This window comes from Prunus avium, chromosome 1 (genome assembly GCF_965620075.1).
Source record: "Prunus avium chromosome 1, drPruAviu1.hap1.1, whole genome shotgun sequence".
In the NCBI taxonomy this organism is placed as follows: Eukaryota; Viridiplantae; Streptophyta; class Magnoliopsida; order Rosales; family Rosaceae; genus Prunus; species Prunus avium.
The window spans coordinates 986,075-1,092,199 of NC_142284.1; the positions used below are offsets into that span (position 1 = coordinate 986,075).

Below are 106,125 nucleotides of genomic sequence, written 5' to 3' on the forward strand. Positions count from 1 at the left end.
CCCGCCCAGTAGCCATGTCAGCAGTCATGTCAGCCTCGTCCGACAAACCTATGTCTCATTTTGTGTTGTTTTTTTGGTTACATTGGAGGAAAGAAACCCCACTGGGGTTCGATCCTGGGTGCCATAGGGGGAAGGGGGAATCCACCACCACTGTGGTGGGAACCCATTGGCTCATTTTGTGTTGTTAATGCATAATATTAAGCTTAATTGCCATTAGATATTTTACGATAATAAATAATAAAATTGCCTCGTCAACAAGGAAAATGGCCACATTTAATGTAACGCCGCCCCACCATGCACTTGTGGCCCCACTGGCACTGCCACCCGGTTCTTTCTTTCTGTTTACGGGGTTTACGGTGACAGCGACGTCGTTTCAGCATTCAGTCACTAACCCAAGTCGTAGGGCATGTGAGTGAGAGAGTACTCTATGGTAGTAGTAGTAGTTTGGTTGATGTGTGATGTGACCCTTGGTCGGCCAGGTCACTTTATTTTTATTTTTATTTTTTTCCTGGAAAATATTGCTAATTTCGCCAAGGGTATTTCCGTAACGTCATGGTGGAAATTTTTATTAGAAAGTTTTTGGCGCTCCTTTTTATTGTTAGTACTTTGATTTCATACTTGTTGTCAATTCACAGCCACATAGTCAAATTCTTAAACTTAACTTTTGTATGAAATTAATTAAACCTTCATTCACCTTTGATAGATATAGTGGGTCTAAAGAAACTCATACGTCTTTAAAGTCTCAACTATCACAAATGTTAACTACTCGAATTCTATTTTTTTGTTATAAAAATTTTGGGTTTGGATTCATAATTCAATCAAAAAAATCACTAATCACAAAGGACCATTACAATAACGGAACGGTCTAACATCAAAATTAAGATAATCTAGTGCTCATTCACTAACGATCATGCAGAATCGAAGAAATTTTGGCATAGACATTCCAACTAAGATTGCAAACTCAGAATAATTAAAGAAAGATAAAGCTTGAAAAAATCAAATTCGGTCTAACTACTCAAATTATAATTCATTAGAAACGCTTAATTTACAGATAATTAATCATGTCCAAAGTTCACTTTGAAATATTATACGCACTTGATAGGAAGGTGAAATGTGAAGTTTGAAAAATCAAATTCGGTCTAACTACTCAAATTATAAATAAATAAAAATTATTTAAGTGAACTTATTTACAAGCTGTTCTTGCTTCATCTTATGTAGAGTCGCATAAACAATAAAAAAAAATGAAGTTATATAATACTTTATCCATTCAGTCGAGAATTGAGAAATGAATAAGAAATGAACGAATGCATGAAAATGGTAGATGACTAGTTGAGTTTGAATCTTTGTATTATTCAAACAAAGATACAATTATAATATTTTAAAAAATCTTGAATGCTTTCGATATATTCGCATTGTTTGTTCAACTTTGGGAACCTTAAACAAATAATAAATAAACCAATAATAGTTGTATATATGCATTGTCAATAGGCCTTGATAAAAAATTTATGGAAATCTAATAAATTACTCCTCTCTCTTCAATCAACCCCCAAAATCTGGTCAAATCCATGTTCTTAAGATTTCATTCATTCATTTGCCCCCACTTCACCCAAAAAAAAAAAAAAAGAATCATTTTAGGCACCAATTACCCATTTCTTTGACATGCCTAATTACAAATAATTAAAAAAAGAAAGAAAAAAAAGAAAAAAGAAGAAATTATGCATATTAAGAATAAGAAATTATTTTCTACACATGGATGGACTTGGTTATGCTGTCCAGGAGAATAATACATTGGATCTCCCACAGCCTACAGGTTTAATATTTAGTGCTTCCTCTGACAAAATTATCACCAAACCCTCTCTCTTGATTCTATCACTTTTAGGCACAACCCAAAACACCTATTCATCTGTACTAGATCCCTCAAATTTCCCAGAGAACATACTTTTATATTAAAACCATCCTCTCTCTCTCTCTCTCTCTCTCTCTCTCTCTCTCTCTCTCCAAAGAACATTATGATTATTTAAATAACCCAATTTAATATTCATGGCCAAGTGCAATAGATTATATGATATGCTGTGGGTTGTATTTTAATCTACTTGTTGGCTAAAGAATCGAGTAGAAGGGCTAAAGATGAGAATCAAACCATGATCTTGGCAACGTGAACACAAACTTCAATACCAATGCTGACGGGACTGCTTCTCATAATTTACTACTTGGAAATTTTATTTTATTTTATATAGGCTTTGTTCATTAATATTATAGTTCAAGCAATTATATCTTGAACTTAAAATGTGATGCTTTCATATATGGAAGTGTAACTAATCCAAATTTATATGATCTAGCTGATGTGGTGCCATTTTGAGTTTTTACTTTGTTTTTTGTAGTGGATTCAACAGGGATTATTGTGGAAGAAATGGGGTGAAGTGAGTTATTTTTATATTTAAAGAATATGAAAGACTGAAATGTATAGAATCTCCAAGATGTAACCTTGTCTTGCATTGCAAAGAATAGTAAGATTTCCAATTTCTAAATTTCAACATTAGTTGACAATGGGGTGAAAAACGCACCCTAAATAAAGCCTCCCCCAAAAATTACAGATAATAAACCTGCAACTTCTACAGTGCTCCATTAGATTCATGATCCTATACAAGCTTCTTCTAACAAGGACATGCACAGAGCATTTTGGGGAGAGACCAATGATGACTTCCAAAACAGCTGTGTCTAGGAATTTCTATTGCTTCTACTTCTGAAAAACGGAGTAGGAGAAAATAACTATAAAAAAAAAAAAAGGAAAAAGAAAGAAGAGCAGTACCCCCGTTTTAAGGACATGGCGGAACATCATGCGTTGTTTTGTTCTAAAAGGAAAAGGAAAGAAGAGCAGTACCGCCATTTTAAGGGACATGGCGAAACATCATGCGGCTGTGTGATGCTTTACGACTTCTTTGTCAACAAAGCAAGCTCCTTTTCCTGCTGTTTCTTCAGATACCTCTGAGCAGTTGCATTCACAATCTTGACAAAGAAGTTGAATAGCATAAGCCAGACCAGAGTGTTCCAAATTGATGCAAAAGAGAAATCCCACGTTTTCACCTGGCAAGGATTTTAAATTAGACAAATTGAAATAAATCCAGCACCTGATATCAATCAACACCATAAGAAGTTAAAAGTCCATTTACAACAAGGATGCCTTATCAACAGTTGAGTTACCTTGATATTTGAGGATACAGAAGAAGCTGTGAGATATTTTTCTTTTGCCGCATCAATTTTGGCAATGAGGTTAGGCAGGACAGCAGCAAAACCAGGAATGAGACTGAAAACCCAAATCAATTCATTCTCTATCCAATTAAGAAGTTGATTGTTGCAAACTGAGATGATGAAGACCGTCTGCATAAAAAGAAAATAAACAAACAAAAACCACAAATCAGAAGCAAATAGGGAACATTTGGACAAGCCAAAAAAATATATATAATCAAAATATCTTATTCGAAGTAAGAGGTCTAAGAACAGCTTCACATAAATGGAACCAAAACATGGTCAAAACTGTGTAAGAAAAGGAACTTAACAAACCTGTAGATGAGTTTTAATAATTGCCTTTCCAATCACTGTTGCAAGGAAAAATTTCCAGAATGGAATACCAAATTGTCCACACATAATGCCAGCCAGGTCAAAAAGAGGATTTGGCACCTGAAAACTATCCCAGTTAACTGGCAGGTTACAATGAAAATAGTACTGCACGCAATTTTGAGATAAGCATAACAGTTGTTGCATTCTAAGATCAAACTAGAATTTCAACAGTACAAATATACTTGAGCACCAACTTTAATTAAAAGTTAGATTTAGAAGTTAGTTTAGAAGAGATACGATGATTCATGCAACTACTGGATGGTAATAGAAGTCCAAATCTCATTAATCTGTTAGCATACAACATGACACACACACACATGAATATTTGTGTAATATTAAAGAAGAAACACCAATTATCTGTAATGAAGAGGAAACTATAGAAATCATATGGCAAAGCATAAAAGGTCACTCTGATGAAACAAAAAGATATATTTTATGAAAGCCACTCTAGTAATGAAGAAGAAAGATGTTCAAACTAACCGAAGCAAGCACTAAGATTGTAAAGAAGTTCAACTGTTGTGAGTGTGATAGAAGCCAGCGTTTGACTCGGTTTAGATGAGTAGCTATGAATCCTGTTCCCTCATCTGAGGGGGCATCCAATTCTTCCATGCCATCCACTTTGTCACCAGATAAGCTTGCTACATGAAGCAGTAAACCAAAAGCAGACCAGAATTAGATACATAAATCACATAGATCATTGGATGAATAGTGTCCTCCATCCCTTCAGTCCATTTTGCCTGTATGACATCCTCGTACAAGCTAAATGGATCTTCATACAGTTTTCTTTAAAAAAAACCTTAGCACAAAAATCTTGGGTGTAGGACAGTTTATCAACCTACAACTTGTTCTGCTTACCTGCTCTTGAGATAAAATATGGAGGAAGCTCTCCAATTGCAGTCCCAACACCCCATAAAACAGCCTCTAGCTGGACCTGAGGTAATATGCTGCTAAGTGGAACCCGCAAACCATGTAATGATGGAAACAATGGGGGCCCAAATTCAGTGCAGTTTTTCCCAAGCCACGAAGGACCTCTTTTTAGCTGTATTGTATCGTAGGGAGCACTTTTTAAATCAACTCGACCACACTGCATCGCCTTTAAAGTAAAGAATGCAATATGAGGACCCAGATATAGGACAAACGTGTGCAAACCAGATCCTGAAGGAAAAATAAGCAAAAGAAGAAAATATTATGCTTCCATTCTATATCAGGGAGGTTATATCAATGCATACAACGAAAGATGTTGCTAAGTATTTAAAAACAGATATCCGAAGAGATGCTCATTCTTGTTCCATACTTTTTCCGTGTTTTAATAACTTGCACCATCAGAAAGCCTGATACAAAAACAACGATTCATATTTTTCATATTGCTTACCAAGACCAATTGATGATGCAACTCCAAGTGCCACCCACCATAGCCCGAACTGGAAATATTTGAGAAGTTCCTCAACATGCTGCAGAATCATTCCATCAACTTTTAGCATTTAAACAAAACGAATAAGATTAAATGCCAATACCAGTAAGAAATATCACGGTTAACCATCAGAAGGCTATGAATAAAATGTGCCTGGGCATTAACATCCTCACCACACAAAGTAATGAGCTTTAAGATTTTTCACAGCCTTTAAATATTTTAAAAATATTTGAATACTTTAAAAAAATAAATTAAGCATCAGTTTTGTGAAGTGACGCTACGAATAAAAAATTAAAAATCATTTAGTTAACAAAAATGGAGGTAGAGATTTGATGTTGGTTCATAAAAATAAGTATCCTTCAAGTAAGAAAGGGTTTAGTTAACGGTTAACCCTAGATTCACATCCAATTAGGAAGCAATATAATTACCATTACATAAGCAACCCTAAAAGAAATGAACATAATTTCAGCCAGAAAGATCTTTGGGGTCCATCTTAAGAACATAGCATCTTACCAAATATGATATCACTAATATAATCTACACATAAAAATACCTTCTCATGAGGGCCATCAATGGTCACTAGAAGAATTCCAAGTGACACTACGACAGTACTCAAAAGCACAAGCCAACCACCTTTTGCCAACAGATATGATATTGTACGCTTCACATATTGAACTACAGCCAAAATGAAAAACTTCAATGTTCTGAAGGGTTGTGTTGTTAGTGTCAAGTTTTCTAGTTCCTCTTGATGCTTCTCGCTGGGCCCTGAAACAATATGCAATTTTATCAGCGAAAAGTATTTAAGATGGAAAGGACCTTTCAGCTTCCTTTAGAGAGTGACGATGGAGAGTTGATTTCTTTTTCTTTCTAATCTTATTTACTACTAATCTCAGATAATATTGAAGCCTTGTTTACAAAGCGTGCACACAGAAAAAAGGGAGGGGGCGCGGGCGAAATAGTATTTTTCAGAATGAAGTTCTACATTCTCTACAAAATGAAAGTTTCAAAATTTATGAGAAAGAGAGATAGCAACTGTAACATTAACAAGTGGTGTAAGTATACAAGTTGAATGACCATGTCTATATCTCCAAGTTGGAAGCTTTTTAACTGAAAGATCACAGAAAAACATGTACCAAACAATTTCGCTTATCTAAACTAAAACGAACATTTATATCTTATGTTTTCATCGTCCTACTAAACTAAACACACTCTCAAAATCCGTTAAGACCAGAACCAACAGAATTGCAGTCTGTCAAGCATGACTGCACAAGAAAAGAGAAATACCCAACCCAATTCGTGATAAGCATCAAAAGCATTAACATTGTTTTGAATCCAGTACCTGCATAGCTTAGGAAATTAATCTACATAGTTCAGATCCTATTTCGCCTAATAGAAGTGTTTGCTTGAGGCCCTTTTGGCCTATAATGTTCTACTTCATTTTTCTATATGGAAACCACTAAATGAATTCTTCTATCACCTAACCCCCACCTCCATTAATAAACCAAAAATTCTGCTTTTCTCCAGTATATCGAAAACTTTGAGACCTAAGTTCAATTCATTTAAGTTTTGAATGAATGAAAACTCAAAAAATCAATAAACATGAACTTCAGACTTAAAACGAATTCTGGGTTCTCCAATTACAGATTCAGAAATTCCAGAATAGAACAAAAAAGCATAATGAATGAGAAAATTAGAGAAATTGAATAACTTGCCTGAGATCGAAAGTTCCATGCGCTGAGAGGACGAAGATGATGACGAAGAAGAAGAATTTGCTCGCTTACGGGACCCCATTAGAGGAGGCTCACATGCCAAAATCAAAAGCTCCCTCTTTTATTCATGAATAATATGAAATTTTCATATATGTTAATCTTCCTTCTTTTATTTTACAAAAAATAAAAAAGGGTTGTAAGAGAATAAGAGATTGGAGTGAACCCAGTGCTTGAAAGTTTGAAACTGGATCAAACAGTTGAATCAAAATTTCAGATCTAAAGGGCTCAAAAATAGAGAGAGATGGAGAAACCAAACATCCCCAGAAGTTTGCGTGAAGTGGAGCTTTTATACCTTATTTCATATATGAGTCCCCTACTCCACCATTAAAGACCAAAATGTGCGCGTGTTATTTGGTTTGTGAATATAATACAACTTTTTTTATATTTATTTTTCATAAACGACACGAATATATACAACTTATTACACTTCTTATTACCATCCTTTTTGTAATCTTCATTAGCAAAACAGTTTCTTTTTCTTCTTAAGTTTGCTAATTAATAAGGATGTATCCTTCAAATTGGTGAAGAAAAGTTTATTTCTTTTGCCTTTTTTTGTTAACTAATTTAGGGAATGCACCCGAATCATGAAAAGATTGGCCGTAAAATACTTAATACTCTTAGTTCATATTCAAATTAGTTTTTTTAGTATTTCAATCCAACTAAAATAAGTGTGTAGAATTTAACTTGACTCTTAGTTAGTAATGATATCCCTACATTACAATGATCTTTCAATAACATCAACAAAAAGCTTCTTTTATGATGTGATCTCTCAATGTCACTAAAATGATTTTGGATCCTTTATTAGCAACATCGACTTTGAAAATTAATAATATATATATATATATATATATATATTTTAACTTAGATATATGCTAGTTTATTTCACAATAGTTACCCTTAAAACTTTTTTTTGTTCTTTTAAACTTCTAGTTCACTATTCATTTTTTAATTTGTACTCTCAAATCTCAATTGGACTAAGCACGTAGTGCTTACTATTTGTAATTTTTTTTCTCTAATTTTCTCTATATCTTAAACTAAAGATTAATACATGATGTATCATTTCTCTCTTAATCTTTGTTTTATTTTGTAATATTCCACTATAAAATTATTTCCAGCAGTCAAAGACTGTCAAAGTACAACTTCTGTACCAAGATCGGAGTGACATAAATAAATGGCTCAATAATAACATTCCATAATTAAAAGATGGTTGGCTGTTTCCATTCTAGGATAATATGACTCAATAAAAACATTCCATAATTATGTTGCAATTGCCTATTTTGTTTATTTATTTATAGCTATAACCTTATTTGCCGTGCCTTTCAGTGAAGTTGAGAACCAGCTTACTGAAAGGTCATTTCACCCATTTTTAGAGCCACACCATCTACCATGTGTTTTTTTGGCTATTTTTTTATATAAAGGAAATAAATTTATACTCTCCTTTTTTTCTTTGCTAAAAAAGAATTGTACCATGATTTAGAAGTCATTGCATTTGTTATTTCTGACTTGAAAGTTAAAACAACTGAATGGGCAATTGTTTCTTATTATAAAAAAAACTACAAAGGTCCACGATTCGAGCTTAAGCATTTGTGTAGTGTGTGTGAATTCAATATATTATCGTCATTCTTAATACGAAAAGTCAGAAAGAAAAAAAAACAGAAAAGAAGTGGTCATTTTTGGTGATCGATATGGATTTAGTTTTGTGAATTGAGTGGTATCATATCGCATATGGACTTGTATAAAGGACAAGCATTGCTTGCACGCTTAGGCACTTTGTAGCTTTAGAAACAAGGGATAAAGATGCTTGTCTATGGGAATATCCCATTTTGTTATATGCTACATACATATAGCTACTTTATGTTGTTCTTTCTTCTAACATGCTAATCGTCTCATGCTAGTCGTGCACGCATAAGCATGCATATGCTAATTATTTTTTTATGCTATTAATTAGCATATATCGTATTCCAATATCATACAATAAATTTTCATATAAACTTCTTTTCTATTTGGGTTGTAACGCAATATCCAATATAGTTTTAAAAAATTATAATTTTTTAAGTTCAAACCAGTGAATAAATCAGGCTTCGGTATTCTTTTATTGATCACCACATGCCTTTCCCTCTTGGTCATTCTGTAGGTAAAGCTTAAAGAAAGGTCAAAGAAATGGCGTTATAGAAAGAGAGAGGTCAGAGAGAGAGAGATTTAGGGTAAAAACAAAATTGCAGTCCCTATATTATTATGCTACATAATTTATAATCTTCATGTATCTTTGACTTAAAATAATCCAGTTGTTAGGTGTTGATGTGATGACATAAATTATGGGTAAACTCAAATCAAAAACTAAGGTCAGCTTACAAGTCAAGTTCCACATTTCCACCATAATTGGTTCTTTTGGTCAACAAATCAAAAGGAGATGAGCAATTTTATTATGAATATTTGGATCCACGTGATAAGTGTTTCTTCTTTTCTTTTTCGGTTTTGTTTTATAGCGATTATTTTAAGATTAACAAAGGTGTCAAATCGAGTTGTTGTTTTTTCTGAATGGGTCAAGGAAATATGATGTCCAGGCCTAATCTTTGGCAAGCCTACTTCTTTGCAGGCCTCAACTCAGTGTGTGCTTTGTAGAACAAAGGCCTAGCTCAGCCCATTTAACTTTTGGATTGTTCATCAGAGTGTGAATTTTATTAGTTGGGGAATTAATGTTTTTGCCTAATTGTTGAAATATTATTGAGAGCATCTCTACCTATTTCCCAATTTGTTTTGTGTTAGATGCTCATAGAGACATATCATTAGAATTCTCCTTTATAAAAATTTGTGCGCGTTGTTGAATCCTACATACTTTCATCTCTTTTTTAATGTTATGTTTGGCCTACATGAATGTAAGGACGATACATATTTATGATTAGTTCGATACTTTAATCTCATTATGGTGGTGGTAGGGTGACTTTCTTCGATGTCACATCCTGTCAGCTCTTCAAACATAAGTAAAAAGATGTCATCGACCTAAAAATGTTTATTCATAAGAGTGATAATTGATAACAATACCAAGTTTTTGTTTGAGACAAAAGCGATGAAAGGATAACCACAAAGTGGGGACAACAATGATCAAGAGAATTAGGCAAGCATATTATTAATGTTAATGGCGCAAGATTAAATAAATACTCATGTAATGTTGGTTTATGATGTTTAATATGAGCTCGGTAATCATAGCATTCTAGGGAATATGTTAAATTCCAATGAGAAAATTTTCTCTCTCTTTTCTTTTTCTTCTTTTTTTTTTCCCTTCCTTTGAGGGGCATGTGGTGAGGTGAGGGTGAGGCCGGTGCTTTCTCTTTCGGTCGGAGGAGATGAGGGGCAAAATTTGATTGGTTTTCAGGTTTCTTCATTTTTCTTACTTTGCATTTGATTCCTTCCTTCCATGGCCAACAAGAAAAAGAGGGAACAAAACAACTCCACGGAGGCAAGTTATTGTTGTTGACAATTATCGCTTTTGCTAACTTCATAATCACATTTGGTATATACGTTACATTTTGACTGTGTAACTTTATTTTAAATATTTGGTCAATTACATTGACAAGGTGAAAATTGGTTAATAAAGTTCATAATATAATTATATATATTATTGCTTACATTATCGGCAAGACAAATGGTAGGTAGAAGGATAAACAGTTCATTCAAAATTATATAAAAAGTTATCAAAATCTTGAAAATGAAAAAGCTCCCTAAACTTCAGTTAAAAACTATTGAATTGTATTCATGCATCCGTCTTTATAAAAGGTGCATGAAGTCGTATGAACACATGTACAAGATGTATCATGTAGTTATAATACCGTATATTTTTTAATTTTTAAAATGAAAAAAGATGATTTGTGAAATTATAAACACATAAGTCAAAGACTGATAATTGATATGTCTACACTTGGTTTAAGAAGAATAATCAGTCAACAAATTATGCTTGATTGTCAAGAAAATAATCTTTTTGATTTTCAAAGATTAAATTTTTTTTTTTGATCGAATAAAAAAAAGGGATGCAATACGAGAACTTTTCAAAGACAGAAATTAAGCCGCTTGATTATGAAAATATGAAAATCTTTGCTCCGTTCCACGATTGAGTGTTACAGTAAAATGTAAGTGGACTAGGCACGACAAGAAGTGGCCATTGCCCTTTTGTGGGGTCGCACCTAATTAACATATCATGGGACCAGACATGACGAATTTCAAGCATAACATAACCTTTTGGTAAGTTTTGTATCTGAGTTGATAGATGATTATTACTTTTACTGCTCAACCAAAAGACAGGCATGCTTTTAACTCCACGTGATCTAATTGGTATAATTGATCCTCACTTGTCACTTGTTTCTAAATTCAATATATATATGTGTGTAAAAGCTACAACATTTTTTTTATAAAAAAGACACAACAATCTCTATATATGTGTCTTTGCAATTTCAGAATACCTAAACTGACCACGTAGTTGATTACATCTTGATTACAGCATCGCTCATATGAGCCAGAGAAATTGTAATGAGGAGACTGTAATGAGGAATTATAACTAAAGAATTATAACTAAAGAGTTATTATTAAAATGCCAAATTAAATGAGAAGACTGTAACGAGGAATTACAATAAGGGAGTTATTATTGAACGGCTAGATTAAACCCCTCAACCCGCCCCTTCATATCAAATATCAATGCATAAACATTTGACGACAGCCCACATCCCATATAATATTATTAAATCAAAAAATCAACAACCTTTTTAAAGAAAAATAAATTTAATTAGTATATAATATAGACCGTAGTACAAGACCCCTAGGAAGCATCCATCGATCAACAGGGCATCATCAAACAAAGAAAGAAAAAAATAATTATAGTTTTTGCAAGTCCAACGGAGCATGTCAGACCTAAATCAACGATTAGTGTGAATGTTAATGTGAACTAAAATAATTCACACGAGGAACAAAGTTCATTAAATGTATTCTGACCAAAAAGAAAATACATTAAATATACCAACATGCATATATATTGTATTACCGAAGAAACAAAAATCAAATACGTTTTACAATTATATTTACTTATTAAAAAGAAATTATAGTGAATTAGGTTTGCCGAGAGCGAATCTTGTTCTTTGATTATCTATTAATAAAGAGATAAAGTTTGTAAATTCCATCAGGACCCCACTATTAGTTGTCACTTCCAAGTCAACATTGCAGAGAATTATTAACAACCATAATAAACACAATGAAAGCAGAGAGCACCAATACAAAAATTTGCTCACATTCTCATCATCTTCCTCAAATTTGGCTTTATATATAGCATTAATATTCATGTTGAGCATTGGGTATCTCAATTTGTAGTTGCAGATCTTCTTCAACTGCTGAGAGCTCTCTCATGGGGAAAGTGATGGAAGCATTTTGTCTGAAGAACAAAGAGAAGTCAATTAATAACAATATGGCGGTGAGTGGAGGGAGCAGTAAAATCAGAGGAGAAGTGGTGTTGATGAAGAAGAATGTAATGGACTTCACTGATATCAGAGCCTCTTTCACTGATAGAATCTTTGAGCTCTTGGGCAAAGGTGTTTCCATGCAACTCATCAGTAAAAACCAGCCTGAACCTGCAGGTCAGCTTCTCTAACATTTGCTAAACTTCTTTTGTTCAAGTTTTTTCAACAACCCATGACTTCAATTTTGACAAAGGTCAAAAAATGTTTAATCATTTGCAGAAAATGGGTTGATAAAAAGAGGGAGGCTTGGAAAGGTAGCATACCTGGAGAAATGGGTTTCAACCATTACATCAACGACGGCGGGAGAAACTACTTTCACCATTTCCATGGACTGGGAAAACTCCATGGGAGTTCCTGAAGCTTTGCTGGTTAAAAACCATCACCACAGCCAATTCTACCTCAAGACAATCACATTAGAAAACATTCCGGAGCACGGTCGACTCCATTTCGTCTGCAATTCCTGGGTATACCCGGCACGGTATTACAAGTATAATCGAATATTTTTCCCCAACAAGGTAAGTTCAGTTTGATTTACATAAATTCCATAAGTAACATGTATCTGGGAGAGATTGTTCATTTATGTTTTTTTTTGTTGTAATTTTTAAAAAATTTAATTTTTTTATAAAATGTTGAAGCTCATGCAGCATGCTTTGTCAGTCTTTGATTAAAAAAAACAAGGCTTTGATCTCTTTCATAACTTGGTGAATTGGTTTTAGCATCATATCTTATCCGACCCATGTGGTTAGATGTGCTATGATTGTTTCTTTCGAGCGTACTTATTGGAAGCTAAAACTTACTTTATCTGGAAAAATCGAAACATCAATATATGATTAACTTTTTAATGTGGAAAAGTCATTCTCTAATTCACTTTTCCAGCTAGATTTGCACTTGCGTAGAAAGTCTTTTCATTATTGGATTGGCTTCATATTTCTTTAATTGTAGAGTTTTCTTCTGTGTATATAAAAACATTATAACTTATGATGTGCGTGTGGTTAATTATATTCAATGGCTTTTTCTATGGGGCCATAATTCCACAATTTCAAAAAGTTAAAGAAAATTGGTCTCTCTCTTCTTCATTGAAATGCAGAAATGAGACTTACACCAACGTTTTGCTATAATTGGGTTAAGGAACTTATGTGAACGCACTAACAGAAAACTTCATTTTTCTGTGTTAGGCCTACCTGCCATCTCAAACACCTGAGCTATTACTCCCTTACAGGGAAGAAGAACTCAAGAATCTCCGGGGGAGTGGATCACGCAAGCTGAAGGAGTGGGACAGAGTGTATGACTATGCTACCTACAATGATCTGGGCAGTCCAGACGACGGTCCAGAAAATGCACGCCCTGTACTTGGTGGATCGCAGTATCCATATCCAAGAAGAGGAAAAACCGGGCGAAAACCAACTAAGACTGGTTAGGAACCTAAATAGAATATGAACAGGGACTGTTTATGATTGGATGGTTCTCATATATCTTAAAACACTCATACTCAATGACCAATTTTTCTTTATGCTTGTAACAGACCCCGATTCTGAGAGCAGACTGGCACTACTAAATCTAAACATCTATGTTCCAAGAGATGAGCGGTTTAGCCATGTTAAGTTTTCAGATTTTATTGCCTATTTCCTGAAATCCCTGGCTCAGGTGTTGCTTCCAGAGCTCAGATCTTTGTGTGATAAAACTATCAATGAGTTTGACACCTTTGAGGATGTATTTAATCTCTACGATGGATGTATCGAGCTACCAAATGGGCCAACACTGAAGAAAATACGAGACTGCATCCCTTGGGAGCTGTTTAAGGAACTAGTTCGCTCAGATGGCGAGCGATTTCTCAAGTTCCCATTGCCTGATGTGATTAATAGTATGTAAAAGTCTTTACCCCTATATATGACTTGGTTTCAGATAAGCTAAATTCTTAGATTTTTAAACATGTTTATACACTAAACTACGAAGGTTTCATGATATAATTGCAGAGGATAGATCTGCATGGAGGACAGATGAAGAGTTTGCAAGAGAAATGCTGGCAGGGGTGAGCCCGGTTAACATTGCCCGCCTCCAAGTAAGATACAAGTTTCACTAATTCATTTGACTATCATAATCATACAGCTATGTTAAGTTGTTCGATAAATCATTGAAATTCTATCGGCAGGAATTTCCCCCGACCAGCAAGCTAGACCCTGATGTATATGGGAATCAGAACAGTTCAATAAGAGAAGAGCACATAGAAAAGAACATGGATGACCTCACTGTTGAACAAGTACTAATCATGCTCAATTTTCATGCAATCTACCATTGCGGTTTAAACCATCATAATCCAATATTTATTAAATTCATGTAACATAAGTAATCATTTCTGCCCATTTTTGTACAGGCGATGCAATGGAACAGGCTATTCATATTAGATCATCACGATGCATTAATGCCATACCTGAGGCGAATAAACTCAACCAACACAAAGACCTATGCCACCAGAACTCTCCTCTTCCTGAAAGAAGACGGGACATTGAAGCCTCTGGCAATTGAGTTAAGCTTACCACATCCACAAGGCGACCATCACGGTGCTGATGGCAAAGTTTTCACTCCAGCACCGAAGGGCAGTAAACGCATTGAGGATTCGGTGTGGCAGCTTGCCAAAGCTTACGTTGCTGTAAATGATTCTGGCTATCATCAGCTTATCAGCCACTGGTATGAAGCCTAACAAAGAAAGTGCTGTATTGTAGCATCAGCTAGCAGCTTGGTTCTAGTTTACAAGCTTCTAATTTTATTTGCAGGTTAAACACCCATGCTGTAATAGAGCCATTTGTGATTGCAACAAATAGACAGTTGAGTGTGCTTCACCCAATACATAAGCTCTTGCAACCCCACTTCCGGGACACGATGAACATAAATGCCCTAGCAAGGCACATCCTCATCAATGCTGGTGGGGTGCTTGAGAGAACAGTCTTCCCAGCTAAATTCTCCATGGAAATGTCATCCGCCATTTACAAAAACTGGGTATTCACTGAGCAGGCATTACCTGCTGACTTGCTCAAGAGGTGAGCCAGAAAGCCTGAATTCAAATTAATAGATTTCAACTTCTATCAAACTGAATTTCTTTCCACTTCTGTTTGATTTCAGAGGAATGGCAGTTCCAGACCCAAATGGCCTTCAGGGCTTAAGACTTGTGATTGAAGATTACCCGTTTGCTGTTGATGGGCTAGAAATATGGTCGGCTATTGAAACTTGGGTTACTGAATATTGCTCTTGCTACTACAAAACAGACGATAAGGTCCACAGTGATACTGAACTCCAGTCATGGTGGACAGAGCTCCGCAATGAAGGCCATGGCGACAAGAAGGAAGAGCCATGGTGGCCTGAGATGCAAACAAGAGACGAACTTATCCAATCATGTACCATAATCATATGGGTGGCTTCTGCCCTCCATGCAGCTGTTAATTTTGGGCAATATCCTTATGCTGGCTTCCTCCCTAACCGCCCAACTGTAAGCCGCCGTTTCATGCCCGAGGCAGGCACTGATGAATACGCTGAGCTTGAGTCAAACCCTGACTTAGCCTTCCTCAAAACAATTACATCCCAATTCAACACTCTCCTTGGTATATCTCTGATAGAGATTCTATCCCGACACTCAACTGATGAGGTTTATCTTGGGCAAACAGATAATCCTGAGTGGATTTCGGATGATAAGCCCCGAGCAGCATTTAAGAAATTCGGAGAGACACTGATGGAAATTGAAAAGAGAATTGACAAAAGGAACAAGGATGAGAAATACAAGAACAGAGTTGGGCCTGTCAAGGTGCCTTATACATTGCTGTATCCTAGCACCTCGGACACAAAGAGAGAGGGTGGACTCACTGGGAGAGGAATTCCCAACAGTGTCTCTATATGAACTTTTTGATCTGCATACTACTAGATGGATGGATATTTTTGAAGCAGTTATAATTATTCTAGTGTGAAATGGTCTTGCAACTATAGTGAAAGATTACCAGATAGGATTTTTGTACTTTGTCATATTCTTTCTTTATCATAATCTTCTACCAAAGTGGTTGTGCAGATTGTATATACTATCTTAGTGGTATGAATGAATTGGTGTTGTGCATGTGTGAATTATATGTCATTCTCAGAACACAAAAGAACACAAAAATGAGAACACTAAAAACTGTTATTAATTTGCATACAGAAGAGAAGACGAATCGTTCGAATCAAAAACCTGAAAAGATGCTTGTCTGCTACACTGTCTGTCAGTCAGGAGCTATATCTGCACCATTTTCTTTTGCCAAAACAGTATCTGCATATTTGCATAGAACGAGCTTACATTCAGTGTAACAACAAGCAAGCAATTATGAGAGATAAAATGAAAGAGAGAACTTACTCAATCTGCAAAGTAAATTGCACAACATTGAAGAAGATTTTGCAGTCTCGACTCTTTAGCCTCTCCTGTGACTCACTGATTGGTTGCATGTACCACGTGTAACCTTCTTGACTTGCCATATGGCTTACCATTTTTCTTGTACCAACAAGGATGATGATGTTGCTGAAGAAGACAATTATGCGCGAGTGCCATAGCTTTTTCTCTGGGGCAGATGCAATTGCTATATCTATAGAGAGAATAGTAGCCTTGGGGGGAATTGTGAATTTGTGATGGCTTCTTGTGACCTAGTGGGTATGAGTTGGCCCAGTTAGAGGTGGTCAAAATCCGAAGCCCATTTTTTATTTAAATTTGTGACGGATCTTATGATCAAAATCTAAATAAGTTTTTTTTTTTTTTAAAGTTTATTAAATTGAATATGAAATCCGAATAAAAAAATAAACTTAACCCTTCGTTTGGATGAGGGAAAATAACTCAAAATTTAGCTAAAAGTCAGGAATATAAGAGGAGAAATTAACAATTCCCATGTTAGTCAACTTAAGCGTGAAATTTATTAAATGATGCGTGGAAAAAATCGTGGAAATTGGGCATCAAATTCCCGAGTTTAATTTCCACCAAAATAGGCGTCATTTCACAATTTCCATGGTGCCATTTATAAAATTTGGTTATTTACAAAATTCGACATACATAAATCCAAACACTAAAATCTTCAATTGCCATAAATTGAAATGATGAAATTTTGACATTTTAGAATTCTATGTAATTTTCAATTACTTCATCTTTCAAAATATGAAAGATCACAATAGTGCATTAGTCTACTTTATTAAAAAAAAGTCTTGAGTTCAAATCTTATAAAGTTATTAATATAATAAAACAAGAGCAAATAATTGATCAAAATCGAACTAATATGTAATTATTATTTTTTAAAATATAAACAATAGTCTAAATTACTTTCTCACACATACTACTAAGGTATTATGGGAGTTCGAACTTGAGACCACCGATATACAAATAAATGTCATTTTTCACTGGACTAGACAGTATAGCGTGTGTAAATTTATCAAAACTATATGTGCACCAACTAACACACAACGCTCATTACCGTAGGTCGTGTCACATATGTAACAACACATCCAAATAAACTCATTTAAAACAAAATATGAATATGGGGGATCATTTTAAGACCAAAAAAAATATTGAAAAGTCATAGGACAAAATAGAAATCCCAATTTAGCTTCTCCCAAAGGATTTTACAAGATGACCAGAAATAAGATATGCAAAGAAGCAAAGAAGAAACAAAAGAGATGAAAATGAGGCACAGGTAGGTCAGCCAACGTATCAGAATCACAGATCCTAATTGGTCCAACCCATATCACCTTATCCAAACCCAAATCCTCACCACCCACATCAAATCCTTCAAACTCTCCCCCAACCAAAATCCTCCATAACCCCATAAACCAAAACAAAAATTATACCACCACAACTCTCTCTCTCTCTCTCTCTCTCTCTCATGGCCATGGCAACACAAGCCACCCTCTTCACCCCAACCCCCTCAGCCCCAAAGACCAGCGTTGAGCGCTCCACTGTCCCATGGAAGCAATCAGTGTCCTCCTCCTTCATGGCCCCAAAGCCACTCAAGCTCTCCTCCACCACAAGAACCATGAGGATCAATGCAGCAGCAGAAGAGAAAACTGTGGCCCCACCAAAGGAGGCTCCAGTGGGCTTCACCCCACCAGAACTCGACCCAACAACCCCATCACCAATCTTTGGTGGCAGCACAGGAGGGCTGTTGAGGAAAGCCCAGGAAGAAGAGTTCTATGTGATCACATGGGAGTCTCCAAAGGAGCAGATTTTTGAGATGCCAACTGGAGGAGCAGCCATTATGAGGGAGGGCCCTAATTTGCTGAAGCTGGCCAGGAAAGAGCAGTGCTTGGCTCTTGGGACAAGGCTGAGGTCAAAGTACAAGATCAAGTACCAGTTTTACAGGGTGTTCCCTAATGGGGAGGTTCAATATTTGCACCCAAAGGATGGAGTTTACCCTGAGAAGGTGAACCCAGGGCGCCAAGGGGTTGGCGTGAACTTCAGGTCTATTGGGAAGAATGTTAACCCAATTGAGGTCAAGTTCACTGGCAAGCAAGTTTATGACATATAATATGTGATTTGTGTGTATTTTGAATTGTATTTACGATCATGATGACTATGTGAGTATAATTTGTGTTTCTTGTAATTTGATTTCATTAAAATGCAATTTCAGAAACATGATTTGGGTTAATGTTTTTTTGTTTTGTTTTGTGTAAGTCATATATATATATATTAATTGCCATAACAAACCCGTCAGCCGCCAATTTAAAAGTTTGACTCAATATTTCTGAATCTCCTTATATTTACACCTTTTAAAATTGTAATCTAACTATATCCAATGAAGACTAGAGACATTTCAACTTGCAAGACTAGAGACATTTCTATAGGAAAAGAGCCAGCTAAAATTGCATTTTCGGAATGGTTTCTCATTAAGAAACATGTAACAGCAGCCTCACCATCAATAATATTATTAATACATTCATCAAAATTAAAACTAGCCGATGGTTCCCTCCATATTAAATATAATTCTTGTATTTCCATTGTTTCAATTAGCTTCATATATAAAAGTAACTTAAAAATGGCATCTTTATGCCAATGTGGTATAGGCCAGTTGGTTAGGGTAGTGAGCCAACCCCCCAAGTTCATTTTGTATTTATAGTGATGAAGAGCAGGAAGAGGATGAAGATCATTGCTTATGTTTTCCCATAAGCAATGTTTTTATAACTAGTTTTTAATGAAATTTCATTTTGTATTTTTAGAATTTATCCATAGCTTTCAAGATGTAAAGTAAGGTAACTTCATTGTAGCCTAGTAGGAACTAACCATTAAAAAAAAGTGACAAGTATTTTTAATGAGAAATATGGGTAGCTATCTCGAAGTCGATGATGATGAAATGTTTGTTTATATAAAGTTATGCCAAGAATTATTACTTATTTTTGTTGTTCTAGCAACCAACAATATATGATGTGATAGACCCAAATAATATAATGTGATAGCAACATTCCCAAATCCGTGATTTATATAATATGAAGTTGTCCAAGGATCACTATCCAAATAATAATACACCTTTCATCAAACAATAACAATAATAATATAATGTCTCTATAACATAATTTAAATCAAGATGACAAGTTTGATGCTGCGAGTCTATCAGCTAGATACCCTCCTTTTGAGGAAGCACAAAAGTTAAATGAAAGCTTACATATAACCATATGAACGGAATCAAAAAAATACTTATATAAGTAACGATCGAATCACCAACGTTCTTATTTTAAAGTTGAAAGATTTCAATAACAAAAGCAAGGAAGCATCACTTTCTTTGCTTAAAATAACACTATTATTTATTGGTACATTGCATAGATACACTTTTTGGATTATATGCACAACCCATACCCATACATATTAACATATTATGCACTCCCTATTATGCAATATTGACATAATTAAGAAAAATATGTACATATACAGTGGGTCCAACCCAAACCCCAAGCCCAAACCTAACCCAAAGCCAACACGAGCCAGCCAGCGAGCAAAAACATCTGGAAGGTGGAAAGGTGAGTCAACTCGGTCAAGCTCCAACAGCTGTGGTTGTGAGATCGACCTCAATGTCGCTTCTGGTGCGGCTGATCCTTTTGTTACTACCACCATCTTTTCCGCCTACCCATACTTCTGAAACTGCTTGTGCCAGGTTGTTCACGTTCTCTAACACGTAATCTGCTTCTTTGCTTTTCACAGTTTTTCCAACCTTCATTCCAAAAGATGATGTGAATTAGTACCAAATTGACCATTTTAACACAACCTTGCATTGCAAGTTAATTAGGTGGAGTATTTTTAGTAACGACAGCGTCTCATGATAAGGACGATGACTGATTGATTCTTATCAAAGTTTATTCTCGGTAGAACCATCTGTTATATCATGTGTCACAACTCAAACATATTCTTTTAAGTAATATTCGAGTTAAAACTATCTAAAATCATTTTTACTTTTCCCACCCCACTTTAGCTCTTTATTCCGGACACGAAACCACTTCAATGGTGGCTGGCGCAATTACAGGGAGACTATTATGCGCTGGTATGATACACTCTTTCAAAATAATGTACAAATATTTACAAGAGTAACAAAATTTAAAAATCAGTTAATTACCAAAACGGTGCGTAGACCCACGGCTTTCCCGGCAGCGACGTTACGGACATTGTCATCGAGAAACAGCTGCAACACGAAAAAAGACAAAAACGCGTCGTCAAATCAAAATCAAATCTTTCAACTTCTCAGTTCATACCCCCCCAACCGCCTAAAAAATCAATTAAACTAATCACAACTAACTCCAAATTGACAACCGAATAAGAAATTATAGCGTGCTTCGTGGCCTTACCGTACGACGAGGATCCACCTCGGAGACCCGGAGCGCGATCTCCATGGCCTCCATGGACGGCTTCAGAACCACCGGAAACTCGTCAGGCCGAGTCGAACTCGGCAGGTTCGGGTTCATCGTCTCGAAGCATATGATCTGCTCGAAGCAGTCTCTCACTCCCAGACGATCCAACGCCTTCACCGCGTGCTTCCGATCCGAATTCGTAAATATCTGCAACAAATTCAAATTAATCAATTAGTTTCTTTTTCTTTAATTAAAATTTTGTTTTTTGTGATTTTAGCGCTTACGATTTTTCTCTGTGCGATGCTACGGAGGAGGTTTCCGAGTTGAGGATCGGGCTTGATCCGATCGTACGGCAACCTTCCGTGCACGACACTGTGGTAATCGTCCGCGTTGATGTCGTAGCCTAACGCCTACAGCACAAAAGCAAGCAACAAAAAATTAATTTTTGAAAAATGAAAGAGGGAAATAAATTATTTTGCGGTAAAAAAAAAACACATTTTAAAAGAAAATAATGATGATGAATTATTACACGTAAGCCGGCGAGGGTGCTGCCGTAGCTTTTGAAAAGCTCAACTCGAAGACTGGAGGCTTTGCTCTCCAGGAACCCGCATTTCTCAACTAAAAAATCTGCATTTCAAAATACAAATTAATTTAATCTTGGATAAAAAAATTATTCATTGTTAAGTTTTGTGTTTTGAAGAAAGTGAAGGTTTGATTTCTCGCACCATCGATGTTCGTCTTGCAAGCTTCACCTAATCCAGTGTTGGAAGGGTACAGAGTGTCGTCCAAATCTGTACAAAATTAAGCAAATTAAGCTACAATTAATCGATCATATCATCCAAGATTTAATTAAGAGCTTGATAATGAGTTAAGGATTCTGGAATTGTGCGAGAAAGCTGCGCGTACCGAAGATGAGGCAATCAAAAGGAGAAGAAGAATCGCGAACAGAGGAACTGCAGGAATCCATGGCAGGCTCAGAGAGAGAAAGAGAGAGACGGAAAGAAGAGCTGAGAGCTGTAACCGAATTTCGAAGGCAAAGAGAGCGAAGAAGAAGAAGATTGGGGGGTTTTGTGAAAAACGTGAAATGCAATGTGACAAAGGGGAGGGCGTGGAAAATGAGGACCGGTGAGGCATTTATATACGCATATAGGGAGGGAAATGGGGCAAGGACACGTGGAGAGTAGTGATAGGATAAGTTTATTTATATATTTACCCGATGAAATACAATAATAATATGGACGTGGATTAGAAAGATGAGATAGGCGAAAGACTGTGATGACTCAGACCGAGAGAGAGAGAGAGAGAAACTCAGTTATTATTATGCATTACCGCGGTACGTCTGTGGGCCTACACGTCGATCACAAATTATGCTCCTCCCAACACTAGCAGGTAGCAATTTTTGTGGACGAAACTACACTCACTCGTTTTCTGAGACAAATGTTTTTCACGTTTTGATAATCTGATTAAAATTATTTTTATCATAATTTAATTCAAAGATTTTTATTTTATATAAGGAGAACTCGAACTTGAGCGTAAAGAGGTTGAACTTACTACATTAAACTAATTGACCTAACACACGTATGCAATGCAATTCAGAGAGTTCTAGTATGCTGAAGTGGAACTTTAATTAAAGTAAGTAGAAGGGCATTTTAGTAACTTCGGAAGAACACCGCATACGAGTCCATCTCGCTCAGAAACTTCATCCAATTGCATGTGGAAAAGGTGGCAGATTTTTTTATACCAGAAGGTACCCCGGTGATGGTGGAAGTGGATCTTTATCTAAAGCTACTGTCAAATTCCGTGTGAAGTGTGAACCGTCCATATAAACATATGTATTGTTGTTGGTGTTTGGTTTTCATTTACACTGGGTCAAATTCTTCCTGTCTTTTCCATTTTAATATCTCACACCCTAAGCATAAAATGAAAGAATATCTAATATTTAGGGGGTGTGCTGAGTAAATTAGTGATTGGAAGAAGAAAGTCCCATTTCTGAAACACCAATTTCATACTGAATTAGATAGGCACACCCAACTATACGTACGTCAACTAGTGTTAAATTAGGGTATCAAATGAGTTGTCTTTGCACAAAGTCACTTTTAGCATAACAAATGGGTGAGCTTATCTTATCTACACACCCATGATTTTGTATCCACACACCTATTTACGGACAATTGGGTGAGCCTAGCTGGCTGTATATCCTCTAATATCCAACCCACCATGGACGCAATAGAGTTTTCCTAATAATGAAATTTCCTTTTTATATATAAAATAAAATAAAATAAAAAGAGTGATGCATATAGCACTAAGGACACCATATATGCTTCTCAAAGATTCCAAATAAATTTGATGTTGAGCTAGATATCTCCTAATTAGAAACCTAGAGTCCAAAAAGTTACGGACATTGATAATTTGATGCTTTCAGGCTTCCCACGCTAGAGGACATTATTCACGATTTGGACCCTCGTGAAAATAAAATCACATCTATCGTTTTATTACCAAATTAAATGGTAGAGCTTCTAACTCCAATGATAAAGTATTTGTTCTCCGCACTTACGATAAAAGTTCGATTCTTATAATGTTGAAAAAGACTACACTCTAACTTCATGAGGTAAGGAAACTCCATATGCTTTGCTTGACAAATGAATGAGACTCCTATTGTCGAGTATGTTTGCTTTGCTCACCAAACACAATCGATTAACAACGAAAAAGAAAGCGAGTAATTAGTTTAATAAGAAAATGACAACGCGGTATGTGTCATAAGTGATGATGCTTGTGATTAACGACGGTGCTGGATGGATGTGGGAACCCACCGCAAGACACTTCGACCACCTCATCTATTCTAAATCCCATTATTGCCTTCATAATGCCCATAAAATTCGTTAAATATTATTAACCCAATAAAAACTCGACGTTGAAATTGGTAATTGGCTGTAGAAAAAGGGAAAATGACATCTGACTCCTCACGGGCCAACCAGTAACGCAACGCGAAACACGATGATTGATGATGATGCAGGTGCAGCCTTTCATATCGTCCTTCTCTTGAGTTGTAACAAGAAAGTTGAGTTTTGTGATCAGCCTTTGAGATTCTTCTCTCACTCACACTGTATCTGTTTCGAATAGTTAGTGATGAAAATATCTATCGAGGTATCGGTGTGTCTATGGCTGGGAGTGCTAATATCAGTCGCATGCAAAGTCTAAAATATTGATGGTATTGAAAATATAAGAATTTTTCTGATTATTAATGCATGTGAGTGTCACAATGAAAAATAATAGAATAAATATAATTGCAATACATTATTAAGTAATTTTTTTTTGTCAAACATTATTAAGTAATTCACTATCACAATTTTACAAACAATCACACCAATTTATTAGACTCCACAACAGACTCCAATGAATCACTACCACAATTAATACTGGGAAAATAATGGAATAAATATAATTGCCATAAGTTATTAAAAAATAATATGTAATTCACTATCAAATCAATTTATGAATATTTTTTATTTTTTGAAATGCGGATAATGATACTAATGGCATGTTTACTAATCCGTAATTGGATTAGGAGAAATTGAATTGAAGAGGAGTTGGATTGAAGAAAATTAAATTTTGGATTCCTATTGAAGTTGTTTACTAAACCATATGAATTGGGGAGAGTTAGATATTGAAGTTGTTTACTAAAACATATGGAATTGGGGTAGGAGTGGTACTAATTACTAAAATGTTCTCGTTGTTGGGTTAAGGTATATGTCAAATTTGGAAATTTTAAAATTGTGTGAGGATATAATGGATAAAAAAGATGAATTCTTAATGAGTTAGTTTTCCATGAATTAGAGTACTATCTCCCATCCAAGAATTGAATTTCTCCAAAATCAGGAATTCAATTCCTAATTTTGTGTGGACTCTACTTACTTTTTTATTATTTGATGTGAAGTAAACGTAAGAATCCTACATAGGTAGAATTCAATTCCCAATGAGAATTTCAATTCTTGATTAGTAAACACACCAGAAGTGTAGAGCAATTTCTTACCTCATATCTTCAAGATATACGAGATTTTCTTGATATCATTGTAATTCCCCACTATCGAACCTTCGAAAGTTTATTATATGATGAGTTGTATTAAGGGTTGGTGGTGGGTGTGCAAAGAGATAGACTGCATTTAAGTTTTAAGTATTGTGTATTTATTGTCTTTTCACAGTTTCACAGTGATATATATATATATTTTTAAAATAAAACTTTTCTTTTAAAATTTAGAAACAAGTTCCATTAAAGCATTTCCACTGCCAGGGGCTAGCCTAGGCAGGAGGGGGCCCTAGGCCCATAACGAGACTCCAGCGCTCAAGATCCAGTCGTGGCAAGGCGTGAGACCCACGAGCTTGGGCAAGCCCAAAGGGAGATCTGGCCCTCCTTGCCTTCGGACTACTAAAACAACTTCATCCTCCTCTTCATCCAACTCACGATCTTCCTCAGCACATATGCGCCTGATTTCTTCATCTTCTCGTTGTTGCCTCTCCAACACCCTCCTCAGGTTAGACATTGAGAGTAAAATGTGTTTTATAAAATCTGAGAAATGAAAGGATAGAGAAGATATGGTGCAATAAGTCTGAGTTGAGGGTGTAGTTTTATAGAGGGATTTAGTAGATAAAGATGACACATGGCGCAATTTTAGAGAGTGAAAATCTTATCTAAAATATGAGATTAGAATTTTATAATAAATATGGACACGTGGTAACCGAGAATCTTATTTGAAATTTGAGATTTGAATGTTATAATAAATATGGACACGTGGCAACCGAAAATCTTATCCGAAAATTTAATCTGAAAATTTAATCTAAAATTTTAGATGAGAATTTTATAATAAATAGTGACACGTGACAACTGAAAATCTTATTAAAATTAATCATTTAAGTATAAAAAATAGAAAATATATTAAAGTGAATAGTAATTGCCCTTGGGCAGGGATGGAAACAAAATAAGCAAGAGCTGTCACTATTCACGTAAATAGCGACAGACCTTGCCTTACCCTTATCCTTTGGGGTGAAAGTGCTTCTAAAAAACCCTAGATTTTTAAACTCCTCAGTGCCCGTGTGAAGTCAGATTAATGTTAGGTTTTAATAAAATACTTATAAATCATCAGGTTGGCTGCTCAACTCAAATTTTTCTGTCTTATTGGTGCAAAGGAGAGCAAAGGGGTTATGTTGTTCGAACTCTAATATTGGATAGTGGGATTGAAACCCTATCAACATGCTCATCCTCCAAATCCATAACCCCCTTGCAGATACAGCAATAATAAGCCTCAAAATCCATCGAAGGCCTAATCTCTTCAAACCTATTGGACCAATGGTGGAGTGGAGGCTGACTACAAAATTGGGGTGGGCTGGGATACTAGGCCTAAATCCGAAAGGGATGGGTGGGTCATTTAGTTGAGTTAATACATTAACTTGGGAATTATCTCCCCATTTTATAAGGAAAGTAATTCCGATTTGTAAAATTATGTTGTCCAATGTTTACCTCGGCACATGAGGTAATGTGTTCGAATTCTAACTCCCTCAGTATTGTTTGTTAACAGAAAGAAAACCATGATGTCGTTGCGTCATTTTTAAATGTAAAATTTGGTGATCATATGTGTCTTGGTACATTAACATGAATTTCTGAAATATCAAGAGAATATATATATACAGAAATTCTCTTATGTGGACATCCGGACGTTATTATCGTGTGGACGCAGTGTATTTTGTACTACCACTCTCTGTTTTCCTGCCTGTTTACAATAGGATCCGCACGATAATAACGTGCGGACATCCGGATAAGAGAATAACTGTATATATATATATATAGAAATTCTCTTATGCGGACATCCGGACGTTATTATCGTGCGGACACCGTGTATTTTGTACTACCCCTCTCTGTTTTCCTACCTGTTTATAATAGGATCCGCACGATAATAATGTGCGGACATCCGGATAAGAGAATAACTGTATATATATATATATATATATATATGTATAGGACAAGTTTTGTATTTATATTTATACAGTCACGATTTCTTAGACTACAGGGTTCCAAGAGATTTGTGGTCACTCACCATTGTATGTAAATTCAACGGTTCACTCACTCTCGCACTCCTTTTAAGAAACTTTTTTGAACCATTGGATTAATATCCAACGGTAGGTGACCACAATTTCTTGGACTCCTGTGGTCCAAGAGATCGGGACTGTATATTTATATTGTATATACCTGTTTCCCTTAAGGCCTTGTTTGGTTCATGGGAAAGGAAACTTGGGGATGAGAAATCAATTGCTTTCCCATGTTTGGTAAGTCAGGCATGAGAAATTGTTGCCTTGCACATGGGAAAGTAGGGGGAAAGTGAAGCAATTCTCCCACCTTGGGTTTTACTTTCCCTTCTCATGGGAAAGTAAGGCTAGCATTAAATGCACATTTTTCTGACTAATTTGTCCTTATTAATACTTTATAATTATAGTTTTATCCAACAACTATTGGTATTCCTTTTTTATTTTTTAATTCATAACATATTTTTAATAGGGGTAAAATTGGGAAACTAAACAAAATTAGTTTTCCGGGTTACTTTCCCGGCATTGCCAAATATGAGAAAGGAATCACCATTTCCTATCCCTTAGGAAATGACATTGATTTCCCATCAAATCCATTCCGTGAACCAAACAGGGCCTAAGCGTGCAAATTTCTCTGCACAAGCCATATTGAATGAAAAGTAATTATGCTTTTGTTCCCTCTTTTGAGGTGGAATCATTCTTGGCAGCGTTTTGTCTCAGAAAAACTTGTTTATCCTACGAGGTTTCAACTTTCAGTCTTGTAAAGTAGCTGCATTGCCATTTCATACTCACATAAACTCCCATATTCCAAATAGACATCTCAAGAAAGAGAGACACAAACAAAGATTTATACCATAGTTTTTATAAGTTACTACACAAAAACAAAGAAAGAAAAGGAAAAAGAGAAATACAGCTAAAGAAAAGGAAGACCCAAGATTGTCTTCCCACTTGCACTCTTTTGTTTCTAAGTGCTAGCTTTGACTTTTGGTTGTGATTCTTCACTCTCCCATTTCCCAAGCTTAATTTTGTTTGTAGGCACTGCCATGGCCATGGCCATATATGAACCTTGCCGTTCCTTCTGTGTATACATGAGTCTCGTTGTCCATCCTGCAAAAAAGCCCATCATCTTAGCTAGATCAGTAACTACTAAGATGAAAAATGAATTCCACAAGGCAAAAAAAAAAAAAAAAAGAGAACAAACAACATGTATGGCACGGGACTTACGATTGCCGGACAGCTTTGCTCAAGGTTGAGGCTGATGATAAGGTTTTTCCATCTAGGTATCTGTTCTCCCCTTTGATCCTCTGTTTAATTCTGAGGTCTAATTCATCAGCACTTAGCTCAAAAGGGGTATCCGAAGCCTGCCATTTTAAACAACTCCTTAGCCTCCTTAGTTTCAATTGAAAATACAAAATTGTGGCACTTGTATAAATAAGAAAATGTTACAGCTCCATTTCTTTTGTCAAACTAATATAAGACTTAGAGAACATGAACAATGGCATGCATTATGCATAGGCAGAGCACATATGCTGTTAAAAAAAACTCATTTGCCATAGAGGGTGCTAGTTTTTGTACCATGATCCATCCCCAAATATCAGCATATGAAGGAACATGAGCTGAATAAGGCACAACATCTGCAGATGCAAAGCAGCAATAAGAAAATGGTGGAGATCAAAAGGGAAAGTATGGCTAAAGGGAAATAATTTTCTTAATTAATCAAGAGGACTTACATTTAAAGACCTGCCTCAAAGTATTGTAAATGCAGGAAAACACTTCTGTATGGCTGAAAATTCCAGCAGGACCTGCCTGCATTAATAAAAAAGAAGTGGTTAATTCTGTCATTATGATTCTGTTTCTGTATGTGATTGCATGCATATGATGAGGGTGTGTTAGATACCTGTGTGACAAAAACGCCTTCCTTGCTGAGCCTAGGCTTGACAATCAGCTCATAAAAGGATTTGGTGTAGAGTTTATAGCACGGGCCTCCTTCTATTGGGTCTGCAAGGTCTCCAATTATCACATCATACTGCTCTTCTCTGTGTTCTAGCTCAGCCCTGTAACACACCTCAGTAATTAGTAACCATGATATCAGAGTTGGTAATTGTGAAAAATATAATTAATATAAAACATATTTATATTGTGAATAAACCTGGCATCATTGATGATGAGCTCCAGTCTTGGATCACAGAAAGCTTCACTGTTTACTATCAAATATGACTTACAGAACTCTACCACCTCCTGCATCATATTAATCATATAATTCCTGTCAGATGATATTACTTCACAAATAACATTGCTTCTTAGAGTAAATAACTAACAATAGTTCTATGTGTTATATGCCAGACAAAACCTAGAACAGTATTTTGGAAAAATTTATTAGTTTTCTGTCTGTTGCTCCAATAATCCTGTTTTTTGCTTTTCCAACAACGAAAAAATGAAAAGGAGCCATGGTAAAAGCAGCTCAAAAGCTGGAAAACAGTTAATTTCTGATAAGAAAAGATGATAGAGGGAGGTTTTTTTACCTCATCAATGTCACACATGACAACCTTCTCCACAGTCCTGTGTCTCAGAAGTTCTCTTGCAGTGGAGCCTTCACCTCCTCCCATGATGAAGATTGTCTTTGGACTGAGAAAATTGACATTAATTATAGGGTTATGAACAAACAATGCTGCTGCCTTAACATCCAATATACAGAGAACAAAACATATATATTTATATGTAAAGAGAAGTTATATTACTTGGGATGATGAAGAAGTGGTGGATGAACAAGACATTCATGGTAGATAAATTCATCAGTCTCAGCACTTTGAAGCTTTCCATCAATGACTAAAGCCTGCAAAATACAGAAGAGAAAATGGCATGAGCCACTTGCTGCTATCTGCTGTCATTGTTTTTACACATAGTAGAATTCATCAAACCTTTCCAAAGGGTTTGGTGTCCAACAATGCAATGTCTTGGTATGGAGTAGCTCCTGTATGCAAGATACTGCAAACCAGAAAAAAAATAAAAAAAAGAAAGAAAAAAAGAAGGTTAATTATTAAAATATCTCAATGATGAAACTAAACTTTGCGATTAGAATATTGCACTCTATTCTAACATTTTTATTATGTCTTGTCTGACCTTTTCATGACCAAGATATTGAATTGGTCATTGGTGGTAAAAAGAGTGTTTCACTTTAAGAGTTCTATCATTTTCTAAAGTAAGGAAGTTTGACACTGAGATTATAAAATAAGGCTATAAGTCAGAAAAGGCAAATCAAAATCTAGAATTCAGATAATAACTCAAGGAAGACAGCTAGGACTTCATAATGTCTCACCCAATTATAGGGGCTGTGGTGAAAAACTCCTAATGATTTTTTCCATGAACCTTCTCATAAGTTTATAATCAAAATGGGAAACCATAAGGAAAAAAAAAAACAGAGGTGGTAAGAAGTTGGAGCGAAGAGTTAATTACAACAATGGGGGCCAGGCTTTATTTCCTTTTTTTGGACAAAAATAACAAAAATGTGAAACCATTTTTGAAATTTGAGTTATCTAAAGATATAGCAAACATGGTGACAAACAAATATGTGTACCTATTAAGAGCAAAGCTCCATCTTAAATTTTCTTCAATTTCTTCCTCATACCAACAGCTCTTCCTGTATCCATTCAGAACTGAATGAGCTTTTCCATTTACTCCATTCCCATTCCCATTCCCATTCCCATTGCCATTGCCATTGTTGGTTCCATTGGAATAAGAAATGTCACCCATTTTCCTATAGCTGGCTATGCCAAAATACTTCACAAAACAGAACACAGTCTCTGTGTTTCTCAGAGAGAGAGAGAGAGAGAGAAGAGAGAGAGAAGAGAGAGAAGAGAGGTAAGTGATGGAAGAAGGAGGAGGGTTCACAATATAAGAAGCAAAAAGTGGCAGCCAAATCGAAAGGTACTATGATTTAGGTTGGATAGAAAGCTAAGGAAATCACGGCAACAAAAAAAAAAAAAAGAACAAAGAAAATCTATTGAAGTGGGTGTGCTTGAGACATAAAAGCATGCAGCCCCGAGATATCTTCATCGGAATTCGTAAAGTAAAGGGAAATTGGGACTATTTAAGTTTTGGTTGCGTGGTTGTAACTTGTACCACTGTTTTGTTTTTTTATCCATAACAGCAATGATAGTGAAACTAACGCACCATTGCAACCATCAGATTCTTCAACATATGATCTTCTAGGTATGTAGATAGTTCCATGGAATACGCAATGGGCTTTGACATGTAACTACATCTCAACGTCAAATGCAGGTTCGGTAGCTGATCAGGTAGTATGGCCGCTGCTTTGTGTTCGAGTTTGAATTCCCTTATTAATAATTTGGAATATTACTTTGTGGTTTAATTAAACGTAAAAACGAAACGTGAAAAATGAAATCTACGATGGTATCATCGTTATGATATGTATGAATACATGTATGATACATGATGATAATGATATTAATTTAATATAAGAAAAACTGGGTATTATAGGAGTGGGGAAAAGGTTAAAAGATGATGATGGAGGGGTGACAACAAGCGAAAATTCTGGTTATATTCTTTGCTTCAAGAATGTGTGCAAATCTTAGTTGGAATTGAAGAAGAGAGAAGCTGAGAGAGAGAGAGAGAGAGGAGCGTGCACTGGAAACCATCATAACATTCTCTTTGCTTCAAAAGATTTGGAGGGCGTGCTGTGGCAGGCGCACTCATCATCACCCTCACCATTAACGCATCAATTCTTTCCCCCCAAACAGGAAATAACTTCAACCCCACACCCACCATTAATATATATAATTACCTATAATTAATAAACCCTAATAAACCCTTTACTAATTAATGACAACACTGTTACTTCACTATTTATATAATATATATTATATTTATATTTTGTTTTGAGAAATTTTACATTAAGTTTATCATGACACAGTAAAGCGCATTCACATGTTAAAATGTTGAAAGAATAGTGAGAGTTGACTATCAAATTTACACATAAAAAACACAGAAGAACAAAATCACTCTCTCCACATATTATGCTTGGTTTCCTATACAGATTATCCAGACTTGTGCAACAATTTGTGGGTCTAATGGGGTCCAAAGTCATAAGGTCCATATTTGGTGGCGTAAGGTTGGCATCAGAATGATGTGTATAATAGTATAATGGAAATGAAGAAAATATTAATAAGATTAAAAGAAAGAAAAAATGTGGGCAGGCCACTGAATTAGCATGGTGGCATTGTATTTGATGCAGGCCAGCTATGAATACAAGGAAATCATTCTTGTTACTTGTATTGTTGTGTGTTTGGGGGTGATGATGGATTTGCCAAAGTCTTGTTTTAGAAAGGTTATGATGAGAGAGAGAGAGACCTCAAAGGCTGAGCTCAACTCAAACTCAAACTCAAAGGTCCCCAGGACAATATTTTCCCCTATCTTCATGACCTGTGAAAAAAATCATTGCACTGGCCAAGGGTTTGTCACCCAACAAATCATATGACATGATTTTATAGATTTCTTATTTGCTTGCCTTGCTGCACCTAAAATGATGTCTCATCTTCATTTCCCATAATGCGTCTCGTGCCTTTGCTTTTGTCATGCTTTTCTTCTTAACGGCACAAAAAAATATCCAGTTTGAAATACCCATGAACGCCTCTTGGTCGGACATCTTTCCTTGGTATACATAAATGAGCTATGCACCTGTTATCGATATAGGCCTAACTTTCACCAGCGAACACTTTCTCAACGTTTAGTTACACCGAGCTTTACTAACAAGTCATCTTCCTATGGTACCAAACAAGATAAAAACCATACGTAATTGACAGACTTCCAAGACTTCCAAGACCAAAACCTATGTGATTTAGGACCTTTTTTTTTATACTCTTCCTAGTCTTGCTATATTACCTATTGTTAGTTGAATTAGATGCGTTGAATTTCTTTTGATATTTTTTTAGTACTCTTACGAGAATTAGTTGTTAGCTATATGTAGGGGTCGGCATCAATCCGGCCAACCCAGAAAAAGTCAAACGTTTTAAAACTGAATTGAATCGTAAATGGTTTGGTTTGTTTTTGACATTTTGCAAATAGACTTAAACCGAACTGATTGTCCATTTATATATTTATTTTATTTTACACGTGTATTCATTTCATATGATAATAACTATATATGAAAGTTGAATTTGAAAGTTTGATAAAACTTTGAAGCTATTGATATTTGGTGGTCGGACTATTCAAATAGAGAAAGAGTAGGGTCGATCTAATAAGATTACTAAATTTTTGGAGACTAACTAGGAATCCAACCGGTCAAACTAAGTAAGAAGAAACCTAATTTAATACTCAAATTGACGAAAAGATGAAAAGACAACTCAAAATTAGAGCCATTTGAGTAAGAACGGAAAATTTGACTGCTCAAAATAAGTTAGGTATTCATGTTACGGTATGAATTTCATTTTACCCAATTTGTTCACACGCAATTTAAGATTTTGTTTTTCTTTTGTGTTTGTTGTTCTAGAGTTGAAATGCATATGCAATGCATGAACAAAAAGTCTACACAACTTAGGCAGTGTTTGACCCGATGAAAAGATAGGATAGGAGGAAGCCCAACCAATAAAACGGCGGCGTATTGAGCTCGGGCTGATTGTGTTTCTTCTCAGGTTATGGGCTTTCTTCTCGGGTGTCATAAAAATGGAGGTAGACAGGCCCAGCCTCCAGCCCAACTCTTCCATCTCTGTAAACCCCAGACGTCAACACTCTAAACCCTCTTTCTGAGTTCTGAGCTTTCTCTTCTCCTTGTAACCTGCGGCTGTTCTTCTCACCCAGGTATTTCCTCTTCTTTGAATGTCTCTTTTTTTCTTGTTTCTAATTTAGAATTTAACTAGGTCATACTATTGAGATGATGTAAAATATTTTACTTGAATTTTAAGCTTTGGTTGTTGTGGAAGGGAAGAGTGAGGCTCCGTTGGGTTTGTGATTCGGAAATAGTTTTAAAAAAAAACTAGGATTGAATCTGAAAGTTTTGAGCTTTATTCTGCAAATTTTAAAAATCTGAAAACTTGGTTGGTATTAAAAACATGAAAATCCGAATTGCAACCTCAATGTCATGCATACCATATTGTTCTTCTAAGTCAGTCCATCAAACAGCTTCTCTGCATAAAAAATTCAGGAAATGTTCATCTATATATTCCATTATTGTGCAACCCCAAGGTTTCGTCTGGCATCTGAGAAATGTTTTAGAGGGTGATTGCTTTCCTACTATTTATTTCTTGTTAATTATGTAATTTCGAAATTTCGTTTTTATGTAGTTCCAAGAGATGGAGTATGTGAGCCCTGAAGGCCTTCGCTTAGATGGTCGCCGCCCCATGGAAGTATTTGTCTATCTCTGTTTTTTCTTTTGTATTTAATTATCATTATCATAATGCTTTATATCTTCCTGTCTATCTTTATGCCGCAGTGTTGTAATCTCATCCTGTCTATCTTTATATTTACGTGTTAAGTCTGGTTTTGGTCGGGTGTTATAGCTTCATAATTTTGTTTTAAGCTGGGGTCTATAACTTCATAGGTCTTAGTGGTTCTCTTTTTCTGCTTTTTGTACTTCTTTTGTTTCTCTGTTAATGCAAATCGTTTCTCAAAAAAAAATAAAAAATCATAATGCTTCATTTAATTTTGTGAATTAAATAGTTTATTCTTTTCTTCTTTGATCCCAGATGAGACAAATTCGTGCAGATATTGGTGTTGTGGCCAAAGCTGACGGGTTCTAATTACTAAACCCTTGTAATTTTTTCTTTTCATTTTTTTTACACATTGGCTTTGATTTTGTTTTAAATTCATCTTGCACATCAAATCTTCAGTTCTGCTTTGTTTGAGATGGGTAACACCAAAGTCATTGCTGCAGTGTATGGCCCTAGAGAGGTTAGTTAACTCTTTTTTTTCTTCATTAACACCTAAGTCAAATGCGGTACTCATCAGCGTTTCGAAATTTTTGTCTAATTTTCAAGTTAAATATTCATTCAAGCTGTTTAAAAAATTACTTTGTTCTTAGGTCCAAAATAGGAGCCAACAATTGAATGACAGCGCACTGGTAATAACTCATCTAAATCTTTGTGTATCAAACTTATATGTGTTGTGTTTAATATGCTAAACCTAAATCTGACAGGCATTTAATATATTTGTAAATGTAACGTCGTCTGCAATTGTTAATAACTTTAGGTGCGATGTGAGTACACCATGGCAAATTTTAGTACTGGAGATCGCATGAGAAAACCAAAGGGGGATAGGTGAGATATTAATGTTCTTTTTTATTGCCAAACATACATGCTTTGTATGATCTTCCATTCGAAATTTCACATAACAATGTTGTATCCATTACTAAGTTAAACTATATAAATAATATGCGTATCCTTGATGCTCTCAGGCGATCAACAGAGATATCTTTAGTTATTCGCCAAACCATGGAAGCATGCATTATGACACATTTAATGCCTCGGTCTCAGGTTCCGCTGTTGCATCTTGGGGAACTTTTCTTGCATGAATGTGTAGTTTGTTCTTTTCTGAGCCTTGTATCTCTTTTTTTTCAGATTGATATTTTTGTGCAAGTTCTCCAAGCAGATGGAGGTAAATTGTGATGTCTCTTTGCAGTCATAGTCCTATATGATAATGTACTTTCAGATTATATGACAAATTCATGCTGCCCTGTTTCCATCTATGTGTACGTGCATGTTTGATCCTCTGTTATTCAATATATTTGTTGATCCAGGCATCATATTCGAATAGAATAAGTGATTGACACAGTGTTCCCAAAGTCTAATGCTAGTCACTCTTATCTGCGTATCACTTAGAATTTTAACTATTAGCAAATACTACTGGATTTGAACAGGCTGCTTCACTATTTTAATTGGAGAATGGAAGGATTTATCCTTGAGTTTGATTTTATTTGGTTTTATTTTTGGCAGGAACTAGATCTGCATGCATTAATGCTGCAAGCCTGGCCCTTGCAGATGCTGGAATTCCAATGCGTGATCTTGTTACCTCCTGTAGTGCTGGCTATCTTAATAGCACACCTCTGCTTGGTAAATGTTTTCTTTATTTGATATTTGTATTTAAGAATACTTTTCTTTGGGAGCCCTTGGAAGGCCTCTCTGTACAAGTACGATATTGTAATTTTCATATGAGCTTATTGTTGCTGGAACGACAGATTTAAACTACATAGAAGATAGTGCTGGAGGTGCTGATGTCACTTTAGGCATTATGCCAAAGTTGGACAAAGTGACTCTTCTTCAGGTTTTTATTTCATAAATGTGCTTTTCAGTTTATTCTTCCGAACCTTAAGTTGCAATTATTGTATCAGCTGATATCTAGGGTATCTCCTTTGCCTTCTGTACAAGACTTATTTGTGATGATTGTTGATGCAGATGGATGCTAAATTATCAGTGGAAACTTTTGAAAACGTAATGCAACTTGCGATTGAAGGCTGCAAGGCAGTTGCAACTTACATTCGAGAGGTAAGGACTTCTTTGCTTCATTTTTCCCCCTCCAATGAAAAGTTCTTCCTTGTCGGTTGTCATGTGGCTTCTGTATTTGGACAATGCTCATTTGATCAATGAGGCTTCATCTTCATGTTCCAGTATTGTCATGTTTATTGGAATTTTCATCTGGGTTTGTATAACAGGTATTACTAGAGAATACAAAGCAATTGGAGTATCGCCGAGGCATCTAGTTCCAAATTAAGGTATGGCAACCAACCTCATTTGTTATTTGGTATGTAAACTTGATCCAATGACAACAAATTTAACAAGTTTTAACAGCCCCTGACGCACACAATCACCTACGTATTCTGCTTAATATTTTTTTCTCTACCTGTAGGTTTCTGGCTGTTCAATGATGAAGTTTGAGGGTGGCTATATTATGCGGACAGTGTTGATGGAAGTAATCTTGGAATTGAACCCACTGAGTTGAAGTATCCCCAAGGGGAGAGCTTTGATTTTGGATTCTGAGAATGGCGACTTTTAAGTGGGGCTCGCAGTAATCTAAATTGTATAAACTATTTTTCCATCATGTTATTATATTCTTGTTGTAAATGAAGATTTTAAGTAGAAATTATAATCAAAGAAAGAAGGTCCGTTTATTTTCAGAATTTTCTTGTTTTCTAATAGCATTCGTATGGTTATAAATTTGGCTATTTTCTGTTTGTTTTTTTTTCCTCTTTTTTCTTTTCGTTACATAGCCTGCCTCTAATTGCAAATTATAGAATAAAGCTCTCATTCTATGTATTATTTTTGCGTCACTAATTAAGCTTATTCAAACAAGTGGTAGTATAATATAATCCCATTGGAGGAGACGGTGCATTGAATAGCAGTAGTAGGCACCATCTGAACCAACCAAGACAACTTTGATTTCAAGCAACTCATTCGACTAGGGAAAAGGCCAATGCCAATTTTTGTTGACAGTTTGAGGCAATTAGCTGTGGCTACTAGCTGCTCTTCTACTGAATGTAATGGCAACAAATTGATTGTGGTGCTAATAGTTTATTTAAGTCCTATCCCCGGTGTCGTTTGTATTACAAAAAAAAAGGGGTCGAAGTATAAAAGAAGGCAAGGGATTGAGAGCAACCCCCCTACTGAGATATTGTAGTAATCATAACTTGCCACTACTGAAGGACCATCTTATTACAAACGACAAACATGTTATTTTCCATTATTTGATAAGATTGTTGAATTAGCTAGTCTAATCTACAGTGTAAGTCCCAAAATACATTTTGAAAAGGATAATGCTTCCCTTCTTGCCTACTGATGTGGTTTAGTCACAATTTGACACATGTCTCTTTTGTTAAGAATAATTAAAGTGAAAAATAAAGAGAGTCTCACTATTATGCCTAATATAAGGGCCCAAATTGTATTAAAAAAACCTATACATGAAATGGACTTTAGAAACACACCCAAAAATCATTTACAACATAACAAATAGGTTTTGAACTTCCTATAATTTACAAAACTGCCATCGATTTTATTAAAACAAACCCAAGTTCAAAACCTCACAAAAAAACAAAACAATCAAAACAAAAGGGTAAAACTGGAAATAAGTATATTAAGTAAACTCAAAAATAGGTTAGTTGGCAATAGTAGGATTTTTTTTGAGTTTGTTTATAGAAATGAAATGGTATAGTGTTTATCTATAATACTAATGCTAAGAATGAGTACATAAAATATCTCAAAAATAAATGCACCTTTTAGAATAAAATAAAAAGGACAAGTGTTAGTTTGTGATTGAGCCACATCAGTAGGTAAGGAGGGGAAGTATTATCATTTTTTTAAATTCTCTCATAAAAGTTAACATAAGGTTATCCATGGGATATGTGTTACCTTTTAATGGTGGTGGTAGTATCAGTGCCAACATAAAAATTGATGTCATAACATAGAAAGATGTGATGCTATTTCTCTTATGTAGCATTAGGATTTATGTTGCAACTGATGCCCTTGATGCTTTTAGGCATCGGAAGTCAACACCCATCACGTATATGCAAGTCTCATAAACATCAGTAATTTTGTCCAGACTAATGCCATAAGTGGAATACGCATCGGACTTCGATGCTTATAACTCTTTGATGCCTATAACTAGTAAAAGGCCACGATGACGAATACCTCGGTTGGGGGTATATAGAAGCAAATTTTGGCATAGTGTAAGCCAAGCTAACCATCACATGAATGAATGGCTAGAATGAGTCAGCTAATAATTTGACAAAATGAGTAGAGCAGATAATTGTAATAATGGATCGGGTTAGCACAGCATGAGCCCAACTTGTTTAAATGGGGCACGACACGGTCCAAGCACGATTATTGGTGGGCCGTGCTAGGTACAATATGAAAGCATGGGCCTTGCCGGGATTAGAAAATAAATCCAATGGATAAGGCCGGCTCGCTACCTGCCATAGGCCGGGCTTGGCCTGAGCCCGCTTCAAGCCCGACCTAACCCACTTAATTTTGTTTTTGTTTTTGTTTTTTGGTCAAGGCCTACTTTACATAAATCATCTCTTAGCCTCCTTTTCCTCTCGATATCTACATATATGGATTGTGATTTGGTGGCTTTTCTTCCAACAAATCATATATTTTCATATTAAATAAATACTACAATAAATCCTCAATTTTTAGTCCCATATTAAATAGTCAATAAATAAATCCTCAATTTTCAGTCTCGTATTACATATATAAGGCTTATTTAGCTACATGCCCCCTGTGCTTTGCAACTTATCTCAGATTACCACCCGGGTTTTAAAACGTCTCAAAGTACCCCCCCAACCTTTTAAAAATGGTCTCACGTTACCCTTTCTGTCAGGATTATTGACGTTCCGTTACAAGCTTTGGGCCCCACTTCGTTTTAATCTTTAACCTAGGGCTCGTCAATGGGCCGGGCCGGGCTAGCCCGGCCCAAATTTAATGGGCTTGGGCCGGGCTGGGCCGGGCTTTAAAGAGGAGAGAGAAAATATCGGGCCGGGTCGGGCTGGGCTTTTTTAGAAAATTCAAAGCCCAAGCCCAGCCCATGAGTCGGGCTTGAAATAGCCCATCGGGCCGGGCCGGGCTAAGCCCAACGGGCCGGGCCGAAATGGGCCTAAACTTCGCTTCAAATATACTCAATTATTCGCTTTGGATGCCTTCAATTATTCGCTTTGGATGCCTTCAATTATTCGCTTTCCCTCAATTATTCCCTTCCACTGTGACTGATATTTTTTAATTTTCTCCTTCCCTTCCCCTACTGAGTCGCTCTTCCTCTTTCTCTAGGAGATTAGCCAGCAATAATCACCAACAAAAAAGATCATCAAAACCATGGCTAGTTCTCGTTCTCCCTGTGGAGCCTGCAAGTTCTTAAGAAGAAAATGTGTGATAGGGTGTATTTTTGAGCCTTATTTCTCCTATGAAGAGGGAGCTACCCATTTTTCTGTCATCCACAAGGTTTTTGGCGCAAGCAATGTGTCGAATCTTTTAGCTCACCTTCCGTTGAGCGATCGATGTGAGGCCGCAACGACAATATGGCATGAAGCTGTAGCCAGGCTTCAAGATCCCATATATGGCTGTGTTTCACATATTATTGCTCTCAAACAGCAGGTTAATCATTTAGTACCCTTTGTATGTTCAGATTGTATGTTGAAGTAAATGATGAGTATATGCTTTTGGTTTGAACTTTTCAGGTGGTCAACTTACAAGCACAGTTAGCTTTCCTCAAGGATCAAGCATATGCTGTAGCAAACCCTAATGATCAGAGTGCACACGACTTACAGGCCTATATGGAGGAATGTGACCTGATTAATGAAATTCCAAAGTGCTCTAACTACGAGGACCTTGTCACAAGCCTCACATTAATGAGAGCCAATGCTCACATTAATGAAATTCCAGAGTGCTCTAATGCTCAATCAAGCTGGAGGAAATGTTAGTTTCAAGTGTCATTATTGTCAAAGGAGGTGGGATTAGGTGTTTGTGTATTAATTATTATGTAAAGATATTTGTCTTTTTTTTCATAAATATGAGGCCTATTTTGATGTGTTTTTATATTTCCTCTTTTTTTCATAGTTCTCTATTTATATTTGTCTATATGTTTATGTCTCAATTTTTTTTTCTTTGTTCATAACTTCATAGTTCTCTTTTTTTTCTCATAAATATAAAGATATAGTTATACATCGGGCTTCATCGGGCCGGGCTTTTATGGGCGGGCCGGGCTGGGCTTCATCGGGCTTCATCGGGCCGGGCCTATGGGCCGGGCTGGGCTTCAAACACTCAAGCCCAAGCCCAGCCCAAGCCCAAGCGGGCCGGGCTTTCTCAAAGCCCATAACGGGCCGGGCCGGGCTTTTTTTCGATGGGCCGGGCGGGCCCCCGTAAGCCCATGAGCCCGCGGGCCAAATGATGAGCCCTACTTTAACCTCTGCGAAGAAGGGCTTTTTCACTTTCAGATGAAGAGAGGAAATAGGGTATTTGGGTGAAAAGGGAGAATTTGGAGAAGGAGGCTAGGGCTTACCAAAATCTGTGGTGGGGTTCGAAATTTGGGAGAATGTAGAGAAGAAATCACGGGTTGATAAAACTCTGAGGTGGAGTTCGAAATTGGGAGATTTTGGAGTAGAAGATTAGGGTTTATGAATCTTTGAGTGGAGTTCGGATTTGGGAAAAGGGGAAGGGGGTCGCACAATTTGGGAGAAAAGGGGGAACTGGGTCGCACGATTTTGGAGGTTCAGCTGGTTGTTCTCTCTGTGAATACACACTGTATTGAAGAATAGATGGAAACATGAGAAGCAAGGCATGCCCAATGGTGTCATTGTGGGAAGTTAGCACGGATGCAGACTTCGTGGACCAGTTCAAACCCAGGGCGGAGATTTCTAGTCTGCTCAAAGTCAAAGGTAAGAATGTTTTAGGTCAAATTTTCAGTCATTGTTTTGGGCATCACAAATTGATAGAGTTGTTATTGATGAAATATTCAGTCATTGATGAAATTGATGAAATATTCAGTCATTGATGAAATATTCAGTCATTGATCAAATGGATCAAATTTTCAGTTATTGTTCTTGGTTGATACAGGGAAGTCGTGAAAAAGGATGTAGGTTTTTTCAGTGGTTTGATGCAGAAATGTGTGAGCGTTCAAAGTCTTTGATACCTGGTTTGCTGAGGAAGATTGATAGGGTGGAGAAGGAAAATGCAAATATTCGAGCAAAGTCAAAAATATTGTGGGCTGCTATGTTGCTTTCTTGGGTGGTGGTGTTTGCCATGGTGATAAATTAGGATGAATTTGGAGGAATTAAGAGTAATATGTGTTGTAATTTGGTGGGTGTAATGTGATTGAGAAGCAGTAGTTCAGTGGGCTATAATTTGAGAACAAATGCTAATGTAATGTAGCAGTAGTTCAGTTTGTGTAATATAATGTATTTTGGTGGGAAAACAATGTAGGGAAAACAATGTAATCTGTTTTGAGTTTTATGAGTAAGCATTAGTTCATTGTAATATTTGTTTAGAGTTTAGAGTTTTATTTGATCTATGATATGAATGGAAACTTGTTTAGAGGTTAGAAATGGTGACATATTGATAAGCATCATACCAAAACTAGGTTACAACCATATGTTGTTTATTGGATACCAAAAAGTCCTCTGGATACAAAAACAAGTTACTCAGAAGCATATCTTGTTCATGGGATACCAAAAACAGGTTACAAAAACAAGTTAATCATAAGCATTTTTTGTTCAATGCCATATGAAATGGTTACATTAAAACATCATATCAATATAAGCATTTTTTGTTCAATGTCATATCAATATAAGCACAACACCAAAATAGGTTTCAACCATCACATTACATATCAAATGGTCAATTACATGCCATGTACCTGACTCAAAAACCTTGACAGACATGAAAGCCTAATAAAACCAACCATCACAGACATCAATAATCCCACAAACCAACAACCCAATTGCAACCATAATCAAACCATTAAAGTCTTATAAAACTAACTAATTGCATAATCTATAATTCCACAACATTCAAACCATTCAAACCCATCAAAAAGAGTTTATCCTAATTCCAAAACAGGTTGCAAAAGTTGAACATCATCACATCTAAGGATGAAAAAAAGGATCTTTGACAAAATGGCTCCTCTGTTGATCTTTCATCCTCCTCCTACGTTGTTGTACTCGAGATAGTTTTTCAGATTGAGATGAATCACTTATTTGAGAAGCTTGAGCTGCTTGAGATGGTTGGGATTGAGAAGCATGAGCTGCTTGTGATGGTTGGGATTGAGAAGCCTGCGGTGGTTGAGATTGTTGGGATTGATAAGCCTCGACTACTTCAGATGCCTCAGATTGAGAAGGCCCTTGGGAAGCACTTGCTTGTCTCCTTTGCCTTAGTTGCATACTTTTTTGTCCGCTACTTTGGTCTCTACCATCTCTCCTTCTTACCTAAAACAAATAATAATTAGGTAGGCATGATATGAAAATTTGAATGGTGAAAACATAGTTGAAACCGTGGCACTTACTAGAAGTTTTTCCTTGGCAACATTCCTCTTCCTAGTAGGCTTTATGTTGGGATTTCTAGGTTCCTAATAAGCAAAGTCATCAAGTCAGAAACCAAATCAAATATATTTAAATGCAAAGCAATTTTGGATAATGACACATACCTTACAACCAATTCGATTATGCCCTTCTCCACCGTAATTGCCACATTTTAAAGGGATGCCATACCTAGGAAGCTTATATGGATTAGCAGGTTGTTTAGGCTCATCAAAAGCTTGTTTTCTTGTCTTCTTAGGCCTACCAGGTTGCTTGTGGTATTTTGGAGGGAGTAATGGAGCTAAATTAATCTTCATCCACTGATCTTGGCTAGTCATAGGCATAATCATTGGTTCATAGGCTCTCAAATAAGCCTCTTTCTTGTACACTGCGTCACAAAAGTCCTCTGGATTCCCATGGAACCAACTTATTGCAGCACAAGCATGCAAACATGGTATTCCATTCAAATCCCAGCCACGGCATGAACAAGAGTGGGCATTCAAATCAACAGCAAAGTTGCGGCCACTATGGTGCATCACTTCAAACCTATTCTGTCTAGCAGCCTTAGGAATGCACCACTGAGCTTTTCCTTTGTTTTTCTCTAATATTTTTCTAATTCTTAGCCCAACTTGTCCATGCCATTTTTCACATAAAACCCTTCTTCCAGCCATCAACAACATTATGTACAAACGAATTCTTTCTAGCATAGTCAAAACAGGCTTGTCTCTGGCATCCATTATGCTATGGTTGAATGCCTCACAGAGGTTGTTCATAAGCATGTCACACTTGGGATCAGTTTTGAAATATGCCCTACTCCAATGCCTAGGATCTTTCTCTGCAAGCCAATCATGTGCAGGTTTAGACAATTCCAACATCTTTCTCATCTCTGCATGAAACCATGACACTGTTGTGGCCCTAGCAATTGCTTCCATTTGATGTTGCAAAGCAAGACCTCTATGTTCCAAATAGAAGTTTCCATACAGATGTTTCAAACAATGTCTATGCTCTGCATGAGGGAATAGAGCATCCACAGCATCTATTAAACCCTTTTGTTTGTCAGTCATAAATACATAACCATGGCTATTCCTAATATTCAGATCACCACTCAATAATTCTAAAAACCACAGCCATGTTGAATTGCTCTCATTCTTTACATATGCATAGGCAAGTGGAAACATACCGTTGTTTGCATCAACTCCCATTGCAGAAAGCACTTGCCCGGGGTGAGGCCCTTTGACATGACACCCATCCAAGCAAACCACATGCCTACAACCATCTAAAAACCCCTTCTTGCAGGCTGCAAGACAGATGTAAATCCTCTGAAACCGAGGCCTATCACCTTCCATTTCAGATTTAATGATAACTATACTTCCAGGATTTCTGGTTCTTAACTCATGACAATAATCCCACAAAACTTCATATTGTTTACTGTAAGACCCCTCTACAATGTCAACTGCCATGACTCTTGCTCTGTACACAGTTGCTCTAGATGGTCTGTAACCATAGTCTTGGTAAACTTGCTCTGCAAAAGAAGAAGCAGTCCAATTTGGATTAAGCCTTAACTGCCCAGAATATCTTTCAGCCAACCAGCTAGCAGTGGCATGTATATTTTTACTACCTTTACTACAAACATGTGTAGGATTAAAGGTTTTCACCTGCAGATAAGTGCTACCACTAACACTTGAAGCATGGATAACAAAAGGACAGCCCTCTTCACAAACTACTCTTATTTTGTTACTGTCATTACTCATAAATATCAACTCCCTTCAACAATTAATGGAGTATATCCTCACAGCTTTTCTAAATATCTCGGCAGTTGCAAACTTTAAACCTGTTTTGAAACTTGGGTTTGCCATATCAATTTCAGGTCTGAAATCTTCACCTTTTGGCATTCTATTCTTCTTCCTTCTTAGTTCACCTACTGCTTCATCTTCACTTGAAGAGCTATTTGGGCAAGTAAGTGTAGGTGACTCTTCTCCATTGTCTGACTCATCATTTTCCTTTGCATTAGGATCATTGTCAGTACAACTATGATCCACATAACCTTCGAACCACTTATCATCCTTCTTCAATAAGTCAATCTCTTCATCACTCTGTGCATAGTCACTGTCTACAAAGTCTGGATCACTGCTATCATCATCCTTAGAACAACAATATTCTGGATCACTGCTATCATTCCCCACTTGGCTTGAAGTCAGACTCACTACTTTCAAGTACAAAACTATCACCCTGCTATTGCTTTTAGGTACCATGCTCATACAAGCTAAAAGCGTACTATCTGATATTATTTGAATAAGTCTTCTAGCTCCAAACTCTTCACCAAAAAAACTCACATCATACCCATCGCCATATCCCAAATCTTTAGCCATTCCAAATAGCTTTAACATGGACATATAGTCAACCTCACAATAATCAAACCAACTGACTTCACCACCCAAATAAGACCATTCACTGTCCCTTCTATTTTTAACTAGTTTACCTCCATGGAAAAACTTAAATGTAACAACCTCATCAGCATCTTTATCTGTGTAAGAGGAAGAGTCACTTAACAAGTCGATAAAGGTAACAAAGACAAAACAACTATAATATTTGGCAGATTTTAGTTCAGTCTGAATACCAAGGTGTTTGCAAGGTGCAATCTAAATAAGCCATAGCACAGAGTAAAAAAGTACAGCATAAAACAAAAATTATATTTGGCAGATTTTAGTTCAGTCTGAATACCAAGGTGCTTTGTAAGGTATTTGTAAGGTTCAGTCTAAATAAGCCATAGCATAGAGTAAAAAAGTATACCAAAAAACAAAACAAAATCCAGCAACACACAAAGACCAGACAAGGAACACACAAGGGACCACACAATGCCACACCAGACCAGCACAGAGTCAAAAAGTATACAACAAAACAAAAAAAACTCCAACAATAGTCCAATGCACATGCCAAAATCAAGAAAATCGATTGAGAATGGGTCCACTTACATATGGGTTGACAACCTCCAGATTATCTAAGCACCACCATCTTCGCACTTTCTAGCCTTAAAGTCTAACGCCAAAGAGTGATTTCTTCTCCAGATTCTCCAAAATTCGAACCCCACCTCAGATTTTGCAAAAGCCCTAGTTTTACAGAGACAACAACTGAACCTCTAAAATCGTGCGACCCAGTTCCCCCTTTTCTCCCAAATCGTGCGACCCGTGATTTCTTCTCCAAATTCTCCCAAATTTCGAACCCCACCACAGATTTTGATAAGCCCTAGCCTCCTTCTCACCCAAATACCATATTTCCTCTCTTCATCTGAAAGTGAAAAAGCCCTTATTCGCAAAGGTTAAAGATTAAAACGAAGTGGAGCCCAAAGCTTGTAACGGAACGTCAATAATCCTGACGGAAAGGGTAACGTGAGACCATTTTTAAAAGGTTGGGGGGTACTTTGAGACGTTTTAAAACCCGGGTGGTAATATGAGACAAGTTGCAAAGCACAGGGGGCATGTAGCTAAATAAGCCTATATATAATATGTTCATGATATATTTTTTGGTAAAAATGTAATATGCTAACATGAGTTTGAAAAAAATATTCAAAGTTAAATTGGCCAAGCACAAGCCCGATTCAAGCACGGTATGAGAACAACCTGCTTAAGTGTGAACTTGAATTTTAGATCCGGCCACGATCGATGATTTTGATAAATGTGATGAGAAAAAATGACCTAGTCTAAGCCCCAAAAGACTTTGGAAAATGCTAACGCAAGAGCATGCAACTATCGAGAAATTATAGAATGGTACAGTATCACCATGTCAGCGGGTGATACTTCCACTCATATATTGACATGTGTCTTTTTAACCCTCCACTAATTAAATTATTTTCCAGCTAGACATTAGGTTTCAATTTTACCCTTTTGAATAAAATTAAAACAAAAAAAGAAAGAAGACCTTGGCTGCAGTCCTATACCCCATTGCTGCCGCCCCCTCCCCTTCTTTTCCTCCATCTCTCTCTCTCTCTCTCTCTCTCTCTCTCTAAATCACTTTATTTAATAGTTGGCGTTTATTGGATCATCTCTTGTCAAGGCCATGCGGGATTGAGAGCAAAGTTGGATAAAGAGAACTTGGATCTGGAGTTTTTGAGGGAGATGAAGACAACCTAGATGAGGAGATTGAAGGATTGGGGAAAGGAATAAAAATAGGGAGGGAGGGCGCTGCAGAGGGGGACTGTGAACTGGACGGAGTTGGGAGGGGCGACGCGGCTGAGGGGGCTGCGAACTGGACAGAGGTGGGAGGCTCTGTGACACAGTTTTTTTTCTCTTTTAATTTTTATGAAGGGTAAAATTGGAACCCAATGTCTAGCTGAAAAAAAAGTATAAATTTTCTTTTAAAAAATACACGTGGCAAATTCTAAATGGAAGTATCACCCGCTGACGTGGCGATACCGTACCATTCTATAATTTCTCGCAACTATCGAAGACTAACCAAATAAATCGCATGCCATTGATACTTCCTCCCTGTCCCAGTAAAGCCCTGATTAATTAGTGTTGACCCAAACCCAAAGAATATTCTACATAGACTTTTTTGGGGGTTTAAAAATATTCTCGCTATTAGTTGGAATCCCTTGAGAGTATATATATGTATGGGCTGTCAACTATTTTGTCAGGAATCGTTATTTTTTAATATACATCTGACAAATGCTCAACCAAGGACTTCCAAACAAGTCTAGTTTAACTAAACTTGTTGTCTATTGCTCATTTCTGAAAAAAATTTATGACGTAATTAATTAATTGTCAATGAAAATATTATTTTTCAGAGAGTAACATGAGAGTTTAGATTAGTCGTTCTAATTAATTAGCAAGTGAGAAGCAACAACGTGCTATTTAAGGAAGGGTTAATACTTTTATCACGCCACATGCACAAAGAAGCCAAAAAAAGCCATGGCGGCTTCAACGTTGAAACTAGTGTTCTTCTTGCTCTTTTCCTTCTTCACCTTCTCACCAACAACCTCAAGCCACCACCCACTGGACCCTCTAACCCCATCTGAGTTCAAACTGGTTCGAACCCTAGTCAAGAAATCATACCCTAGCCCCAAACACAACCTAACCTTTCAATACATAAGCTTGGACGAGCCAGACAAACCAGCCCTCCATTCATGGCTCTCGAAACCCAAATCAAAACCCCCACCTCGCCGAGCCTTTGTCATCACACGGCTCAACAGACAATCCCATGAGCTCGTAGTGGATTTATCAAATCGCTACATAGTTTCTGATAAAGTTTACAATGGAAATGATGGCTACCCTTTGCTCACCTTGGACGAACAAACGGTCGCAAGTGAACTGCCGTTTTCCTATAAACCATTTATTGACTCGGTCAAGAAGAGGAGGCTTAACTTGTCCGAGGTTGTTTGTACCACGTTTTCAGTTGGGTGGTTTGGAGAGGAGCACAGTGAAAGAGTGATAAAGATTTTGTGTTTTTATATTGAGGGATCGGCTAATTTGTACATGAGGCCCTTGGAGGGAGTATCTTTGCTCGTTGATCTTGATGAGTTGAAGATAGTTGAGTATTATGACCGGGCTAGGCTACCGGTGCCAAAAGCTGAGGGGACGGAGTACAGGCTGTCGAAGCAGAAGCCGCCGTTCGGTCCAAGGCTGAATAGATTCGCCATAGACCAACCGGATGGACCTGGGTTCAAGATCAATGGGCACAAAATAAGGTTAGTATCAGAAATGCGATCATGAGTTATGGTATAAATGGTTTGATTCGCTTAGAAAGCCCAAATTATTGTATGATCTTACTCACCAAATCATACTCATAAAGAGAAAAAAAAAAGTAACAGTTTTTTATTAGTATATTTGTCAATGAAACTAGGGTTAATCGTTTTATTAGTCCCTAAATTTAGACCTGATTTGCATTTGAATCCCTCAATTTCCAAAATCGTTCCCGTGGTCCTTTAACTTCACTTTCGTTAGGACAAATGGTCATGCTGTCAATTTTGTTAATTTTTTATGTTAAATGCAGGAGCAAAATGGTATTTTTGTATTAAAACAAAAAAAATGAATAAAAAATCATATATTTAAAATAACAATAAAAGAAAATCAAATAAAAAACCAACAAAAATAAATAAAGTTTTGGGGGAGTAGAAATTAGGACAGAGGGGGAGAGAGAGAGTTTAATTTTAATTTTTTATTCATATTTTAATCAATTTAATACAAAAATACAATTTTATCTCTGCATTTAACAGAAAAGACAAAATTGACAGCAAGACCATTTGTTCTACCGAAACTGAAGTGGAAGGACCATGAGAATGATTTTGAAAATTGAAAAACTTAAATGCAAATCGAGTCTAAATTTAGAAACTAATAAAACAATTAACCCATGAAAGTAACGTTAAATATTCCACACGTATATAGTTAGGTATGTGGAAATTGTCATCAAACATTGAAAAATCAATGTAATCGATCACTAATGACAAAATGCCGGCTTGTGTTCCACATATTCGTCAACAGCGTATCTTTTTCTCAATGGACTTAAAGATATTCAAGCACGTGTACATCTATGCAAACTTGTGGATTCTTCTCAACCTCATGGCCTCATTTTAGTCCTATCTTTGACTTACTTTTGGCGCATAAGTATGGGAAGTAGTAAACTTCATTTTTTTAACAGCTTAACTTAACTTTGTGAAAGAGTTTTAACTTAACAACACTCCCAAAGTGCTGGTTTAAGGCCTAATTTATGATAAGGGATTTGTAGTTTAAGTAGTTAAGAGTAATTAACTTCGTATGTTTGAATCTCCCAACTTCAATATCGCTTGTATGAAAAGAAAAATAATAATAATCCGAAAGTTTTACAATCACTTATTTTGGGAGTGTCCGAAGAAAGTATCAAAATTTTACTTTATTTTATTTTACACAAGTGTTAAATGTTAATAGAATCACTCTAACTCATTCTTGCTTTTAAAATGCAACCAGTTGGGCCAATTGGGAGTTCCATGTAGGATTTGATGTTCGAGCTGGTCCAATAATTTCCTTGGCATCAATATATGATCTAGAAAAGGGTACATATCGGCAAGTATTGTACAGAGGGTTCGTATCGGAGCTGTTCGTGCCATACATGGACCCAACTGAAGAATGGTACTACAAGACCTTCTTTGATGCTGGCGAGTTTGGGTTCGGTCAATCGGCTGTGCCATTGGAGCCACTGGCTGATTGCCCTGCCAATGCTGCATTCATAGACGCATACTTTGCTGGGGAGGATGGCACCCCTGTCAAAATATCCAATGCTATTTGCATATTTGAGCAACATTCTGGGAGTGTCTTGTGGCGTCACACTGAAATAGCAATTCCAGGAGAAGTGGTAAGCTTACTAGAATTCATTTTTAATTTCAATTACGACAATTCCCTTCATGTATTTTATGTGAGTAATTAGCTGATCACGTGATATTAGATCAATTGTTAATACATCAATTGTGACATCATGTGATTAGAAAATGTGATAATTTCTAGCATTACTATATGTGATTATGAATGAGAGTTATATATATGGTGATGGTAATGTAGATAACGGAGGTTAGGCCGGAGGTGAGCTTGATAGTCAGGATGGTCACAACCATTGGCAACTACGATTACATACTTGATTGGGAATTTAAGCCAAGCGGCTCCATCAAAATAGGGGTATGATATGATTTCTTGTAATATATTTATTGATCACATTGTAAATCACTTTCATATTTTATATGGAACTCACTAATGGTTTCATAGCGAGTGAGATGAGAAAATTACAATGATGATCCTAAGGTATATAGGCTATTTTCCTTTTGAAAACAGGTAGGCTTAACAGGAATACTAGAAGTGAAGGCTGCAGATTACACCCACACGAGTCAAATAAAGGAGGAGGCATATGGAACATTGCTAGCAAAAAACACAATTGGGGTGTACCACGACCATTTCTTGACCTACTATCTTGATCTTGACGTGGATGGCGAAGCCAACTCCTTTGTCAAAAACAATTTGGTGACAAAAAGAGTGACAGACAAGAGCTCACTTAGGAAGAGTTATTGGACAGTCGAGAGTGAGACAGCTAAAACTGAATCAGATGCCAAAATTCAGTTGGGTTTGAAGCCATCGGAGCTAGTTGTGGTGAACCCTAACAAGAAGACCAAACCTGGAAACAACATAGGCTACCGTCTGATTCCAGGGTCAATTTCAAACCCACTTTTATCCTCTGATGATTTCCCACAAATCCGAGGTGCCTTCACTAATTACAATGTATGGGTCACGCCTTATAACAAGTCTGAAAAATGGGCAGGAGGACAATATATTGATCGGAGCCATGGAGATGATACATTGGCTACTTGGACCCTCAGGTATATATTAACATTTGGTGTGAGTTTGACAATTTCAATAATACTATTTGTACAACAACTTCACCCCTAAATTTATGTCAAAATTAATGCACTGCAGGAACCGAGGGATCGAAAATAAGGACATAGTGCTGTGGTACACCATGGGCTTTCATCATGTTCCTTGCCAAGAAGATTTCCCAATCATGCCAACATTAAGTGGTGGGTTTGAGCTTCGGCCCACTAATTTCTTTGAGAGCAATCCAGTTCTTAAAACAAAACCTCCTAATCATGTGAACAGCACTTCAAAACCCTAATTAGCATTACCTCCTAATTATGCCTAGCTTTCTTTTCTTCTTTTTTCTCCTATAATTAAGATTTTGTATTATGTCATCACCACCCAATAAAGATGTGTTAATTTTGTATAATAAAACATGCAAATCAAATGGTTTTTCCTTTTCATCTCTCTCTCTCTCTCTCTCTCTCTCTCTCTCTCTCTCTCTCTCTAGAATGCAGCTTAGCTAATATAGAAATGGTTCAGTTCAGGCCACCAGTCTATAAAATGGCATCTAGAAAATCTAGATGGATTATGTACACTAGAAAATCTAGATGGATATGATCTGTTGGCAATCCAACAGGCAACACATGTGGTGCATTGATGTACCATATAGCATCCTTGCTACCCTAAATAGCAATGCTAATTTTCCCATCTTGTTTGATTGAGCCTTGGCTTTTGGTGCGAATTTGTTGTTGCTAAAATCTGTCATAGATACTTTTTTCAGCTTTGGTTGTGGCCTTAGTTGCTTTGAATTGACCGGTCCTTTGGAGCCCAATGCCCTAGTCCCCATCCGAGGTTGGATTGGAGCTAAGCTAGCACGGCTTTTCTCATTGCCCCCACACTACTCTTGGCCTTGAGGTCCATCCCTTCAAGCCTATAATTGGTTGGTAGATCTGGCTCTCTGGGTTTACTGACTAGCCAGGTCCCTCCCTTCAAGCCTAGAAAGAATTGGTTGGTGGATCTGGCTCTCTGGGTTTACCGACTCGCTAGGTCTTATATATATGGATAAGAATTCATGTCTTCTTCTTCTTCTTCTTACGTGTAAATAACTCTTTAAAATTTTCATTGTCTTTATCATCTTGATATTATCGATATTATAACGATATTATAGAGATATTTTGGCCAAATATTGCTAAAATGTGAGAGAAATTATTGACGTCGATATTTTCCGATATTATCGATATTTATACGATATGTGTATGGATACGTTCCAAAATATCATTGCCTCGAAAAAATGATACTACCCTCGATATTATTGATATTTTAGACTATGATCATGATCTATTATCTATATTATTATCTACAAAACCTTGCCTACTAATAACCCTTATACTTATATATGTGAGAATGTGAAGGTGAAAATGTGGATTGAAAAGTTAGAAAAACTAACAAGGGTTTATAAGGAGTTGGGCTATTCTCCACATTATTACTAATTAGTTTTGGGGTAGAACCTCAACTGCCTTCAATATATATAGAAAGGATGTGATACGCCTGTTACTTCTAAATTCAGATATATTGTTAAAATTTAACGATCTCCATCGTTTGCACATGTCGCATGTGATAGTACGGTAATTTTCCATTTAGCCGTTTACCATGCATTTAGCATAATTACACCATACTAAGCTAGCTGGTCCTTGAAAGTTCTCCCAGAAATTGGCAGTTATTTGCTATACTAGCTAGTTGAAACTCTTATTTAAGAGGAACCTTGATGCCTGCATTTCTCTCACAATGCCATGGCATCCAGAGTAGTGACACCCGCTCTCTTGTTATTACTCTTCTCCATCTTCATCACCTTCTCACCAGCCTTATGCCTAAAACAGCATCCCCTAGACCCTCTAACACCGTCCGAGTTCATCCATATCAAAGCCATAATCCACAAAGCATTCCCTGCCCAAAACCTAACCTTCCAATACGTAGGCCTAGATGAGCCAGAAAAGTACACCGTCCTCTCATGGCAATCAAAATCCACCACCAACACCAAATCTCCACCACCTCCTCGCGGAGCCTTGGTCGTTACACGGCTTAATAAGCAAACCCACGAGATTATCGTGGATTTATCGACCCGTTCCATAGTCTCTAGTAAAGTTCACAACGGAGCAAATGGCTTACCTGTGTTAACCTTGGACGAACAAACATATGCAAATGAGTTGCCATTTAAACATGAACCATTTATCAAGTCCATTAGAAAGAGAGGGCTTGATATATCCCAAGTTGTGTGCAGCGGTTTTTCAGTTGGTTGGTTTGGAGAGGCAAAGAGTAGAAGAACATTAAAGATTAATTGTTTCTACACAAATGAGACAGTGAACTTGTATGTGAGGCCAGTGGAGGGAATAGCATTTGTGGTTGATCTAGATGAGATGGAGATAATTAAATATACTGATAGATTTATAGTTCCTGTGCCAAAAGGAGAGGGAACTGAGTACCAAGCTTCGAAGCAGAAGCCGCCTTTCGGGCCATGGCTACGTGGCGCACCGGTGGTGCAGTCGCAGGAAGAAGGGTTCAGCCTCGAGGGGCACACTATCAGGTTTAGTACTCAACTTAATATTACATCTTAATTATTGATTATTGAAGTTGACTTGAGCAGGGATGATTCTAATGATATAAGTAAGCTCAAACATTTGCCACAATTAATATCACATTACTGGGCCATGATCATCTGACATGATATGTAATAACTGGATGTGGATGTGGTCAACTAATGTCTCTAAAGATATGCGTGTGATCACATGTTTTTTCAGATTGATATTGTTGGATTTCATTTTATACACATGTTTTTGTGAGAATATAAAGGTAAAAAGTCTCACATGGAAATGTTTGAAAATCTTGCAAGAGCTTATAAGGAGTTGGGCTACTCCCCTCATTGCCAATTGATTTTGAGGTGGAACCTCAACTTCCTTTAATTTTAACGAAATAGTAAGGTTTACATGAATGTCATTTTAAACCCCATTTTTTTAAAAATATATATATATTTACGAAGCTACTTTTATAATATTGGAATAATTCATTCACAACAAAGTCATGCCACCAGAATGAGTTAGTCACAACTAAATATTGAGTTCACCATAGATATTTATTATGTTCGTATTCATGTGAGTCGAACATAAGGCATCCTCTAATTAAGTGGAGACAATTGTCACTTGTCCAACATAATTATATTTATATTTGTTGTTCATATCGTTAGCTGTTTTTATTTTTTACAATTGTAAAATATGTATGGCGATGCTTGAACGGTAAAAATGCTTATTTTAGCTCTATATGGATTTTCATTTATGGTCCAACAACAATTATATTCATTCATCGATCACTTAATTATAGTCCAACAACAATAATAAATATAGGTACTATATATATATATTCCTATTTAAATTTATTTTGTTGTGATCAGATGGGCTAACTGGGTCTTCCATCTCGGATTTGATGTTCGAACTGGTACAATCATATCTCTAGCATCAATTTATGATCTTGAAAAGCACAAATATAGAAGGGTCTTGTATAGAGGCTTTGTATCAGAGCTGTTTGTCCCATACATGAACCCAACCGAGGACTGGTACTTCAAAACCTTCTTCGACTGTGGAGAATTTGGGTTTGGTCAATCCACAGTGTCACTAGAGCCATTGACTGACTGCCCAGTCAATGCCAAATTCATGGATGCCTACTATGCTGGCCAAGATGGCACACCTGTCAAGATATCAAATGCTTTCTGTATTTTTGAACGACATGCAGGCAACATTTTGTGGCGTCACACAGAAGTGACCATCCCAAATAAAGTGGTAATTCAAGTTTGGAAAATTCTACGGTGGGCGTGGCGCATGGATGCGCCCACTGTTATAAGCCATTGGATGAATAGTTGGTGATGTGGAGTTATCCACACCGTTGAGTTAATTACCGGATAAATCGGTTGTTGTAGGTAAAAAGAATAAAAAAAGCAGAAACTCTCCTTTTCAAGTCGAGTTAGGGTAAGGTTTCTCTTCTCTCTCTTTCCTCTCCTCCTCCTGTGACGACGAGACAGCGACTCCTCTCCTCTCAGGTATCTCTCTCTTTCTTCTCCATAATTGTCTCTCTCATCTCTATATCTCATGGTCTCTCAATTTCCTTCCCAGGCTTCGTTTCTAAACCAAACCCATACCAAAAATCTCAGCCCCAATCTAAACCCCCATTTTGCTCAATCCCTGCCGTCTATCTCTCTCTCTCTCTCTCTCTCAATCGTTTCAGCCTTCACTCTCCGTCTCACTCGATTCTCTTTCTCTATAGCTCTGGCGTGCTCTCTCTCTCTCTCTCTCTCTCTCTCTCTTAGATATGAGCACCAAACATGGGTGGGCACAAATCTGTGCGTGATGGGAATCCTTTGAAATAGAAAGTTTGGGGTTTCAATTTTGTTAAATTGAAACCATCTTAGCCAGAAAGTTTAGTGATGGGCATTCTTATGGGCATCACTCTCCCTATGCCAAAAGATAATTTTAATTATTCAAGGTTTGAGTTTTCTAATTTATATTGTAAGTTTTAGGTTTTAATTTTGGGCTATGGTCTGTGCAGGTTTTGATCTTTTTAATTTGTATTTGGACCATTAATTTGGAGACAAGGTGATGATTTCATATTAGTGTTGAACTAGATGCAGATTTAGTAATGTCAGCTTCTCTTGCTCTGCTAACTCTCTCTGATTCAAAACTTCACTTCACAGGCGCTCCTCTATCTCAGCTAGCTCCCTTTCTCATATCAATATCAAGTACGAATGTGGTTGCTTCCTCCAATTCCTCTGTATTTCAACTTGAATTTATAGAATTAGGTTTTGTTTGCTGTAAATTTGGGGCTTTTGTTCTCATTGAGCTGTAGGAGGTTTGTGGGGTAAATTGAAATGCTTGATAGAGGATTTTAAGGGGATGCATGATGTTGCAGATATTATTTTGCCTTGTGTTATAAAATATCTCAGCTGCTTGGTCTTTTAACATTCTCCTTGGCTCAGAATCATTTTTGGGCGTACTTGTGATCATGAAATGAAATCTTGGTTGATGGGGGTCAGATTATTTTTTTCCTTAGGAAGGATGGGGTAAATTAGTTCCTCTGTTTTTCATTGGTGATGTTACTTCTTGTAATAAACTACCAATTAGCTTATTTCAACAATGTTAGAAGTGGTTTGGTTGCTGTTGATGTAATTTTTTTGTAATAAATTCTGATGAAATAGGCAATACATTCATTATAATTGCTTTCTTTTGAGATGATTGGTTTTCTATGGTGTGGCCCTTTTTCGGGTCTGCAATATATAAATTTATGATAATCTGGTTGCATTCTCTCTCTCTCTCTCTCTCTCTCTCTCTCTCTCTCTCTCTCTCTCTCTCTCTCTGTTTTGGTATGTTTTTAGCGTGAAATTACATCTTTTTCTCTTTTGAATATAAATTTGGTCTGTTTTTAGTTGGTCAAGTATTTATAAGCTCGAAACCAGTTAAAGTTCGAATTGTGAATGATGAGATTTCCATTTAATTTGAGGGATAAGTGATTCATGACCCTGCAATTATAGTTTTAGGAGCTAAATGCAAGGATATATAATTTTTATTGCTCAAAATTTAGGATTTTTTCTATTAAATTAGGCTTGTCGAATTAGGGTTTCTAAATTGAATTGGGGGTTGAGGTAGATGATTTTTTCTGTTAAATTAAGGCCATCAAGGTGGTTGAGAGTTAGTTTTCAATTTTGATTTTAATTTCAAGGAGCTGTTTGATCGTTCTGCATATTATAAAGTTCTGATGGCGATCTGTTTTTTTTTTAGCGAAATTGATGAGAATTCTGGCCGAATAACCGAAGAGATAGAGAAGTGCAAAGAGCAGAGTCTTGAGAAGAAGAGAGGCTTAGAGGAAGCCAAAGAACAAGTTGAGAAAGCTGCTTATGTAGTTTTAGAGATGCTCAACAACAGAGGATAGATTGTAGAGTGAATGTATTGAACAATACTTTCAATTACATGAATGAAGTTTATGTTGGCTTTGATGAGGATATAGTACCATTGAGAATAAGCTTTTAAAGTAAATTTGACTGTTATATCATAGTTTATGTGCCAATTGAAACAATCATCCCATTAGCATTGTGAATGGGCATTGTACCATAAAGTTGTATTTTCAGATTAGTGTATGTATATTGCCATGTTATTGATAGTCTTTTCAATTTTGAGAAAGTATATACAATATGTGATTTGTCAATGTAATTGACAAACAGCCAGTTCCATTTGCATTCCAGTCATGCAATTGACAAACAAAGTAGTACTATTTGCATTCAAGTCGAGCAATTGCCATTATCTGTGCACAATTAATTGAAAATGTAAATATAATATGTGATTTGTCAATGTAATTGACAAACAGGTAGTGTAATTTGCATTCCAGTAGTGCAATTGACAATCAAAGTAGTCCTATTTGCATTTCAGTCTTGCAATAATTGTTATCTTTGCACAATTATGAAACATAGAATCTCTCACTAATGATAAATCCTTCATAATTAATTGTATGTTCAAAAGGTTGTAATCTATGTGCAAAAAAACTTAGTAGAATTCATAAAAACATTGCTTAATAGTGAGTGACCGGTTAAATGGGTTGCTCCAAGTTAAAAAAAGGAAAAAAAAAGAAGAGAAATCTGAAAAGAAAGAAGGCTTTCCTGCGACTTCTATCTCTTCCTCTTCTTGGCACTTCTATCTTTTTTTCTTCGCACGACTCGTGTCTCTTCTTCTCTCTCTTCTTTAGTTGGGCTTGTTAAAATGAAGGTTTGATTATTCAAGAATAGAAGAAAGGAAGGGAAGAGAGAGAGAGAACAAAGAGAGCAATAGAAGAAAGAAATCAAAGCTTCTGTATATTTCTCAATCATCTGAGCAGTACAATTGTAAGCTTATATATTCTTAGCTTAGCTTTTGCTTACTGTAATTTGTTTGATGCTATAGACTTATTATATAATGATGTCAAATATGATCGTGTATTGTTCTATCTCAATGGGTTCAATTAGTTAATTCCAAAGGAAGTGACCATAAGATGGAAAGGGCACTGATAGATTGCCTCACCTAAGATGAAAAGGTAATAATGTAATTGACAAACAGTTAGATCGAAAATGCAAAGGAATAATGCAATTGACAAACAGTTAGTTGGAAATTGCAAACGAATAATGCAATTGACAAAAAATTCGTTGTAAATTGTTCCATAGAATTGTAAAACCCATCCGTAATCTTGTAATATTGTAATTTACAAGGATAAAGACATCTAGTACAATATTAAGGTAACTAGGGACATTAGGACAATAAATTGAGTCCTTATACGTGTAAACACAAACGTTTACTATATTAAGGTCTTGTTTTACTCGGTTTTGGACAATTATGTTCCATATGATTGTAAAATGCGTCCTTAATCTTGTAATATCGTAATTTGCAAAGATAAAGACATGTAGTACAATATTAGGGTAAATGGGAACATTCAGAAGGTAAATTGGGTCCTTAGTATTGTAAACATGGATGTTTACAATATTAAGGTCTCGTATTACTCTATTTAGGATAGTTATGTTCCAGGAGATTGTAAAACCCATCCTTATTATGGTAATTTCGTAATTTACAAAGAGATAGACATGTATTACAATATTAAGGTAACTAGGGACATTGAGAAAGTAAATTGGGTCCTTATACGTGTAAACACAAACGTTTACTATATTAAGGTCTTGTTTTACTCCGTTTTGGACAGGTATGTTCCATATGATTGTAAAATGCATCATTAATCTTGTAATATCATACTTTATAAATATAAAGACATGTAGTACAACATTAGGGTCAAGGGGAACATTCGGAAGGTAAATTGGGTCCTTAGTATTGTAAACATGAATGTTTACAATATTAAGGTCTCGTATTACTCTATTTAGGATAGTTATGTTCCAGGAGATTGTAAAACCCATCCTTATTATGGTAATTTCGTAATTTACAAAGAGATGGACATGTATTACAATATTAAGGTAACTAGGGACATTGAGAAAGTAAATTGGGTCCTTATACGTGTAAACACAAACGTTTACTATATTAAGGTCTTGTTTTACTCGGTTTTGGACAGTTATGTTCCATGTGATTGTAAAATGCATCCTTAATATTGTAATATCGAAATTTACAAAAATAAAGACATGTAGTACAATATTAGGGTAAATGGGAACATTCGGATGGTAAATTGGGTCCTTATACTTGTAAACTCGGATGTTTACAATACTAAGGTCTTGTATTACTCTTTTATGGATAGTTATGTTCCAGAACATTGTAAAACTCATCCTTAATCTTGTAATATCGTAATTTACAAAGAGAAGGACGTTTAGTACAATATTAAGGTAACTATGGACATTAGGAAAGTAAATTGAGTCCTTATATGTGTAAACACAAACTTTTACTATATTAAGGTCTTGTTTTACTCGGTTTTGGACAGTTATGTTCCATTTGATTGTAAAATGCATCATTAATCTTGTAATATAGTAATTTACAAAGATAAAGACATGTAGTACAATATTAGGGTAAATGGGAACATTCGGATGGTAAATTGGGTCCTTATACTTGTAAACTCGGATGTTTACAATACTAAGGTCTTGTATTACTCTTTTATGGATAGTTATATTCCAGAACATTGTAAAACCCATCCTTAATCTTGTAACATCGTAATTTACAAAGATAAAGACATGTAGTACAATATTAGGGTAAATAGGAACATTCTGATGGTAAATTGGGTCCTTATACTTGTAAACTCGGATGTTTACAATACTATGAATTAGGTGAACCCTAATGTTGTAATCATAGTTCAAAAACTTGTAAACAGCTGCCCAAATCTTGTAACTTATAAGTTTTAGGATCCTCTTACAATGTTATGGTACTCTCATATCTAAACTACTGTAAATCACTATCCAATCATATGCCAATTGCCAAACAGGAAGGGCATAATTGCATTACCCTTATGCAATTACATTTTCAAAAAGTGGAAACTTGATAACTTGTATAACCGGTAACCAATTTTTTAAAAAATCTAGGAGCATCATAAAGGACAAATGGTGCATGGGTGCACCTGGTGCACTGTAGAAGGTGCCTTCAAGTTTTCTTATATATTATTATTTTTGCTTTTGGTTGATTGGTTTTTATGTTGTTGATATGATTGGGAATTCAATTGAATTGCAGATCACCGAAGTCAGGCCAGAAGTGACGCTAGTGGTGAGGATGGTTGCAGTTGTGGGCAACTATGACTACATAATTGATTGGGTATTCAAGCCAAGTGGCTCAATCAAGCTGGAGGTATGAGGTGGTTTTAACTAATTAAATTAACGTCTAGGATCACTAAACCCAAAATGTTGAGTACTAATATCGAAATCCTAAACCAAAAATGATGAATATAAGACTTAATACATGTTATAATTTATCGACATATCACGTGGTGTTATCACCATAAATAATAATTTTTTAATCGTCAACTAAACATAACGATGAAGTAGTAAATGAATCTCTCTTGCCACATAACGATGAGTTACCAAATATGGTCTGCAAATAAATATAGGGTAAAATATTATCAATCAAATAAATATACGAGTTAGCAAGTGGATTATGCTTAATATGTAAACTTTAACATCTTCAACAGGTTGGGCTAACAGGTGTGCTAGAAACTGAAGGGGTTAAGTACACCAAGACAGACGAAATAGAGGAGGAAGTTTATGGTACACTAGTTGCAGATAATACCATTGCTGTAAACCATGACCACTTCTTGACTTATCATCTTGACCTTGATGTGGATGGTGAAGCCAACTCCTTTGTCAAGAACAAAATGGTGACCAAACGAGTGAAAGACCCCAAAATTCCGAGGAAGAGCTATTGGACTGTTGAAAGTGAGACGGCTAAAACTGAATTGGATGCAAAACTTCATTTGGGTTTGAAGCCATCTGACTTGGTTGTGGTAAATCCTAATAAAAGAACAAAACCTGGAAACCCAATTGGTTACCGTTTGATTCCGGGGTCAGTTGCAGGACCCCTTTTGTTGGAGGACGATTACCCACAAATTCGTGGGGCTTTCACCAAGTACAATTTGTGGGTTACACCATATAATAAATCTGAAAAATGGGCAGGAGGACAATATGTGGATCAAAGCAGAGGAGATGATACTCTAGCAACTTGGAGCCTCAGGTATGGTATTATATGTTTTGCTTGCTTAGCTGACTATATTATGTGACAGTCATTGTATTTATTAGTATCGGGACATACAAAATATTAATGTGGCGAGTGAATCATGCATGATTAATAATTTGGTCGAACTTGTATATGCTTAAAAAAAATGTAATCATCCTAGCGTTACTCTGTCGAGTTTTGATACGAGTATGAAAAGTGATTGCGATAATTTGTTAATTTTGTTTATTGTATTTATCACTTTGCACGTACCTTATTAATGCGCGCAGGAATAGGGAGATTGAGAACAAAGACATAGTGTTGTGGTACACCATTGGGTTTCACCATGCTCCATGCCAAGAAGACTTTCCAATGATGCCAACATTGAGTGGTGGGTTTGAGCTCCGACCAACCAATTTCTTTGAGAGCAGTCCAGTGCTTAAAGTTAGAACAGTATCTCCTAAGCATGTACCTTTGCCTAATTGCACCACCAAAAACTAGTTAGGTTTTTTGTTTGTGATGAGTATTAATAAGCCTAAAGGGCTCCTCCATAAGTGAGATTTCTCCCATTCTGTTGTCTAATTCATTGGGCAATTTTGTCACTTAATTTGGGTGTTTTCCATTGCAAACAAAATAATCTATACACATGTGCTACACGTAATCGGCTTATAAGAAGTTGAGTCACTCGCTTCATCGTCAACTGGTTTTGGAGTGGAAACCTCAACTTCCTTCACAAAGTACATTCAAAAGAGAAAATTTGACAGCAGCCATTGTTGTCACTAAAGAAGATAAATCAACAAGATCAACAACCAGACAAACTTATTATATATACAGTGAACAGAGGCAATCCAATCATCTGTACACCACCCTTAATTAATTAAATTAACAATAAGTAATCACACTTTGGAAGATAACTGTTAAAAGTAATTGTTGTCATAAGAGTTTTCCTTGTAAGAGAATTTAACACGTGTTATGGAGAGCATCTTTGTTAGAGTAATGGGTTGCTCTCAAAAAAATTTGCAGGGCGGAGCTCGAACCCACCATGAAGTGTGGGCATAGCTGGGAAATCTTCTTGATATGGAATGTGATGAAATCCCACTGTGTACCATACTACTATATCCTTGTTTTCAATTGCTCTGTTCCTGCATGCCATGGAAAAAGCGTTCCCTCTTAAGTCAACTTTCATGCAAAATTAAACTATACAACAACACGGCAACTGATCTCGGCAACTGATCAGTTAAATTCTCGGCAACTGATTTCTTATCAGTTGACATAATAACCTGCTTATCTCGGCAACTGATATGTTAAATCCTTGTTTGAATGTGTAGTTCAAATTAACAATCTTACAACATAATAGGATACTTCGTACGAGAACATTATACTAAATTTATAGATCCCATTTCTATTTGGTGAGTCCTATTAAAACTTTAATATCCAATTTCCCATGAAACTTCAGTTTCTTTACTTGCATTTCAAGAAACCCCAACCATTTTCAATGAAATGTTCAGCTATTTACAGATAACAGAATTAAGATATATAGACAACGTTGGTTACCTCTTGCTCATTATCTAAAAGAGAAAAAAAGCAGAAAGTTACCTCTTGCTCCAAACAGCTAAGCCATCATCTCCATGGCTCCTATCAGCATAGAACCCTCCAGCCCACCTCTCTGACTTATTATAGGCAGTCACCCAAACTTGATACTTAGTATAAGCAGCTCTAATCTGCGGGTAATCATCATCAGCCAGTAGAGAAGTGACCGGCTGTCCAGTTATCAGCCGGTAGCCCACCACATTCCCAAGCCTAGTCATCCTACTTGGGTTCACAATTAACAGCTCAGCTGGCTCCAAGCCGAGCCTAATCCTAGCCTCGGCTTCAGTCTTGGCGGTTTCCTTAACCACCCTCCAGTAACTCTTTCTAGGTGATGTGGCGTTAACGGGGTTTGTTCTTGCCGTTTGCAACTTGGCCGTGACAAAGGAGTTGTCGTTACCGTCAACGTCAAGGTCTAAGAAGTAGGTGAGGAAGTGGTCGTGGTTAACGGCGACGGTGTTTTCTGACACTAAAGTTCCGTAAACGCTTTCCGTTATCTGGTCGTTATTTGTGTATGACGTGGCCTTCACCTCCAACACACCTGTTAATCCCACCTGGCAATCATAATTGGTTTCCTTCTCAAATGAAGTAGGGGAACACTCTCTACACTCTCTATTAGCAATTATAGTGATTGAGCTCTGGTTGATTCACATTAGATATTAGTGATTGTTTGACATGATATCGAAACTCTAATTTGCTGAGATTCTAACTCGAAACCAAAAAGTTTTTTGGAGAGTACACATAAACACTTCCCATTAGATAAGTGGTTGTGACTGAAGTGTCAAACTAACAAAAAATGAACTTAATTATCTCAAACTTCCAACCATAAACAAAAAGAATCAAGAAAGAGAGAGAGAAAAAAAAAAACTCACCCCAACTTTAATGGTACCACTTTGCTCAAATTCCCAATCAAGAACATAATCATAGTTACCAACAGTAGCCACCATTCTAACCACCAAAGTCTTCTCCTGCTGCCCACTTCTTATCTACAAAACCAGCCACTTCATATTAACACTGCAGGTTTTTTTGTTGTTGCTAGCACACAGATTAATTAGCATTAAAAAATCAAAATCTTAAACCTTAAACACTTCCTTACCAATTTTCCAGGAACGTTAATCTCAGTATGTCTCATTGCAACATTACCTGAGAACCTTTCAAAAATGCAAATGGCCCTTTGCACCTTTTGTGGCTTGCCATCAGCCCCAGCCATATACCCATCTACATATTTTGCATTTTCTGGGCAATCAATCAGCGGCTGCAGACTATCAGCTGATCTCCCAAACCCAAATTCACCCAAGTCCATGAAAGTCCTAAAATACCATTCACTTGTAGGATCCATATATGGCACAAATGTCTCTGACACGTGTCCTCTGTATAGCACACTCCTATACTTCTTCTTTCTGCTGTCAAATACAGAAGCTGTTGAGATCACAACTCCTGCTCTAGCATTGAACCCAACATGAAAAACCCAATTTGCCCATTTGACCTTGTGGCCTGAAATGGTGAACCCACTATTGGTTTTGTTGCAAGAAGCAGAATTGGAGTTGCCTTTTGGTGTTTGAAAATCAGTGCCCTCAGCTTTAGGCAAAGGGGCTCTTAGCCTATCAGTGTACATTGTAATCTGCATCAAATCAATGTCCACTATCATGGTAATTCCCTCAATAGGTCTTGTGAAAACATTGACACTTCCTCCTCTGTAAAAGCATTGAACTTTTACAGCTCTCTTTGTTGTATGCTCCCCATACCAACCAATTGAAAAGGGTAAGCAGGAAACTTCAGATAGATTCAATCCCCTTGTTGAAATTGACCTCTTGAATTTGGGGTGACTGAGAGGCAGTTTACTTGCTTGGAAGAGCTCAGTAAAGCTGAGAGGGGGGTAACCATGACCTGTGTAGACATAATCTGATATGACCGAACCCGTAGCCAGGTCCACAATGAGCTCGTGGGTCTGACCACCAGCTCGAGCCACCACCTTAGCCTGCCGGCGCGGGGTAGACCTCTCTTTTTCACTTGAAGATAGCCAATTGAGAACATCAGATTTCTCTGGCTCTTCAGTGTCAATAAAATGAAAGGTGAGGTTTGGAAGAGATCCAAGGTGAGACTTCTGAACTGTGAGCCTTATTTTGTTGATCTCAGTTGGGTTGAGAGTGTCTAGAGGGTGGGATGTGCTAGCTGTGAAGCAGCATTGTAGGATCAAACTAACGACTATAAATAGAGCAGCAGTCATGGATTTTTGCTTTGCAAATTCCTAAAGGAATCAATTTGGGTAGAGGTGGTTCTAGGTAGCTAACTGTTCTGTTTGGCATTATACAACAGAAAACAAGCAAAAATTTATAGAATCTCTGGTCGAAATTTGCATAATAATAAAGAGGGGCTGCCCTGACTTTAATGGGACAACTCACATTGTCTTGGACTTTAATTTTGCAGGCTCGCTCTTGCTTTGAGTCTTTGCCTTGCACTGAGAGCAAGCATATTTAATTGGCTTTGCTTTGCTTTTGAGTCTTTGATAATGAAGTGAAGGGCACGATCATCATTTTACACACCTGTGTTTGCAACTGCTTGCTCTTAAACAAGCCACATGTTACAAGATTCAATAATAATTATATGTCAAGGACTAATAAAAGATTGAACCATAAATTCTATCAACTGTTTACTTCAATACTTCAAACCATATTAAATACATTCATAAATATCTTTTCACTATTCAGAATACTATAGTAGTATAGTCACGTGGTACATTTTGTACACATATGATAATATAAGTGGATATTTATTGATACTATTCTCTAAAAGGGAGAAAAATAAACCATGTCGTTCATCCATATTATAACATGTGTATAAGATATACCACATGACCATACCACCGTAGTATTCTATAATTTCTCCAATGCATTGATATAGACATTTAAATATGACTTCAAGGAGAGTTATTTAAGAGGATTGCCGGCCAAAAGAACCAGCAAGCAGTATGTCATGTGGGCCTGTGGTTGTTTTTAATTCCTGCCAACAAATATGCAGCAGGTGGAGCCTATAACGCCCAATGAGCTATACTTTGAGAATTCTTACAGCACAGCCCAAACTATACATGGATGCCTTCAATTCAATGGCCTAATTAAAAATTTCTCAGCCTCTCCCAATGTTTTTTTGGGGGTATTTTTCTTGCATTGAGAGCAAAAAAGATTGATTGAGTTTTACTCAATAAGCTGGTGCATGATCATCAGCATGACATGTAGTCACTTACTCATTGGATTAAATTTATGACTTTTCTTCAAAGTAGTACCTAAGCTCCCCTTCATGCAGAAATTAGGAAATAGGGAGGTTAAAAAGAGTGAAAGTGAAATACTTGGATGTTTCATTTTCCTTCAAGCAGAATTTCTCCCTGGGACAATGTTGAAGGTGGATGCGCAATTTGACCTCTTCGCATATTGGGGCCGGACAGGATTGCTTTCAAAGAAATTGGTTGGCCGGAGCTCAAACTGGTTGCTAATTGTTGGCAATATGGGAAAATCTTCTTGGGAAGGCACATGGTGTACCACAACACAATGTCCTTGTTTTCTATGTCCCTATTCCTGCATCAATCACATTACTTAGAAACCATGGTCTAGCTTTGGATGCAAAGGCTAATTAGTTAGTACCTGCTGCTCCATGTAGCCAAGGACTCATCCTCTCTTCTTTGATCAGCATTTAGTCCTCTGCCCAATTCTCAAATTCTCAGTTTAAATTCAGAACGACACCAAAATGTGGTTGCTCTTCGTTGGTAGAGATGATGAAGAGTGAAATGGGGAAGAGAAGAAAGGAGAGGAATTTGGAGGAGGAGGAGCTTATAGTCAAGGCGGCTATGGCTATGACTTTGGGAAAGGGACCAATGGGTTCATTTACTTTTCAATTGTTTCCTTTGGGATACTTGGTTCAGAAATACCCCAACGGTGTACATCTTCCTTATATTATTTTCTGAATTTAGGCATCGAAGAGCTATTGGTCAACATCACACCAGTGTTCATTCAATTATTGTTGTTGTTCTGAAAGAATCTAGAAAAAACATATTAAAGTAGAGCGACGATCTTCCATAAATCCACCCAGGAGGAAAATTGCTACCACAGTGGCAACACCACACTAACATTTTCTGAGGTTTTGAAATGATATTCTTGATTAGGATTAGTTAGTTGGGGCAAAAAGTCGGCTCCTTTTACGTTAAAATTCAAACTTTCTATTTGATGAACTACGGGTTTTATCTAAAAACAAATAAAACAAAACAAAAGAATGATGAGATATCAAATTTGTCATAATTTATAACCAATAAGGTATAATCTAATGGAAAAAAACTTTGACTTTCAGACTAGTTGTTTTAGGTGCGAACTCTCATAACACTATTAAGTGATAGTGTATATGTGAAAACACCTCTCTTGTGTAATTTATACTAAAAAATGACGAAGATAAAAAAATAAAATAAAAAAATAAAAAATTGAGGGATGCTTGGGCTTGGTCTCAAAAGCCGAGCCCAAGATCGATAGGCATTCCAGTCCATGTGTTGTGGCGGTAGTTACAGTCTGGATCCTTCTAGCGAGCACCGAAAGCAAATCCTAGAACCTACACTGCTGTGGGCTTTGATCACACGTGGCACAAATCAAATGCCTTATAAAATCAAATGATATATCGATCAATAATCACTAGAGCATAAAACGGACAATTAATTGAAAAGAAAAAAAAAAAGAAATTTGTAAATGGCGGCTTCAGAGCTTAAGGTGCGAGTGCTCGCATTCTAAAGTTTCCAGTAAATAAATTTTTTTTAAAAAAAAGAAAAAAGAAAAAAGGGTGATTGCTTGCCACCTTTCACTCTAGGAAGCTCTAGAAGTTGGGCACCGTTGTAATAAGAAGATGCTCAACTCTCTCTCGTTCTTTCTAGACCGAAGCGGTCCTTCGTATTCTTTTTGTGTTGTATCTTTTCTCCCCTGTTTGTGCTCTAAGCTCTCATTGTTGCTCTGCTCTCTCACTCAACTGTAAGTTCCTCTTCATTTCCTTTACATAACGTTTTGCTTTTAGTTTATGTATTTGTTTATTTTTCCCTTAGTGGTGTATGTTATGCTAGCTGCTTATGCATAGAGTAGAGCTTCAAAAATCTCTGTGTCTCGGCAAAATTATGAATGCTTGCACTGCTTTATTGCTTCAGTCATTACTATTTTCTGAGTTATTTTTTATTGGTACCCAAGAGCTAGTTCTTGCTTTCTGGAAATGCAAAGGGGTCGTGTCTCTGTTTTGGAGCGTTATCTTTTGTTCTGAGTTTGAGCTTTCTTGTCATGCTCTTCTTCACACATTTCTTTGCATTTTTCAAAGTTTTCAATTTTCTGACATAATTGTATTCTGGGATTTGATAATTGATTGTGAAGCTCTGTCTTGATATTAAATTTTCAATTTCAAGTCAAATATGTGGGGTTCTGGTCTCTATATTTCTACCAACAAATATGCAATGGGCCAATGGCTAAAATACCCGATAGCTGTTTGTGTGAAGGCGTGAATGAACTATATTTTGCCAATTCTTTCTGTATGGTTTGAGGGTTTAGTGGGTTTTAAGGGAGTGGATTGAACATGGCCTTGGTTTTTTTTAGAACAAGTACCAATAAGGAATTATCTTAACAAATCCTCATATTGCAAAAGAGAATCATTTTCGTTGTGTCAGCTTGTAAGTAAACAATATCTAGAATACTAATCTAGGAAGACAGAGGGTGGTATCATACATGAGACCTTGGGATTCATAGGCGTTGCTTGGGATAACTAGTTCTTGGGCTGATTTGCCAGCACAATCTGGGGAAAGTGGAACTTGTATTGAATTTTTGAAATGGTACGTACCAAACAAAATTTGTGTAACTCTGAAGGATTATTAAGTTTCAGCCCCACTACATATTTTGGAACAAAAAAATGCTACTTTGAGTCCCATTTGCTGTTTTTCTGTTTCACTGTAGTCCCTGTATACTATCTGTTGTATGGTGCTTCTGATGACGAGTACAAGAAATTCAGTATTTGTTTTTTTGCATACCACTTGGGCTGGGTCATGGTCCATGTTGTAATCGGGGAGATATTTTTGTACGTTCTAGTTACCTTCCTCTACTGCATGTATGTGGGTTCCGTTGTTATGTGGTTGATCCCAAAAAGGATGTTGTGATAGGGAGGTCATATAACCAACACATACAAATGTTTCTCCTCTTTTAGGCAGACTTTTAAAATGAATGTTGTAACACTTTTGCCTACTCTTTCCTTTTTTTTTTCTCTCTCAGTCTCCTCTTCTGCTCTCTTCTATTCTAATGATTTTGAGCACATCCTCATCCTTTTGCATCTTTTGTAATGCAGGAATGGCTGAGCCAGCGTACACCGTAGCATCTGATAGTGAAACTACTGGAGAGGAAAAATCGTCATCCACTTTTTCTGAAACTGCAATTGGAATTGACATTGGGACTTCACAGTGCAGTGTTGCGGTCTGGAATGGCTCCCAGGTTGAGCTCCTTAAGAATACTAGAAACCAGAAGATGATGCGTTCATATGTCACATTCAAGGATGAGAACCCTTCAGGGGGAGTAAGCAGTCAACTCTCGAATGAACAGGACATGTTATCCGGAGCTGCAATCTTCAACATGAAACGCTTAATTGGCAGAGTTGATACTGATCCAGTTGTCCACTCAAGCAAAAGCCTCCCGTTTTTAGTACAAACATTGGGCATTGGGGTGCGCCCATTAATTGCAGCCTTGGTCAACAATGTGTGGAGGTCCACCACTCCTGAAGAAGTAGTGGCAATAGTTTTGGTGGAACTCAAGGCAATGGCAGAAATCCAGTTGAAACGGCCCATAAAAAATGTTGTTCTGACCATTCCAGCTTCATTCAGCCGATTCCAGCTGACTCGTATTGAAAGAGCTTGTGCCATGGCTGGTCTTCATGTACTCAGACTGATGCCTGAACCAACTGCTGTTGCGTTGTTATATGCCCAACAGAATACATCTCAGAACACAAATACTGGATCGGAGAAGATTGCTCTAATCTTCAATATGGGTGCTGGATACTGTGATGTAGCTGTAACTGCTACGGCTGGAGGAGTTTCTCAAATAAAAGCCTTAGCAGGATCTGCCATTGGAGGGGAAGACTTGCTTCAGAATATGATGCGTCATCTGTTGCCAGATTCCGAGAGTCTTTTAACTAGTCATGGACTTGATGATATAAAATCGGTGGGCTTACTTCGAGTTGCAGCCCAAGACACAATCCACAGTCTCTCCTCCCAAACTACTGTTCAAGTTGATGTTGACTTGGGAAATGGAACAAAAATATGTAAGGTTGTGGATCGCGGGGAATTTGAGGAAATCAACCAAGATGTGTTTGATAAGTGTGCGAGCCTCATAATCCAGTGCTTGCATGATGCAAAGGTTGATACTGAGGATGTGAGCGATGTAATAGTTGTTGGTGGATGTTCGTATATTCCAAAGATAAAAAGCCTTGTCAAGAGCACATGCAAAAAGCAGGAGCTTTACAAAGGAATGAACCCATTGGAAGCTGCTGTCTCTGGAGCAGCACTAGAAGGAGCGGTGGCATCAGGTCTTAGTGATCCCTTTGGAAATTTGGACTTGCTAACCATTCAAGTCACTCCTTTGGCCATTGGTATTCGAGCTGATGGAAACAACTTTGTGCCCATCATACCTAGAAGCACCACAATGCCAGCACAAAAAGATCTGATTTTCACAACCGCCCATGATAATCAAGCTGAAGCACTGATAATTGTGTATGAAGGAGAGGGGAAGAAGGTGGAAGAAAATCATTTGCTGGGCTATTTCAAGATCACGGGAATTCCGCTGGCCCCCAAAGGAGTTCCAGAAATAAGAGTAATACTGGACATTGATGCTTCAAGTGTGCTTCGAGTTTTGGCTGGGGTCTTAATGCCAGGATCTCATCAACCAGTAAATCCAGTCATGGGAGTGAGGATGCCGACAGTTGATGATGGTCACGGCTGGTGTGCTGAAGCCCTAAACAGAGCTTATGGTTCTACTCTAGACTTGGTAACAGTGCATAAGAAGATATAGTCACCACATAACAGGTATGCACGGAATCAAATTATAGTACCAACTGTTGAAATGTAAGGATAAGACTCTGTTTGCATACCTTATAGCTTGTGGATTGGGTGTAATAAGCTGGTTCTGTTTCAATGGTGTATTGCATGTTAGCTGTGTTTGAGTCTTGCTGCTTCTGTGTCTCTAATTGTCTAATTAATCTGCCTTGAATAAAAATTGGTCGATCTTCTACATGTTGCTTGTCCCATTTGAAAGGCAAGTTTATAGCTCAAAAAATTTCAAAAGAAAATTCGATTTAGAAGTTGCAGCGTACTGTATGCTGAAAATATAACTTGTAATTGTCCTGAGAACGAATATGATGACTGAATTAGTATTGAACAAAAAGAATATTCTGAAAAAGAAAAGAAAAAAACACACATATATAGTAGAACTCTCAGATTCTTGCGTGATAGAATAAACTCCGAACCCAAAAGGTGATGCTTAATTCACAAATTTCAAATATTTGCATCAAATTTGCAAGGAAATGAGATTCAAAAGAAGTTGCAGAGCGAAATCAACTTGTAATGGTCCTGCAAAGCAAATTCGAGAGGCATGGCAAAATTTGTACTAAAGAATTTTAAAATTTCAGAAAAATTTTACAATGCAAAAGTTACCATATGGATTGATTTCCTTTGGACCTGGAAAACCAAGGCAATGATGAGATGATCATGCAGGTAAAACTGGCTTTAGCCATCACCGTCGTTATCCACATCTATCCAAATGGCTCACAGTAGAAATAGTCAGTTTTATCAAAACCAAGCCGAACTTCTAAAAATACTTTGTCATGGTGTCACCTCCATCTCATCAGGTTTTCCTTGGAACCCTTTCATGGAGATAGTATTAATGTGTGAAGACAAACAAGGAGGTGGTGTATTATAAATCTTTCAGGTGAATTTTGACGTGAAAATAAATCGTCGTCGTCCAAATCTAGATTGGGCAAAACAGTCCATAATAAGTTGCTCCATCTTTTAGACAAAACAGTGGTCTGCACGGTATATAACGTTGGAAGGAGTAAAAGTACGAGATAAAGAGTACGTTTGAATATTTAAAGGTATAGCCGTTCGGCTATACTCTTTAAATATTAACATATTCGAATATTTTAAGAGTATAGCCGCGCGGCTATACTCTTTAAATATATTCGAAACGAACCCGAAGCTGGCACCTCGCAGAGGATGGATCGCAGTCACACCCATTTCGCTTCCCCATCAACTCAAGCTTCGATTTCCTCAGTTTCGGCTGCTTCGTCCTCCGGGTTCAGCACCGAAAAAAGACCCAACCCGCCTAGGAGGCCCGCCCAGCCGCCTAGCTCCGGCCTAGCCGCCTAGCCACCCGCCTAGGCCGATTTTTGGAACGCTGCGATTGACTGAAAGTCTGAAACCCGAAATTGAAAAAATTTAGCAGCAAATTTGAGTCAAGAACGGGGCAGTTAGAAAAAAAGTTTCTCCATTGAGTGAATATTTGTCGAATTAAATGTAACAGAGAGGTACTTGAGACTTGGAAAACAACGTGTTGCTGTTGTTGGCGGGGGAGCAGCCGTAATGCCTTCTAAAGTCAGCTTCAAGTCGACTAGGGTTTTGCACATGAAAGGCTTGGAGGCAAATCGGGAAAGTTTTCAACCTCAGAAGTTCCATAAGAAAGATCGATAGTTCAACAACACCGCTCTCGATGGCGGTGCATACCCAACGGTTAAAAGAAGACACATCAGATAAATCTTCGAACGAGTGAAGACGAAATTTTGTGATGTTGCGTGAGTGATCACGTAATGAAAGCACACGATCGACAAACGTTATAAATCTTTCAGGTGAATAAAACTGTAGACATGTAAACAAATCGTCGCCGTCGTCCAAGTCTAGATTGGGCAAACCAGTCCATAATAAGTTGCTCCATCTTTTAGACAAGACAGTGGTCTACTAAGCATATAACGTTGGAAGGAATGAAAGTATTCTATCTTCATCAACTCCCTCAAGAAGTCGTTCTTGTCTGGAATCCATTGGTCCGCCCTTGTATACTTTTGTTTGTTTTGTTGGATTTCCGGATCCTCTGCTTTGTTTTTTTTTTTTTTTTGACTTGCAATCTGTTATAGCACAGATAGTTTAAAGATTGGGCTTCAAACATGTCGGTTCCGCACAGATAGCACAATCTGTCCGCATCCATCCCAAACATTCCCAAACATTCCCAAAAACAAATGAAAAAGACATAAGGTCAAACGCTTATTAATTTCGCACATCTTTGAAGTCCTTTGATTTGAAGCCAAAATATAAGGGAAAACCGGCTTAATGACGAGGATCATGAAGGTAAAACTGGCTTAGCCGTCACTGCTTTTGTGCATATCTATCCAAAAGATTCACAAATACAAAGCGATGATCAAAGTCAGCAATAAGGAGAATAAAATCCAAACTCCATAGATGATGCTCTAAAATTTTAGTCTTTTAACTCGGGCTGGGGTCTTAATGCCAAGGTCTCATCAACCGGTAGATCCAGTCATGGGAGTGAGAGGACGTCGACGGTTGAAGAGGTCACGGTTGGTGTGCTGAAGGGACCCACAACTTATGGTTCTACTCGAAATTTTTTGGGCAATAAACTTTGTCTTTCAAATGAGACACGCAGCATGTAGAAGAGGGACCAAATTTTAGATCAATACTAAACTTTATTTTTGTAATTTTGGTATATTAATTAGACAACGAGAGACAGAGAAACAAGAAGACTCAAACACAACTAACATGCAATACACCAATAAAAACAGAATCAGCTTATTACACCCAATCCACACACTATAAAGTATGCATACAGAATGTCACGCTTACATTTCAACAGTTGATAGGTCTATAAGAAATAGAATACACTTTCGAACTCAGAAAGAATAGAAAGAACTTCAAATTCAAAGATTGATGATGCTTTAACAATAACTTGGAGAGATCCCTGAACTCTGAACCACATTCAAACATTGAAATTTCCTTGTATATCTCCTCTTTCGGGTGGGGAGAAGTGACAACACCAGCAGCAATCGCAGTATAAACAGACATTTTATTCATAACCAAACCGAACTTTAACAAATACTTAGTCGCATACATCTCATCACGTTTTCCTTGGAACCTTTTCATGGAGATTATCCTAAAGTGTGAAGACAAACAAGTAAGCACAAACGCCAGTGGATGGAAGGGGTTGTTTCCTCTGTTCAACATACGATCAAGGTCTAGGATAAGAGATTCTAGATTAGGTGATTGGTTTAGTTGCAATGTTTGATGTGCACACAAAGCGAATACACGAGTACAAAAGGCCGTTGCTTAATATATTTGGCATTATCCAACGATATGACTGTATCGAGGTGAATATGATTTTATATGGTGAAAAACTTTGCATTCCATATTTTTATAACTTACTAACAAAGAACTACCTTATACCTTCTAAAGGGAGCTATCACCATCCTCCAGCATTGTGCATACTTAGTTCATCTTCTTGTCACGGTAATTTAAGAAGTTGTTGACCAGTAATTTGTTGATTTTTCAATGAGATATGATGTGCAGTTGGAGCTTTCTTCTCATGTTTTTTGTATTTTAGCCCTTAACCCTAAAATAATATGACACAATTGTATATTTAAATGGTATAGCCGCGCGGCTATACTATTTAAATGTATACGAATAAATGCATGGCTATACTATTTAAATGTATACGAATAAATGCATTCGAAAATTTTAAACGTACCGCCGAGCGGCTATACTCTTTAAATATATCCCAGACGAACACGAAGCTTGCACTCGCAGAGGACGGAACTTGCTCTCGCAGTCACTGCTTCGTCCTCCGGGTTCGGCACCGGAAAAAGACCCAACCCGCCTAGGCGCCTAGAGACCGCCCAGCGACTGCCTAGCCGCCTAGAGACCGCCTAGCGGCCTAGCGACCGCCTAGCGAACGCCTAGCCGCCTAGCGCGCGTTCTTGAAGGGTTCAAAGACAATTCACAAGATGCACATTCTTGAAGGTAATATTGGATACCCAACACTCGTAGTAGTAGTTCAGCACTTCAGATAGGTTGATATATAGTCAATATAATATTCTGACCATCTGTGAACTGCCGCGGGAATTTAAATCCCGTCAGCACTGACAGCATCAAGTCTTTTCGACAATTGACCTATTTTGCTTTTTACAAAATATAATCTCACATTAACTCAACAAATCTGATGTTTTGCAGTTCATAAACCACCTTTCCGATGACCCTCTACTGAAGACGCTTGGGCCTAACTTCAGATCCTATTTCTACCGAGCTTTTCATAAGTTCAAGAGAGTCTTTGCAGAATTTAAAAGGTCTCACCATGAGGTATGTATCAAAAGTCCTTTGTTAATTGGTCTGTAACAGCTGTTGGAAAAGGAAAATATTTCTTCAATGTTCTTAGGAGGACACTGAGGCCACTCCTATGATACATCTTTATAGTTTTCTGCCATTAAGTCTGCTGTTGTTTACATTTGCATATCTCTTTACTTTTATAGAATAGTTTCCAAATTTTGGTGGTTGGTTTTCTAATTTTCAAGAACTCTGAAGGCACGTGTAACTATATCACTTCAATCTTGAAAATGTTGAGCCACAAAACTTTGCAAAACTTAAACATGTAACGGATTGTCTCTTCCTACCTCCAAAATTATTAGTTGTAAAACACTGAGAATTACATGACAGATGCTTGTATTACCCTAAATAACCTCATTTAGCAGGTTTTCTTCCCATGAATGCATATGCTATATTGTTGAGGACTGCACCATTATGTACAATCACGACCGCCTAGGCCAATTTTCTTTATGCAGTTACCACATTTCATCAAAGAGAAACTGGAAAAGAATGAATTCACAGCAGCTCTTGCAAATGAGGAATTAGTTTTCTTTATGGTATGTAGTCAATTTTCTTTCTTTTTAATTATTTATGTACTCTTTTCTGCCGCAACTTTTTCTCAAGAAATACGTCCCATTTAAGCATTTTCTTGGGGTATTGTCCTTAATCAGAGTTGCTCTAATCAAAACTCACTAGCTGAAAGCATCACAAGTTCTGACAGAAAGAAATTTTCGAGAATTTGATATTGTTAACAGGTATATTTGATAGCAACTGTTACCATGTTGGCCTAAGTTAGGAGATTTGATGCATAGATCAATGCCTACAACAGCGACTGTAACCATTACAAACATGAATGTATATTAGTTTGAAAGATATTTGAAGCACGTTTGCGTTTGATTTTCTTATGTTCCAAATGATATAGCCGCGCGGCTATACTTTCTAAAATAATATGACAAAATTGTATATTTTAGCAATATTTTAAACGTATAGCCGATCGGCTATACTCTCTAAATACATTTGAATATTTTAAAAGCATAGCCGACCGGCTAGTCTTTAAATATATTCGAGCACCGAAAAAAGAACCAACATGACGGAACTTGCACTCGCAGTGCTTCGTCCTCCGGGTTCGGCACCGAAAAAAAAGAACCAACCCGCCTAGCAGTCAAGCGACCGCCTAGCCGTTGGCCTAGGCCGATTTTTCAAACAGTGCGATTGACTGCGATTAACCTAGCCGCCCTCTGCCAACTTCGCCTTATTCTCTTCTCTCTTCGCATTGAAGACATGGCGCAGAAGAAAAAAAAATAAAAAATTTGCTGACTTGGTGTCTGTCTTCAGTGGAAGGAAATGATGAAGCTATCCTATCATGGAGTTTCTATGGTCTTGCCAATAACAAGGTTCGGTTTTTAGACCACAATCTCAAATTCTGACTATTTATTTCTGGTTTGGTTAAGCAATAGATTGATTGGTTTGGTTCTTCTTGCCTGAAACTTGATAAATCTTTATGCATTCAATATTCATCAATGGATGGTTCTTCTTGGTTGGACTGCTTTTCATTCTTTGGATATTGCATTTCTGTTATAGATGTTCACATTTGATCATGCCCTCTTGTTTGCTGAGAGAAAGAAAAAATGAAATATTTGTCTCCTCCTCCTCTTGCATAGGAACACAAAACCAACCCACCAAAGAACAGAAAAAAAAAATTGAAATATGACACCACCTCAAGTGAAAAATCTAATTCATTTAAGCTTTTATATTTGTTCTTGTATCAGCATATGTGTTTTTGTAGTGTGAACTCCACCTCAACTCCAAAGAAAAAAAAAATAAAAAAATTAGAGGGTGCATTTGCTAACGTATGGGTTGGGAATCTCTTAATTATATTTAACTTTTCAAACTGACTTCAAAAGCACCAGATTAACACATCAACATGAAATATAGTTTATTGAGACTCCATTAGTGTAAAAGGACTAGCTGAAAATGCTTTAGAAGAAGGATTGACTTCCAGTTCATTGAGATCCCTTTCGTTATAAAAACAACATTTTTGAGGTTGTGGCAATGACCCTTCACCACTCTACATTACAACTGCAGCTGGCATGCTCGTCCTATCTGCCAGGTTACGCTGCACACTTGAAAGACCTACATGAATTTATCTCACAACTTCATGTGGATCACTGGAGTCCCATACTGATGTATCAAGCAGTTCAATGGACCTGCCTTCTGTGTATAGCATCCATGCCTAGAAGAATTGATCAAAAGTTCAAAACCATTGTGCTTAATTAAAAGAAGAAACAGAAACAAGTAATAAGTAAATCCTCTGTTCCTCTTCCCACTCACTATCTCTAGCACCAACACACCTATTCTTCAACTCATTGAAATCCTCTGTTTCTCTTCATGTGTAACCTCATTCTTCAACTCATTGAGTCCTTGTCTAGAATGTTTTGAGAGCCTTTTCACAGCTATTTCTTGTCCATCTTTCAATGTACCATGAAATCCATAAGCCACATGTGATGACCAAAATCCATACTATGTTGTTTGCAAACGTTCAATATACGGCTTGTATCCATAGTCCTGACCCAAATGACATGTGGAAACTGTCAAGCTAACTGTAGGGAGGACTATATTTGATTTTACCTTAAAGACTGATCCGAAACCACCTTCTCCAAGTTTATTGTTTTTTGAAAAGTTATTGGTTGCACAAACAAACAACAGCGGCCAAGTCAAATAATGGTAATTCCAGATCTTCCTTTTGGCCGGGCTTCAGTTTTCCTGTGAAATACGTAGTGAAGTAAATAATGTAGCATGGAACCTTAGATTAGAAAACAGAGAGGCAACAGCAAAAATTCCCTATAGAACTGAACCTACCTATCTTAGAAAATGGAGGGGCAGAAGAGTACAAAATCAAATAGCTTACCATATTTTTGTGGCTGGTTCTTCCTCACATATAATAGCAGGGCTAGGCCCAGGATCAGCAGTCCAGTAGACAACCCAGTACTGGTTACTATGATCTTTGTATTGTCTCCTTGATCTAGGAATGAAGTATTTGAAAGCAGAAGATTGAGGAGTCAGAAATTCATAAAGAAGAAAATCTTTACTTTTTATCATCCAACAAACAATTAATGCTAGTTTCTGAGACAATTCTAAAGAAATATTTTTCTAATAATGTCATAAGTTTTCTGACTCTATCTTGTTTCTAATCATGTCACTGTTGGAAGATTTCTTTCTTCTTTTTTTCTTGGTGGCTTTTATTTTTCTTTCAAACTTTGTTTTAAACAGCAAGACGATTCCATACCTAGTTCTGATGAAGCCATTCTTATGTAGATATCTTGCCCATGTATATTGGAATATCTTATATCAATCAGATCGCTGAACCACAGCAAGCACCCCCTTCCTCCATCTCGGATATCCAAATTTGCAAAAGCGGTGCAGAAGCAGTTGTTCATGCACATCATCTCACATTCCTTTTGGTTCATACTTCTGTTATACCAGGATTGTTCTGTACTTGGCAATTTCACCCAGAGTACTCCTTAAAGATGTCTCCACTGCAATTCAGTTGGGTCTTTCTCACATAGCTATATGACCAATCCACCAAGTCCCAGTCTTGTTGAAAGTTCGGTATAAATTCAAGCAGCTACATACTGGGGACTTGTCAGTACTACATGCACCATTTGGACCACCTATTCCATATTTGTCACAGATATCAGTTGGTTCTATTAGATACTGGGGACTTGGCATTTTGTTTTCCTTGCTTCCTATTTGACATGAATCACTCACATTCAACCTTTACTATTCATGGATTTCAAAATTGGAAGAGAATTGGTGGTAATCAATGTGTATTTCAAAGTCATGTAGGCAAGCTAAATTCACCACATCATCTTGCGATGCAAAAGTGGGTTAGCTTAAAAAACCCATCTATGCATATTGAAAATGTGGTAGAGAAGCAATCAAAGCAACAAGTGATGGACAATCGGTTGCGACTTACAACCACAATAGAGGGCATTAGGTATCTAGCAAATCAAGCATTGGCTTTTCGAGGTCACGATGAATCCGTTGACTCATCTAACCGGGGCAATTTCATTGAAATCTTGAAGTCTTTTGCAAGAATGAATATAGAAGTTGAGAAAGTTGTTCTAGATAAGGCTCCTCATAATGCTCAATATATTGCCCATGACATACAAAAACAGATTTTGCATATTTTTGCTACCAAGGTGAAGAAGAAAATTTGTGAAGAACTTGGGAAGAACTATTATTGCATTCTAGTTGATGAGTCACTTGATGAATCCGGTAAGGAACAAATGGCTATAATTCTAAGATTTGTTGATTGTGATGGATTTATTCGTGAACGCTTTTTCGATATTGTGAGTGTTGTAGACACTAATGCCTTGACTCTTAAAAAAGAGATATGCAAAGTGCTTGATAATAATGACATTCTAGTGGAAAACATGCGTGGCCAAGGGTATGATGGTGCTAGTAATATGCGTGGTTCATGGAATGGATTACAAGCATTGTTTCTTCAAGATTGTCCATATGCATATTATGTGCATTGCTTTGCTCATCGCTTGCAATTAGCATTAAATGGCGCGGCTAAAGATGTGAAAGTTGTATGGAGATTTTTTTCAATGTTGACTAACATTGTGAATTTTGTTAGTGCTTCTGCTAAGCGCCGTAATGAGTTAAATTTAATTCGAAAAGCTGAACTCAAAGAGTTGTTGGATTCTGGGGAACTTGAGACAGGTAGAGGACTTAATCAAACTCGTAGTTTGAAACGAGCTGGAGCCACTCGTTGGGGCTCTCACTATTCCTCTATTACAAGTTTGATGACTTTATTTAAAGAGACTAAGTTACTTCTTCAGGAAATCAGTGATTTTGGACCTAACCAACAATTTCGTGGAGATGCAGAAAGTAACTATATTGCTATGATGTCTTTTGAATTTGTGTTTTCGTTGGTCTTAATGGATAAAATTATGGGATTGACCAACTTTCTTTGTCAAGTGTTTCAGACAAAAACTCAAGATATTGTAAGTGCTTTAAATTTTGTTGAAAACACAAAAATGCAGTTCCAAGATATGAGGGCACATGGTTGGGATGATTTATTTATGAATGTGGTATCCTTTTGTGAACTACATGGTGTTGATGTTCCTGATATGGGTTCTCGTTATATGACGGGCACACGACGTTCTTGTCAACAAAAAGATTTTATTACAGTTGAACATTACTATCGCATTGATGTGTTTAATGATGTGATAGATTGCATGTTGAGGGAGTTAAATGACAGATTTCCAGAGCAAACAATTGAACTTCTTATTCTTAGCTCAGCATTGGATCCTCGTAATTCCTTCAAGTCATTCAATATTGAGCATCTATGTAAACTTGCTGAGAAATTCTATCCTGCTGATTTCATTCCAAGTGACTTGAAAGCTTTAGAAATTGAGTTGAGGTATTTTCAAAATGATATGCATCGCCTTCCATGCTTTAAGGGAATCACCACTCTTCCTCAGTTATGTCAACAATTGGTGGAAACAACTTTGGTAGAAAACTATCATTTGCTTTACAGGTTGATTCGGTTGGTGTTGACTCTTCCTGTCTCTACAGCAACAACGGAACGAGCTTTTTCATGTATGAGAATTATTAAGAATAGACTTCGGAGCACCATAGCGGATGAATTCCTTGCTGACTGCATGATCCTCCACATTGAAAGAGAGTTTGCTAATAGTATCGATAATGCAGAGATAATTGAGGAATTTAAGATTTCTAAGCCTCGTAGGGTAAAGTTTTAGATTTAAATAGTTTAGTTTTGTGTTGCATTGCATGTATTTGTTTTTTTTTAGTTTTTTTTTTTGTTAAGCTTTTATTTATGTATAGAGATGCATATTTGAGGGTAAGGCTCATTATGTCCCCCCTGACTAGGTGTATCTTTTTATTTTTATGAATGAAATTCACTCGTACCGTCGGGTTTTTAAGGTAAGTTTCGCCTACCTCACTTTTGAATCCTGGATCCGCCACTGAACCCAACCTTGGTTTCCATCACTCCCGATGTAGCTCAGCACAAATCCATCTTGAGTCAATGCCAGCCTGAAAAGAGTTGAGCTGTTGAGAAGCTTATAACCATAATATACTTCATCATCATTATCCAACACAAGATCATATGTTGGATTTATATTATGCATCCCACTAAATTGGATTCCATTCCATGGTGCATACTTAGTTCATCTTTTTGTCACGGTAATTTAAGAAGTTGTTGAACAGTAATTTGTTGATTTTTCAATGAGATATGATGTGCAGTTGGAGCTTTCTTCTCATGTTTTTGGTATTTTAGCCCTTAACCCTAAAAAAATATGACAAAATTGTATATTTAAAGATTATAGCCGAGCGGCTATACGCTTTAAATGTATACGGATAAATACATTCGAAAATTTTAAAGGTACAGCCGAGCGGCTATACTCTTTAAATATATCCCAGATGAACACGAAGCTTGCACTCGCAGAGGACGGAACTTACTCTTGCAGTCACTGCCTCTTTCTCCGAGTTCGGCACCGGAAAAAGACCCAACCCGCCTAGGCGCCACCTGGCCGCCTAGAGACCGCCTAGCGACCGCCTAGCCCCTTAGAGACCGCCTAGCCGCCTAGAGACCTCCTAGCGACTGGCTTGCACTAGCAGAGGACGGAACTTGCTCTCGCAGTCACTGCTTCGTCCTCCGGGTTCGGCACCGGAAAAAGACCCAACCCGCCTAGGGGCCTAGAGACCGCCTAGAGACCCCCTAGCGACCCCCTAGCCACCGCCTGGCGACCGCCTAGCAGCCTAGCGCGCATTCTTGAAGGGTTCAAAGACAATTCACAAGATGCACATTCTTGAAGGTAATATTGGATATCCCACACTCGTAGTAGTAGTTCAGGACTTCAGATAGGTTGATATATAGTCAATATAATATTCTGACCATCTGTGAACTGTCGCGGGAATTTAAATCCCGTCAGCACTGACAGCATCAAGTCTTTTCGACAATTGACCTATTTGGCTTTTTACAAAATATAATCTCACATTAACTCAACAAATCTGATGTTTTGCAGTTCATAAACAACCTTTCTGATGACCCTCTGCTGAAGACGCTTGGGCCTAACTTCAGATCCTATTTCTCTCGAGATTTTCATAAGTTCAAGAGAGTCTTTGCAGAATTTAAAAGGTCTCAGCATGAGGTATGTGTCAAAAGTCCTTTGTTAATTGGTCTGTAACAGCTGTTGGGAAAGGAAAATATTTCTTCAATGTTCTTAGGAGGACACTGAGGCCACTCCTGTGATACATCTTTATAGTTTTCTGCCATTAAGTCTGCTGTTGTTTACATTTGCATATCTCTTTACTTCAAGAACTCTGAAGGCACGTGTAACTATATCACTTCAATCTTGAAGATGTTGAGCCACAAATGTTTGCAAAACTTAAACATGTAACGGATTGTCTCTTCCTACCTCCAAAATTATTAGTTGTAAAACACTGAGAATTACATGGCAGATGCTTGTATTACCCTAAATAATCTCATTTAGCAGGTTTTTTTTTAACATGAATGCATATGATATATGTTGGAAATTTGGCTCACATTAAGGATGCAGGTGTCTCAGGATGCGACCGGTCGCAAGGTTTGGGCGACCGGTCGTTTTTGGACAGAGTCGAAATCTGGAAAATTCGCAGGAAGCGACCGGTCGCAAGGTATCTGCGACCGGTCGTTTGGTATCCAAATGGTCGCGACGACCGGTCGCAAGGTATCCGCAACCGGTCGCTGCTGTGCTGTGCTGATGTTTTCCTTACGTGTTTTCAACTATGTTTTCGAGGGCTATCGCTTTCCACAAGATTTCAGAGGCTTAATGGGTCACTTCTGAGGTAAAAGAAGGTGGACTACCTGCTGGATAGTTGGGAGAGCACTCATTGCCAATTGGTTGTCTTGTTTTGAAGAATCCATTCTCCATTTTCTGGTTTAGTGGAAGGTGGCTGAAGTGGGATTATATTACTTACTTGTTCTAACCTCTAGTCTAAGTGAGTGACTAAAGGAAGGAACGTGGAGGACAAGATGGTGCCTTATCTTATGTCCATTGGTCTGTGTAAGTAATGGGATGTAAAGCAAGACATTATAAGTTGTGAAAGCAAGTTGAAGTTAGGAGTGGTTAATCTCAAGGTGGTCCAGTAGCTGAGTGCTATTGTGTTCAAAGTAGGTTAACTCACCAAGGGAGAACGTGAGTGAGAGCAATCAGTTCAAGTTAGGAGCTGAGTTGGGGTCTTGAGAGTCTAGACACCAAGGAGGGAAACACCAAGGGTTGTGAGAGTGTTCACAAGTGCATCAAAGTGTTGAGCAAAGGGTGTGAGAGAAAAGAGAGCTTGGGGAGAGAATAGAGTTCTAAGGGGGTTTTCTGTGTAAAACCAAAGTTGTAACTTATTCTTTCATGAAGTGAATTTCTCAAGGGGATCACCAAGAGGATGTAGGCAATTGCTGAACCTCTATAAATTCTTGTGTCACTTTGTGCTTGGTGGTTGTCTCAAGTGTGTGTGTGTGATTCATCCATCATTGTGTGTGTCACAAAGTCCATCAACAACAAGATCATTAGGGGAGTGAGTGAAAGTGTTTGTCCATTTTTCACAACACTATATTGTTGAGGACTGCACCATTATGTACAATCACGACCGCCTAGGCCAATTTTCTTTATGCAGTTACAACATTTCATCAAAGAGAAACTGGAAAAGAATGAATTCACAGCAGCTCTTGCAAATGAGGAATTAGTTTTCTTTATGGTATGTAGTCAATTTTCTTTCTTTTTAATTATTTCTGTACTCTTTTTTGCCTCAACTTTTTCTCAACAAATACGTCCCATTAAAGCATTTTCTTGTGGTATTCTCCTTAATCAGAGCTGCTCTCATCAAAACTCACTAGCTGAAAGCGTCACAAGTTTCGACTGAAAGAAATTTTCGAGAATTTGATATTGTTAACAGGTATATTTGATAGCAACTGTTACCATGTTGGCCTACAACAGCGGCTGTAACCATTACAAACATGAATGTATAATAGTTTGAAAGATATCCGATGCACGTTTTTGTTAGATTTTCTTATGTTCCAAATGGCCCTAAATCAAAGACCCTAATGAACTATCCCATCGAACCACTCATCTAGTATATTTTCAATCTGTTTGTTGATGTTGATGTCAGGCATAGAGGTGTCAAACGGGACGGGCCAGCCCAGCATGGCACAAGCCCAGCCCATTTAAAGGGGCATGGCACGGCATGAGCACGAATATTAGTGGGCCGTGCTGGGATAACAAAAAATTAGTATAATCACTGTGATATGAATTGATCTTTGACCTTCTCTAAAGATAGATGAAGTGTGACTGAACACAACATGAGCTTCCTTAGAGAATGGAAAGGCCGAGCGAGATTTATGTAGCCAACTTAAAGTAGTTGTATTCAGCTTAGCTGATTGTGATGTCAAGTATTGTCGACGAAATGAAATTTTCTATTGCTGTAACTTCTGCAAGATGGAATCTGTGTATTGACTATTTCAAGATTTTAGATTGGTATATAGTATATACTTGTTTGTAGTATAGCAGTGATAATTCTCTTAGAATTTGCTTTCTCCAGTTTTTGTTTAGGGCAAAGATTCATGAAGTTCCCAAATTGTGTGAGGAAGGATCTCCTAAAATGCCACTGCAATGTGCACGTGTTATAAGGTACGCAATTACAGTCACTTCAATCATACTCACTTAGCCAGTTAGTGATTGGGGTGACCAATCTAGAATTTTCAGATTCTTTAGAGGGCATGTGTTTGGTGTCGTTTTTTACTATTGTGTGATGTTATGAGCGAGCTGTTTCCTCAGGTTCTAATTCTGCTGTGATATTTATTATGTGGAGGATGGTCCGAGATGGCTATTTCGGCTTTAAAGACTATTTTCAATCTCTATGTGATACTGTGGACGGTGGTAAAGACTTCTATTTGCTTGGTTCTGATTTTGAGAGCTATTTAGAGGCTCAGGTAATTATTTCTGTTTACTTGGCAGTTCCAACCCAAAGCATATATATGCAGTTTGAGTTTGGTATTGTATGACTTACTATGGTGCATGGGATTTGAATCGATATGACTACAGGCTGCTGCTGATAAAGCATTTGGGGATCCAAATAACTGGACTCAGATGAGCATCCTTAGCACAGTCAGGTCAGAGAAGACTTGGGAATTGAGCCGTGCAGATTCCCTTATGATGGCTAGCTCACCCTCATCCACACCCTAGTAGCAACATTTTACAGATTTGAATGGAAGGTATCGGAAAGAATTTAAATTCTCATTCCCCAACATCGCTTGTATAAATAGAATAATTGAAGAAATAACTGTAGCCCAATGGGCTAAAGTGGTATTTTAGCCCTAAACCCTTAAGTGATGTGGCAAAATTGTATAGTTAAAAGGAGTATAGTTGCGCGGCTATACTCGTGTATAGCCGTTCGGCTACTCTCTTTAAATATTAGTATATTCGAATATTCTAAAAGTATAGCCGCGAAGCTCTACGCTTTCAATATATTCAACACGAACACGAAGCTTGCACTTGCAATCACAGCCATTTCGCTTCTCTGTCAACTCAACCTTCAATTTGTTTTCTTCAGTTTCGGCTGCTTCGTCCTCCAAGTTCGGCGCCGAAAAATGACCCAACCCGCCTAGCCGCCTAGGCCGATTTTTCAAACACTGCAATTGACTGAAAGTCTGAAACTCGAAATTGAAAAAATTTCGTTGTAAATTTGAGCTTGAGATTGTAATTGGGAAGCACAAGTCAGTTCCATAGAAGAAGAGATCATGAGACTCTTAATTCATCTAATTCCATTCCTCTCCATGTTTCCCGCCTTATTCTCTTCTCTCTTGGCTCTCTCCCAAACGACTTGTTCACCTCACCACACCAACGACAACGATGACAATTCCTCCCCTCTGCCAACTCGCATGAAACTTGATTAATCTTTATGCATTCAATATTCATCCATTGATGGTTCTTCTTGGTTGGATTGCTTTTATTTCTTTGGATATTGCATTTCTGTTATAGATTTTGACATTTGATCATGCCCTCTTGTTTGCTGAGAGAAAGAAAAAAAAAAGAAAAAGATTTGTCTCCTCCTCTTGCTCATAGGAACACAAAACCAACCCACTAAAGAACAGGAAAAAAAAATTTGAAATATTACACCACCTCAAGTGAAAAATCTAATTCATTTAAGCTTTTATATTTGTTCTTGTATCAGCACCTGTGTTTCTGTAGTGTGAACTCCACCTCAACTCCAAAGAATACAAATAAACAAATTAGAGGGTGCATTTGCTGACGGATGGGTTGGGAATCTCTTAATTATATTTAACTTTTCAGACTGACTTAAAAAGCACTAGATTAACACACCAACATGAAATATAGTTTATCGAGCCTCCATTAGTGTAAAAGGACTGTGACTTCATTAGCTGAAAATGGTTTAGAAGAAGGATTGACTTCCAGTTCATTGAGATCCCTTTCGTTATAAAAACCAAGTTTTTGAGGTTGAGGCAATGACCCTTCACCACTCTACATTACAACTGTAGCTGGCATGCCCGGCCTATCTGCTGGGTTACGCTGCACACTTGAAAGACCTACATGATGAAGATAGAGGAGCCCCCGAGCAATTCCATTAATAATGTCAAAGCTCTTGGGCCAATCTAGCATCATGCTTTTTCTTGCAATTTCTAGTCTTGTGATTTTTATGTTTCCACTTGTAGGATGAAAGTGAAGTTTTCTTCAGGATCAAAAGAAGTACAAAGCTACAGAAGCTGGTTGGTGCTTTGTGTACCACCATTCCCTAGATCCTAAATCATTAATAATTTTGTTTGAGAACGACCAAAATTACAAGCAAAAGACTGTTGAGGAGGTAAGACTTCATAAAAACCACTGTATATAATGTTACTTATAAAAATAATTTATTGTTGCTTAAATGATTTGTTACCTTATTATAGATTATCCCTCTAAACTTATATGTTTCTATTTCTCATGATCAACTCCTTGTTACTTCATGACTTTGTGCAGCATCAAATGGAAGATAGTGATGAAATCGATGTGTTTCTGCTCTCAGATAGGTTCACTAATATTTGAAGGTTATATAGAGAGAGGGGAAGGAGATGATGGTTGAAGTATGGAAAACTTTGTGCTACGAATATGTGATTGTCTACTTACTAGCTGATGCCCTTTGATGCATCAAAGCCAATTTGAAAAAGTTATACTTCTTGTGGAATTTAAAGTCAAGCACTATATATTTCTGTTTTCAATCATGTGTCCATTGTTTCTTAGTTGCTACTAAACTTTGTGCAGCTTGGAATGGAGATGGTGATGAGATCGATGCCTTTGTGCACGTTGATGGAGCTTGAAAAGTTAAAGCCATCATGATATATATGCAGGAAGGAGTTTGTGAAAATTTGGATATAAGCTAGATTAATAGATAGTAAAACTTTGGATTTTATTTTCTACTGTTGAACTTTATTTGATTGAATGTGGGCCGTTAGAAATTGAGATGGCTGTTAGTTATTTGGAAAACAAAAAAAAGTTTGAACGTGAACCATTGGATGACAGCAGTAAAAAAATCTTGCCAGTCCAGCCCATTAGGTTTGGTGGCACTGGCCAGGTACTAATATGATGTTTATTTCTTTGTTCTTGCTCTGCTAAAGCTTGCGTTGCGATAGCAAGTGTTGTTTCCTAATCAACACTGATTCTCTCCTTATCTGATCCTTTGTCATCTGCTGTGATATGGTTCATTATAGTTTATTTATTTATTAACGGAAACGTGAAGGATCCGGATCCTTTGCTTGGATTTTCTCAGATATGCTTGACTTTTGTCGTCATACGCCACCTCATTAAATTTAATATATGAGACCTTAAAAATTGACACATAATTATTCAAGCAAAAATCCAATTTACTCTTAATTAATAATAATAATTACCCTAACCCAACTAATGTCAAACTTAACGTCTTGTCCCTTTGTTTTTCCTTCCTTGTTTACTTTTGCACGTCTTCTTCGTGTCTATGCCCCCAAAGTCTTATCTCTCACCAACACCAAGCTTTCCTTCTTACTTTCGCACGTCTTGTTTCCCTGCGTTTCTATCCACCCCATGTAAACATTAAACATCATTATTATTCTTTTGTTTTATCTGCATGTTTCTGAGAAAATGTACTCTCTTGGAAGTTTGGAGAAAAGTCATCAACTCAGTTACCTGGTTTCTATGTGGATGACTTATATATATTCTCATTTAGTATGTTTCCCTTTTCACTATATTTTGTATTACAGGGGAAGGAACTGCGGTTGAAGCAACAATATATGTCTTTGTCTCAACATCCATACAAGACATAATTCGAAGATTTAAAGAGGCTCACAGTAACTTTGATGAATTTCCAGAGAAGGTCTAAGTCTTAATAATATGTGTTTTATCATATGTTGATTTCTAGGGAATAAACCATGTTATTTCCCAATCTGGCAGCTTGTTTTAGCTACAATGACATTATATTTATTACTTTCCTCTGATAGCTAGTCATTCAGGTTTGCTTTTCTGTGTTTCCTTTTTTCCTCGGCTCATTTTTCCTTGTCTTAATTAGGGTGATCTGCAGGTCAGTGCTACTCACCCATCTCTTAAAAATAGCGGAGGTCATGAGAGTGCTTGTTGATGAAGAGCATTTGGGTTGGAATAAAGCGTGGGACATTGCTTGCAACTGGCTTGCGAGCATATGCAGCAGATCCTGACCTTCAACAAGAATGGATGATGGTACTCTCTGTCTCTGGGCTTGATATCTGCTTAGGAACCAAAAATTTATTAAGCTTTTGGCTCTTCTTTTGTATTATTATTATTTAAATGTGTTGTATATATGCTCATGTTGTAGGTTAAGAAGGTTAACAAAATGAGGCTCGCTGAGTACATTGAAGCAACGAGTGGTGTACGAAGGTTTGGTCGCAAGTTCTTAGAACTTCTATCCTGTTCATCTTTTCTCTTTTGTCTTGAAGGTATGTCTAGTAGATTACACTGAAATTTATCACTTTCAACTGCAGGTTAGTTTAGATGCAATGTTTGATGTGCACACAAAGGGAATACACAAGTACAAAAGGCAGCTGCTTAATATACTTGGCATTATCCATCGATACGACTGTATCGAGGTGAATCTGATTTTATATGGTGAAAAACTTTGCATTCCATATTTTTAAAACTTATTAACAAAGAACTACCTTATACCTTCTAAAGGGAGCTATCACCATCCTCCAGCATTGTGCATACCTAGTTCATCTTCTTGTCACAGTAATTTAAGAAGTTGTTGGACAGTAATTTGTTGATTTTTCATTGAGATATGATGTGTAGTTGGAGCTTTTTTCTCATGTTTTTTGTATTTTAGCCCTTAACCCTAAAATAATATGAGAAAATTGTATACTTAAAGTGCATACGAATATTTTAAAATTTAAATGTATAGCCGATCGGCTATACTTTCTAAATACATTCGAATATTTTAATGTTATAGCCGAGCGGCTATACTCTTCAAATATGTTCGAGACGAACACAAAGCTTGCACTCGCAGAGGACGGAACTTGCTCTCGCCGTCACAGCTTCGTCCTCCGGGTTCGGCACCGGAAAAAGCCGCCTAGCGACCGCCTAGCGCCCGCCTAGCCACCGCCTAGCGACCCCCTATCCGCCTAGCCACCGCCTAGCCGCCTAGTGCCCGCCTAGCGCGCGTTCTTGAAGGGTTCAAAGACAATTCACAACATGCACATTCTTGAAGGTAATATTGGATATCCCACACTCGTAGTAGTAGTTCAGAACTTCAGATAGGTTGATATATAGTCAATATAATATTCTGACCATCTGTGAACTGTCGCGGGAATTTAAATCCCGTCAGCACTGACAGCATCAAGTCTTTTCGACAATTGACCTATTTTGCTTTTTACAAAATATAATCTCACATTAACTCAACAAATCTGATGTTTTGCAGTTCATAAACAACCTTTCCGATGACCTTCTGCTGAAGACGCTTGGGCCTAACTTCAGATCCTATTTCTATCGAGCTTTTCATAAGTTCAAGAGAGTCTTTGCAGAATTTAAAAGGTCTCACCATGAGGTATGTGTCGAAAGTCCTTTGTTAATTGGTCTGTAACAGCTATTGGAAAAGGAAAATATTTCTTCAATGTTCTTAGGAGGACACTGAGGCCACTCCTATGATACATCTTTATAGTTTTCTGCCACTAAGTCTGCTGTTGTTTACATTTGCATATCTCTTTACTTTTATAGAATAGTTTCCAAATTTTGGTGGTTGGTTTTCTAATTTTCAAGAACTCTGAAGGCACGTGTAACTATATCACTTCAATCTTGAAAATGTTGAGCCACAAATCTTTGCAAAACTTAAACATGTAACGGATTGTCTCTTCCTACCTCCAAAATTATTAGTTGTAAAACACTGAGAATTACATGACAGATGCTTGTATTACCCTAAATAATCTCATTTAGCAGGTTTTCTTACCATGAATGCATATGCTATATTGTTGAGGACTGCACCATTATGTACAATCACGACCGCCTAGGCCAATTTTCTTTATGCAGTTACAACATTTCATCAAAGAGAAACTGGAAAAGAATGAATTCACAGCAGCTCTTGCAAATGAGGAATTAGTTTTCTTTATGGTATGTAGTCAATTTTCTTTCTTTTTAATTATTTATGTACTCTTTTCTGCCGCAACTTTTTCTCAAGAAATACGTCCCATTTAAGCATTTTCTTGTGGTATTGTCCTGAATCAGGGTTGCTCTCATCAAAACTCACTAGCTGAAAGCGTCACAAGTTCTGACTGAAAGAAATTTTCGAGAATTTGATATTGTTAACAGGTATATTTGATAGCAACTGTTACCATTTTGGCCTAAGTTAGGAGATTTGATGCATAGATCAATGCCTACAACAGCGACTGTAACCATTACAAACATGAATGTATAATAGTTTGAAAGATATCTGATGCATGTTTTTGTTAGATTTTCTTACGGCCCTAAATCTGTCGTTGTATTTCCTTCAATCAAAGACCCTAGTGAACTATCCCATCGAACCACTCATCTAGTATATTTTCAATCTGTTTGTTGATGTTGATGTCAAGCATAGAGGTGTCAAACGGGATGGGCCGGGCCAGCGTGGCACAAGCCCAGCCCATTTAAATGGGGCGCGGCACGGCACGAGCACGAATATTAGTGGGCACGGCACGAAAGCTTGGGTCGTGCCGGGATAAAAAAATTAGTGTAATCACTGTGATATGAATTGATCTTTGACCTTCTCTAAAGATAGATGAAGTGTGACTGAACACAACATGAGCTTCCTTAGAGAATGGAAAGGCCGAGCGAGATTTATGTAGCCAACTTAAAGTAGTTGAATTCAGCTTAGCTGATTGTGATGTCAAGTATTGTGGACCAACTGAAATTTTCTTTTGCTGTAACTTCTGCAAGATGGAATCTGTGTATTGACTATTTCAAGATTTTAGATTGGTATATAGTATATACTTGTTTGTAGTGTAACAGTGATAATTCTCTTAGAATTTGCTTTCTCCAGTTTTTGTTTAGGGCAAAGAATCTTGAAGTTCCCAAATTGCGTGAGGAAGGATCTCCTAAAATGCCACTGCAATGTGCACGTGTTATAAGGTGCGCAATTATGGTCACTTCAATCATACTCACTTAGCCAGTTAGTGATTGAGGTGACCAGTCTAGAATTTTCAGATTCTTTAGAGGGCATGTGTTTGGTATCGTTTTTGACCATTGTGTGATGTTTTGAGTGAACTGTTTCCTCAGGTTCTAATTCTGCTGTGATATTTACTATGTGCAGGATGGTTCGAGATGGCTATTTCGGCTTTAAAGACTATTTTCAATCTCTATGTGATACTGTGGACGGTGGTAAAGACTTCTATTTGCTTGGTTCTGATTTTGAGAGCTATTTAGACGCTCAGGCAATTATTTTTGTTTACTTGGTTGTCCCAACCCAAAGCATATATATGCAGTTTGAGTTTGGCGTTGTATAACTTACTATGGTTGCATGGGATTTGAATCTATATGACTATAGGCTACTGCTGATAAAGCATTTGCGGATCCAAATAAGTGTGGACTCAGATGAGCATCCTTAGCATAGCCGGGTCGGGGATATTTAGCAGCAACAGAAGAATCCAAGACTACGCGGAGAAAACTTGGGGAATTGAACCATGCAGATTCCCTTATGATGGCTAGCTCACCCTCACCCTCACCCTCATCCACATGTATAAATAAAATAATTGAAGAAAAAATTGTAGCCCAATGGGCTAAGGTGGTATTTTAGCACTAAACCCTTAACTGATATGACAAAATTGTATAGTTAAAGAGGCTATACTCGTGTATAGCCGTTCGGCTACTCTATTTAATTACTAGTATATTCGAATATTCTAAAAGTATAGCCGCGCGGCTATACGCTTCCAATATATTCAACACGAAATCGAAGCTTGCACTTGCAGTCACAGCCATTTCGCTTCTCAATCAACTCAAGCTTCGATTTGTTTTCTTTCAGTTTCGGCTACTTCGTCCTCTAGGTTTGGCACCGAAAAATGACCCAACCCGCCTAGCTGCCTAGGCCGACTTTTCAAACACTACGATTTTCTGAAAGTCTGAAACTCGAAATTGAAAATTTTTTGCTGCAAATTTGAGCTTGAGATTGGGATTGGGAAGCACAAGTCAGTTCCATAGAAGAAGAGATCATGAGACTCTTAATTCATCTAATTCCATTCCTTTCCATGTTTCCCGCTTTATTCTCTTCTCTTTTGGCTCTCTCCCAAACGACATGTTCACCTCACCACACCAACAACAACGATGACAATTCCTCCCCTCTGCCAACTTCGCATGAAACTTGATTAATCTTTATGCATTCACTACACCAGAACACATCATTACGACACACAAAGTACGCCGTAAAGTATCATTCACGATGCAAAGCTGCAAGCAGTAAAAGCCCGCATCGTAAATAATCTTCCTCAATAACGACATGTTTTCCAGTCACAAATAATCCCATGAAAAACACACCGTAATAAGGTTTACGGTATGCATATAACGTCGTTATAATTACTTTAAACGGCTTGCGTAGTGAGCCGTAATTCAGTGCAAGCAATTACGACATGCACTAATCGTTGTAAATTAAGACTATCAATTAGCAATTAAGGCTTATTCTGCATGCCGTGATTGGGGGGTTTTTTTTTTTTTTTTGGCAATAATAAAACTGATGTTGATTGAATCATTCATTCAATACCTGTTACCTGTTGAAACTCAAAATTTACAAAACGAATGCCATCTAACTCGGTATAAAAGAATAAAATAGATAACAAGAACGCGATTAATGAAGGGATTAAACTCCATGTGATTGGATTAATCAATAGAAATTTCAAATACAAAATCATAACATTTGATTGATGAACTGATGCACCTAATGTCAAAAGAGCAAAACAAAAAGACCAAGCAATTTCAATAGATGCTCTAACTTTCAAATCTCCAGACCTAAGCGACTTCATCTCCATAGAAAGCAAAAGATACTAAGCAACATCGAGTGTAAGTAGTTGACCATTTCCTCTCCGCAAATAAGCTTCTTCTTGCTGAAACATCACCCATAACAAAAGAAAATAAATGAGTAAATCCATTAAATCACATACTAAGCAATCAGTAAATTAATCCCAATTTACTGAGCAATCTATTATTCTTAATCCACTCAAAATTAAAAGACTATCTATCTATCTCAATAGGAATCTATCCACTAATAGTATACTAAACACAAACAAAAACTCTACAACAATTCAATTATCTACACCAATACACCCAGCATATTAATTAATTTAAATTTTTTTAAAATCACTGGTGCACTACATACCTCTTTATTTAATCGCATATACGATAATTTGAAGAAGATAAAAAAGGGAACAAAAGCGGATTAAAAAACTGAGATCACCTCTTATTCAGCAAAGTCGTTATTCAATTAGAACAGGGTATGTATGTTGCGTAGATTTAGCTCCACCAAAATGGATTAAGCTGCCTCCTCAACTTGTGATACTCGCAAGTGCACGAACCGTTGGTAGTATAGCATATGTAAGTGCGAGGTCGATTCCACAGGGATTGGTGATTGAATGATCCAATTTAGTTTCCCTACACAAAATAGAAACAAAAACAAAGAACATAAAACAAGGAAGAAAGAAATAAGTAACTCAAGCAAATAAGTTCCCAAGTTCAATTTAGATTAATGGATTGATTCTAGCTAAAGTATGATTAAGCCATGGTGTGTGGTCATAACCTTGTGTTCCTAATTCCCTAATTTGATCATTTGTTGTCTAACCTAAAATTAAGCATTAGGAACCCATTAAGCATAGAAGAACATTTTAAACAACCAAGCATGTATCTAATCCCTGTTGTCGAATGTCCATACATACTCTTCCTATTCATAGTTCAATTCGAATTAAAGCATGGTGTATACTCTTAATTCAAACCAAGATAGCTAACATGCAAGCCTAAATGGTGATCAATCATTCAAACTAGCATATTAACTTATAAGCATAATGAATAAGAACAAAAACCATAATTGAAACTTGGAAACTAATTCAACTTGAAAACTTAAGAAAAGAATTTACATAACAAAGAAAAATAAATTACAACTAAGAAAACATTAAGGAAACTAAGAGAACTTTGAGGAAGAAAGGAAGTGTTTGAGAACTTTGAGGAGGGAGAAGAAAGTGTTTGGGAACTTTAGAGAATTTTGGAAGAACATGTGTTTGAGAGCTTTGAGGATTTTGGAAGGGAATGTGTTTAAGACATGGGGAATTTGGAAGAGACTGTTTGAGAACTTGGAGGATTTGGAGAAGAAAGTAGAGAGGTGTTTTGAGAGCTTTGTGGATTTTGGAAGAGAGTGTTTAGGAACTTTGAGAATTTGGAAGAGAGTGGTTGAGAACTTGGAGGATGTTTGTGAACTTGGAGAATTTGAGAACTTAGGGAAGGAAGAGAAATGTGTTTGTGAAGTGTTTGAGACATGGAGACTTTTGGAAGAGAAGGGAAGTAGAGAGATGTTTGAGAACTTTGAGGATTTTGGAAGAACATGTGTTTGAAAGCTTTAGAGAATTTGATGAAGGAAATGGGAGAAGTGTTTGGGAAGTGTTTGGAGAAGAGAGTATTTGAAGAATTTAGAAGAAGAGAAAGGAAAAGTGTTTGATATTTAGTACAAAGAAAATTTAATAGAATGATCTTATTACAACAATTGAGAACTACAAAGGGAAACTAAGAGAATTTGAGGGAGAGAAGGGAAGGGAGCTCTAGAGAAGTGCTTGAGAGCTCCCCCCCTTGGGGTGTTATTACAAGCTTAGAGAACTTCCCTATTTATAGGCCTAGGGGAAGTGAAAATCAGAATTCAATAAGACTAATGCATACAACACTTGAATTATAAAATCTGAAATGGTTGATGCACTTGTATTAGAAAATCTGAAATGGGTGATGCACTTGTATTAGAAAATCTTGAATTGGTTGATGCACTTCACCACTAAATCCCACCAGCAGCCCTAGCTCATCTTCATGTCACCATGACCAAGCTTCCAACCAGAAATGATAGCTCATACCTAGCTCACCATGACCAAGCATCCAACCAGCACATGCTGAGGTCAGCATGACCAGAAACTTCAAGGGCTTACAACTTGGGCTTCTCTTAATCAAATTAGGACTTTAAGCACTCTAAATTGAAGTTCAGAATGTCTTCTTTCTAGCCATATGTTATTTGGGCCAATCCAAGGTCGGAGGAAGAAGTTAAGGCCGAAACAAATTGCTAACTCATTTTCCGCGCTGATAAGATCCATCCTGAGCATGGTTCTGTGTTTGCTAGGTAACGGACTCCAGATTTATCCAATGGGGCTGAAGTTTGGATATGTTATAGTACACACCAATTGGAGCAACTTTCATGAAGAATGTGGCCTCATCCGAGCTATGTAGGTTGCTGAAACAAAGCTTGCAATATGACCTACGAAACTGGGCTGGCAGGGGACTGTAGCCAAAATTGAGTTTGTCTTTAAGCTCTTCATCCATTCATCCAAATTAGGCCCTAACATGCATGGATTGCATCATTTACTATCCAAAGCCCTCATTATTACCTAAAGCTCAATGAACTGAAAGATAAACACAAAAAGGATTAAAAGCACAAGTTTAACTCAAAAACATAACCAAATCATAAGCTAGAAGGGTACAAAATGATATGTAAATATGCACCGATCAAATACCCCCAAACCTAGATTTTGCTAGTCCTCGAGCAAAACAAAAGGAAAACAAAGATAAAAACAAACAAGAAGTTAACTAGACCACTTTCGTAGGTAACTTGATTGCATTGAGCATATGCAACAAGCCTTTAAACCTCTAGGCATCCCTAGTAGGAGGAGTTGTGTCTCCTGAGGGTTTAACAGATACGATACCCACAAACGTTTTACTGACTCTGTAAAACAAGGTAATTAGAAAACTTAAAAGATTGTTAGTCCTTAAGCAAAATAAAAAACAAAAACAAAAAAAATAATTACATTAACAAAAACAAAACAAAAAAAACAAAACAAAACAAAACAAAACAAAAAAAAAAAAATTACAAAAATAAAAAGAACTCAAAACAATCTTTCCGAACATTTTCTGAAGAGAAATGACTCATGCACATGACTCAAAAGTTTTAACAATAAAAGCTCAATTTTAAACATTATTCACAAAGCGGCAAAGTTCAAAACATAAAATGCTCAAAGTGTGGTAGTGTGATAGCCAAATGCAACAAATTCCCCAATCTTAGTTTTCACACAATTTCAAAAATCATACAAAGCACAAGTTCAACTTCAAATCTCACCAAAGTTGTCCTCTCACAAATGAATCACTCGGAAGATGGCTATAATGCAACACTCAGTTATAAACATGAGATTAGAGTTAAACCATAAAGACTTAACTCGAAATAGAAAGATGAAGAACTTGCATTAATATGATCTCAAGAAGGATGCCAAACACTTAAAAGTAGAAAAATGAATGCAATTCAACCACATGACATTTAAGATCAATTTAGGTCTTTAACATAGGTTGTAATGGGGCCAAGGGTGTAAGGTGAGTAAGAAATGAAAGGTATGGAGAGGAAACTTAGCATGAAAAACACATCCGAATTAGAGCTCATGAGTTCCTTAGAAAGGTAAATTCTTGTTTTTCGGGCTAAGGAGAGGAAATATAATTGGTAAAATGAAAGAAAAGGTTTACATGTAGGCTCAAAATGGTTAACAATGGAAAATCATGCTTAAGCATGCATAAGGTTAGCTTGAAAGGCACAAACGATCCAAATAGGGCCTTAATATCACTTCTTAAATGTCATGAAATCAAATTGCATAAGAATGAATGACTTTTAAGTGTTCAACCAAATCAATGAATAATGAGATCAAACAACAACTTTGATGACAAGAAAATAAGAGTATGTATATAACACTCATGAATTGAAGTACAAGGCTCAAAAGCTCACATTATATGGTTATATAAGTCTAATTTATGCTTGATACAATTCTTTGGGTCATGCAAATCCTTTAATTGGAGAATTATGAAAAAAATGGCAAGTGCAAAGAAGGTTTCGAACATATCATGCTAGAACGATGCCAAATTAATTATATATATATATATATTTTTTTTTACAATAAAAATTTACAAGGAAAAAAAATTAATAATAATAAATAAATAAAATTCAATTTTCATTTAAGTCATGCAAACATTTATCACAATCTCATCAAATGTGTTCGGAAAGTGAATAAAATCAAAATCAAAATAAAATAAAAATAAAAATAAAAATAAAAGCAAGAATTAAACAAAATAAAGTAAAAATAAAAACAAGCAAATAAAAAAATTTAAATTAAATTAAGGAAAAACCAATTTTACATGCTAAACTCCAATACCCCCAAACCTAGAAATGAACATTGTCCTCAATGTTTAAAAATTAGCCACAAACAATGTCATAACAAGAAATGAAAGGTACTAAAGTAAATATAAATCACAAAACACACTTGAATTAAAATACACAAATAAAATAAAATAAAATAAATAAAAATAAAAATTACAAAACAAACAAACAAACAAATAAATAAATAACGAAACAGTAAAACACTCAAAACAGTAAGCCCTAAACAGACAGTCTTACGCAAACTAAAACCCAAACGTTTGAAAGCCCAACCCCAAAGAAAGTTAACCCAACAACGGTAAAACCCGACCCAACATGAAATCTGAAGCCCACACGTTTAAATTTAATTTTTTTCTTAAAAAGATAAAACGTGAATTATGAGCGCAAAGCGGGATTTCTAAAAAGAGGGAATGTGGTCCCTGATGTCGTTTCATGGATAGTCACGGGCAGAAAGCAGGAGCCACGTGTCGACGCATAGAGGCGCCGCAGATCCACAAGCGAAAATTACGGGCTCATGGAAAGGCGCGACAACTTTGTTGAACGCGTCCGTTCAGACAAAGCAAGTCGTGACAAATGTGTTGGAAAGTGAGAAGGTTGTGGGACTCGAGGAAAGCTGGATATTCAGAAAACGCTTAGACGCTGCAACGGCTAGGGTTTGTTTGTCAAAGACTACATCTATAAGAAGGAAAAAGAAGGGAAAAAAACAAAAAACAAAAAACACACAAACTCAGAAACACAAAAGAGAAAAGAAGCAAGAAAAAGAAAAAAAAAGTGAGAAATCAAATGGCTTCTTCCTACCCCTTTTCGTTAGATCTCAACCTAGCTCCACCGACTCAGACACGAGGCCAAGCAGTAGCACCAGTATGGATGCCCTACTTTGCCTCCGCACGGGGGCCTGTGACTGTCAATGACTCAATACTCCTGGACAACGATGTTGCCATTGGAGTTTGCAGAAATTTAGTGACTCCCAAAGATATACGTGTGTTCGGGACAAGGGATGACAACCGGGTCACGAGTGATGCCCTGGCACTGAGCGTGCAGAGTACAGCATGTGTCGCAAGTTTGGGTCATCGCCTACTTGCGAAGTCCCATGAGGTAGAGGTGCTTAAAGCTCAGTTGGCGGCGGAGCGAAGTTTGGTTGAAGACTGTCAGAGTGCTATAAAAAGCTTGAAAAGGGAGAGGTCAAGGATTGTGGAGGTGAATCGACACCAGCTAGAAGTATTGCGAGACGAGAATAAAAATCTATCAAAGATGGTAGAGTTGTACTCTCGCGACATGAGAAAGCAACTGGAGGACCTAGACCGACCGGGTAAACGCAAGCAAGCGGATCGCGAGAGTAGTTACGCTCAAGCTAAGATTGCGATCTTTGGGAGCTCAAGTGATGAGCCCCAAGAGGCTGTGCGTGAAGCCCCGGAAGAGGACAGCCAGAGGGCCAAACTCAAAGCTCCTATGGTCGAGACACCGAGCGCCAAGAAGAAATGATTTCAGTTTTTATTTATTATTTAATTTTAAAGTGTATGTGTGTTTTTTTTTTCTTTAATTGGGAAATAAAAACGTTAGCTATCTCAAAGAAACGATTGACCCTAAATGTAAAGAACGACAATCAAACAAAAACACGAAGACCCAAACAAGAATTTTTTTTTTTATTTTTTATTTTTTTAGTTAAGTAAATACACAAATAACTGCTTCTTCTTTTAAGAGAAAAACTTAAGGATGACCAGTTAAGGGCCTCAGAAAACACAGCCAGGGGTTCCGGGAAGGTTGGAGGGGTCACAATGGTCCCGCTTAAAACCCTAACTTCTTAGACACCGAAGGTGTCGCCTTAAAGAACTCCTAGACACTGTATAGACTGCGGTTGCTCACTGGAGTTACCAAAAATTTAGCTCCTTCAAAGAATATCCTATGAGTTTTAAATTATACTACCTAATTAAATAAAAAACAAAATAAATAAATAAATAAATAAACTGAAATAAACACGCAATTCAAACAATAATTTAAAAGAAGAGTTGGGATTCTTGCACCAGGTGTCCAAGACGCATCTTTAATTTTGTCTCTTCTTCCAACTACATTATTAAGAAACCAGTCAAACAAGAAGAAAATAATTGAAAATAAAATAAAATAAAATAAAAACTGAAAAAGCAAAAACACAAACATCAGAAAACAGGGAGGCAAAAGTAAGTGAAAGTGTAGACATGCTCCCTTTTAAAAAAAAAACGTGCTCGCAATTTGCGCCAGAAATGAAGGGATCCGAGAGAAAAGAGCACAGGATAGCACCCTCGAGATCCGAAGTGCTTTCGGCTCCCTCATCTGCATAAGTCTATTTAAACTCATCTCGGTGAAGTAGAAGAGCACCCCGCATTTCTTCCTGCAAATTTAGAGAAAACATCAAAAAATCCAAAAACAAAACAATGGCATCCTCATGCACTCACCTTGATGATCTTAGCCTTGAACTGTCCCTTGCACCACCGAATGCGCAGATAAGGGCTCCTCAAAACCATGTCTTCCCAAACTCCACATATCATCACGGTACGGCCTCAAACTTTGCTGAGGTAATACCGAACTTTTCTGAGGCAATGCCGAACAGAGCAGCGCTGCTTGGAGGCATGATTGGCAGCAAGCTCACATCGACAAATCATCTGCATGTGGCACAGAGGTCTGATAAGGCAGCGGTAGAGGAGTCCCACAATTTAACTGTGCTCCACGCGGTCTCGGCTACCAATTTGGGTATGCGATTGCTGGCGAGAACACGGGAGTGTGCCGCGATGAGCGAGGAAATAACTTCCTTGAAGGCTATGGTGGCGGACTTGCAGAAGCGGCTCTACTGTGCCAATCAGCACGTGGAAGCACTGCAGAGAAAAAATGAGGACCATGTGGAGCTGCTGCAGATTCTGCAAGTAAGAGACAATAGAGGCATGCCATGAAGATGAAGATGAAGATGAAGAAGTTGTTTTTATTTTTAATTTACTTGAATGTTTTTTTTTTTTTTTTTTTTTTTTTTTTTTTTTTTTGTTTTACTCTTTTTTTTTCTTTGTTTGTAATGTTTGAAATGAAATAAAAATGTGTTTTTAACACTCAGAAATAAACTAACTAACCACACCACGTAAATAAATAAACTAACCTAACAAAACAAAAAAAAGAACATAAAAGAAAACAAAGAACTTCCAAATTGATTTTTTTTTTTTTTAATTTATTATTATTTACAACTAACTGACCACACAAAGAAAAAAAAACAACAAAGAAGTTCCAAATTGCAATTTACAAGGAAAATTAAATAAAAACTCAAATTTCAATTTTTTTTTAAACTTTTTAATTTTTTAATTTTTTAATTTTTTTTTTGTTTTTTTTTTTTTTTTTGAAAAAAAACACACAAATATACAAGCAACTCATGGATGACCAGTTAAGGGCCTCAGAAAACACAGCCAGGGGTTCCGGGAAGGTTGGAGGGGTCACAAAGGTCCCACTTAAAACCCAAACTTCTTAGACACCGAAGGTGTCGCCTAAAGAACTCCTAGACACTGTATTGACGGAGACGCTCACTGGAGTTACCACGAGTCAGCTAATATAAAAAATCTTTTTAAAATTTTTTTTTTTAATAAAAGAAATAGAAAATTAAAATTACTGAAGTAATAACAAAACAACTAAAGAGAAAGGATTGGAATACTCCCCCTTGAAGCGATTAGGTCGAGCATGATGCATTTGGAGGTCGCGACTTCTCCCACTGCTCCACACTCCCCATTCTTATGATTGAGGTTGCCATCTCTCTCCATTTTTATTAAGCTATCATAAATTGCTAAAACGAACACAAAAAACTTGAAACAGAATTAAAGGATTACGAAATATAAAAAAAAAAACTAAAAATGAAAAGGAAAAATCAACACATGTCCAATTCCATGCTTCAAAGCAACAAGCACCAATGGGTTGTGTAAGCTGGGACTTAAACCCAGTTCTCTTGCTTGTTGGGCAATTGTCCTTTTCTGTTGGACTACAAACACAACTTGTCCATTAATGTCATTAACTTTAAAACTTGAAATTGTCCAGTTAAGAAAAATAAAATAAAGTAGGAAAGCCAAATAGAATCAAACAATGTTACCGATCCCCGGCAACGGCGCCAAAAACTTGTTGCATAGATTTAGCTCCACCAAAATGGATTAAGCTGCATCCTCAACTTGTGATACTCGCAAGTGCACGAACCGTTGGTAGTATAGCATATGTAAGTGCGAGGTCGATTCCACAGGGATTGGTGATTGAATGATCCAATTTAGTTTCCCTACACAAAATAGAAACAAAAACAAAGAACATAAAACAAGGAAGAAAGAAATAAGTAACTCAAGCAAATAAGTTCCCAAGTTCAATTTAGATTAATGGATTGATTCTAGCTAAAGTATGATTAAGCCATGGTGTGTGGTCATAACCTTGTGTTCCTAATTCCCTAATTTGATCATTTGTTGTCTAACCTAAAATTAAGCATTAGGAACCCATTAAGCATAGAAGAACATTTTAAACAACCAAGCATGTATCTAATCCCTGTTGTCGAATGTCCATACATACTCTTCCTATTCATAGTTCAATTCGAATTAAAGCATGGTGTATACTCTTAATTCAAACCAAGATAGCTAACATGCAAGCCTAAATGGTGATCAATCATTCAAACTAGCATATTAACTTATAAGCATAATGAATAAGAACAAAAACCATAATTGAAACTTGGAAACTAATTCAACTTGAAAACTTAAGAAAAGAATTTACATAACAAAGAAAAATAAATTACAACTAAGAAAACATTAAGGAAACTAAGAGAACTTTGAGGAAGAAAGGAAGTGTTTGAGAACTTTGAGGAGGGAGAAGAAAGTGTTTGGGAACTTTAGAGAATTTTGGAAGAACATGTGTTTGAGAGCTTTGAGGATTTTGGAAGGGAATGTGTTTAAGACATGGGGAATTTGGAAGAGACTGTTTGAGAACTTGGAGGATTTGGAGAAGAAAGTAGAGAGGTGTTTTGAGAGCTTTGTGGATTTTGGAAGAGAGTGTTTAGGAACTTTGAGAATTTGGAAGAGAGTGGTTGAGAACTTGGAGGATGTTTGTGAACTTGGAGAATTTGAGAACTTAGGGAAGGAAGAGAAATGTGTTTGTGAAGTGTTTGAGACATGGAGACTTTTGGAAGAGAAGGGAAGTAGAGAGATGTTTGAGAACTTTGAGGATTTTGGAAGAACATGTGTTTGAAAGCTTTAGAGAATTTGATGAAGGAAATGGGAGAAGTGTTTGGGAAGTGTTTGGAGAAGAGAGTATTTGAAGAATTTAGAAGAAGAGAAAGGAAAAGTGTTTGATATTTAGTACAAAGAAAATTTAATAGAATGATCTTATTACAACAATTGAGAACTACAAAGGGAAACTAAGAGAATTTGAGGGAGAGAAGGGAAGGGAGCTCTAGAGAAGTGCTTGAGAGCTCCCCCCCTTGGGGTGTTATTACAAGCTTAGAGAACTTCCCTATTTATAGGCCTAGGGGAAGTGAAAATCAGAATTCAATAAGACTAATGCATACAACACTTGAATTATAAAATCTGAAATGGTTGATGCACTTGTATTAGAAAATCTGAAATGGGTGATGCACTTGTATTAGAAAATCTTGAATTGGTTGATGCACTTCACCACTAAATCCCACCAGCAGCCCTAGCTCATCTTCATGTCACCATGACCAAGCTTCCAACCAGAAATGATAGCTCATACCTAGCTCACCATGACCAAGCATCCAACCAGCACATGCTGAGGTCAGCATGACCAGAAACTTCAAGGGCTTACAACTTGGGCTTCTCTTAATCAAATTAGGACTTTAAGCACTCTAAATTGAAGTTCAGAATGTCTTCTTTCTATCCATATGTTATTTGGGCCAATCCAAGGTCGGAGGAAGAAGTTAAGGCCGAAACAAATTGCTAACTCATTTTCCGCGCTGATAAGATCCATCCTGAGCATGGTTCTGTGTTTGCTAGGTAACGGACTCCAGATTTATCCAATGGGGCTGAATTTTGGATATGTTATAGTACACACCAATTGGAGCAACTTTCATGAACAATGTGGCCTCATCCGAGCTATGTAGGTTGCTGAAACAAAGCTTGCAATATGACCTACGAAACTGGGCTGGCAGGGGACTGTAGCCAAAATTGAGTTTGTCTTTAAGCTCTTCATCCATTCATCCAAATTAGGCCCTAACATGCATGGATTGCATCATTTACTATCCAAAGCCCTCATTATTACCTAAAGCTCAATGAACTGAAAGATAAACACAAAAAGGATTAAAAGCACAAGTTTAACTCAAAAACATAACCAAATCATAAGCTAGAAGGGTACAAAATGATATGTAAATATGCACCGATCAATGTACAGCCTAACATGTGTGGATGCTTGAAAATCGGCTCCCATTCTTCATTCTTGAGGATCTCTATCACACATACATAATAACTGACTCTTTTAGGAATTATTACATGACAGGACCCGCCCCGAATTCCTCTGAAATCGGGACGAATCCTGTGGAGTATAGCCGACTATACTTTTTAAATATATTCCTACCAACATTGCACTCGCAGAGGACGGAACTTGCACTCGCAGTCACTGCTTCGTCCTCCGGGTTCGGCATCAAAAAAAGGCCCAACCCGCCTAGCGACCACCTAGCCTCCTAGCCGCCCACCTAGGCCAATTTTTCAAACACTGTGATTGACTGAAAGTCTTAAACCCAAAATTGAAAAAATTTAGCTGCAAATTTGAGCTTGAGATTGGGAAGCCGAAGCAGTGAAGCACAAGTTAGGTCCATAGAAGAACAGATCATGAGACTCTTAATTCATCTAATTCAATTGCTCTCCCTGTTTCCCGCCTTATTCTCTTCTCTCTTCCCACTGAAGACATGGAGCAGAAGGAACAAATACAAATTTGCTGACTTGGTGTCTGTGTTCAGTGGAAGGAAATGATGAAGTTGTCCTATCATTGGAGTTTCTATGGTATTGCCAATAACAAGGTTTGGTTTTTAAGCAGTTGTAGGATGAAAGTGAAATTTTCTGTATGATCAAAAGAAGTACAAAGCTACAAAAACTTGTTGATGCTTTGTGTACCACCGTTCCTTGGATCCTGAATCCAGGGCCGGCCCTGGGGGTAGGCAAGAAGGGCCTTGGCCATGGGCCTCCAATTAAGGGGGCCCCAAATTTTTTTTATATTATATTATATATATTATTGTCAAACTTTAAAAAAAATATTTTTTAAAAAAACAGTCAGCGATGTAATTGAATGAGGAAGGCTATTCCTCTTCCCATCCAGAAGCTCTTCGTTTCCTACGCTACGCATCCAGCAAGAGCAACAGCCCCTCTCCTAGTTATTTCTCCGTGGAACTCTATTTAATTCACCGATCTCTTAATAATCCACAATCATATTCCCTATCTCCCTTCAATTCATATCCTTTATTTTCAGTTTCTCTCATCCCTCTTTTCTCATATCATATTGTAACCCTAAGTTTCAATCTCACACTAAAAAGCTCACAAATTGTCTTTGA

The 106,125-nt window shown here is 37.1% G+C and overlaps 11 protein-coding genes and 2 long non-coding RNA genes across 15 annotated transcripts; 8 read left to right on the plus strand and 5 right to left on the minus strand.

Moving 5' to 3' along the window:
* Positions 1-2,466: 2,466 nt before the first annotated feature.
* On the minus strand, positions 2,467-7,102 carry KMS1 (SNARE associated Golgi protein family). The gene is made up of 9 exons (XM_021964644.2): positions 6,742-7,102; positions 5,583-5,794; positions 4,991-5,069; positions 4,474-4,773; positions 4,099-4,256; positions 3,562-3,678; positions 3,202-3,378; positions 2,882-3,084; positions 2,467-2,743 (listed from the first exon to the last, which is right to left on the minus strand). The coding sequence occupies exons 1-8, from the start codon at positions 6,818-6,820 to the stop codon at positions 2,929-2,931; spliced, it is 1,278 nt and encodes a 425-aa protein (XP_021820336.1). The 5' UTR covers positions 6,821-7,102; the 3' UTR covers positions 2,467-2,743; positions 2,882-2,928.
* Positions 7,103-12,026: 4,924 nt separating this feature from the next.
* Positions 12,027-16,403, plus strand: LOC110762049 (linoleate 9S-lipoxygenase 5). The gene is made up of 9 exons (XM_021964642.2): positions 12,027-12,413; positions 12,516-12,811; positions 13,472-13,709; positions 13,819-14,157; positions 14,270-14,355; positions 14,446-14,553; positions 14,668-14,981; positions 15,068-15,331; positions 15,414-16,403. Exons 1-9 carry the CDS (start codon positions 12,185-12,187, stop codon positions 16,180-16,182), a joined length of 2,643 nt encoding a protein of 880 aa, XP_021820334.1. The 5' UTR covers positions 12,027-12,184; the 3' UTR covers positions 16,183-16,403.
* LOC110762052 (uncharacterized) lies at positions 16,289-16,940 on the minus strand. The gene is made up of 2 exons (XR_002527471.2): positions 16,666-16,940; positions 16,289-16,581 (listed from the first exon to the last, which is right to left on the minus strand). It is a non-coding gene; the product is annotated as an uncharacterized LOC110762052 (long non-coding RNA).
* Positions 16,941-18,102: 1,162 nt separating this feature from the next.
* On the plus strand, positions 18,103-18,934 carry LOC110762051 (photosystem I reaction center subunit II, chloroplastic). Its single transcript, XM_021964645.2, has one exon. It carries the CDS (start codon positions 18,173-18,175, stop codon positions 18,812-18,814), a length of 642 nt encoding a protein of 213 aa, XP_021820337.1. The 5' UTR covers positions 18,103-18,172; the 3' UTR covers positions 18,815-18,934.
* A 1,100-nt stretch (positions 18,935-20,034) lies between these two features.
* LOC110762042 (Haloacid dehalogenase-like hydrolase (HAD) superfamily protein) lies at positions 20,035-22,241 on the minus strand. The gene is made up of 7 exons (XM_021964636.2): positions 22,026-22,241; positions 21,845-21,910; positions 21,649-21,746; positions 21,404-21,529; positions 21,117-21,326; positions 20,888-20,953; positions 20,035-20,488 (listed from the first exon to the last, which is right to left on the minus strand). The coding sequence occupies exons 1-7, from the start codon at positions 22,084-22,086 to the stop codon at positions 20,312-20,314; spliced, it is 804 nt and encodes a 267-aa protein (XP_021820328.1). The 5' UTR covers positions 22,087-22,241; the 3' UTR covers positions 20,035-20,311.
* A 5,708-nt stretch (positions 22,242-27,949) lies between these two features.
* Positions 27,950-31,258, minus strand: LOC110762047 (thermospermine synthase ACL5-like). The gene is made up of 10 exons (XM_021964639.2): positions 30,766-31,258; positions 30,110-30,176; positions 29,930-30,024; positions 29,714-29,816; positions 29,341-29,429; positions 29,089-29,245; positions 28,922-28,997; positions 28,767-28,825; positions 28,416-28,552; positions 27,950-28,298 (listed from the first exon to the last, which is right to left on the minus strand). Exons 1-10 carry the CDS (start codon positions 30,939-30,941, stop codon positions 28,211-28,213), a joined length of 1,047 nt encoding a protein of 348 aa, XP_021820331.2. The 5' UTR covers positions 30,942-31,258; the 3' UTR covers positions 27,950-28,210.
* A 2,602-nt stretch (positions 31,259-33,860) lies between these two features.
* RRP41 (3'-5'-exoribonuclease family protein) lies at positions 33,861-37,314 on the plus strand. Its single transcript, XM_088252198.1, has 13 exons — positions 33,861-34,004; positions 34,487-34,549; positions 34,889-34,935; positions 35,033-35,093; positions 35,224-35,262; positions 35,391-35,458; positions 35,596-35,674; positions 35,759-35,795; positions 36,134-36,250; positions 36,376-36,461; positions 36,593-36,682; positions 36,850-36,909; positions 37,044-37,314. Exons 2-12 carry the CDS (start codon positions 34,496-34,498, stop codon positions 36,895-36,897), a joined length of 726 nt encoding a protein of 241 aa, XP_088108324.1. The 5' UTR covers positions 33,861-34,004; positions 34,487-34,495; the 3' UTR covers positions 36,898-36,909; positions 37,044-37,314.
* A 10,741-nt stretch (positions 37,315-48,055) lies between these two features.
* On the plus strand, positions 48,056-51,958 carry LOC110755051 (amine oxidase [copper-containing] alpha 2, peroxisomal-like). Its single transcript, XM_021956205.2, has 5 exons — positions 48,056-48,871; positions 50,127-50,511; positions 50,715-50,828; positions 50,982-51,520; positions 51,618-51,958. The coding sequence occupies exons 1-5, from the start codon at positions 48,096-48,098 to the stop codon at positions 51,811-51,813; spliced, it is 2,010 nt and encodes a 669-aa protein (XP_021811897.2). The 5' UTR covers positions 48,056-48,095; the 3' UTR covers positions 51,814-51,958.
* Positions 51,959-53,183: 1,225 nt separating this feature from the next.
* Positions 53,184-62,285, plus strand: LOC110755050 (amine oxidase [copper-containing] alpha 2, peroxisomal-like). Its single transcript, XM_088246620.1, has 5 exons — positions 53,184-54,078; positions 54,940-55,324; positions 60,707-60,820; positions 61,161-61,699; positions 61,969-62,285. The coding sequence occupies exons 1-5, from the start codon at positions 53,288-53,290 to the stop codon at positions 62,177-62,179; spliced, it is 2,040 nt and encodes a 679-aa protein (XP_088102746.1). The 5' UTR covers positions 53,184-53,287; the 3' UTR covers positions 62,180-62,285.
* LOC110757280 (uncharacterized) lies at positions 55,347-57,531 on the plus strand. Its single transcript, XR_002526777.2, has 4 exons — positions 55,347-55,581; positions 56,088-56,134; positions 56,233-56,277; positions 57,314-57,531. It is a non-coding gene; the product is annotated as an uncharacterized LOC110757280 (long non-coding RNA).
* A 195-nt stretch (positions 62,286-62,480) lies between the features above and the next one.
* Positions 62,481-67,171, minus strand: AO1 (amine oxidase 1). 3 transcript variants are annotated; one of them, XM_088246622.1, is made up of 6 exons: positions 66,901-67,171; positions 66,609-66,834; positions 64,362-65,820; positions 64,138-64,251; positions 63,275-63,819; positions 62,481-62,820 (listed from the first exon to the last, which is right to left on the minus strand). In XM_088246622.1, exons 3-6 carry the CDS (start codon positions 65,490-65,492, stop codon positions 62,667-62,669), a joined length of 1,944 nt encoding a protein of 647 aa, XP_088102748.1. In that variant the 5' UTR covers positions 65,493-65,820; positions 66,609-66,834; positions 66,901-67,171; the 3' UTR covers positions 62,481-62,666. The 3 variants fall into 3 exon arrangements, with proteins under 3 accessions (XP_088102748.1, XP_088102747.1, XP_088102749.1); XM_088246621.1 differs by having other exon boundaries at positions 64,362-65,829; XM_088246623.1 differs by having other exon boundaries at positions 64,362-65,560; positions 65,668-66,834.
* A 931-nt stretch (positions 67,172-68,102) lies between these two features.
* On the plus strand, positions 68,103-71,540 carry HSP70T-2 (heat-shock protein 70T-2). Its single transcript, XM_021956197.2, has 2 exons — positions 68,103-68,262; positions 69,608-71,540. The coding sequence occupies exon 2, from the start codon at positions 69,610-69,612 to the stop codon at positions 71,317-71,319; it is 1,710 nt and encodes a 569-aa protein (XP_021811889.1). The 5' UTR covers positions 68,103-68,262; positions 69,608-69,609; the 3' UTR covers positions 71,320-71,540.
* Positions 71,541-79,312: 7,772 nt separating this feature from the next.
* On the plus strand, positions 79,313-81,472 carry LOC110766543 (uncharacterized). The gene has a single exon (XM_021969880.2). The coding sequence runs from the start codon at positions 79,313-79,315 to the stop codon at positions 81,428-81,430; it is 2,118 nt and encodes a 705-aa protein (XP_021825572.2). The 3' UTR covers positions 81,431-81,472.
* Positions 81,473-106,125: the final 24,653 nt, after the last annotated feature.

Coding starts and splice junctions, on each gene's coding strand:
- KMS1 (XM_021964644.2), bottom strand. CDS start 6,820: ATGGGGTCCCGTAAGCGAGCAAATTCTTCTTCTTCGTCATCATCTTCG. Junction 5,070..5,582: donor TTGATGGCCCTCATGAGAAG/GTATTTTTATGT, acceptor ATGATTCTGCAG/CATGTTGAGGAACTTCTCAA. Junction 4,257..4,473: donor ATATTTTATCTCAAGAGCAG/GTAAGCAGAACA, acceptor TGCTTCATGTAG/CAAGCTTATCTGGTGACAAA.
- LOC110762049 (XM_021964642.2), top strand. CDS start 12,185: ATGGGGAAAGTGATGGAAGCATTTTGTCTGAAGAACAAAGAGAAGTCA. Junction 12,812..13,471: donor GAATATTTTTCCCCAACAAG/GTAAGTTCAGTT, acceptor TTTCTGTGTTAG/GCCTACCTGCCATCTCAAAC. Junction 14,356..14,445: donor TTAACATTGCCCGCCTCCAA/GTAAGATACAAG, acceptor TTCTATCGGCAG/GAATTTCCCCCGACCAGCAA.
- LOC110762051 (XM_021964645.2), top strand. CDS start 18,173: ATGGCCATGGCAACACAAGCCACCCTCTTCACCCCAACCCCCTCAGCC.
- LOC110762042 (XM_021964636.2), bottom strand. CDS start 22,086: ATGGATTCCTGCAGTTCCTCTGTTCGCGATTCTTCTTCTCCTTTTGAT. Junction 21,327..21,403: donor GCATCGCACAGAGAAAAATC/GTAAGCGCTAAA, acceptor AATTTGTTGCAG/ATATTTACGAATTCGGATCG. Junction 20,954..21,116: donor AGGTGGATCCTCGTCGTACG/GTAAGGCCACGA, acceptor TTCGTGTTGCAG/CTGTTTCTCGATGACAATGT.
- LOC110762047 (XM_021964639.2), bottom strand. CDS start 30,941: ATGGGTGACATTTCTTATTCCAATGGAACCAACAATGGCAATGGCAAT. Junction 30,025..30,109: donor ACACCAAACCCTTTGGAAAG/GTTTGATGAATT, acceptor TGTATTTTGCAG/GCTTTAGTCATTGATGGAAA. Junction 29,430..29,713: donor TCATGTGTGACATTGATGAG/GTAAAAAAACCT, acceptor AATATGATGCAG/GAGGTGGTAGAGTTCTGTAA.
- RRP41 (XM_088252198.1), top strand. CDS start 34,496: ATGGAGTATGTGAGCCCTGAAGGCCTTCGCTTAGATGGTCGCCGCCCC. Junction 35,094..35,223: donor CAGTGTATGGCCCTAGAGAG/GTTAGTTAACTC, acceptor CTTTGTTCTTAG/GTCCAAAATAGGAGCCAACA. Junction 35,675..35,758: donor ATTTAATGCCTCGGTCTCAG/GTTCCGCTGTTG, acceptor CTTTTTTTTCAG/ATTGATATTTTTGTGCAAGT.
- LOC110755051 (XM_021956205.2), top strand. CDS start 48,096: ATGGCGGCTTCAACGTTGAAACTAGTGTTCTTCTTGCTCTTTTCCTTC. Junction 48,872..50,126: donor ATCAATGGGCACAAAATAAG/GTTAGTATCAGA, acceptor AAATGCAACCAG/TTGGGCCAATTGGGAGTTCC. Junction 51,521..51,617: donor TTGGCTACTTGGACCCTCAG/GTATATATTAAC, acceptor AATGCACTGCAG/GAACCGAGGGATCGAAAATA.
- LOC110755050 (XM_088246620.1), top strand. CDS start 53,288: ATGGCATCCAGAGTAGTGACACCCGCTCTCTTGTTATTACTCTTCTCC. Junction 54,079..54,939: donor CTCGAGGGGCACACTATCAG/GTTTAGTACTCA, acceptor TGTTGTGATCAG/ATGGGCTAACTGGGTCTTCC. Junction 61,700..61,968: donor CTAGCAACTTGGAGCCTCAG/GTATGGTATTAT, acceptor TAATGCGCGCAG/GAATAGGGAGATTGAGAACA.
- AO1 (XM_088246622.1), bottom strand. CDS start 65,492: ATGACTGCTGCTCTATTTATAGTCGTTAGTTTGATCCTACAATGCTGC. Junction 63,820..64,137: donor GTGGTACCATTAAAGTTGGG/GTGAGTTTTTTT, acceptor TATGATTGCCAG/GTGGGATTAACAGGTGTGTT. Junction 62,821..63,274: donor TTAGCTGTTTGGAGCAAGAG/GTAACTTTCTGC, acceptor CATGGCATGCAG/GAACAGAGCAATTGAAAACA.
- HSP70T-2 (XM_021956197.2), top strand. CDS start 69,610: ATGGCTGAGCCAGCGTACACCGTAGCATCTGATAGTGAAACTACTGGA.
- LOC110766543 (XM_021969880.2), top strand. CDS start 79,313: ATGCACCATTTGGACCACCTATTCCATATTTGTCACAGATATCAGTTG.